This window comes from Monodelphis domestica, chromosome 3 (assembly GCF_027887165.1).
Source record: "Monodelphis domestica isolate mMonDom1 chromosome 3, mMonDom1.pri, whole genome shotgun sequence".
Classification (NCBI taxonomy): domain Eukaryota; kingdom Metazoa; phylum Chordata; class Mammalia; order Didelphimorphia; family Didelphidae; genus Monodelphis; species Monodelphis domestica.
In genome coordinates, this window is record NC_077229.1 from 82,324,302 (window position 1) to 82,468,480 (window position 144,179).

Here is a 144,179-nt window from a genome sequence, read left to right on the forward strand (position 1 = left end):
AGGGTGCCACCATCTTTCCAATGTCCTAAATTCACAATTGGTGGATCCCTAGTGTCTAGAGATAGCCTGGCATGAGGGTGATGATGCTTAACTAATAAATGTTGGTTCAATTAAATTTAAAGATGGATTGAGGAAAGCCTGGAAGCCAAGAAAGGAATTAAGTCACTGGAATAGTTCAGGTGACCTGCCCTGAGTTTAGTGGTGGTCAGAAGAATGGAGAGATGGGAATGAATTCCAGAAATGTCATGGAAGTAGAATTGACAAGACTTGGCAATTGACTGGATGTAGAAAGTAAGGGGAAGTGAGGATTGTAATTTGATTCAAACCCATAGTTATCAAAGCGATGTTCTGAAAGCACAGGTCTGCCACCACGTCCTTCCCCATCTCAAGAAACTTCAGCAACTCCCTACTGCTTCTAGGATAAAATATAATCTCCGCTTGGCTTCTTTTTCAGACCGATTTCCTATTATTCTCCAACCCGCACTCCATGTTATAGCCAAATTGGCCCCTTTGCTACTCCCCACAGGTCTAGGTATACATTAAAATGTGAGCCATGGACTCTGTGTCTGTCCTCCTCCTATTCAGTAAATTCCAGGCTCTTCTCATCACTTCTAGGATCAAATAGAAAATTCTCTGTTTGGAGTTCAAAGTCAGTCCTTTATAAGCTGGCCCCTTTCGGTCTTTCGAGGTGAGAACAGCAAGGAAAGCCAGGCTGGTGGCAACAGTTCTTATCAGAAGAAAGCAATCACTCCACAGCACTGGAGGCATGAGTTGTCTTTTCTTCCCTTATACATGAATGTGGCCACAAATTCTTTAAGCATGTGGCATTTTATATGTATGTTCTGGCCACATAGCTTCTCTGCATGCGTGTCCTTCTGTGTATTTTCCTCACTGATCTGATTGAGTTTGCACTTGTATACCTCATGTTTGTAAGAAAAGTATTTTATACCTTTTTTCTTTTAAAGACTAAGATGCATGGGGCAGCTGGGTAGCTCAGTGGATTGAGAACCAGGCCTAGGGACAGGAGGTCCTGGGTTCAAATCTGACCTCAGATACTTCTTAGCTGTGTGACCCTGGGCAAGTCACTTAGCCCCCATTGCCTAGCCCTTCCTGCTCTTCTGCCATGGAACTCATACTTCTAAAATGGAAGGTAAAGGTTGGTTGGTTGTTTCTTTAAAACTAGATGTCCATCTCTCTTTCCCCTCATCTTACCAGGTCAGAAGTGCAACAGATTTATAGACTTTATCCCATGACTTATTCCATTTCCAACCCGAGTCGATTCATCCCTCCTTAGGTAACCTGGTGCTCCCCTCAGCCCTGCCTCCATCCTTGCTTTGGGAACATCCACCACATTGATGCGGAACTTGGTTCGGATACCCAATGGGCTTAGGAGCACTGCCATGCAACTCAAGCTCAAGAGGTCTTTGTGGCTGCTTTTCCTGGTGTTCTGTTGCATTAACTGCCTTAGCTTAAGACTGGAGGAGAGAGCGCATTAAACCCTGTCTAGGGGACTCAAGTGGCGTTCCCACATGCCATGTTTATTTTGCTTCTACTTCATATCTCTCTCTCTCTCTCTCTCTCCCTCTCTGTGTCTGTCTCTGTCTCTGTCTCTCTGTCTGTCTCTCTCTCCCTCCCTCTCTCTCTCTCTCTCTCTCTCTCTCTCTCTCCTCTCTCTCTCTCTCTCTCTCTCTCTCTCTCTCCCTTCCTCCCTCCCTCTCTCTCTCTCTCTCTCTCTCTCTCCTCTCTCTCCTCTCTCTCTCTCTCTCTCTCTCTCTCTCCCTCCTTCCTCCCTCCCTCCCTCCCTCCCTATCTCCCTCCCTCCCTCTCTCTCTCTCTCTCTCTCCCTCCCTCTCTCTCTCTCCCTCCCTCCCTCTCTCTCTCTCTCTCTCCCTCCCTCTCTCTCTCCCTCCCTCCCTCCCTCTCTCTCTCTCTCTCTCCCTCCCTCTCTCTCTCTCTCTCTCTCTCTCTCTCTCTCTCTCTCTCCCTCCTTCCTCCCTCCCTCCCTCCCTATCTCCCTCCCTCCCTCCCTCCCTCTCTCTCTCTCTCTCCCTCTCTCTCTCTCTCTCTCTCTCCCTCCCTCCCTCTCTCTCTCTCTCTCTCTCTCTCTCTCTCTCTCTCTCTCTCTCTCTCTCTCTCTCTCTCCCCCTCTCTCTGTCTCTCCCTCCCTTTCTCTCTCTCTCTCTCTCTCTCCCTTCCTCCCTCCCTCTCTCTCTCTCTATATATATATATATAGAGAGAGCTGCATCTCTGTTGTATTCCTTCCTGGAAGAATACAAATTCCTTGGGGGGCAGTTAGGTGGGTTGCTCAGTGGATTGAGAACCAGTAATAGAGACAGGAGGTCCTGGGTTCGAATTTGACCTCAAACAAATTACTGCACCCCCATGGCCTAGCCCTTATTGTTCTTTGGCTTTGGAACCAGCACACAGTATTGATTCTAAGGCGGAAGGTGAGGGTTAAAGAAAAACAACAAAGTACAAGTTCCTTGAGGTCAGGACTACAGTTTTGTCTTTGGGTTTGTAGAGTCTAGGAAGGGCATGCCTTGCAGACAGAGCCATGTGCTGAGAGATCATGAAAGGTCTTAAAATGTCACCCAGTGGAATGATCACTGGCTTTTCTTGTCCGGGTTTTCCATGGCTGAGCCTCACCAGGCAGCAGAAGAAAATATAGACTTTATCCCATGATAGCATATTAGAGCGTGAATGGACCTTTAGAGATCATCTTCACTGGGCATGTGTATATGCATGTATGATGGGCCCTTCTGGAAGTCTGGGCGAGTTTATAGACTCCTTCAAAGAAGAAAGCTTTTAAATGCAAAAAACCCAAACACACAGAATTCCAAAGGAAACCAATTGTGTTGACAGTTATTTTTTTAAAGGCCATTAAATCATGGGCCTTAGGTTGAGAATCCCAGGTCTAGTCCAACTGTATAATTTTATAGTTGGAGGAAACAGAGATTCAGGGAAGGGAAATGATTGGACCAGGATCACCGGGTGTCATTGGCGGGGCTTGGAACTCCAGGCTCTTTCCCGTCAGGGGAAAGGAAACCCACGCTATCAGAGCCTTTCTTGACTGTCTCTGGTACCTGGATGTGTTCTCCCTAACAGTGGCAAGTGAGAGGGAGCTGTACTTGGGTCCCCTTCAGCAAGTTGGAGCAGCTGGGCAAGGCCATCGCAGCTCCATTCCTTTCCTCCTGGCACCCTCTAGTGGCTGCTGTCTCAGTTTAAGGAAGGGAAGCCCACAGTGCCTTTATTTATTTAAAATTCCAACACAAAACAACCAAGGGGAACTTCCATTCCCTGGGCCGGGTTCCTGGGCCTAGAAGGGTAACAGAATTTGGAGCTGGGAAGGACTGCAGAATTGGGTGGTCCTTCCTCCTTTCATAGATGAGGAAACGGATGCAGAGAGGGAAGAGAAACGGATCCTGGATTCACAGTCCTGGAGCTAAATGGAGACTCATCGTCCAATTGCCCTCATTTTACAGATGGGGGTGACTCAATCATTTCCCTACAATGTGGTATAAATGACAGCCAGGATTTCAACACAGGTCTTCAAATCTTAAGTCTTTTCCACATACTATATTCCCTCTGCAAAAAGGACAGATCACTAACATAGTTAATGGTAGACTTAAGGCTTAAGAGATGTGGATTCAAATCTTCCTTCTCATTCGATCACTGTATGTTGTGCAGTTGTGCCCAACTCTTCCTGACCTTGTCTGAGGTTTTCTTGGCAAAGATGGTGGTTTGCCATTTTCTTCTCCAGTTCATTTTGCAGATGGGGAAACTGAGGCAAGCAGGGTTGCGTGACATACAGTTAGTCAGCATCAGCTTTTAATTCAGGTTGATGCATTTTCCTGACGTTAGGCCTAGTGCTCTATGCACTACTGGTGCCACCTGGCTGCCTTTAATTCACTGTATAACATCAAGTAAATCATTTCCTGAAGCTGGGCCTTGGTTTCCTCTTTTCTCAAGATGAAGGAATTAGACTAGGGTACCACCATCTTGGCAGTGACACAGGCTCACAACTCCAATGGTGTCTCAATTCCTCACACATACTCGCCCAATCTGTTCTCAGGTCTTCTTTTGACCTTCACACACACACTCACACACACTCACACATACACACTCAACTCACACACACACACACATTCTCTCTCTCTCTCTCTCTCTCACCTGCTTAACTCAAACTCCTGACCTCCTGGTGCCAGACTCGCATCTCTCCCTGATCTAGCTCATCCTCCACTCGGCGGCCAAAGGGATTTCCCTAAGTTGTGGATCTGACTGTGTCATTCCACTCCGTCAGCTCCATTACACTCTATTATCTCCTGGGGCCAAGATCTTCCCAATCTGGCCATTTCCTATCCCTCCTGGCTTCTTACACTTGACTTCCCTCCAGGTACTCCGTGGTTCAGCAGTGCTGGCTTTCTGGTTGATCCTTGAACATGACAGTCCATCTCCAGCTGCCATGCCTTTATGTTGGCTGCCCTTGATCCCTAGAATGCTCTCCCTCCCCATCTTTGGCTTCAGGCTTTTCAGAAGACCCAGCTCAGTTCTGCGGGTTTTTCCAGTTCCCTCCCCACCTTTCCTCCATCCCAGTGCTTTCCCATTGAGATCACCCTTCATAACTGTATATGTGCAAAAAACATGCAAAAATATAATGTACATTTTTTTTTGCATGTTGACTCCATTTGAATGGAAGCTCCTTGAGGGCAAAGACTATTTTTTTTTGCCTTTCTTTCTATCCCCAGCACTAGTACAGTGCCTGGTACATTGTCTGCTTTTACTTGAGGCAGCTAGATGGCACAATGGATAGTGTATTAGACCCAGAGTCAGGAGGACCTGGGTTCAAATGTGACTTTAGACACTTTCTAATTGAGGTGATCTTGGATAAGTCACTTGACCACTGCCTGCCTCAGTTTCTCCATATATAAAATGGAACAATGAGAGTACCTACCTTCCAGGGTTGTTGGGAGGACAAAATGAGGTACTTGTAAAGTGCTTTGTTAACAAAAGCTTCTGTAAATGCTAGATGTTAATAAATAGCTGTTGACTGACAGCCAGAGAAATGAGGTCATAATTGGCTTGTTCTGCTCAGGGTAGGAGTAATGGGAAGACATTTCAAAGCAACAGATGTCAGCTTCCTTTTAGGCAGAACTCTACTTGGAGCTGCCCCACAAGGCAGACAGTGGATTCCCTGACAAGAGAAAGGTCTTCCATTCTCTTTTCGAGGGGATTCTGGGAGGGGGCAGCCTAGCTGGTTGCTGAGATCCATTTTCCAACAGACACTGAGCATAGTGTAGCCCTCACTATGGATTAGAGGCAGAGATCAATTCCTCCAGACAATTTTATGTACCACATTTCTCTAAGTGACGCAAAGGTTAGGAGCAGAGAATTGTTGGAGCTAGAAGGGAACCCAGGGCTTCTAGTCCAGGGACATCAATCTTAATTAAACAGGAATGGGGGCCACTGAACAGTACAAAAGGATCCCTGGGGGCCATGTATTGACTTTGAAAATCACATTATCTTTTATTGTATTTTTATTTATTTTGTTAAATATCTCACATTTGCATTTTAATCTGGGTCTGGTATACTCAGAAGTGCTTTGGGCCACCTGCTCTGTTTGACATCTCTGTTCTTGTCCAATCCTCTCACTTGAGAGATAGCCTAATAATTATTAAAAAACAAAACCTTACTGTCTTAGAATGAGTATTGCATATTGGTTCTAAGCTAGAAGAGAAGTAAGGGCTAGGCAATAAGGGTTAAATGACTTGCCCAGGGTCACACAGTTTTCTGAGGTCACATTTGAACTCAGGACTTCCCACCTCTAGGCTTGGCTCTCAATTCACCGAGCCACCTACCTGCCCCCGAGCTCTAATATATAAAAAGCTCTTTCCTTTACTTCACCCGTAAGCTAGTTGGTATAATAATTGTTCCCCATTTAAAAAATGAGGACAGAATCAAATCAAGTTGCCCATGACCATACAGCAGAGGTGGATAGTCACTTGCAGTGAAGGGGAAGAGAGGGACTGCAGAAGGGATCTTGTTCAGGAGGGCTTCCAAAGTTCCTTTATGTTCTTAGAGTCTGTGGCTTGGGTTTGAGGTGATCCAATTTGACCCCTGAGGTGTCTTAAACACTAATTGTCAGAGTTAGCCACAGGCCCATCATGGTGGCCAATAAAGTAGAAAGCTAAGTAACTCTCTACCTCTCCGTTATCTTTCCTTCTCTTCACTACTCCCATTACTTTGATTCAATAGTTATAAAGCTACCAGCAGCCTCATAATTTAAATTATTACAAGATCTAGAATTCTGTCACAATCCAGAGAAGATCCAATAGTCAGACCTTGTCCTCAGCAGGGTTTGCTGTCCCGGGACGTGAGCCCCAACCTATCTCTCACTCCTACTCATTCCACCTACTTCATCCCTCTGGAGCCAGAGAATACCGAGTCCCTTTTCCATGCAGCTCTTGATCTAGGCCTTGTCCTGTTCAATATCTTCATCAGCGACTTGGATAAAGGTGTGCTTCTCACGTTCAGGGCTGAGAAGTAGGACTACCATGTTGGAAGGAGGATCCAAAAAGGACTCGACGACGGGTTAGAATGGATCATCTCTAATGTGACCAGATTTGGCTGGAGTAAATGAAAGGTCTTGTTCCTGAGCTCACAACGATCAATGGCACAAGTCTAGGATGGAGGAGGGGTGGCCAGAAAACCACAAGTGAAAAAAAAGAATGAAGTTGTCTTAATGTGCCGCAAACTCAGCGGCCATTCTGGAGGCTCAGGCTAGTCCCCCAACCTTGGACTTGGCAGACCTGGCTGGAGTCCTTGCTGTGTGAATGGGCACAAATCACTTTGAGTACACTGAGTCTTTCCTTCATGTGTGAAATAAGGGTAATAACAGACCGGAGGAGGGAGGGCATCTAATAAGCGCTGTATTTCCACTGTACTATCCCGGAGCCAGGCTCTGCCTGGAGTTCTGCATTTGCTTCTAGAAGCTTCATTTTAGAAAGGCCATGGATGAATCGAGAATAAGCCAAAGAAAAGCGAGCAGAATAGGGAGAGGATTGGGGAACAAAACATGTAACAATTGGAGATGAGATTTTGGTCAAAGGTATGATTGCTGCCTTTAATTCAGAGGCCTACGTGTAGGCAATGGGGATGCAAAACCGAAGGGAGAATGTTTCCTGTTCTTGAGAAGACGTTTATACTGTCTGTATACTTGTGAGAGGGTTTCTAATGAATAGGGACATTAGGGAAATCTTTCTGTAGGACCTGAAGTGAGCCTTCAAGGACGCCAAGTATTCCTGGAGGTAGAGAGCACATTCCAAGCACAGTACAACAGCCCATGCAATGGGCTTGGGAGATGAATCACAGGATCCTTAGATGTCGTTTAGTCCAATGTCCTCTTTATTTTACAGATAAAGAAACTGAGGACCAGAGAGGTCGGCCACTAAGTAGCACAGCTAGGATTTGAACTGAGACCCTCTGATTCCAGTCAGAACTTGGCTTTGCTAACTGGTAGGGTTCAAGGAAAAGCAAGCAAGTTAGTGGCTATAATGTAAAGTGTGAGGCGGGAGTAGTCTGGAGTCAGATTGTGAAGGGCTTTAAAAATGCACAGCTGACATAAATAGCGCAACAGGGAGCCAGGGAGTGATGTGATCAAATCTGTGCTTTGGCAGTTTTGCAGGAGGCAGAATGGAGAGGAAAGACTGGGAAAGTGGGAGTCCAATTAGTAGTCTTTTGATAACCCAAGATAATAAAAATTCCGTGAAGAGGGCCTAAACTAGGATGGTGGCCATGGAAATACCGAGAAGGGGGCATGAGGGAGAGATGTGGGAAGAGAATTAACAAGCCTTAGAAACTCTCTGGATAAGGGGGATGAATGAGAGGGAAAGGTCATGGGTGACTTGAGGGCTTCCAAGCTGGGGGAATAGAAGGATGGTGGGATCCTCAACAAAAAAAGAAATGTTTGGAGTGTAAGGTTTAAGCAATGAAGACATTTCTATGAATCTGATGTGAGTAGGGTACATTCCAGGTGGAGATAACAGTGTAGGACTGGAAATACAGATTTGCATAGAAATAGTCATTGAAATCACTGCAGGGGCTGAGATCACTGAGAGAGGTGGAGAGAGGAGGTCACTTGTGGCTGGCACGTGGGGCAGTCAAACAGGTAAGAGAACAAGAAGGGGGGTTATGAAAGCCCAAGGAGGAGAGGGGAGACCAACCATGAAATGTTGCACAGAGGGAAATAACACTGAAGACTGAAAATGTCTTCTCATTTAGCAAGGTTAATCTCTTGGTAACTCTGGAGTGAGCAATTCTAGTCCAGTGGGGAGGAACTGTAAAGGTTGAGAAGTGAGTGGGAGGCAATGTGTGTAGAAGTAGAGACAATGTGGGTGGAGGGCTCTAGGAATCTGGCTGTGAGAGAGAAATAAGATGGTAGCTTGAGGTTACATATTAAAGCCAAGTGAAAATTTTAGGATGGGGAAACTTGGGCATATTTGTTGGCAGCAGGGAAGGAGGGAAGAAAGATAGGGAGGAACTCCAGAGGTTTCAGGGGCAATCTGCCAGAGGAGGTAAGAGGGGCCACATCTTCTCTAGCAAGTAAGAGCACAGGAGGAAAGAATGAGAACCGATGTTGAGGGATTCTGAGCTGGGAGATAAGAAAGATGCTCCCAACAGATGACCTCTACGTTCTTGAAAGAAGCCATGGGGCCTCTGCTGAGAACTGGGATGAAGAGGTAGTAAGTACCTTCTGGTGATGCCATTAGGGTGCTTCTAGCCGAGTTGGTAAAGATCTAAGGGACAGGTAGGTGGCTCAATGAATAGATAGTCAGGCCTGGAACTGGGAGGTCCTGGGTTCAAATCTTATCTCAGACACTTTCTAGCTGTGTGGCCCTGGGCAAGTCACTTCACCCCCATTGCCTAACCCTTACCACTCTTCTGCCTTGGAGCCAATATGGAAGGTAAAGGTTTAAAAATTAAAAAAAAAAAAAAGGCCTGAGAAGAGGTCTGGAATGGTCAACATAAAAGATTTAGCTAGATGCAGTAAAATAAAAGGATCAGGGTGCAACTGTGAAAGAACGAGTGAGAGTAGCTAACAAGCTGCCCTGGACTCATATGGCATGGTTGGGAAGCATGTGAGTAAGGAGAAAAGAAATCTGGTACAGAGGCCAGAATTTAGCAAGCACAAGCCAAGGCAGACCCAGGGATCTGATGGTGGTCCATGGAGTTAACAACAGGGCTGGGCTGTGAAGGGTGGAAAGGGAAGCCAGAGCAGGTATGGCAGGCCCCGAGAAGGGAGAGGGTTACTGAATTTCTGAGCTCTGAGTGAGGTGGAAGTTAGGAAGCTGTAGGGAGTCGGGTTTTACAGATCAATATAAAGTAAAGCTTCCTAACAATTAGAGCTCCGCAGAAACAGCCTGGGCTCAGCAGGCTGAGAGTTCCTTCTCTGGAGGTGTTTAAGCAGAACTAAGAGCATCACTTGTCAGGAATGCTGCAGGCAGCTTTTCTGCTTCAAGTACACACTGCACTAGGTGTGAGTTGAGAGTGCACCTTCAGCACGAGGATTTGCTGGCTGTGGCTGACGTCGGTGATCTCGCCGCCCTCTAAATCCAGGCTATTTTCAACTAAGCTTTTTGGCTGGACAGCTGAGACTTGTCTAGTCAATTTCAGCAGACAAAGTAGATTTGGAAATCTGCATTTAATGCAATATTGACCAATAGGTTCTACAGTCAGGTGGTGATAATATAACTGATAATCAGCATTAACAAAACATACAGCACTTTCGTTTACAGAACACGCTCTACTCTCACAGTCTCCAGGGGCATCCTCAGAAACACCTGGGCCAAAGTTTCCTCTAGAACACCATGACATCAGATTTACACGGACAGATGACAGCAGAAGGGGGTGGGAGAAGGAACCCAGTGTCTCCTCTCTCAGGCCCCTGCTACTTAGCAGGACAAACACAACATGCAGCCCATCTTCGGTACACTCTATCAGCCATCAGCCCCCCCAGCAGAGCTAGAAAAATACTGTTCTGGTTTGTAAAACTAACAGAATGGCACATGGTGTGGAAGGGGACACAGAGCCAGGCCCCCAGTCTTGTTTCAATAAATTCAAGAGTCAGTGGAGTCCCTGGACTGAAGGCACACACAGCCTGTGAACCCTTTGGCATGGCTGTGACCAAATGGGACAATAGATTCTAAAAGGGTCAGTAGGATCTAAAAGATTCATCTGAACAAAAAAAGGGTAATTCAACAAGCTTCCCTATTTGGCTTCTATGACAATACTACATGGAATAAGTAATGCTAACCTCAAGTATAATTTCTTCTATATTTAAATCATCCTTAAGAGCTCTATGTGTTTTGGGGTAGGGATGGGGGAAGAGAAGGTGGTCTGATTGTGGGTCATTTCACTCCCTTGACAATGTTTTGGGAAAATGAGACCTGGCAGCCTCAAAGCAGGCAGCATGTGCTGTAAACATTCAGTGCCCCACTCCCTGTTAGGGAGATATACTCTAGGCCCCCGGCCCTGATGGGCAGTTTTGGAAGCAGAGGTGCTGTGGAGAGAATTGGAGTGAATATTTCTGTACTTACTTCCAAAGCTTTGCCTGATGCCCTCCACCATAAGCTTGATCACAAAGGGCAAACTTTCAGAATATAACACTTCCCTAAATTTCTACTTGGTGCTCTTCACTGGTGCCTCCACCATATTTTCAATAAGAAAATGACTCACTTCACAGTTTTGGCAAATCTAACATCATCCTTTTTGGTACCACAGAGCTCACATTAAAAAGAGCATTTTATCTAAAATGGGGCTTTGTCTCCTTCCAAAATTGATTCAGGCTGGCTTGAAGGGGGAACTCTAAGATTATCCCTATGTTCCTGCCTTTATGGGGCAAAATGTGACTCAATTTGAAGAGCTGGTAACAGCAGAAACAATATGCACAAATGATGAAAAGATATCCACAAAGTCATAGTCAGGGCATATAATGCTGGGTGTCAAAGTCAATAAATATCTATTTAATTCTCTCTCCTCAGTTCATTCAAATTTACCGATGTTGCTACTGAAGACAAGTTGTTGACAGTCTTCAGTACCATAAAAAAATTCCTACAAATTCTAGACCTGAAGATTTGTGTCATCTGGGCTGGTAGAGAAAACTCATTGTGTTCGGAGTTGATAATCTACAAAAGAGAGATAATTGAGAATTGAGATGCAAATTTATTGACAGCTACCATTTATCATCTTCTGTTCTCCCATTTCCCTCTCCTTTTTAAGTTTATGAAATACACACATTGTCAAACAATATGTCCTTTATTTTTTAAAAAACCCTTACCTTCCGCCTTAGAATCAATATTGTGTAGTGGTTCTAAGGCAGAAGAGTGGTAAGGGCTGGGCTATGGGGGTCAAGTGACATGCCCAGGGTCATACAGCTAGGAAGTGACTGAGGCCAGGTTTGAACCCAGGACCTCCTGCCTTTGAGTCTGGCTCTCAATCCACTGAGCCACCCAGCTGCCCCCCAACACGTCCTTTAAAATAAAATTATGACTGCAGAGTAAAGCTTAGTCTACTTGGAAGCACATCATTAGCTGACTCCAGGAAATTTGACCTTTAGGCAGAACAATATTATAGGAGGTTCTCAGTTTCATAGCTGAGAGGAGAGCTGTGTGGAGCCCTTATAGGTAGAAAGCTGCTCAGGTAGACTAAGCTGTGTCAATACCAACATCTTTTTCACTCTATAAAAGACAAGGTAAGAATGGGTGGGAAACGTGGACAATGGAATCAAATAGGAGAAAACACATACTAATGTCTGGTAACCAATATGTATCTCAATCCCTGGTGTAGGGCATGGAAAAACTAGGAATGTGCTAAAAAAAAAACTGATGGATCTATGGGTTTCCTGATAAAGGTACTCCTTTAATCACAACAAGGTCTTTTCTTTTAATACTATGAAATTCTTGGGAGCAGCTGGGTAGCTCAGTGGATTGAAAGTCAAGCCTAGGTTCAAATCTGGCCTCAGACACTTCCCAGCTGTGTGATCCTGGGAAAGTCACTTAACCTCCATTGCCTAGCCCTTACCACTCTTCTGCCTTGGAACCAATACACAGTATTGATTCCAAGACAGAAGGTAAGGGTTAAAAAAAAAAAGAAAAGAAATTCTTGTCAATACCCTGCCATAATCCTTTATAGGAAGTCCCCTCAATGTGTTAAAGACTTTCTTATAGGCTTGTTAATATAGGATGGGAGCTCTTATGTTATCTGTTTGTATCCCTTACTTTCCACATTCTTTTCTGATAATACATCTGGATAATCTATTTCTCACTATTTCTTGGGCATGTCATGTTGGGCATGTCTACATTCATCTTTCCACTGCCCTTTTATGTTGCCCAAAGTTCTAATCTATAATTTTCAGATTGTAGATTTCCATGATTTTTAGTTGTATAGTATTAACAGAAGAATAATGGTGTTGAAAAAATGACTTTGTGCATAAATAAGGAAGTAGCTTAGGGCTTATTAATTTCCCAAATATACTATAACACGTTCTCTTCTGGCCTAAACTTAGCTCTCTGTCCATTGGCAATATATGCTTTTAAACCATTTGTATTCTTTCCTCCCTTTTAAATATTCTGATAGTCATCTCTAAATGCTTCCAGACTTGTGTTGCTTATAACACAGATTTCCTCTGTGTATATTTGGTCTGATTCAGCTGTTTGTCCTGATCTCATTTCTTTATGTTATTTCCTCATGTAGCCCATCAAAGACTAAGGTATTGAGTCCAAATATAAAAAGTTCCAATGTCATCGATGACTATAAAAATGTTGATAAATTCTGGTGGTTCCATTTTTCTTTAGGCCTATTTGTTTTTCTCTACCTAGTTTTATCTATAAGTTCTCCTAGGTTAAATTTACTTATTTAGGCCTTCTGCCAAGGCTTTTTCAGTCTCTTTCCTACCTTTTTTAGCTTAAGAGACAACCCTGTTCATAATTTTCTATTATATTCCCTGCAACATTTTGCATGTGTTTGTTATTTGCCAACATTACACTTGGCTGTCATTTTTCTTCTTAGCAAGATCAAGTGTTGGCAGGCTAAGCTCTTTCTGAGTTCTTTTGGCCTCTTATTGTGATGATTACTGTTGTATCTATAAAACTGCTATAGGAAGTATATTTTTCACCCACTCCTTGGCATTAATAGTTTTGTATGACCTGAAGTTATCTTAAGGACTTGCAGTGTCTTCTCAAATTTATCCTTTCTTCTTGTTTAGTGCTAGTATTAGTCTAACTAGCTATTCTGAATGCACATGAATAGTTGATTCGGCAATATTACCCAACACACCAGTAACCAGTCATTTTCTGTTTGTTACGAGAATCAGTTTCAAATTTTATGTCATCTAGCGCTTGTCATGCCCAGCACCTTCAAATAATCTTCTGATGAAAAACATTCATGATATTTAGGCAGGAGGCTTCTGAACAGCCTTAGACCTTTTCTATTTCTGAATCCTAAACTATATGTCACAATCTCCCATGCCCACCTTTGCAATGAAATAACAGAATATCAATGTGTGTGGGATGGGGTGTATGTGTGTGTTGTATTTATTTGCAGGAATTTGTTTAGGTCTTCTTGGAATTTCTCTACTTCATTTTTGGCAACAGATAATGCTACAAAACTGCAATTATCTTCTTGGTTGTCCTCTGCTTAGATTTATCATGAAGACTTCAAGGTGGGGTAACTAAACATTTCATGAAATGTTGTTTCTTGTTGCCTTTGGGTACAAAATAAAACCAATTTTACCCACTCTCTTATTCACTCTTAAAGGAGAATGTGTAAGTGACCATTGCATTTTGCTGCAATTTCCTTGGGGTTTCTGTTTTCCTTTATGATGAGTAATGTCAACATTGATGTGGTTCCTTTTTGAGCTACACAAAAGAGCTTTAAGACAATTATCCTCAGGGTTTTAATTAGATCATCAGTAACCAATATATAGTGTGACCCAACAGTCTGGACTATATCCCTTTGGAAAAAAAAATAGGTATACTTTGATGTAAACCAACTCAAGTTTTATAAAAGTCAGATTATGGAAAAAAGTATGGCATATTTTTGAGCCATCCTGGTTGTAAAGCATGAGCACTATTTATAATCTGCTTAGAATCTAGATGTAGGAAACTGAGAAATCACTAGGTATAGCACCCTGATTAGTGGCAAGAACTGCAAAAAGTTGGGTCCTAGCTCCAACACAATGACTGTGGGCAAGTCACCTCTCCTATGTGAACCTGTTTGCTAAAATGAAGACAATAATCTCTGACTAGTGTCCCTAAAAGTATTTGGGAGGCTACAATGAGATTACAGTATGTAAAGTGCTTTGTGAACCATATATGCTAATAAATGAAAGCTATGATCATAGGGGTAGGAGGGAAGGGTGATTCTAATGCCAAAGGACCTGAGTCATGATCATCCTGAAGTAAACTAACTTACCTCCATTCTGGGTGATGTACCGAACCCAAGGCAAAGCTTGGTAACCGCTCTTCTCAATGATCTTCAGGTAGCGCACCTGCAGGGCCCAAGAATGAACAATAAATATCTGTCTGTTCTCAGGAGAATAAAGTACTACTTTCTTGGTGATAAATCTGATTTCTTCCTGAGAGAAGAGTGGTGAGCTGATTCTAAGCTTCAGAAATTAAAGATGCTTCTTAAGTGTTTCATTGTAAACAAATGGTGAAGTATGAGAAAGCAGGCAAGCACATGATCTTCCTTTATATTTAAAACACTGAGAAAACCCACTGACAACCTGCTTCAACAGGAGTATATACAGGGATGAGGGAACCGTGTCCTTTAATCTTTCCCTAGGGCAGTGTCTAGGAAAGAACTTTTGACTGGTAGTCAGGTAACCCATGCTCTAATTGTGGCTCTACCACTAGCTCGAGCTCCCTGCAGGACTTTTAGCAAGTGACTCCAGGGCTTTAAATTCTTAACTAGTTTCAGAAGTTCTTATTTGAAACACCTCTTAGTCTCTTGCCTTCCACATCTCCATGCCCCCTTTGCAATCAGGTCTGCTCTCTTCCTCTGTGAAAGAATTTGAAGTAATACTAACAAATAAAAATGTGAATTTCCCACACTCATGTCCCACCAGCCTTAAATTCAGACGTCACTTTCCAACAACTTTACATCATCAAAATAAAGACCTGTATCCCTGAGGTGGTGAAATATGGAATTTCAAACTTGACGCTTATTGGTGGTTTTCCTTCTTTATCTTCAGCTTCAACGCTGGGCAGACCAAAATGAGCTCTCATAAGATACTCTTTCCCTCCCTGTGCAGAGAGTAGAGAGATGAAGCATAAATACTGAAATATAAGCAAGTTTAATCAACAGTCTCAACCCAAACCTTAACCACATTTTTTTGCTGCCAAAGTATTGGTTTAGAGTAATAAATTCATTGGAAAAAGCCCAAGAATGAGCACATCATTTCTCACTTGTAACAGACACATGGTACCAAGTGATTCTCATGTACCATTGATTGCTTTAAAATTTTCTGATAGTTATACCAAGAAAAATAGCTGGGGCTACATATACAGTCAGTTGGCACTGACAGAGGAAGAAGTAAGAACTAAATATGAGTGGTGTAGACATTAGGCTAAAGATGTGGGAATGATTTTCTAAATGGATCTACAGGGTCTGGCCTGTTTTTTAGACACAAATCCCTAAATGGAAGTCAGCCAGCTGGGTTTAAATCTTGGTTTGGTGAAATCATGATACGTTAAAAACTTAAATAAAGGAGTAAAAATTGAAACAAGGGAGGTGAAATTTGTACTAAGTGTTGAGGTTTTCAACTGGAATCTGACCCTCTCCAAGTTCCAGTTATCCCCAGGTAGAAAGAGAGAAAGCAGGAGAACAAAAGCTTCCTATGTGATCCCAACATCACCCCTGCTGAAACCTTGCAGGGGCTCCCTAAGCCTTACCAAGTGAAGCTTGGCCTCTGGCTTCCACACCAGGTGTTGCCTTTCCAGCCTTCTTGTATGGTGCGTCTTCAGTACTCTTTGCTCCAACTAAGTGGAGACTCATGTTTTACCTCCCAGCTATGGCCAACTCTTTTCTCTATACTTAGAATTCCTTTTCCATAAACATATCCTGAGCTATGGAAATCTTTTCTCTCTCTCAGTTCAAAAGTGGTAGCTTATCTGCCTTTCCTCATAATAACTTTTTCTCCCCTTAGGCTGCTCAGATCATTTGGTTTTCTGTTTTGCACCTCTTGTCCACATCCCTGTACTCAGTATCTATGCCACCCTAGATAAATCATCAGACCTTTCTGAGTCTCAGTTTTACATCTGTAAAAAGGAACATAACACTTCTACTATTTACTCTAAAAGGAAAGCTCTTGGTAAACCTTAATGTGCTATTAATTACTGTGATTATTCTCTTTCATTGTTGTTATCTTTGGTTCTTATCTTCCCTACTAGACCAGGAACATCAAGAGAACAGGGCATGATAATGATAAAAAGGAATTATCACTGATCCCCTATGTATATTCCTCCATTAGGATGTAAGTTCCTTGAGACCAGGGACTAGTTTTGTGCTCTGCAGTAGCAGTTTCTTTTTTTTTTAAAACCCTTACCTTCTGTCTTAGAATCAATACTGCATTCCAAGGCAGAAGAACAGTAAGGGCTAGGCAATGGGGGTCAAGTGACTTGCCCAGGATCATACAGCTGGGAAGTGTCTGAGGTCATATTTGAACCCAGGACCTCCCATCTCTAGGCCTGGTTCTCAATCCACTGAGCTACCCACATGCCTCCAGTAGCAGGTTCTTAATAAATGTGCAGATCTGAAACTTTCTCATTCACACTACGGGGGAAAGGATTAGTAAAAAAATTTCAATTGAGAATTTATTCCTGGGTATATACATCAATAAGACTAAGTTGACAATATATATAGATGAGCTGGACTATTATCAAGGACTAACAATAAGCTACTACTCTTTTGAGAAAGCCGCTTTTGAAAAGTTCTTTGGGATTTTTAGAAAGGGTAAACACATGAGGGAAGAGGCTGAATTTTCTGTTTTTAGAATGAGAAGAGGTGCTACCACTTTGGGGCAGTGGTGCTGACTCACCGGGAATGATTTAATAGACCATACAATCTCACTGTTCTCTGGGACCCACTTGACGTTCCCCACGGTGGTTTTGAACTTTGGCGAGTCTGCATCATTGGGCACAGGAATGTGGATCTCCACATTGTTTGCTGTTGATCGACGTTTAAACTGGCTCTTCGCCTATAGAAAGGTCACAAAAAGGCTGAGCTTTTTTAGTACATGGTAAATGCAAGATCCACCACCCCCATTCCTTTATTGCAACTTGTTCTTTGCAAGTTGTAAGGGGACATGACTGTGGTCAGGAAATTGGGCAAGGAGGGAAACTTTTTTTCTGAGTAATATTATGAAAAGAGTAGCAGAACGGTGGGGTAGAGGGAGAAACATTTAGTAAACACTTGTCAGAAAAGTGAAATTAAGTCCCTACATGTTTGGCTTCTATTCAAGCCTTTATGGATTAAAAAACAAACCAAATAGTGCCTTTGTGCTATTTTCATCATGTGGCTAGAATACTGAACGAAGAGTCCAAAGACTTTCCTTTGAGTTCTAGCTTAAACACTTACCAACTGTGTGACCTTGGACAAGTCATTTACTGGTTTATGTTAACGAATAAGTAAAAACTACTTTTTCATTTGTTAAAGGAAACCTGGATCTGTCTGGTGGGAAAATCAGCTGGCTACAGTCTACAAAAAGATCTCCTCCAAGAACCCTAGCCTTTTGTCCTTAGCCATAAGTGATTTCTTCTTCCTTATTTGTACTACTACTCAGAGAATTTCTTTTTATTAGGGCAAATGAGGTTAAGTGACTTGCCCAGGGTCACCCAACGAGGAAGTGTCTGAGGTCACATTTGAACCGAGGTCCTCTCAACTCTAGGCCTGGTGCTCTATCCACTGTACTACCCAGCTGCCCTCTACTCAGATCATCTAGACTCTAACAATCAAACCCTATCCTAAACACCATCAGGGATCAGGAGCTCTTTACTTAGAAGGAAGCCTGTCCTGTTTTCGTATGGTTCTAGTTGATTACAAAATGATTTCCAATATTGGTCTGGTACTTGCTTCCCTGTAAACATCAACTCTGTCACAGTGTTCATTCTACCCAAATCAAGATGACTGGGAAGCCCTGCCTTCACCGTCTCCTTTCTGCCAGGCTAAACATTCCCAGGTCCTTCAACTGAATCTCTTATGCCACGGTTTTGAGGACTTCCCCCATGCTGTGTATGACTATCTTTTTACACTCATTCTTGTACCCATCAGAGATTTATTAAATGTCCAGGTAGTATGGCTGAGCAGAAACAGTAGTAGATAGGTGACCCTGATTAAAAGTCTGGCTCAGATACTTAATAGTTAAGAGATCTTGGACAAGTACCTAATCTCCTCAGAGGCTCCATTTATTAGTAAAATGAGGATAATAATATTTATGTACTATCTACACAGAGGGTTAAGAGGAAAGCATTTTTTAAACCCTTACCTTCCATCTTAGAATCAATACTATGTTTTGGTTTCAAGGCAGAAGAGTGGTAAGCTAGGCAATGGGGGTCTAGTGACTTGCCCAGGGTCACACAGCTAGGAAGTATCTGAGGCCACATTTTAACCTGAACCCTCCTGTCTCTAGGCCTGGCTCTCAAACCACTGAGATACCTAGCTTCCTCCAGAGGAAAGCATTCCAAAGAGCTATAGAAATGTGAATTATTTGTAGTAGTGGTAATAATGATAAGCATCATTATTATACTAATTACAATCTGCAGTTAAATTTACATGGGTGAGATAAGCCATGAGTTAAAATTCTCCTTTGGGAGATAAAAAAAATTGCCTAGAATTTTCAAAGCAAACTGTTCTCTGTCTCACAGGGCTAATGGAAGCATAGTTCTTTGTGAATCTTAAACTGTTATAGAAATGAGAACTGTTAGTACAACTACCAACACTGTCAATAAAAGAATAGTTTAAAAGTGAAATCTGTGCTTTGCTTGATGGATGGGAATCCACTTAAAGCTAACCATACTTCTGAAGGGGCAACTGACCTTAATCATGTACTCGATGCGGCTGTGGGAATGTTTTTCAATTACAGATTCAATCCATATCAAGGGCTTTACCTGAAAAGAGGCACAAAGACCAAGAAAGTGATGAGGCTGATGTTAGTGACAATTCAATCCTTGCCATATGCATCTCCAATAAAATTAAATCCAAGAAACTCTGGCAAGTTGGTCTAAGATGGGGAAAAGTTAACAAAGCTGTTTTCATAGTTCAGTTTGGGAGTCCCAAGGAAAGACTTTGGAGCTCCAAGAAGACTGACATACAAAGAAATGAAAGATCTCACTTAGTCATTAATTTTCCATCTGTCCAGCACTGTATCCTTTGAAGGACAGGCTGCCCTTGCTGAGAAAGTGGCCCCTTTGGCTTCCTTCTCCCTGAGCATTAGGCCTATGGCATCTATTCCCAAACTTCATGGCTTTCTTCATCCTCCTCCTACCTTGGCCAACATATTCTTTCAGGGTATGAGGAGAAATATTGCTGTTCTAGAAAATAATCTCTGTATTACACAATTTAGCATGTGAATACAGAATGCTGTGCTTCCCATTACCTGGCAGTTCCATTACAAGAGCCATATTTAGAGTTATTCCATTTAGAACTAGAAACAATAGTTTCCAAGAGCTGGCATGTTCAATAATTGAGGGATGGCTAAGTCAGCTGTCATATAGCACTAGAACATACTATTATTGTGTTGTAAAATATGGTAAACAAGATATGGGAAACATAACAAAGGGATGCAGAAAAATAAAACAGTAAAAATATAAACAAATTGATTATGACTATATTAAAAATGCACTGCAACAAAACAGTGTAGAAACAAAACAGGTAGAAAAGAAATTGGAAGGGAACAAAAAATAAGTGAATGTTATTATTTTATTCAAATTTAGACTGTTTTTTTAAAATGAAAATTGAGTTTAATATTTTAATGGAAGTTTTATTCCATATTTTTATGTTATTAAATTTCCAAGAAAAATCATATATACGATATATGCTGATTTGCATTATTCTCTATTTTGTTTTCATATCATTTACCCCAGGGTAAAGAATACTCCAAGTAGATAAATACTAGGCCAAGAAACCAGTCTCTTGTGAATGGAGTTAGTGTGACTCAGTTTACTTATACTTTATCATCCTCTAGGTGAATGAAGTTTCTGAACTTGCCAGGCTTAGCCTGCAACCAAGATTCATGGCTAGAGCTCCCAGTCTGTTACTATCTGTCTGATACCTGCTAGGCTAGTGCTTTAATACATTAATTACAAACCTTTCTTATTTATTCATTAAATGGCTTCCCAGGCATGTGTAAAGTCCTACTGGTAGAGAGGGCTGGCTGCCTCCTTGACCAAGAAAAAGCATGCCTACAGTAGACCTTGGGACATGTGGATGCCTATGTGATCTTGGCAAATAGTTGAGATGAAGTTGCTTGTTTTTCTTCTTTCTCAGAGGCCATTTTTTAGTGTCTTTGATGAGGTACCAGGCATTACTGACATTTTTAGCTCTATTAATAGTCACCACCACTACCCCCACACCCAAGCCCAGCTGTACTTACATGGGTGTTGAGGCGATAAGACATTAGTTCAAACTCTCCATCAGGGGGAATGAAAGAAATTGTCCGGTCATTCTCAAAGCGGGAGAGGCGCACACACTGGTGGAATTTCACATCTTCCAACTCTACTGACTTGCTTTTTCCACCTGGAGGAAAGAAAAGATAGAATGTGAGAAAAAGAAACAACCAAGAGGATGGTAGAGAAGACAGTGTACTATCTTAGAAGCAATAGGAACACAAAAGGGGCCAGTAGTCAGATGACCTGGGTTGGAGGCTAAGTACAGTTACTAAATAAAGCCACTTTTAGTCTGAGCCTGAAAAATCAGATCAATACCCTCTATTATCTGCCTCACAGGATTTTGTGAAGAAAGTGTTTTGTAAACTATAAAGCACCTATAAGTAACTAGCCAAAACCCAATAAGGAAATAGGCCTTTCCCCATATCTTTTCAGTAAGTCTCATATTTTGCTAGCACTGTTATCTTGGGCGTATCACAACCCTGAGTTTTAGTTTTCTTGTCTTTAAAATGATATCTCCCAGACAGGTAGGTTGTGAGAATCAAATGAAATGTTAGATATAAAAGCCTTTTAAAATTGTAACACATTATAGAAATGCAAATACTATTGATGATAATCATCCAGTCACAGAATAAACATTTAAGTTCAGTACCTACTTTGTGTTAGGCACATAAGATTTGGGAAGAGGCAAAAGACAGTTCCTGCTCTCAGGAGGAGGCAACATGCAAACAGTTAGGTACAAATAAGCTACAGATAGGATAAAAAGGAAATAATTAATAGAGGAAAGGCATTTGAATTGAGAGAGACTGGGAAAGGTTTCTTTAGAGCAGGATTTTTAGTTGAGAATTGAATGGGAGGACAGCCAGAGAAAATGCTAAAAGATGGAATGTCTTATTACAAGAAGAGAAAGTCAGGGTATACAAAGGAGGATCACAAAGTACACTGCATGGGGTAAAGTGTAAGAAGACTGGAAAGGTAGGAGGGGACCACGGTATGAAGGGCTTTGAATGCCAAACAGAATCTTATATTTGATCCTGAAGATGAAAGGGAACTTCTGGAGTTTGAGTAGGGAAGGGAGTGATGTGGTTGAACACATCACTTTTAGAAAGTTTTAGAGTTTTAGAAAGATCACTTTGATAGTTGAGTGGAGGATAGACTGCAGAATGGAAAGATTTGAGAGGGAGACCAACCAGTAGGCTAATAATAAAAATAGCTGACATTTATATAAGACTTTAAACTCTGCAAAACCCTTGATGCTATTATCCCATAAGACTGTTAACAACAACCCCCAGAGGTGAATAGTCTAGGGATCCCCATCTGACAAAGAAGGAAGCTGAAGTACACACAGAGGTATTAAATAACTGACATGTTTGTACAAAACCTTTTTAATTTAATGTAATCAAAATTATTCATTTTAAATTTTGTAATACTCTCTATCTCTTGTTTGGTCTTAAATTCTTTCCTTTCCCATAGATCTGACAGGTATACTATTCTGTGTTCAGATAATTTACTTATAATTTCCCTCTTCATATTTAAGTCACTTAACCATCTGAATTTATCTTGGTGTAGGGTGTGAGATGCTGATCTAAACCTAATCTCTCCTATACTGTTTTCCAAATTTCCCAGCAGTTTTTTTCAAATAGTGGGTTCTTGTCCCAAAGGTTAGGATCTTTGGGTTTATCATACACTATCTTGCTGAGGTCATTTACCCCAAGTCTATTCCATTGATCCTCCCTTCTGTCTCTTAAACAGTGCCATATTGTTTTGAGGAGCATTGCTTTATAGTATAGTTTAAGATCTGGTACTGCTAGGTCCCCATCCTGCACATTTTTTTCATTAGTTCCTTTGATATTATTTATCTTTTGTTCTTCCAAATGAACTCTGTTATAGTTTTTTCTAATTCTATAAAAGTTTCTTGGTAGTTTGATAGGTTATGGCACTGAATAAGTAAATTAATTTGTGAAGGATGATCATTTTTATTATATTAGCTCATCCTACCCATGAGCAATTAATGTTTTTCCAATTAGTTAGATCTAGTTTTAATTGTGTGGAAAGCATTTTGTAGTTGTGTTCATTATAATTCCTGTGTTTGCCTGGGCAAATAGATTCCTAAATATTTTATATTGTCTAGGGTGATTTTAAATGGAATTTCTCTTTTAAACTCGTGCTGCTGAGTTGTGTTGGAAATATATAGAAATGCTAATGATTTATGTGGGTTTATTTTGTATCCTGCAACTTTGTTAAAGTTGTTGATTATTTCCACTAACTTTTTGGTTGATTCCCTAGGATTCTTTAAGTAGACCATCATATCATCTGCAAAAAGTGATAGTTTAGTCTCCTCACTGACTATTTTAATCCCTTCAATTTCTTTTTCTTCTCTAATTGCTACCACTACAATATTAAATAATAGAGGTGATAACGGGCATCCCTGTTTCACTCTCAATCCTTTTGGGAAGGCTTCTAATTTATATATACAGTTTATTATTTTTAGGAAAGGTCCATCTATCCCTAGACTTTCTAATGTTTTCAATAGGAATGAATGTTGTATTTTTGTCAAAGGCTTTTTCTGCATCTATTGAAATAATCATGTGATTTTAAATGACTGACTTGGAGTCAAAGAGCAATGATGTCAGATGTTACATTACTCTGATACTCTTTTCTCTGGCTCTCCTCTTAACTACATAACTGATTCTTCTCAGTCTCCTTTAGTGGAGGTTCTTCCAGGATTTTCTTGCTAACCTTGGCTATTTCCCAGGGCTCTGCCTAGAGTCCTTTTCACTTCTCTCTATATACAACTTTCCCTGGTGAGCTCATCAGTTCCTTTGGGCTCAATGATCATCTCTATGCTGAAGATTCTTAAATCTACTTAATCAGCCCAAATTTCTCTGAGGACCTCTGGCATCTCCAGCAGTCAGCTGGATATCTCAAAATGGATACTTTGTAGACATCTTAAGCTCTGTATATTCAAAACTGAACTTATTTTCTCCCCCCCCCCCCATAAACCTTCCCCTCTTCTTAATTTCTCTACTGCTGCTGAAGGCATTACTATCTTCTCAGTCCACTAGGCTCACAACCTAGGAGTCATTGTTGATTCTTCACACTCTCTCTCACCTTCCATGTCCCACCTGTTGCCCAAGGCCTGATTTCATCTTTGCAATATCTCTCACATATATACCTCTCCTCCCCCTCTCTCCTCTGATACTTCCACTACCTGGCGTAGATCCCTTCTTATCTCATGCCCGGACTACTGCAATGGCTGGTGGGTGGGTCTGCCTGCCTCAAATCACCAAAGTGATTTTCCTAAAACTCAGGTCTGACCATATTATCCCTTTCCTTCCTTAAAACTCTAGCAGCCTCCTATCACCTCCACAATCAAATATAAAATTCTGTTTGGCATTTAAAACCCTTCATACCCTTGCTCTCTACTGACCTTTCCAGTCTTCTTATACTTTACACCATGGACTCTATGATCCAGTGAAATCAGATTCTTTTTATTTCTCAAACAAAATACTCCATCTCCTGACTCTGGGCATTCTCTCTGGCTATTCCCCATGCTTGGAATGCTCTTCCTCTTGGCTTCTCTGGCTTCCTTCAAGTCCCAGCAAAAATTCTATCCTCTATATTCAGAAGCATTTCTGATCACCCTTAATTCTAGTGTTTTCTCTGTATTGACATTTCTAATTTATCTTGCTTACAGCCTATTTAAAGACACTGTCTTCTCCATCAGATTGAGCTCCTCAAGAGCAGGGACTGCCTTTTGCTTTTGTATATGCAGAGTTTAGTATGGTGCCTGGTATATATCAAATTGTTAATACATTTTATTGACTGAGAAAATATTACATTGGACTGTGACCTGAGTTCCCCATTCTGGCTGAATCACTAATTATATGATCTTGGCAGGTTATGTCCCTTTTGTGGGCCTTACCTCTTTTGCCTGAAAAAGGAGGTGCCTAGAGTAGAGGATCTCTAATGACCCCATGAGCTCTGATATTCTATATACTTATGAAATAAACCACATAAAATTTTAGATTTCCCTTATTTAGACTTCTTGGTAAAGCTAGTCTAAAATAAACAAAATGTATATTATGGGCTACTTGTAAATAAAGGTAGTTTCATGGATTTATGTGCATATAGCAATTCCAAAAAACCTTGTAAAGGCCCAACTTTAAAGAAAAAAATTAAAATGATTTATAATTTGCATAAAATGATATTCTTTAAAATTTTTGTAATTTTTATAAAGTGATACTCTTAACAATACTTCAAAAGGGCTTGAAATCAGTTTCTTCCTATGGAGAAGCAAATATTTGTCTTCAAATGTCCTTTATATAACTTATTTGTTTCTTTCTAGGGCAGAAAGGCTATCTTCCATCCACTGCTTTTCTGGAACAATGAAGAGGGTTTCACACTTTAAGAATCAGTCTCATTCTTCTAACCAAAGAAAAGGCTAAATCCTCATATAACAAGGGCATGCTCATGAGGGGATAGACCAAAAACTCAAAAAGAAGCCATTGATATACTCACGTCCTGTATTGTCAAAGAGAACTTTGTCATTGAGGCCCAGGCGCAGTTCTGGCATCCCTGAGAGAAACACCCTCATCTTAATGGAACCCACAATTTCGCTACGAAGAACGTTCCCATTGGCACTGACCTAAGAGAAGAACCAAGCAAGTTAGTAAAACTGTTGTAGGATGGATCAGAGTGAGAACTCACAATAGTCTTTGTATATTAATATAATGAAATTAGAGTGGTCAATCAATAAGTATTAAGTTATTACTATATGCCAGGTATGAAGCGCTGGAGATTCAAAGAAAGGCAAAAACATAGTCCTTGTCCTCAAGAAGCAAACACGCTAATGGGGAACATGCAAAATGCTATACAGGAAATATACATAGCATAAATAGAAAGTAATTTCAGAGGGAAGGAACTAGAGATGGGGAGTATTTGAGAAAGATCTTAAGATGGTCTGGAGTTTGACAAGTCTGTCTGGGTTTTCAATCAGCAGTATCATTTCTATGCAGATGACTTCCAAATCCACATATCTAGCCTATATCTCTTTTCTGAGTTCAAGTCCCACATTCCACTTGGATGTCTCTTGGGCATCTCAAACTCAACAAGTCCAAAACAGAACTAATAAGGCTTTCCCTGGAAACTCATTTCCTTCAACTTCACTATTTCTGCTGAGGGTAACATCAACTTTCTAGTCATACTAGATTCATACCAGGTTTATCATCTGGAAGTCACACTTGGTTCTTCACTCTTACTCTTTCCCAACATCCAGTGTGGTCAAGTCTAATCAATTCTACCTTCAAAATGGGTTTATCTCTATTTACATTGGAGGAAGCAAACTTAGAGAAGTGACTAGTGAGTATCAAAGACAAGATTACAAACCAAGCCTTCTGACCACAATTCCAATTTACACTTCTGATTCAGGAAAAACAAAAAACAAAAAACCTTCTCTTTTTATGCAAACTGGCATTCCCTAGTTTTATGTAGAAGTAAATCTTCCTCTAAGATCTTTGTGAGACAATAGTCTTTCTACTCCATGCACAAAGGCCAAATGGTGGTGGTTGGTGGAAACATCAAATCCCTGCTACTCTCAGGGTCAGATGTTCCAATTTAGGGGTACAAAGAACAAGAGCTTACCCACTTTTACTCTGCTTGCACTTTCTTAAGTTGGGCAAAAGTCAGTTTAAAGATTAAAAAAACTTACTTTTGGCTTGACAATAAGTTAGAATAAATTCAGGCAGAACAGGTGGGGAAAAAGCATAGATTATCTGGATCCTTTCCTTGCTTCCCAAATTTAAAACTTTGGGAACCTTTTTAGTTTACACCACATTGATATGACACTGAGCAAAGCATGTCTAATGTAAGTCTTGTTCATCTGGATGTGGTTTCATAGAACAGAAGGGCTAAAGTGGCAATTTGGCAATCATGTCCTATTCCCTTATCTTATAGTTGGAGATCAGAAAAAAAAAAAGAATGTGGTTTGGTCACACAGCTAGTAATATCAGATCCAGAGTTCAGATCCATGACTCTAAATTCATCAATAATCTCAACTGAACAAGGGATAGAGATTACAGATGATAAAATGGACAATTTCAAAACATAATTTAAAAGCTTTTGCACAAACAAAACAAAACACTTAAAATTAGAAGAGGTCCAAGTAATTGGAGAAAAAAATCTTTATAACAAGTTTCTCTGATAAAAATTTCATTTCCAAGGTATATATATAGATATATATAGATATATATAGATATATATATATATATGTATATAAAGACTAGACTTAAATTTAAAAGACTAAGAATCATTCCCTAATTGATAAATGATTAAGGGATATGAACAGAAATTTTTCAAAGAAGAAAATCTAAGCTATTAATAATCTTGTGCAAAAATCATTACTATTTAGAGAAATGCCAATTAAAGCAACTCTAATGTTCCAATTCATACTCATCAGATTGGCAAAATTGGAAAAAAATGAAAATGACAAATGTTAGTTAGATTGCAGGATAGGAGGTGCATTAATGCACTACTGATATAGTCAATTTGGGAAGCAATTTGGAACAATGTCCCAGAAGACATTAAACTGTATTCAACCTAGCAATACCATCACTGATCCTCCAGAGAAATCAAAGATATAAGAAAAATATTTATAGCATCTCTTTTTGTAGCAACAAAAAATTAGAAACTAAAGGGTTGCTGCTCATTTGGGGAATGGTTGAACAATATATGAATATAAGAAAACACAATGTACCAAAAAAGATGAAAGGGGGTGAAAAAGAGAAGATTTATATGAACTGATGGAGAGTAAAGTGAACAAAAGAATAAATTAATACAATATTAACAACTCTGTAAAAATGAAAAACTCTGAAAGATGTAAAAATTTTGATCAGCCCAATAACCAACTATGATTCTTGAAGATTATTGACGAACTATGCTACATACTTCACTTCCTGACAGAGAGGTGATAGACTCATGATGCATAAGTGGCATAAATTTTGGACATGGCTAAAGCAGGAATCTGTTTGTTTTACTATGTATATTTGTTAAAGAAGGTTTTGTTTTTCTTTTTACTCATGGGTGTAGGGTAAGAGGGAGAGAAAATATATTTTCATTATTTGAAAAAAAAAATTAAAATTTAATAAATAACCAAACGAAACAAATTTCAGCACTCTTTCCACCACATTGACTTAGAGATATCTTAGGCCTCTGTAGATATACTAGTCTACAGAGTTTAGTTGCTTTTATTTTCATTTCAAAAAAGAAAGTAAATAGATGGACTTACCAAGAGGTTAACAGATTCTATGACATCCAGGAACACCTCATTCTTTCTATACTTGATTCCCTCAGATCTCCAAGACACAGCATTGGTGACCGTGGCTGGTGGACGAGGGGCTCCAGTTTCTAGTTTGTGGCCTTCTTGAGTGATGTATCTTTATAATCAGATGATTAGTGTTAAGGAAGCATGACTAATATAGAAATTGCAACTTCAGTCATTGTCTTAATGCTACATTTTAAGAAGTGAACAAAATAAGCTCTTAGCAGCCTGGAAATAATATCCTGAGGCACAAAATGATAGAATAGAACCTTAGAATTGCAATGGGACTTGGAGGGATCTAATCTAGATAGGTACCACCCCCTACTCCCAATCTACCTAAACTCTGAGAAGCTTTGGTTCTGGTTTTCCCATGTCAAAAGTAACCATTTATGATTTAATCTGGCTGCCAATGAAGAAACTCAAGACAGCAAGATAACCCCTAACAAAAACATTCTAATGGAGTGAAGCATCATGGCCATTGCAGGCATCAAATCCACATTCAATTGTGCCAGAAAAGCCCCAATATAAGACCATTTAAGTCCTTCATGCTTAGGATTTGAAAGATTAGGAGACAAACAGTGTTTCTAAGGCTATATCAGTAACACTGGGATACCAATGTGTATTATGTCAGGATTTTGAGCAGATAATAGTTGGTAGGTGATTCAGACCACAGCCCCCTTCCAAATGTGGTAGATATTTTGTGAATTGCCCCAGCTGAAAAAGTACCTCTCAATGCACAGACTAGGGATAGCCTGACAGACATCTGACCCTTTATCCCCTAGGCTAGTGATGGGGAACCTTTTGGAACTTTTTAGGGATCCTGGGCCATGTCCCACCCCTCCCCCCAGACTATATGCCTGTGCCTGCCCCTGTGTTCAGGGGCAGGGTCTGGCAGCAGGCTGGCCAAGCCAGGGCCAAGCTCCACAGCAAAGGAGGAGGGAGGCTCAAGTGTCCCCCCACCCCCACCCCAATTCAGAGGTACAGCTTCTGGCAGGCCAAGCCAGGGCTGAGCTCAAGTGCTTCATATTCTCCCCTTGCATTTGGAGGGTGGGGACAGGCTACTAGCCCTGGGCTGGTCATGCTCTGCTGGCTGTCATGACACATGACAAGTGGAGGGATGCTCAATGCTCGATGCCCGTCACACCCCCACCCTCCCACTTCCAGAGGAGGGGCCAGGCTTCTGGCCAAGCCAGTGCAGAGTTCTGCCTTGAGAGTGGCTCGAGTGCCTTATCCCCTGCATTTGGGGGTGGGGCCAGGCCCCTAGCTGGCCAAGTCAGGGGCCTAAATGTGCCCAGAGATCTCTACATGCTATCTTTGGCACACATGCCATAGGCTCACCATCATGGCCCTAGACCATACTTCCCACGACCTGCCCTGGAAAGGTTAGTTCCATGCCAAAGGGGAATTAGAGATACATCTGACCACTGATACTCACTCTTGCAAAATTTTGCTGTCAGTGGTTTGAGGGTATCCAAAATCCATTAATTCATCTAGTAATTCATAAATAATAACAAAATTATCACGAATGCTCTCTTCTTCCAACTCTTTGAAATACTCAGAAAATACCTAAAATGAAAAAGAGAGAAGACCCATGAAAAGGTTTACAGCTGATTCCTATACATCTCTGAGTCTTCTAAAAGGCACTTAGTGGTCTACAAGTCATTTTTCAGTCATTTGTGCTGGGACAATGAAACATTTAATTTCTTAAATTCTATGTTGAAGATCAAGTACCTACTACATAAGCATGATGAAATCAACTCTAGCTGAAGACAGAGCTGACTGATTTAAAGCTTGCTCAGCACCATACTCTCCTGAAACCACCTGTGTCCTCTTCTTTCTACATGTTTCCTCTCTTCCATCACCTTTAGGAAATCTTATGTCTCAAATCTAGACCCTGTCATCTTTCTAATGTGTAATTCCCTCTTGATTACCTTTCCTGACTCTCAGTCAAGTTCTCATAACCTGGGCTACTGAAATGTTAGCAAATTTATCCTTGTTTTAGGCTTTCTCATCTCCAACTCTTTATCACAGTAATTTTCCTAACTAATGTTCAGGTCTGATCAAACCACCCCTTGTTTGAAAGCCTTTAGCAAAGTGGCTTTGCTTATCAAGTAAAATACCATTTCCTGAACTTGGTATTCAAAGCTTTCTAGATTTAGCCTATTTTGCTAGCCTTATTTCATAGTACTCTACTGAATATATTATTGTTTTTATTCTTTTTTATTATACATTCCAGGCTCTCCTCAACTCCTGCCCTCTCTTGCCTCCGTTCACTCATGCTGGCCATTCCTTATGCCTAGAATAGCATCTCACTCCTCTCCCACACCTGTGCCTTTTAAGAAACCTCCCTTTGTGTTCCTCCACACCTGGAGATGATCCTTTTCAGGGAACACTGCCAAAAAATATTCTTGATCAGACTCCCACACCACTATGATATTCCAGTTCAAATTTCCCTATTACTATACTCTATATTTAATCAAGGTCCTAGGTGCAAACACTGTAGAGTGCTGCCCTCTGGGGGGAGAATGGACATATGACAAGGGTCATACTGAGGCTGGCTGTGCAGGCTGAAAGAAGTTCTATTTTCAGGAAAAGGAAAACCTTTTGGTTTTCCCTATATGGCACTTACCTGTACTACCTTGTAAAGAAAGGCAAACACCAGAGACACACAGGCATTCTTCTTAGATGTTGCAACCACTGGCAGAAAACCTATTAAGGAGCCTTCAAAGGGAGTACATTTGAAAAGGTCTGATAATATTCCACTGTCATAAGCCAAAACCTGATGGAATTGCTGCAGTAATTCAGATCATACCGAAGATCAATCATCAATGGGGCATATATGGTGGTGGCTCCTAAATGCTTCAAAGAAAGGGCATAAATCAACATGAAACCCTGCCCCTAACCTCTAAGTTCTGACTCAAGCTACATGTCCATCAGAATGTCCTCCAGAATTTACTCCTTCTCCCTCCCAGGCTGTGAACAGCTCTCTCTTTTTAGGTTTCTCTCTACATAACTGCTACTTTATACTTAGGGGTTTGTGCTGTTTCCAAATGTTTAATAATGAAAGAAAGCATAGGTCAGTGGCAAGACCACAGAGGGAAGTGAGAAGTCTGTGCTCTGGAACTATGAGGAGGGGACTCCATGGAGACATGGATGAACCACTTTATTTTTCTGAGCTTTAATTTCCTCACCTGTAAAATGGAATTAATAACACCTAACTGGGTAGTTGAGAGGGAATGGTGACAAAAATACCTTAGAAGCCTTAGAGCTCACTTAAGCTTAGGAATGAGGTTTTATGTGATTGGTGCCCTGTATTGAAGCATTTAAGAGCTGCCACCCTATATGTCTTATTGACATTATGACCTCACCATAAGGAAAGCACTTTATAAATTTTTACATGCTATTAAATGTGTAAATCATTATTCTGGTCATTATAGACTGGTGATGGCAAACCTTTTAGAGATGGAATGCCAAGACCCCTCCTTGCTTGTTACCCCCCCCCCCTTACCCCACACAGGGGAGGGAGAAAGAACTTCCATTGTGCTGCTGGGAAGAGGGGTGGGTGAAAAAGTGTCATTAGGTGCAGCAGAGATGGGGAGGGGAGCAGCTCTTCTGCCCAAGTCCCTCTGCATTTCTAGTAACAAACAGGGGAGGGAGGGTGGCCGAGTGCCCACAGAGGGCATTCTGTGTGCCATCTCTGGCAACTATGCTATAGGTTCATCATCACTGTTCTAGACCTTGGATTCTTTACCTGAATGTGACCCAGTCTATGAACTTAAAATTTTTTTTAATAATATTATTTCAGTATCGTTTTGGTTTATTTAGTAATCATATGTATTTTATTGTATGCATGTAAAAACATGATTCTGAGAAGGGGTCTACAAATTTCACCAATCTGCCAAAGGGGACCATGACACCAAAAAAGGCTAAGAACTAAAGCAGCTAGGTAGCACAGTGAGCAGAATGATAGACCTGCAATTGGGAGGATCTGGATTCAAATCTTGCCCCAGATCTTTCCTAGCTGTGTGACTCTGGTGAAGTCATTTAGTCCTGATTGTCTAGTCCTTGAGATTCTTATATCTTAGAATTGATCCTGTAGACAGAAGCTAAGGGTTTAAAAAAAAAAAGGCTAAGAACCTCTGTCCTAGACAGATAGCTAGAATTTAATTCTAAAATATACATGCTTTAGTGTTTTTTATCCTTGCAATGTGCTAGCAACGGGATTGGGTCCTCTCTTACAGGAGCTCTTTCCAGAATAGCTAACCTCAGGACAGGGGCAGAATACAATCCCTCCTCAGCTGCATCCCTCTCCCTCTCCTACCGTGGCCTAGCAGGATGCCACAGGTCTGAGGAAGCTGACAGCTCTGATGGCTGCTTAGTCTCCATCTTCTTCTATCTTTAGTACACATACTCAATCCTTACACAGTGAAAAAGGTTCAGCAGATACAGTCTCCCTAAGGGTATAAACATTTAGGAGCTCCTCAGAGCTTTCTCTTCCAGTGGCTCTATTCATGTCTTTCTAACATCAATCAGGTCTCCTAGACTCTTTCCTTCAAGCACAGGTTCTGAGTAAAATGGGCATTTTAGTGGCACAGCTTCAATGATTAGGACCCAGTTGTGAGGTGTCCTTCAGGGAATAAGGATAAGCCTGCCTGCATTATGGACTGTCCACATATAAATAGTTTTTCTTAAGGTAAAAAAGAATAGCACTTAATAGCTAAATCCTAAATCTTATTCCCTCAAAGAGTCATACTCTGGATCTGACAAGGGGAAGAAGGCCCTTCTGTCTGCTGTCATCAGTTCCCTCTTGCTTAGGGTCATTTCAAGTGGTAGCAATAGAGAATAAAAGATAAAAGAGTTATCTTTGGGAATAACCTGGGTTCATTAGCGGTATTTTCCAAAAAGATACAATATAAATTGTTGTGTTTAATCCACATAAAACGAACTCCTCCATGGGCTAAGATGGGAGATAGCATCCCCTCTTCTTCCTTTTCCATCAGGATTGGCATGAAATGCTCCACCTCTGACATGTCCACATCTCCTCGGTAATTCCGACAGATAAGCACCTAAAAAGAAAAAGCATATGAATGCATTTCCAACTCAGTCTCCTGGTAATCAAGAGCCATTTTATAGGCTCATTCCTGAGACCTTACTAGGAAGGCCTCCTCTTTCCTACAATCATGTCCAAAACTACTCCGATTCTTGGGTTCTTCAGTCATGACCATGGGATTTCCCTGAAAGATAGACTCTGTGGAGGCTCCTGTAAACTAACATTCTGAGCTCTGTGACTGCCTTATTCTGGTCCTCTTATTTCTGGTCCTACTCTATGGCAAATAAATCCTAACTTTCTGTTCTCATTCCAGATGCTCAGAACGAGTCCCTTTTACTCCTACTGCCTTGGTCTGGTTCAGCCCTTTCCCCATTCCAGTCCCTATTAATCTTTGCCTGCCCCTTCCGCTATGCCTCCCTGGAACTCCTACTCTAATGTTAAGCTCTTCTGCATGCTGGATCCTTTTCTTTGATGATGATTGAGACCTGGTTTTCTTTCAAAGACACCACACTTATTTTCATCCTCTTTCAGTGATGACTGACTGTTACCTTTTCTCACATATAAAAGCTCAATTTGCAATACAGTAAAAAATATCTGTCAACTGACTGAAGACTCATGGGATGGATAGGACCCCCACTGCCACTTCCAGAAGATCGTTCTGCATTCAATGGAACTTACCACAACCTTGAGCAGTTGTCCCATATTGTTTCTCTTTTTCTCCCATTTTCAGACTCCTGGGAAAAGCTATTAACCCTTGTTGCCTCTACTCTCCTCACTTATTCCTCAACCATTTAAATTTGTCCAGATACCCAACAACCCAACCCAAACTGCTCTTCCCAAAGTTATTAACAATCTTTTAGTTGTATATGGTCTCTTCATAGTCTTCATCATTCGCCTCTCTTTTTGACACTTTTACCATCATCTTCCTGGAAGTTATCTGAGCATAGAACAATAGAATAGAACAAAAGCTGCTGATGTATACTACGAGAAGATTCTACTCTGTGGCTTGAGATTCAGCAGGGCCTACCCAGAATGCTTTCTTTCATTTTTATGGACATTTCTATCAATTATATTTCAAGAACTCAATGGGGGAACCATGGCCAGAAACACTCAAAAATTCCCAGAAAAACTGCCTCTTCTACTTCCTACTGTTTGACTTTGGGTACAACATGTAATCTTTTGGGGCATTGGTTTCCTCCTCTGTAAAAAAAGAAAGGGTTGGGCTAGGGATCCCTATAGTCCCTTTTCAGGTCAGTACTGTGATCTGTCTACTCCCTAGCTCACAGAAAAATTTAACACCACTTTCTTGGGAGAAAAAGAAAGGAAAAAGAAAGAATTCTAAGATTTATGAAAATGAATTAAGGATAGTAACCAGTCAAGAGTGGGAACACCTAAATCTAGCCTTTCTCTTTCCTTGACCAGGCTGAATGGTTTAGGGAAAATGAGTGTCCAAAATGCACCAACATTTTAAGTCTATTTTTTTCAGTTATTAAGCATTTATTAATTATTTACCTATTTATTAATAGGTCAGGCATAGGACTAAACTCTGGGGATACAAAGAAGTCACAAGATAGTCCCTGATGTCAAGGAGCTCCCAGTCTAATGGGGGGATGGCGCAGTCAGGGTCCAGCCCCACCAGGTTGCCAATGATCAGTCAAAATAAATAACATAAAATAAATAACAAATGGAAGACAGCTTAATCATTATAGTCATGGGACTGCTTTGCATCTCCGAGCTGCTCTGACATTCCCAGGCTTGGGATTTATTTTATACCCATATTCTTGGCATGCAGATACACAAAATCAAATAGAGATATTTGGAAAAGTGATACATTAACTTTTAACAAATCACTTTATTAACATTCTATATTTTTGTATTGTGATTACAGACAGAATAAAGGTTGCACACAAAATAAATGATTTCGTCACAGGTGGCTTACTAGGGAGTTTGAGTTACTGATTTATGTAATTGAGTCACTGAGGCATATTGAAGCTTAGTGTACCTGTACCTATTGTATGGGCCTCTATGATTGATTTGTGTGCTGGCTTCATGAGAAAGTTTTGGGTTTGGCCTGTAGCTGTGGTTTCACTGGGAATTATGCACCTAAATAAAGTTAACTCATGATTTTGGGATTGGGTTTAAGGGTCTGGTCTTTTGGTGATGTTTAGGAGAATTAGGGTACATGTGTTTTGCTCTTGCATTATTTCTTTTGAGAATAGGGGGAATAATAATCATGCCAATTCATAGGTAAGGGGCATTGATGAAAGAAGTCATGCAAGGAGGATAGAGTGGGCAGTCACATCTCGCCAAGGACCACTCTGTGGTCTCCCCAGCTACCATGCATGACTCTGTCAAGGTGTCGTGGACTAATGGCCCCCAGCACCTAGCCCTTATTGCTCTTCTATCTTGGAACCAATTCTTAGTATCCATTCTAAACCAGAAGGTAAGGATTAAAAACAAAACCAAACCTTGAATAGATTTGACAGATAGTTAGATTTCCTCTCAGGTGCCACACTGCTGGCCATCAATTGTGATGAAAAGGTCTTTCTAAGTTTAAGTCAATGAATGAATGAATTCTATTATTTAGAAAAAAATTTATGCCCAACTTAAAATCAGAAACTCTTATGTCCAAGTTAAAAAACATCTCTACTTTCCTTCCCTTGTCTGTCAGCAAAGTGTCACAAGCACACCAGTATACTTGGCCATTTAGGTTGTTTGCTCATTTTCCAAATGAGGGAACAGAAGTCCAGAGAAAGAAAGTAGTTTATAAGATCCTTTTGAAGTTTATTCTTTCTAAATTTTTCTATTCTAGTCTCTCTTAAAAAAATTTTATTTTTTATTTTTTAATTAATTTAGAATGTTTTTCCATGGTTACATGATTCATGTTCTTTCCCTCCCCTCTTTCCTCCCCACTCCCGGAGCCAAAGAGCAATTCCAATGGGTTTTACATGAATCATTGTTCAAAACCTATTTCCATATTATTAATATTTGCAATATGGAGATCATTTAAAGTCAACAACCCCAATCATATCCCCATCAACCCATGTGTTTAAGCAGTTGTTTTGCTTCTGTGTTTCTATTCTCACAGTTTTTTCTCTGGATATGGACAGCATTCTTTCTTATAAGTCCCTCAGAATTGTCCTGGGGCATTGCTGCTAGTAGAGAAGTCTATTGCATTCAATTGTGCCAGAGTGTATCAGTTTCTGTGTATAATGTTCTGGTTCTTTCGCTCTGCATCAATTCCTGGTCATTCCAGTTCATTATTCCTTTCAGCACAATAGTATTCCATCACCATCAGATACTGCAATTTGTTCAGCCAATCCATGGACACCCCCTCATTTTCCAGTTTTTTTTGCCACCACAAAGAGTGCAGCTATGAATATTTTTTTACACATATTTTCCCCTATTACCTCTTTGGGGTACAAACCCAGCAGTGGTATGGCTGGATCAAAGGGCAGGCAGTATTTAAAGCCCTTTGGGCATAATTCCAAATTGCCTTCCAGAATAGTTGGATCAATTCAGAACTCCACCAGCAATGCATTAGTGTCCAAATTTTGCCACATCCCCTCCAACATTTATTACTTTCCTTTGCTGTCATATGAACCAATCTGCTAGATGTGAGGTGGTACCTCAGAGTTGTTTTGACTTGCATTTCTCTAATTATAAGAAATTTAGAACACTTTTTCCTATGCTCATTAATAGTTTTGATTTCTTTATCTGAAAACTGCCTCTTCATGTCCCTTGCTGTAAACCTCAAAATTTCTTAGACTTATAAATGTTGGAAATTTCACCATTGGGAAATTTCATACTTGAAAAATTTCCTATTGATAGTGGGAACTCTATTGGAATGTGAACCCCATTGGCATGGGAGGTTCCTCCTCCTCCCTTCTTAAGATTACTTTAGGACAGAAACCTTTTGCTGAACAATGGAAAGGGCTTTGACCTATGCTTAAGCATAGAACAGGAAGTTCTTTGAGTCATGATTGATTTTAGAATTGATACAATAGAGATACTTGGAATGACAGAACCAGGTCTTGGAAATTACAATCTACACCCTACTCAGTCCTAACAGGATTTAGGAAGGGCTGCCGCATAGATCAAAATTTAATTATTCCAATCTCCACCCTACTCAGGGTAACAGGATTTAGGAAGGGCTGTAGCAAAGGATCAAGATTTAATTATTTGAGAATATGACCTTCAACAGACATGTGCAAAGCCACAGACCTCTGGGCGGTCCTGGGTTAAGCTAGAGCCACCATTGGCACAGGGAAGACATGGACAGTGATTGGTAGATGTGAGAACTGAGGGGAGGGAACTTGGATGGTTTCCTTAAAGATAGCAGGGTCTGAGGACTGAGGAGGGTGGGTTGGAGAGGTTTTTGGTCTGAGAGGTGGTGCTTTGAGAGTTGGCTCTGAAGGAAGCTGGAGGTGGAGGCCCCTGAGACTGTTTCTCCATTTTGGTCACATGAGTAATAGGGACTGATCTTTCTTTGCCTCAGCTATCTAAGGGCTTGGGCCTTTTGGCCCAGCCTAAACAGAAGGGGTATTTAAGCCCTATTCCCTTCTCTCCCCTTTCTCTCTCCCTCTCTCTCTCTATCTCTAATTCCTTTCTTCCTCCTGTTTGTAATTAAACTCTATAAAAGGTTGACTGCTGAGTTGAGTTTTCATTTAGGAATTACATAGCTGAATTTCTTGGCGACCTTAAATTAATATATATCAGTCTTTTAAAGTGATTTCCTTGTCACATTGCCCATTTATCAATTGGGGAATGGCTTGATTTTTTGTACAATTGATTTAGCTCCTCATAGATTTGAGAAATTAGACCGTTGTCAAAGGTTTTTGTTATAAAGATTTTTTCCCGATTTGTTGCTTCCCTTCTAATTCTGATTACATTGGTTTTGTTTGTACAAAACCTTTTTAATTTAATGAATCAAAATTATTCATTTTATACTTTATAATATTCTCTATCTCTTGCTTGGTCTTAAATTCTTTCCTTTCCCATAGATCTGACAGGTATATTATTCTATGTTCAACTAATTTACTTATAATTTCCCTCTTTATATTTAAGTCATTTACCCATTCTGAATTTATCTTGGTGTAGGGTGTGAGATGTTGATCTAAACCTAATCTCTTCCATACTGTTTTCTAATTTTCCCAGCAGTTTTTTTTCAAATAGTGGGTTCTTGTCCCAAAAGTAAGGATCTTTGGGTTTATCATACACTATCTTGCTGAGGTCATTTACCCCAAATCTCTTAGCCAGTGCCATATTGTTTTGATGGCCACTGCTTTATAGTATAGTTTAAGATCTGGTATTGCTAGGCCCCCATCCTACACATTTTTTTTCATTAGTTCCCTTGATATTATTTATCTTTTGTTCTTCCAAATGAACTTTGCTACAAATTTTTATAATTCTATAAAAGTTTCTTGGTAGTTTGATAAGTTATGGCACTGAATAAGTAAATTAATTTGTGTAGGATGATCATTATTATATTAGCTCATCCTACCCATGAGCAATTAATGTTTTTCCAATTAATTAGATCTAGTTTTAATTGTGTGGAAAGGATTTTGTAGTTGTGTTCATTATAATTCCTGTGTTTGCCTGGGCAAATAGATTCCTAAATATTTTATATTGTCTAGGGTGATTTTAAAGGGAATTTCCCTTTCTAACTCTTGCTGCTGAGTTGTGTTGGAAATATAGAGAAATGCTAATGATTTATGTGGTTTTATTGTGTATCCTGCAATTTTGCTGAAGTTGTTGATTATTTCCACCAGTTTTTTAATTAATTCCCTAGGATTCTTTAAGTAGACCATCATATCATCTGCAAAGAGTGATAGTTTAGTCTCCTCATTGCCTATTTTAATCCCTTCAATTTCTTTTTCTTCTCTAATTGCTATTACTATAATGTTAAATAATAGAGGTGGTAATGGGCATTCTTGCTTCACTCCTAATCTTAATGGGAAGACTTCCAACTCATCCCCATTGCAGATACTTGCTGATAGGTTTTAAATATATACTGTTTATTATTTTTAGGAAAGGCCCATCTATTCCTATACTTTCTAGTGTTTTCAATAGGAATGAGTGTTGTATTTTGTCAAAGGCTTTTTCTGCATCTATTGAGATAATCATGTGATTTTTGTTGGTTTGATTACTGATGTGGTCAATTATATGGATGGTTTTCCTAATATTAAACCATCTTTGCATTCCTGGTATAAATCCTACCTGGTCATAGTGAATAATCCTCTTGATAACTTACTGTAGTCTTTTTGCTAGTATTTTATTTAAGATTTTTGTATCTATGCTCATTAGGGAAATTGGTCTATAGTTGTCTCTGTTTTTGGCCTGCCTGGCTTTGGAATCAGTACCATATTTGTGTCATAAAAGGAATTTGGTAAAACTCCTTCTTTGCTTATTTTGTCAAATAGTTTGATTAGTATTGGGATTAGCTGTTCTTTAAATGCTTGATACAATTTACTTGTGAATCCATCTGGTCCTGGGGATTTTTTCTTAGGGATTTTCTTGATGGCTTGTTCAATTTCTTTTTCTGAGATGGGATTGTTTAAATATTCTATTTCCTCTTTTTTATTGCCTCTTTTTTATATCTAGATTCTTCAAGTCCTTCCTTCCTTGGTACTCCCAGGTACCAAATATCCATGGATCCTTAGTGTCAGCAGGCTTGGGAAAAACAAGACAAAGATAGTTTTGTATTCAGTCCACTTAAGGAATGAGTATTTTTATATACTGAGTCAAACTTCAAAATTAATTCTATTCTCAGATACATTCTTCATAAAATTGACTTTACTTTCTCATCAGTAACCTTCTCATCCCATAGATAGCTCTGCTATGCCACCCTTTCTTTTAACTGGGGAGGTTCTTGACCTGGATCAGTATTTCACCCTTTATGACATCCACACTATACCTACCACTTCACTCTTTGCTCCACTCCTCTCTCTAGATTTCATCTCCTAGCCACAGTGACTCCAACCCCTCAAATATTAACATCTTTATATGTGCTGCCTTCTCTAAATATAACATAAGCTTCAAGGGTAGGGTTATTTTGCTTGTATTTGTATCCACACTGCCTGGAACATAGTGCTTCGTAAATGCTCTATCTACCTGTGTGCTAAGTGTCATAAGGTAAATGAACCTTATACAGAAGAAACAGACAAATACACATGACAGTTGGCATGGAATATTGAATTCATCTCCTCACTGGGGTATGGGCACTTATTTAAAAGCAGTTCTAGGGAAAGAGGGCCCAGCAATAGATTATGCATTGGATGTTAGCTTTGGTCAATGTCCAATGTTGATGTTCCAGATCAGATCACTCAACAGGCTTTGCAACATTGCAACAGTACTAGTCATGCTGTTTGCCTAGCAAGAAGGAAAAGTGGAGAAGAAAAAAAGAGCAATCCCTTCCCCCTCTCCTCAAATCAAAAAGTGATCACTTCATTGCTCTTTAGCTTCTTAGCTTCCCTAGAACCCATCAGCAATTAAACACAAAGAAAAAAAACCCTTGAATTTCTCTAAAGGATGAGAGATTTTTTACTAATTTTGATCAGTCAGTAACTAACTGTATATCTTTCTAGTCTGTGCCAATGATCTAAATCTATGGATTTAATGAACTATGATCCTATGAACCAGTAATGTCTTATAATCCCACAACTGGGACTCTATATCAAGGAGGTTACTGACAGCCAAGACCCCTATGCACAAAAATGTACATCAGACTTACAAACCATGTAATCATGAGTAAACCACTGAATCTCTCTGAGGTGACTTCTTCATCTATAAAGTAGTGATAATACTTACACCATCAACCTCACAGGATGTTGGAGGCTCAAATGAGTATGTAAAGCACATTTAAATGCTCAAAAGTGCTATATGAATGTCAGTTATTATTAATAAAAGACAGCTAGGTGGTGCAGTGGGTAGCCTGGAGTCAAGAAAATGTAAGTTCAAATGTGGCCTCAGATATTTACTAAGTGTGACCCTAGGCAAGTCATTTAATAACCCTGTTTGCCTCAGTTTTCTCATCTATAAAATGAGCTGGAGAGCCACTCCAGTATCTTTGCCAAGAAAATCCCCAATGGGTTCACAAGGAATTAGACATGACAGAAATGCCCAAATGACAAAAACAATATTGATAAGAACACTTCCAAAGCTGCTCATGAACACTATTTATAAACAATAAAAAAATTTTTTTTGGTAATAATAAATCATGTGTTCAATAACTGGCTAGTTTAACAAATTATAGTAAATGAGCATAATGGAAAGTTACAAGACCATAGGAATGCCAAATATAAAGAATTCAGAGAACTGTGAGAAGATTCATAGGAAGTGATGCAGAGTAAGAGAATCAGGGCCAAAAGAACAATACCCACAATGGTAGTAAATAAAATGTACACTGAAGAAGTAGTAAAATTCTGGTAAAAAATAATGGCTAATGTCACCTACCCAAGATAAAGGACATCTCTCACCTTTCTGATAATAATCCAGGGAATAGACTTTGTAAAGGGATTTGAGAATTATATGTTGCATCAAAACAAAATGTATCATACAACTTACTTAAGTCACTTTGAGGTCCTATAGGAATGGTATCAGGAATGCTAAAACTCAGAATGAGCTAAGACTGTTGCAGCCTGAGTAATCAAGTCCAGACAGGGTTCTTTGACAGGGAGGTGCAACTCAGCAGGAAAGAATGAAGCAGGGAACCAAAGCAAGGTTTGAGCAAAGTGCTGGAGCCGATGCTCTAGCTTGAGATATTTATTAGGAAAAAATCATTACACATTTATGATGGATGTGGGTCAGTGACAGGCAAGGGGAAACAATACAGATAGCTACTTCAAAAGAAAACTTTCAAGATACAGAGTCCAGATTAAACATAATTTTGCCCAAATCTTTATTACAGGTAAAACTCATAAACTCATGACTACATGACTAGGGTTAAGGAGGTTGGGGAGCGGGAAGATCACCAAGAACAAATCCAGGGTATATGAGGAGGTGCCTGAGAGTCTGGAAGATAGTGATCATCTGTGGAAGTTTCTAACCTGATGAGGTCCTATTGCTGTTAAGGATGTTAGATATGCAAAACAGGAAGAACCCTGAGATACTAAATAATAAATAAATTAATTAAATAAATTAAATTAAATTCTTGGTAAGAATTTTATCTTGATGCTAATGTAAACAACTTTAGAAGAGGCAAAAAAGGTCAATTGTTTATACAGCCAGTACTGCAAAGGATGGACTTTTAGAAATTTGGATTGCCCCCCAATTTTTTCTTATAGGTAGAAGGTCAGGACTCCTTAACTCATGAGGTTTTGTGACACTGTCACAACAAGAAAGATGCTTTTGCAATAATATCTTGTTTTTTACTGAATCCTTGCTTTGGCTATAAGATCTAGTGTGGCAATATCATTTTTCTCATGGTATTTCGTTCCTTGTGATCCCTTCAACTGTCAGTGAAAAAAAAGGTCAACAAAAATAATTTTTAAAAGTTGTATTGGAGAAAATACTTAATAAATATTCATGAAGATGGAACTTTGATAATGAATGGAGAGAAGACAATTATTCACCTATGACTTGTTTCTCTTTCTCTGCCAAGGAGAGCAGTCTTTGGACTGTAGAGAACAGAATAAAAAGAGACACTAAAAGAGTATATTGCTGCCCTTGATGAGCTCACATAACCAAGGCCTGGCAAGTCATATTTCTGGATACTAAAAGAACTTTCAGAAGCTATTTCTGAGCTATTTTCAGTTATCTTTAAAGGATCATGCAGAAGAGGTATAGGGACTAGGTGCAAATATCTCTATCTTCAAAAAAGGGAAAAGAGTATGAAGACCATAATACAATGAGCTTGAATTTGACTCCTAGCAAAATTCTAGAATGTATTAAAGATATCTATCTCAATGCTAATGAATATTTAGAAAAGAAAGCAGTAATCACAAAGAATTAGCCTTTCACCCCAAACAGGTCATGCTAGACTAACTAGCTCATTTCTTCTTCTGACAGGGTAGGAATGATGTAGATATAGTTTATTTCCCTTTAGCAAGGCATTTGATAATGATCCCTTGTGCTATTCTTTAAGGCAAAATGGAAAGGTATGGGTTAGGTGCACAATTAGGTGGAACTGGAACTAGATGAATGGCCATACTCAAAGCATAGTCGAAAATTGTCTCCACTATAGTGTCCATCAAATTATGCTTGTCTCTATGCTATTTAACATTTTCATCAATAACCTGGAAAATGGCATACATGATATGCTTATCTTATTTGATTGATTGAATATTTTATTTATTTGTAAAAGACATGAAGCTAGGAGAAGCAGATAACAGATTAAATGGTAGAGCCAGAACTCAAAAAATACTTGACAGACTAAGAGGCGCTGGGCCAAAAATCTAATAAGATGAAATTTATCAGATGAATGAAAAGTCTTCCACTTGGGTTTGTTATTTTAATTGATTTCTTTTTCAATTACATGTAGAAACAATTTTTGACAACTGTTTTCTGTCATTTTTCAATTCAGACCCCCTGCCCGCCATGGTAAATAGTCTGATAAAGGTTATATCAGTTTTTTCATGCAATACATATTTCTCCACTTGGGTTAAAAAAAATCAACTACTCAAGTTGGAGGGGGCATGACTAAAGAACAATTTCATATGAAAAAAATCTTTTGGTTTAGTTGACTATAAGCCAAATATAAGTCGACAGTGTGACATGACAGTCAAGTGATTTTAGTCTACACCAAAAGGCAATGGTATTCAGAAAGGGAGATCAGATATTTTCTACTTTGTCTACCCTGCTTTGGTCAGGCCACACTGTGCTTGATTTTTTTGTGCCACATTTTAAGAAGGGCATAACAAGCTGGAGAATGCCCCAAGAAGGGGAGGAAAGGACAGTGAAGGACTTTGAGTTCACATCATGTGATGTCTGGGTGGAGGAACCAGTTATATTTAACTTGGAAAAGAGGCTTAGGAGGTATATGATAGCTGTCTTCAACTATCTAAATGGTGGTTATCTGGAAGAGGGATTACCCTTGTTCTCTGTAGTCCCAGGGAATATATCTAGGAGATATCAAAACTGCAAAGAAGAAAGTTTAGGCTTGTTGTCAAAGAAAAATTTCCTAACAATAAGAGTTAGCCAAAATTGCAATGGAATATACTAAAACAAAGATAGCTCCTTCTACTAGAGGTCTTCAAGCAAACTGAATCAACCTACCTGGGATGGTATAGATTTGTTATTTTTTTAAAAGTATTTTTCCATGGTTATATGATTCATGTTCTTTCCCTCCCTTTTTCCTCCCTCCCTCCCAGAGCTGAAAAGCAATTCCACTGGATTGTACTTATATCATTGATGGTATAGATTTATGTTCAGGTCAGGTTTGGGTTGTATCCCTTGGGTCTGAAGTCCTGCATCCATATCAAGTGCCTTCCATTGGGCATTCTCAGCACTGCACAGCCTAGTGCCACCCTATTTTTTCCAAGCTATGCCCTCTAGGCTCTAATCAAACTGTGTGGTCCCTAACATGCCCCTCACTTTGTAGCTATATCTCTGCTTCATTTGTTTACTGTATTTGGAAGATTCTTCCTTCTCGGTGAATCTGGCTGAACCCTGTCAGCTCCCTAAAGGTTAACTCAGATGCCACCCCTGATCACTTTGCCCCTCCTCCCCCAAATCCTCCCGTTTTACTTTGTACCCTTCTTGAACTTTGGTATGCATTATCACTATGACATTTCATCTTACTTCTAGACCTGACTCAGTTCTTCGATGACATGGCTAGGTTCCCAATTGTCTTTAAGCTTCTCTTCTCCTGAGGCAGCATGCTTGGCTGGGTCGTGAGAAGGCCTGGGTTCAAATCCCATGTCTAAAACTCCATGGGCCTCGGTTTCCTCATCTGAACCACGAGGTCCCTTACAGCTCCACATCTGGGGTCCCACGACAGAGCTGAGAGTGTCTCTTACCTCTTTTGGTATCACCAGCGCTTAGCTCACTACCTGACATATAGTAGGCACTTAATAAATGCTTCTTGACTGATTGCACACTGCAGGGGATGCCTAAGTGCTTGTGGATGTGACAGGCTGCCTTGGGGCAGGGGCTGTGGCCAGAGGTGGCAGGGCCGAGGTCAATGATTGCGGTGATAGTGACTGGGTGACAGGGCCCCGTGAGCAGGGTGGGGGAAAGTCCCCGCCCCCGCCTTTGGGAGGGGCCGTTACCAGGCAACTCAGAGAGGGGAAGCAGCGCTGGCCGAATCTGGGCCTTCTTACCTTGCCCTTCAGGTCCAGCACGTACACGGCGCTGGCCGACATGGCGGCGGCAGCGGCAGCAATAGGGTCGGGGAGAAGTCGAGGTCGAAGGCGAGGCGCGGCGCGGCAACGGCAGAGGTGGCGGCACCGGGGCAAGCAGGCGGGCGCACCCCTCCAGCCGCACCTCACTTCCACTTCCGCCCTGGAACCGTTATGTCCTGCTCGGAGAATAGCCTTCAGCTCCTGACGCACGCGCAGGGGGAGGGGGGGAGGGAAAGATGCGGGCGCGCGCTCGCAGTAGGCGCAGGCTCACTGAGGTCTGAAGAAGCCATTCATCCGCCAGGGCTTTCGGAAAGGGAAAAGGCTTGAGCCGGAGTAGGGCGGAGGCTGAGAGCTACCCAGGACATAGGCGGCCCTTGAGACTGAGCAGGGAAGCCTCAGGCGGAGGAAACGGAAAGTGATGACGCCTTCCAGGCTCAAAAGATAAGACTCACAACATCTAGAGTGTAGGAGCTCCATGGTTGCCTAAAACCCAGAATATCAGAGTTGGGAGGGCCCTTAAAACAGAATGTCAGAGCTGGGAGGGCTCTTAGAACAGAGAATGCCAGAGCTGGGAGGATCCTTAGAACAGAGAATGCCAGAGCTGGGAGGGCTCTTAGAACAGAATGTCAGAGCTTGGGAGGGCTCTTAGAACAGAGAATGTCAGAGCTGGGAGGCTCTTAGAACAATGTCAGAGCTGGGAGGCTCTTAGAATAGAGAATATCAGAGCTGGGAGGGACCATAGGACCCCAAATAGCAAGGCTATGAGGGCTTTTAGACTTGCCTAGGTCACATAGCATACCAAAGGTAAAATTTGAACCCAGGATCTTTGAGTCCAAACACAGCTTTCTATACACTGTATCATTCTGCTCCTCAAGTTGTATTCCTTTCTAAATTCTTTAAATTGAACTCAAATGCCACTCCAGAAAGCTTTTCCTCATCCCCATGATTGACAGTCTTTACCTTAGACCTCACATAGCTCTCTCCACTGCACTTTTCTTTTAAGGTTGTATAGTACTGTTACCTGAATTGTTTTTTATTCCTCTAAGCCCTATGTAGGTAGGGAATCTGTTTTAATCTAAATTTCATATTTTCCCTATGACCTAGGAAGAGTGCTTGCTCTGCACACAGCAAGGAATAACTTAGCTAATATTTATATAACATTTACTATGTGCCAGGGACAATGCTAAACATTTTATAGTTATTATCTCATTTGATCCTCACAACAACCCTGGGAGATAGGTGCGATTATCTCCATTTTACTTGCCCAGGGTCATAAAGCTAGTGTCTGTGGGTGCATTAGAACTCAGTTCTTCCTATCTCCAGGCACTAGTACTCTGTGCATTATGGCTCCACATAATATTTGTTGTTTTAGAGCTAAAAAGTGATAAATCCACTGGCAGCAAGTGATAACATTGTATCTGAGACCACTAGTTTGAGGAAGCTGTGGGGGTAGGTTTGGGGTAAGTAGAGAGAGCCTTGGACCAGAAGTCAAATCTAGCCTCAAATACTCACTACTTGTGTAAGTCTGGGAAAAGCCATTTAACTTCTGCTTACCTCAGTTTCCTCAGTTGTAAAATAGAGTTATGTCAACTTGAAATCTAGAGACCCCAAATCTGCTGTAATGATTAAAATAGTGGAAGCCATAAACTGTGGCAGTTAAAAGAGTGTTTGGCTTAAATTGTGACCGCAGAAAATATGGTTTCAAGACAATGTCTTGTTTTAAATCAAATATAAAGTGGTAGCCAGGGAAAAATTCCCAAATATTAAATATACCCAAGTCAGCTGGGTTTTATAGAGATTTTAATTAATACAAATGAGGAATTAATGAAAGGGAGAGAGAAAAAGGAAATAATGAGAAAAGGGATAGACCAGTCTAGGCCAGCATGAGCCAGCCTAGGCTGAAAACCCTAAGAGAGAGATCAGTCAGTCTTTTATCAACTCACCACAAGATTTATCCCAAGCAAGATTCTAGTGTTCAGAGAGACACCAGTTCAGCTTCAGCTAGCTCAGTCAAGTTCAGCCATCAAGCCCTTCAAGGCAGCTTTTCCCAGCTGAATCTCCAGAGACCTCTTTTTGACCTTTTAAAGGGAATTTTCTCCTATGCCACCTCCCCTAAGTTCTCACATCTACCAATCACAGTAGACCTTTTCCAAAGGACTGACCATTCTTAATTCACACCTGAGTAGACTAAACTTTTGATTAAGTTCACACCTGAGTAGACTAAAATCTCTGAGTAAGTTCTCATCTCTTTGCCACTTGTAAGTTTACAAGTTGCCTGACCTTTATAGGTATTTAGCACCCTTTTGTATTAGATCTAAAAATAGGCCCAGCTTAAGAGCTTTTGCCTTAGTATGGGTTAAGTACTTTTTCATTGTTCAGCAAGGAGTTTACAACTTTATCTTTCCCTAAAGTATGCTTAAGTAGGGGTGGAGTAGAGGTCTCACATTCCTGATCAAAGTCCCTTCATTGTTTAAAATGGGGAATGGCCTTATCCAAATGTTCTGAAGTAGGGTCTGAGAATTTTTAAGATTCACACTCCTAAATAAAATGTTAAGTACCTTTTTTTGTCTTAGCTTCTCCCATTGTATCAAAGTCCTCTTTCAGGTAGCCCAACCCTTGGCTGGACCCTTCCCTTTTGTACCCATGGCAAAGCATGAGCCTCTCCCTGATACTCCTGTCTTGCACTTCCCATTTTCTTGTAGCCATGGTAATGCCAATCAATCATACTTCCCTGCCCTAAGTTCCCGAAGTTCTATTGTTCTTTGGAGAAATCATCTAGTGATGTGCATTCTCCCAGGGATACATCCCCAGAGCCCTAGGGTATAGGCCCTGTGAAGTCTTTTGGAGCTGGGCTTTATGATAGCTGCTGAATATTGGGCCTATCTTTCCTGATTAAAGACTTGATTTTTCTGACTACTTTAGTAGTTCTGTGTTATTTCTGAGTTAACAGTAACAGCACCTAACTCCCAGGGTTGTGGTGAGGATCAGTTTAGGTATTTGTATAATCACTTAGCATAGTGCCTTATATATAGTATTTAATAAATGCATATTCTCTTTCCTCTTCCCATCTGCAGTAACAATACTTTCTTTAAAGGCTAAATTTCTTCCATAACCTTTTGACCCTCCTTTTCCATTTGGTCTATTCTACTTTTCATGGAACTCCTTTCTTCATTGAATGTTTGTGCCACTTTACCCCAGGTGACCATTTTTCCTTTATAAGCTGTTATTTTCTTTTTGTATTACTTTCAATTCCCTCCCCCCATTTTCCTTCAACCTGTCTTATTTGATTTTTAAAATTCCTTTTGAGTTCTTTCAGGGCTTGAGAACAATTTCTATTTTTCTTCGAAGTTTTGCATGTGGTTGCTTGGATCTCACCATCCGCTATTGATTCTGTGCTTTGCTCTTTGTCACAACTTTTTAGGTTTTTTGAGAAATTTTTTAGGATTAGGAGTTTTTTGCTGTTTGTTCATTTCCCCACCTTTTTCTTTTTGCCTGTAGACTGGGAATTCTGAAAGCTGATTCTGTCTCCTCTGCAGCTGGTTTGCAGGGCTAGGCTCTATGCTATTTTGCCCTGGGACTAGTTCTTCACTGCAGCATTGCAGATTTGAAAGGGCCCTGTACTATGGACTTCTGAGCCTCACTATGGGCTGGTGCCAGGGCCTGGGACTTCAAGGGTTGGGTCTGAGGTGTTCTTTTGTTGGTGCAGCCTGGGTCCTGAAATCCTGAAGCTGGCCTGTGTCCAGTCATGGAACCTGGTGCAGTAGGTGAGGGAGTGGTAGGACAATACTCCTTTGTGTGTAGTTTTGCTTTCCATTCCCCCTCATCCTGTGAAAATCAATTCTCTCTGCCTACCTTTCAAGTTGTATTCAGTGGGAGAGCCCCCTCACTGTGTCTTGCTGTTGGTTTTTGACTCCTATCATTTTGGGGTGCTTTTTAAAGATTTGTTTGGAAGGAGTGCCAGAGTGGTTTTAGCTTTTGCTGCTACTAAGTGGCCATCTTGGCTCTGTCCCAGCAGTAGCAGTTCCTTTTTTTTAAAAAAAAATTTTTTAAACCCTTACCTTCTGTCTTAGAATTAATACTATGTATTGGTACTAAGACAGAATAGTGGTAAGGGCTAGGCAATGGGGGTCAAGTGACTTGCCCAGGGTTATACAGCTGGGAAGTGTCTGAGGCCAGATTTAAACCCAGTACTTCCCATCTCTGGGCTTGACTCTTAATCCACTGAGTCACCCAGCTTCCCCCCTAGTAGCAATTCTTAAATGCAGATTCCATGGATAAATTTTAAGGGGTCCATAAGTTTGGATAGGAAAAAATGACATCTTTCAGTGTTTCTTTTATAACTCTATATATTTTATTTTATGAATTTAAGAACATTTTTAACATTCTTAAGAATATTTAGAACATTAAGATTTTTAAATTTAATTTATGAACATTTAAGTACATTCCACTGGGCGAGTCACTTGACCCCCATTGCCTAGCTCTTACCACTCTTCTGCCTTGGAACCAATACACAGTATTGATTCCAAGATGAAAGGTAAGGGTTTAAAAAAAAACAAAAAAAAATTCCAACATTTTTGTTGGAACTGGGTTTCCCTGGTTTAACCAAGCAAAGGACATTGCTGATCATCAGGGAAGCTTTACCCTGCTCCATTTCTGCCTTAGGGTCTGGTCACCCCTTCTTAGGCATCCTGGTCTCTTTCCCCACACCCAGGGGGTTTGACATATTGTGACTGAATGTGGTGTAGATACTCTGACTTTAGCCCCACTGCAGCTCAGAACTCCTGAGCTCAAGCAGTCTACTAGCCTTGGCCTCTCCAGTAGCACTGAGAATAAGCCTATGGAATTGCACTCAGCAAAAATGATCATTTTGAGAAGTTCATAGGCTTCACCAAGATGTCAGAGAATCCATGACTCCTGTTCTACAGAAGCATAAACTTTCCTTTATCTCTACTAGCAACTATTATCTCTATTTCAATTCAACTAAACAAGTACTTTTGTACAAAGCCCTTATCTTCATCTCAGTCTGAATTTTTCTTTCCTTCATTTGGGTCAGTCTTCTCTGGTTCTAAATAACAGTAAGTAACATCTTAAATGTTGCCTCATTCCTCATCAGAGGAAGGAAAGGGAAACTATGCCCTGAGGCCTTAAGGCAGGAGATGTTATCAGGTTTTGCATCCTTTGGCCTGAAATAGTTCTTGCCCAGTCCCACCATCATCTCCAGTAGCAGAAGAGACCTTAGATCTTATATATATATACACACACACATATATATATATATATATATATATATATATATACCAGACTATTCATAGTACAAGTTTTTGTGGTAGCTCAGAACTAGACACAAAGTCCCAACCCATTGAGGAATGCCTGAGATAACTATGAGGCCCTGTAGATAGAGTATTAGGGTCAGTTGAATTAGAATCCAAATCCAGCCTCAGAAACTTACTAGTTATGTGACCTTGGGCAAGACACTAGGTTTCCTCAACTATAAAATAAGGGTAATAATCTTACCTATTTCCCAAGGGTTGTTGTGAGAATCAAATATTAGATAAAAAGCATAGTGCTTGATACTTAATAAATGCTTGTTCTCTCTCCCCTCCTCTTTGTTTTTTATTGGTTTTCCTCCACACTGGGATTGCATTGCTTCCTTGCTATTTGTCTCTCAATCCCTTGTTTCCTTCAAAATTCAGCTGACATGCCATTTCTTCCTTGAAGCCTTTTCTAATCTCTAGTTACTGGTCTCTTCCTCCTGTGACAAGGAAATCACTTAAAAGACTGATATATATTAATTTAAGGTCGCCATGGAATTCAGCTATGTAATTCCTAAATGAAAACTCAAGTCAGCAGTCAACCTTTTATGGAGTTTAATTACAAACAGGAGGAATAAAGGTATGAGAGAGAGAGAGAGAGAGAGTGTGAGTGAGAGAGAGTGAGAGAGAGAAAGGAATAGGGCTTAAATACCCCCTCTGTTTAGGCTGGGCCAAAAGGCCCAAGCCCTTAGATAGCTGAGGCAAAGAAAAGAGATCAGTCCCTATCACTCATGTGACCAAAATGGAGAAACAGTCTCAGGGGCCTCCACCTCCAGCTTCCTTCAGAGCAAGCTTCTCAGAGCACAACCTCTCAGAGCAAAACCTCTCCAACCCCCTTTCAGTCCTCAGACCCCGCTATCTTTAAGGAAACCATCCAAGTTCCCTCCCCTCAGTTCTCACATCTACCAATCACTGTCCATGTCTTCCCTGTGCCAATGGTGGCTCTAGCTTAACCCAGGACCGCCCAGAGGTCTGTGGCTTTGCACATGTCTGTTGAAGGTCATATTCTCAAATAATTAAATCTTGATCCTTTGCTACAGCCCTTCCTAAATCCTGTTACCCTGAGCAGGGTGGAGATTGGAAGTTCCAAGACCTGGTTCTCATTCCAAGTATCTCTATTGTATCAATTCTAAAATCAATCATGACTCAAAGAACTTCCTGTTCTATGCTTAAGCATAGGTCAAAGCCCTTTCCATTGTTCAGCAAAAGGTTTCTGTCCTAAAGTAATCTTAAGTAGGGAGAAGGAACCTCCCATGCCAATGGGGTTCACATTCCAATAGAGTTCCCACTATCAGTAGGAAATTCTTCAAGTATGAAATTTCCCAATGGTGAAATTTCCAACATTTATAAGTCTAAGAAATTTTAAGGTTTACACTCCTGAGAAGTCACTTCTTTTTGTGTATATTTTTACAAGTACATGTAATCTTGATAGCACTGGAAGCTTTCTGAGGGCAAGGATTCTCATTTATCTTGTGCCCTCTGCATAGGAGGTGCTTAACAAATGTTTTTTGAATGGCTAAACAAACAGAAGTTCATGAATATAATGGAATATTAAATATGAGAAAAGATGAGGAAGTCAGAGAAATGTCAGAATATTTATATGGACAAAGAGTGAAGCAAGCAGAAACAGAATTTATCTTTGCCTACAATGTGTCACCCAACAAGCATTTATTAAAAGCACTAAGCTAGGTGCCAGGGACACAGAGACAAATATGAAGCAGCCCCTGCCCGTAAGGAGCTTACATTTTATTGGGAAGACTACATGGGCATTAATAAGTATATACCAAATAAATCTAAATTTTTTCTTTTGAGGTTAAGGTCCTAGCATCTGGGAGGGGAGTGGGGGACAGGATTGAGAATTAGGAAAGGCTTCATGTAGAAAGTATAATTGAACAGTTTTGAAACTAGAGATATTAGGAAGCAGAGGCAAGGCATGGAGATGATGGACGTAAATGTAAGGTGTAATGGATGTAATGTGTGAGAGAGCAACCCCCTGGAGGCCAGTTTAGCTGAACTGTGGAATGTAGGGAGTAATAGCCTAATCTAAGGAAATTAATCCCTTCATTTTACAGATAGACACTTGAGGCCCAAAGTGGTAGAATGACTTGTCCAAGGTCACATATGTAGTTTAGTAAAACCAGAATTTTAACTTAGATCTGCACTGTTCTTTCTGCTCTTCAAGAGATAGAGATTACAAAAGACAATTTTGATTACAAATTATAAAGCTTTCCCTCACAAAATCAGTGTTGCTCAGACTAAAAGAGGCTCTGCAATGGGAAAATATCTTTGTATCAAGAATCTTTTGCAAAAGCCTCACATCCAAAAAAATGGAACTAATTCAAATATGTGATTCAAAAAACATGTGGTTTAAAGGCTATAATTTTGGAGGAAAAATGTATTATCAAAAACCATATAAAAATGTTCCAAGACACTAATAATAATGTCATTTTTTTAATGAAACAAAATTTAAAATACACATGAAAACATCTGAAATATCATTTCACACCTACCAAATTAGATAATATGGCAAAATGACAGTCAGTTTTATTGGAAAGTCTGTTTTGTTTGATACATTGAAGTAACAACGAATTTGACTTTTCTGGAAAATAATTTTGAGTGACTCGAGACAAGCCCAACTGATGAGTACTGTAACCTAGTGTTTGATAAACCCAAAGATCCTAAGTATTGGGGCAAGAACTCACTATGTGACAAAAACTGCTGGGAAAACTGGGAAGCAGTTTGGCAGAAACTAGGAATAGACCATCATCTCACACAGAATACCAAAACAAACTCAGAATGTGTACACTGCTTAAATATAAAGGATAATATTATAAGCAAACTACTTGTCAGATCCATAGATAGTGAAAAAGTTCATGACCAAATAAGATAGAAAAGATCATAAGAATTTAAATGTATAATTTTAACATTAAAAATGTAAAAGGTTTTGCACAAACAAATCCAATACATCCCACATTAAAAGGAAAGCAAAAAACTGGGGGAAATTTTTGAGATAAAGGTCTCATTTTTCAGATATATAGAGAACTGAGCCAAATTTATAAAAATAAAAAAAATTCCCCAGATGACAAATGATCAAAGGATATACTAGCTATTTTTCAGAGGAAATCAAAGCTGTCAAAAGTCAAATGAACAAATCTCCTATATCACTAATAATCATTAGTGAAAATTAACTCTTGAGGTACCACTTCACACCCATCAGATTGGCTAATATGACAGAAAAGGAAAATGGCAAATGCTGGAGGGGATATGAAAAAATAGGGATACTAATGCTCTGGTGGTAGAACTGTGAACCAGTCTAACCATTCTGGAGAACAATCTGGAACTTTGCTCAATGGGCTATCAAACTGTGCACATCATTTGATCCAGCAATATCACTACCAGGTCTGTACTACAGAGAGCAAAGAAAAAGAACCTATATGTACAAAAGTATAAAAAGCTTTTTGTGGTAGTAAAGAATTGGGAACTGAGGGAATGCTGGAACAAGTTAGGTACAGGATATTATTGTGATGGAATATTATTGTGCTGTAAAAATATGATAGGGGATGGTTTCAGAAAAACCTGGGAAGACTATGTGAACAGATGTAGTGAAGTGAGAACCAGAAGATCATTGTACATAGTAATAGCAATAGTGTAATGATAATCAACTGTGAAATTTGCTTTAAAGCAATGATCAATGAAAATTCCAAAGAATTCATGATGAAAAATGCTATCAAAATGGACTCTTGAGGGGGCAGCTGGGTGGCTCAGTGGATTGAGAGCCAGGCCTAGAGATGAGAGGTCCTAGGTTCAAATCTGGCCTCAGACACTGCCCAGCTGTGTGACCCTGGGCAAGTCACTTGACCCCCATTGCCTAGCCCTTACCACTCTTCTGCCTTGGAGCCAATACACAGTATTGACTCAAAGACAGAAGGTAAGGGTTTAAAAAAAAAAAAGGACTCTTGAATGCAGACTGAACCATATTTATTTACCACCCCCCCCCCCCATAGCTAATGTGGAAATTGTTTTAATTACTTATGTATAATGGCTATCATATTTCTGGACTTCTCAATGTACAGGGGAAGGGCTGGAGAGAATTTGGAATTGAAAATAAAACTTAGAAAAAAGGCAAACTATTCATACCTTTGATCCAGGGCATATATTCTAATGTGGGGAGGCAGTAGAAAGAACTGCTGGTTCTGGAGTCGGAGCGCCTGGGTTAAAATCAAACCTTTTAACGTTTACTATCTGAGTGACATTGGGAAGTTACCTAATCTCTCTCTGGATTTCAGTTTTTCCAGGAGAGGGTTAGATTAAATGAGCCCTAAAGTCCTTTCCACAAGTAGATTTAAGATTCTCCTTTCCCCACCAATCAATAAATGAAGTCTCAAGTTTCAAGAAATTTGGTTCTATACATACAAAAGTACTTACAGCTACTTTTTATAATAGCAAAAGGCTGGAAACAAAATATCTCTGGATTGAGCAATGATTGAACAAAATCATGGTATATTCCTTATTCATTTCTTTATTATGTACCTTAAGGAATATGAGGAATTTAGAGAAACATGGAAAATCCTGTGTTAACTGAAGAATGAAGCATGTGAAATATATACAGTGATAGTAATGTGAATGAAAACAACACAAAAAGACAAGAGAACTCTGATCAAATCTAATGGCTATTCTTGGTTCTGGATGGCTGAAGGTAAAACACCAGTCCTTGTTCTTTGAGGACTAGTTCTATCAGCCAGTCACTATAGACTAGACATTTGTGGGGAAGGAAACATGGTGTCCTTGATGCTTGTTGGAAAGTGAAATGGTTGTATAGAAATTGTGTGAAATGGAGGTGGAGCCAAGATGGCAGGGAAGTAGGAATCAATATGGTAAGGTCCCAAAACTCCTCCAAACAGATGCATAAAATGCACCAGACTGAATCCTGATGAGCAAATTGAAAAGTCACAGTGAATGAGACAAATTGAGAGGGTCATTGGGGACAGGTTCTGGCCAGGTGAGGGGAGGGGGGAAGGGATCCAAGCACCTAGTGAGGAGCTGTGAATCTATAGGGGTACTGGGCACAAGGCTGCAGGAACAGGTACCAGCTGGCAGCTTTGATACCTACTTCCTGGTTCCGAGACAGAGATACAAGGCAGAATGAGCAGAGTAATTGTATTCAGGTGGTTTTCTAGGGTAGGGAATGGTTGTGTGGTTGCTGGTCTTGGATTATATATTAGGGAGTAAATTCAGAAGCAGTGGCTGCTGTGTGGCTCAGATGCCAGGAGAAGAGCAGGAGTGCCAGTTCCAGCTTCTAGACCCATGTTGAAGAGCCTATGGGATACGTGGTGGAAGGGGCTGCTCCTTTCCCCTTCTCTACATGTGCCTGAGGACATTTCTCATATTATCCATCCTTCTGCCTAGCACCCCAATTGAAGTGCTTCCTCGCTTGAGGGTTGCAGTTTGGGCACTCAAGTCTCTGAAAGGTCTGCCATCACTGTTTTAGACCAATCTGAAGCCTGTAGAGGAACAACCAGGGCAGAAATCCCAGACCAAAAAGAAGCCTATAGTTCTGTCACTTTGAACCTACAGAGCTTTCCAGCTGGCTGATAGTAGCTCAATTCAGATCAGGGGGTGCAACAATCAGAAACTGTCCTGTGTATGACTATTTTGGGAGTCCTGAAGACTTACATACCCCCAGCTTGAGATTCAGGAACAATATAAGAAAGCACTGAAAGTGCATGAAACCTAGCTCTAACATACTCTTCCTCTATTTTCTTTCAAGACATGGGATCAGATTTCAAGCTGGAATGTACCTCAGAGGTCACTGAGTCCTACCTTCTCATTTTACAAGTAAGGATACTGAGGCCCAGAGACATCAAATGACGTGCTTAAGTCCAGAAAATAAATAACAAATGACATGTCAAGTAGAGCAAACTAAGAGTAGCTTTGCTCCTCTGATGTCCTCCCTGATCCCTTATAAAAATAAGCATGCAACTTTAGCCTTCCAAAGACCATAGGCCTAGGGCATAAATTCTGGCAGATTCTATCAAACTGTTGATGCAGGTCCCAATATTTGCCTCTGAACCTGTTGTTAGATGTTTATCCAGCCTATAAGTGGGCAGCTTCATCACTAGGTTAGTCATCAAATGATCACACTATAGCAAAGATTTATTAGAGGGAGATTGTATACTCAGGAAATCATCCTTTAACCATTGAAAACATGTAGAAGAATAATGAAAAGTTAATCAGCTGTAATTAGCACCCTAAGGGTCTATTGGTACTGGCTTAGCAAGTTTTTTCCTATGGGCAGTGTAAAAAAGTTAACTGTTGGCTCAGAATTTGAATTATCATACTATTCTAACTGGACAGCTTTACTAATAAGTTTCAATGACTTTGTATTAAATAACAGAATTTTTTAACCTAAAAGAAATTATGTGTCACAAAGAACTTAAAAAACTAATCATGACTTCTACTTTAATAAAGTGCAACAAATTGCTAACTTGATTACATAGTCTTTAAAAATAGTCTTAGCAGGAAACATAAAAAAAAAAAGAGGGGATGCATTTACAGAACATGCCACATTTATCCAGAACAAACACAACTGAGTCTTCTTCCTCAGGGTCATACCACTCAACACTGTAGGAGTCTATTTTGTCCAGCTGACTTTGGGGATATCATAGTGTTCAGTGAGAGTATCTAAATGTCTGTTGAAGTCCTGGAGGGGAGGCAGAAAAGAAAGATGTTATGCAACAAGACCAAAAAAAGTATACACATTTCCTATCTCAGCTACTATTGCCCCAAAGCATCCTCCTTTCCAACGGATGCATTCTGTCTCCTGGATCCTCTTCTTAATGTAGCTTAATATAGTCCTCTCTTCTGCCAACACAAATCCATAAAGGGGCAGTGACAAAATGGAAAGAACATAGGATCTGGAGTCAGATAGCAGGTTCAAATCTCAATTCTAGGCTTTTCTATTTCAACTTGAATAAGTCTCTTTTCTGCTCTGAAATGGAAACATTTGGATTATGCCACACCTGAATACTGTGAATAAAGTGCTTTTGTAAATATACCCCAAAGAACTTTATAAAACTGAGCTTTTGTTATCAATTATGCTTCTCTGGAAATCTTCTCCATTCACTATCTCTTTTATAGTTACACATTTGGTGAGCATTTATAACATGCTCGTTTGTTGTTTTCACCTACTAAGCTACAAGTAAATCAAAGATAAATGCTTTTCCTCAAAACCAGGTCCTGTCTTCCACCAATACTTTCTGCCCTACTGACCACTGAGGGTGGTCCAAAGTATAGGGCTCAGAATATTTACTAAACTTAAAGTTTTAGTCCTAGCTTTTTATTGCTTAGTAATCCTTACCTCCACTCTCTGCTTATGAGTTTTGGATGCTTTCTTTAAGATTCTTTCCATTTGCTTAAAGGAAAAAAAAAAGAACAAAGCAAGGTTATACATTTACATATCCAAACCACCTGTTAGGCCCACTAAGAGCAGGGAGGTACAGTTCTTGTAGAACTCATTGCACCCTGTAACATTTTAAGTGGTTCCCTTGAAATGTTACAAGGGGCACTTAGTTTCAGTTAGACAATTTGATGGGCTGTTGACAATTGGCAGAAGAATGTTACAATAGGGTTTTGAAGGATTTTTATACATTGTAGTTACAAGTTTTTTCTGAACAACTGGTCAAGGAACAATTGGTCAAGGAACAAATTATAAAACACAACTACTTCTTATGCTTCTCAATTTCAGTCCTGCCTATTCCACTACTGCCTACATTCTTAGAAATGCATTCTAAGAAATGTTGTAAACAGACTACTCCATATTCTCTTTCTTCTTAAAGAACATCACATGTGGAACAGCCTTCATGGATTATCTAGTATATCCCCTTAATTTCAAGATGAGGTCATTGAAGTCCAGGGAAATGAATTGACCAAAGTTGCTTAGGGTCCTAGTTACACAGTACAGTGTTCCCCCAACCTCACTGCCATGATTACACCTTTCCTTACTTTACACTTTGGCCTCTAAAATATGTCCTTCAAACATGGCTGGATAAATCTTTCTCATGCATAAATTTTGTCTGCATTAGGAGGCACAGTGGAAAAAGTACTAGATTTGGAGTCACAAAGTCTGGAGTGACCTTGGACAATTCACTAAACATTTCTCAGCCTGTTTCCTCATCTATAAAATGAGATTAATAATTGGACCTGCCCTTCTAGCGTTATGAGGATCAAATGAGATCCTATAGGTAACGTGCTTTGCAAGCCTTAGTACATTATATAAATGTGGACTATTCTCTGCTCTAAAATTTTCATGGTATCATGTTGCCTACTATGGTAGTCTAAAAAACTTTACCTCTCTTTTGCAGCCAGCTTCTGCTCTGAATAGTTCTCTGCATAATCTCCTGTCCTATCTCTTCCTAGAACCTTTTATATTTAGAATCTTATATGCTCAAAGTTTCCATATCTTATGGAAGGAAATGGGAGCTCACAGCCTGTCTCTATAGCTTCTCTACCCACAATATCAAAGTAAAAAACCAATTAGGGGGCAGCTGGGTAGCTCAGTGGATTGAGAGCCAGGCCTAGAGACAGAGGTCCTGGGTTCAAATTTGGCCTCAGACACTTTCTAGCTGTGTGACCCTGGGCAAGTCACTTGACCCCCATTGCCTAGCCTTTACCACTCTTCTGCCTTGGAGCCAATACACAGTATTGACTCGAAGACGGAAGGTAAGGGTTTAAAAAAAAAAACAATTAGACCATCTTAGGAATGGGATCTGGTTTGATGCAAACTTTCTATTTTTCCCAGCAGGGAGCAAAGTGCTCTATCCTCAGTAGATTAAAAAAACAAAACAAAAAAAACAAATGTTCTATGAATTGAAACAGGCAGAGGATTTCAGAATTAGGTGAATCCTTAGAGACCATCTGGTTGAACCCTCTCATGTTATATAACTGAGCAAAAAGAGAAGGGTTCAATTTGTATTATAGTTATCTGTGTATGTGTTCTACCCTTGTTCTCTGAGGTAGTCTCTGAATTTGACCCAGTGTGGCTTGGTACAAATATCACAAGATCTGGAGCAAGGACACCTGAGGTAAAAGTCTAGCTCTTGCATTTGACATCTGTGTGACCACATACAAGACTTATTTACCTCTCTGCGGCATTTCCTCATCTATTAAATCAAGAGTTTGGCTTCCATGATCTCTAATGGCCTTTCCAGCTCTAAATCCAATGATCTCAGAAAGAGCTTATTCAAACTTTATTTTTCTTTCAGAGATGGGCTCACTGTTCCATGGACATCTCATGAAACATATTTTATACCTCACCTCTCCTAGGGCCCAAACACAATGCTTTCTAAAAAGCAGGCACTAAATCAATGCTTGTTGAATTCAATTATCATTCTGATTTGTAATCTATATTACTGTAAGAAACAATGGAGGTTTCAAAAGTCAAAGTACATACATTAATAAAGCACAAGACCATGAAGGTCTATAGCATTTGTATCTCCTCTTTCAAAAACTACCACAAGTGTACTGCAGTAATCCCACTAGGACTGAAAGAACACAAAAATCATAGATTGAGGGCTAGAAGAGATCTCACTAAATTCATTAATCTAACTCTCTTACTTGACAATAAGGGAAATTGATGCCCTCACTGATTAATCCTATCCCCATCATTACTCTTATACCATATTTCCCTTATCAGTTATTTAGCTTTTGATGAGATGCAGGTACTCCACCCCCTGAACTTGCCAAGAGATTGGAATATTGTGAAATAGGGAGGGAGGAGGACAACAGAGGTAAAGGAACTGTCATTACTCTTGAGAAAATTATATTCGATTCTTGACTGCTGTGGAGAATAGGTTTTAGATTGAAACAATAATCCAATTATTCTTATATAGAATTTGGGAAATTATTTCCATTGCTAGATTTCCCCTAGTTTGTTCAGGTTTTCACTTACCACTTATGATTTGAAAATGCTCGGGGGTGTGGGGGGTTTGGGGGGTGTGGGTGGGAGCTGGGTGGCTCAGTGGATTGAGAGCCAGGCCTAGAGATGAGAGGTCCTAGGTTCAAATCTGACCTCAGACACTTCCCAGCTGTGTGACCCTGGGCAAGTCACTTGACCCCCATTGCCTAGCCCTTACCACTCTTCTGCCTTGGGGCCAATACACAGTATTGACTCGAAGACGGAAGGTAAGGGTTTAAGGTTATCTCAAAAGAGAAAGGTTTTCTATTCCAATCAGTACCTGGGCAAAAATCCTTTCTGAAACCTTAAAACAATTATGATAATCCTAAATTATGCAGGATGTGTATTAATGCATCCGCTACTGAAATCTTCTAGTAATGGAGGGCTTACTGTATTGCAAGGCAGACCAGCCCCCCTGGATAACAGAATTGATAGTAAATATATAGCTTTAAAGTTTGCAAAGGGCTTGGCATTTATCTTATTTGATCCTTGGAACTCTGTTAAGATAAGTATTATAGCCTGTAAGGTAGGTATTACTTGCAAATGAGTCCCATTTTACAGATAAAGAAACTGAGGCTGAGTTGCCTTCAGAACCCGTCAGGTGGGATTTGAACCATTGAAAAAGAATCAAGCCTAATTCTGCCTCCCCCTGCTCTATATTTCTATCCTCTGAGACCAGGCAGAACATACAACACTTTCCTTTTCATGCCTCCCCTTACGTCTTTTTGTTCTTTAAGGTTCCACTGAAGGAACAAGATAGGATTCTTCTTTCACAAAGCATTCTTGGTGTCACTCTTTCTACTTGGGACTCAGTTTCCATCGATGTTTCTTTCTTTAATATTTCTCCATAATTTCCATCTCTTAAGGAACCTGATCACCCTCTTCTGTATGATCAATGTCTTTCATACATTGTGGCACTAAGAACTGAAAACTGACTACAAATGTGGTCCAAACTAGGTAGGGGAAATCATCTCCCTTACAATTTTTTTTTAAAGCTGCTGTCAAAGGCCTTAGAGTAGGGGTTCTTAAACTTAATTTGTGTGTGGGGGCAGTCTGGGGAGAGGCTTATGGATTCTGTCTCAGAACATTTTAAAACTACATGAAATAAATTGCATAGCACTATAAAGGGAACTAATACTGAGATGATGTTATAGAAAACGGGTAAAAAAAAGAAGTTAGCAGACTCCAGGTGAGACACCCCCCCCCCCCCCCCCCCAGGCTGCTCACTCTCTTCTCCTGCATCTTCTCATAGGCGATCTGGGCTGGTGTCCGCTTGTCCAGTCCCCTCCGTTTCTCCTCCTCGTTCTTTTTGCTGGTCACGATCTGCTCCAGGACCTTGCTCTTGTCTTTGTCCTTCCTCTTTTTTCTGCGAGGACAGACAGATGGATGGTCGGATGGATGGATAGATGGATGGATAAGGCCGATAGACGAGGCCTTCGGCACTGTCAGGACTAGAGACACGACTCCACCCCGCCTCCCGTCTGGTCCCCGTCCCCCCTATCCCACTGCCTCGTTTCCCCGGCGGGCACCGACCTTTCCGTCGCACTTACCGCTTCGTTACACCCAAGTCCGACACCCCTTTGAGCTTCAGCGCGCTCCTCTGTACTTGCTCGTACTCCGCCATTCCGACGCGGACAACTTCCGCCCAGCTGTGGGCCTACCTCATATCCTGTTTAGAGTCCTCGTGCGCAGGGCACTTCGGGAAAGACGCGAACCACGCCTAGGGTGGGGTCCTTTATGTTCAAGGTAGCCTAGGCTAGGCTAGAGGGAGCGCCGCGAGGCAGGTCGGGATGTTAAGCAATGCTCCAGAGTAGCATCATTGCTGGAGTAATTGGGGCGGGGCACCAGACTTTTACTCCAATTGGAGAGAAGCGGAAAAATTGCGTCCTATGGAGAGGGCGTGACCGAGAGTGTGCTGTGTCTCGGAAAAATTCCTGAAGCTATATCTGTTTGTGTTGACTTTAGGCACACTCCCTCCCCAGCCTCAGTCTCTTCATTTTTAAAATGGTCTCTCTCTCATTCACGTGAGGAGCATTAAAATTTTTTTTAATTTATTTTTTAAAACTTTCCCCATGGTTATATGATCCATTTTCTCTCCCTCTCCTCTTCGCTTCCCGTGAGGAGCAACTATTAAACGCCTTTTTATGTCTTCCGACACTGTTATGACTTTGACCTCGTGCAAGGCACTTAACTCGTGATTGCCTCAGTTTCCTTATCTGTAAAATAGGTATAATCACAGCACTTACCTGGGTGATTGTGAGGCTCCAAAGTGCTCAGGGCGATGCCTGGCACAGTGTAGGCACTCTATAAATGCTGGCTAATATAATGATAGTATTATTGTGGCAGGCACTGTGTTAAGGACTAGAGACACGAAAACAAATATGAAACTTGAAAGGACTTCTATTCTTCTGAAGGAGAACCAGGCTTTTGCCCAGGCACATAAAGGCACAAACATATGAAGAAAAAAAGAAATCGCCAAAATTTGGGGTCAGGTTATGGCTCTAAGGGATGGCACTCTCAGATTGTGACACCTGAATTTAGCTTTTGACAAGTTAGATTTCCAAGAGGAGGGTTGGGTTAAGGAGGGAGTTTCTGCCATGCAACTTGGATGGTCCTCCAGTCTTATTCTTGTTCTAAATCTTCTGATCCTTCTCCACCTTCTTAGCATAGAATCTCATCTCATATTTCACTGAGAAAACAGAAGCCATCCCTTGTGGTGAGCTCTTTTGTCACCCACATTCCATCCACACCAGTCTACTTGTTGATTTCAGTATTCTATCCTTCTCTCCTTGCATCTGCACAAAGTGTATTCCATGTCTCAATTTTGTTGTTGTTGCTGTTTTGTACCACCAGCTCCTAGAGTAGTGCCATGCATATAAGTTGGTGCTTAATAAATGCTAATTGGATGTGGTTTTATTTATGTAGGAAACTTCCTAGGGAGGAAACCTTTCAAAACATGCTGATCTGCAAGTGTTCTGCAGTTTATAATCTCACACTCTCTTATACAGGTGTCTTGAAGAGGATAAAGGAATCAAATTCCCAGGCAGCATGATCTGGAATTGAGGAGAGAAAGATTTCTTGGGTCTTGGGGTTGTTTCCAGAGTATACCCAAGTTTGAAAGTGAGAAGGGGATATTCCTGAGCAGTGTACCTTTTGGAGAAACACAGGGATTGCCCATATGACCTCAACAGCTTTAAAGGAACTAAAGCTATTTTGTTGGTTAATAAGAAATTGGGACCTTGCCACCTGCTGTTATCATGAATTATTTGAACAGTGCAAAAATTTGATGGGAAAGGGACAGCACAGTATATCCCCAGAGTATATTTACTTCCTGAAGGAAGTCCAAAACAGTGACATAATTTGAGAAAACCTATGTTGAAACCTGTGGGAAAGACTGAACTGTTGAAAACTTTCCCCCACTGGCAATTCCAAGTTTAGTTCTCTTCAGAGAACAGTTTATTGGCTATTGTGAGTACTTTGTCTTTTCTGTATCACTGTACACTCTAGTAAATCCTTTGAATCTTTTATATCTTCTGTTGTTCAGTCATTATAGACTTTTCATGATCTTATTTGTTTTGTTTTGTTTTTTTGGCAAAGATACTGGAGTGGTTTGCCATTTCCTTCTCCAGCTCATTTTACAAGATGAGGAAACTGAGGCAAACAAGGTTAAAGCAAGTGCCTCAGGTCATACAGCTAGCAAGTGTCTGATACCAGATTTGAACTCAGGTCTTCATGACTCCTGGTTTGATACTCTATCCACTTTATCCACTCTATCCACTAAATGCCAAATAATTTGTTATTGTCCAGTCATGTCAGATTCTTTTTGACTCTCCATAGCATTTTCTTGGCAAAGATACTGGAGTGTTTTGCCATTTCCTTATCCAGCTCATTTTACAGGTGAGGAAACTAAAGCAAACAAAGTTAAGTGACTTGTCCAGAGTCATAGGACTACTAAGTGTTTGAGAGTGGATTTAATTCAGATTTCCTGACTCCAGGACGGGTGCTCTATCCAATGCACCACCTAACTGCCTCTTGTATTTTCTATCTGGTGAAATAAAAACCCTCCTACTAGATATGCATTCATTACCTTGTGTTTGTAAAGGAACTGGTGACTTTGTTATTCATATTTGTGAAAATCTAGATATAGGCACCTTTGGAGATTCCTATAGCAAACACCGAATGAAGGCAACAGGACAAAGAAAATATTACCTTTTTAGGGTCAACTCTTGGATTGGACTCATTTCCATTTGAAGCCAGAGTGGGATCCTTGAGATTTACCTAGGATGGTAGATTTAGGGACTTTTGGATTAGAAAAGAAAACTTCAGTTGCTTTCTTTATATTGTTATAATAAAAATTCTCTGGAAATTATATTAGTTTATAATTATTTAGTAAATAGTGAAAAGCAGGTTGGAGAAAGAAAAGGCACATAGTTACACGGCCAGTTGCACACCTTCTTCTCCAGCTAACACTAGGTCAATGCTCACCTTATGTTTTCATTCACTGGCATTGCTTGGTCAGAAAAAAAACACAGTTGGTCAGAAAAGATGGGAGAGCTTCCTTGATCCATAATTTATACCCCTTCATGGCATCTCTTTTTCTGGGTCTTTCTGATTGGACAGACTTGAACTCAGGTCAGGGGCTGGTCATCTTGACACCAGAAGTCATGTGGGACAACAAGCAAGTGTCTTCAGAGATGCCAGGGAGCCCAGAGGCTTTTGGGTGGCTGAGTGGATTGAGAGCCAGGCCTAGAGACAGGAGGCCATAGGTTCAAATGTCGCTTTTGGGTGGCTGAGTGGATTGAGAGCCAGGCCTAGAGACAGGAGGCCATAGGTTCAAATGTCGCCTCAGATACTTCCCAGCTGTGTGACCCTTGGCAAGTTACTTAACCCCCATTGCCCAGCCCTTACCACTCTTCTGCCTTGGAACCAATACATAGTATTGACTCCAGACTACACATGCTTTAGGTCTTATTCTTAATCCAGGCAAGGATTGGAGATTGAACCAAAACTTGGTTCACTAGAGAATGGGTTTTCAAATTCAATATGAAACTTTCCTTTTAACACCAAAAGACTGATTTTAGGGTACCAAGAAAAGGGGTACAAACTGATACTAAATTCTCACAATATAGATCATAGATCTAGAGTTAGAAAGGACCTCATAGGACCTTTGACTATCTCATTTTATAGATCAAAAAAATGAAATTAAGTGAATTGCTTAAAATGAATTACCTAGTGTGAATATAGGATTAATTCTTTCCTTGTCTATTTTTAGCTAAACAAATAAAAAACTTAAAGTACCCCTACTTGACACTAGGAGAGTTCAGCAAGTCACTTACTAGAGTAAGCTCATACCTACAAAGGTCACTGCCCCCCTCAGTGCTAGGCAAATTGAAAGACTGTGATTGGTTCCAGAAAAGTGGGGGAGCAACAGGAAGTGATGTTGAGACAACTGCTTTAAAAGACCAGCTCAAGGATTCAGTCACTCTCAATGTGTTGGTGAGCTGGACTGGAGGAGGAGACTCTTTCCCTGGATCCTAGGTTGGCTTGTAGTGGTAAGTGGAGTAGTTTCCTTCCTTGTTTCTTCCGTGAGGAGACCCTCTCTGCTCATTGGTGCTTTGGTGGGATACTCCCTTGAGCGTGAGTTCTGGTGAGATTTTTGGTGGTCTTAGCCTTGTGTACACTGAAGGTTCTTGACAGATTCTTCATAATTTCCTGGCTCTTCAGATTTTGGCTTCCTAATTAGGACTTTGGATTCTGGAGACAGTTGCTTTTGGATTTGCATTTGTGGTCTGGAGACATTAGGATTAAACTTGGGGTATTTGTAGCAAGGCAACACTTTCTGTCTATTTACATTTTTCCACTTTTACTTTTTCCACCTCTGTAAATAAAAGCTTTTAAAAGTCATTTTGACTTAAGCTATAATATTTTTAAATCTGTGACTATAATATTACTTTAGAACTTTCATATTAGCATAAAAACCTAAATTTAAATTCTTATACTAATAAGTGGCAGAACTGGGACCCAAATTCAGAGCTCTTTCAATTGTATTCATGTTTCCCCAATAGCATATAAACTCTGAAGGCAAGAAGACTTTCATTTTTGTATTTGAAGCCTTAAGTATTTATTTATTAAGTCTGCCACTTGGCACATAGTACATGATTACTAAATAAATGCTTGTTAATTGCCCATGACTAATATCTTATGTTTCAGCCAAACAGGATATACCTTGTACTTTTCCACAATATTAAATCTTCCTTATGGTGTTACTTATTCCTGGAATGTTTCCTCCTCTATGTTTGTCTGTTGAACTAAATTCAAATAATTTACTACTTCCTCCAAAAGGCTTCCTCCCATCAATAATGAACTTCCTTTTCAGACCTTTTGTATTGTTTTCTTGGCACATCAACTATACACTTATTAGGTATAATTTTATATTATATTATAATTTATTTATAAACATGGTATATTTACATATAATTTTATATTATGTTATAGTATATTTGTTATTATATTTATGTGTATAATTTTATTTTATAGTTTATAAGGCTACATGGCTTCTGAAAGTAGAGACTGGCAACTGACTGCTCCCTCTCTCTTTTATGTATAGTACAGTAGAAAGAATATTTTCTCTGGAGTCAGGCAGTCAAGGTTCAAATCCTGCCTGTGACACTTAATGACTAGGTGAGCTCAGGCAAAATACAACCTCCCTGGGCCTTGGTTTCCTTATCTAGAAAATGAGGGGGTTGGACTAGATGATTTCTGAGGTTCCTTCCAGGTCTATGATATATGGAAGTTTTCTTTCCCAAGTCAATGATTAGATATATGAGGGTTCTCCATTTCTAAAAGAGCTAATGGGACTAAATAGGCTAAAAGACTCTGGGGACTAAGATATAAGAGATGGCAGAACCCACTTCTTCTCTGAGTTGAGGTAATACTTCAGCTGAGGATTCTAGGTGAAACTCAGAAGGGAATTTACAGGAAGCCTTTCCTAAACCCTCTTAATTCTAGTGTCTTCCCCCCTGTTAATTATTTCTCATTTATCCTGTATATTGCTTGCTTTGTATAGATTCACTTGCATGTTGTCTCTCCTATCAGATTGTAAGCTCCTTGAAGGAATTTTTTTGCATCTCTTTTTGTATCCCCAGCGCTGGGTTTGGCTCATAGTAGGTTCTTAATAAATGTTTATGAATTGATTGATTGATTGAGTGGGAAAGTAGCAGAGAAACACTGTGATACTCAGGTGCAGGCCTAGTATAGAGTAGCACTTGCTGGGAAGTAGGCCCTGAGAAGAGTCTGATGATATCACTAGAAGGTATCAGTCTGGGGGTAGCTAGGAAGTTTAGTGGATGGAGAACCAGGCCTAGAGATGGGAGGTCCTGGGTTCAAATCTGGACTCAGACACTTCCTAGCTGGATGGCCCTGGGCAAGTCACTTAACTCCCATTGCCTAGCTCTTACCACTCTTCTGCCTTAGAACCAATTCATAGTATTGATTCCAAGATGGAAAATAAGGGTTAAAAAAAAAAGAAGGTATCAGTGATCTTTGAGTTGGAGATCTGAGTTGTTCTAACATGTTCCAACAGGAATGTGCCATAAACATGTTCCCTTCATACATATGCCCTAGTCAGGTGTTCCATATATATGTTCCCATGCATGATTTTTACTGATATCTATGCTTCCCTCTGATATTATAGTATATATCTGTATTATAATATCTATATAATATTATATATTTGAGGGATGATGTGCTTCGTGCTCAGGCATGGAGAAAAATGCCTTATTGCTATTTTTCTTAGTGTACTATTTCATTAAATATCTTTGTTTTGAACTAAATATAACCTCAGAGAGACTAGTAGAAGTAAATCCTAATAAATAGGTAATAAGTAATAGCTGATCCTTTCATAATGCTTTAAGGTCTACAAAATGATTTCCTATATTATCTCCATAATACCATTATTGTTAAGCAGTTTCTTCTTGTAATCCTTGAATGCTCATAGTGGAAAATTTATCAACCTCCAATCCTGTGGTTCCGCTAAATACCAGCAGGTGATGTCAGGAGCTACTCTCCAGTACTGCACTTTCTGAAATCCTTTTTCATTTCAGCCAACAGATGTTATCGGGAATTCCTTTCTTTATCTACCTGTTCTCCACGGAGCTCCAGATATGACTTCAGATATGGAGATAAAAATCTGGATATGATGGCAGATATATTGACATTCATATCCTTTCTTCCTGAAACTTGGGAGAGATGTTTTCCACCTCAGGAATCATTTTTCCCATTATATCTGGACACCAACAAAGCACCCCAATTCTTTCCTAATAATTTCCTGGATAAGAAGTTAGAAGTTCTTCTATGAGGAAGGTTGATTAGGGGTCTTTCCCCAATCAATCTATGGATTATGTTTCTGCTCCTCTCCCTACCCCCTGCTCCCCATTGGTACCTTGTTAAAAGGACAAAAAGAATTCTAAATTATCTCTCAAAGATGGAGGCTGTCCCAGGAGAGACTGGCTGATTTGGAGTCATCCTTTGGCTTCTCCAAGATGATGGATTTCGGTACTTAGAGTCATCTACAAGATATTTAGCTAGGTAAGGACTGAGAAGAATGGATTCTTGGCAACAAGCCACCCTTTGGTGAGAATCTATAAAAGAGAGCTAACCAAACAGAGAATAAGAGAATAAGCATTATATAGCACCTACTATGTGCCAGGTGTTTTTTGTTTAATACTTTACAAGTATTAATGTTATTCACTCCTCACAACAACACTGAGAGATAGATACGGTTATTATCTTCATTTTATCATTAAGGAAACTGAAGCAGGGATTTTCTTTTAAGTGACTTATCTTGGGTCAGATAGCTAGTAAGTGTTTGAAGGGGTGTTTAATGGAGTATTCAAGGAGGACCTCTGGTATGAGGGCTTGTTCAATCCTTTTTAGGGCTGCTCATTTACCTTTGGTGTCTACCTTTCACCCAACTCTCACCTATAGCTCCAAGAATTGGTAGCATGTGCAACAGCCACATCTCAGTAAAGCCAACCTCAAACCTGTCAGGGATTTAGGGGACATGTCTATTCCAAAAATACCAAGACTTCCTCTGGCAGAATAGGTGGACATGAACAATTTATTCCAATAGCCATGAAGACGGTTAACACAGGCACCATGGAGAGCTTAGAGCTTGAAGAGGTCCAGTTCACCCACTGCATCTTGGGCCATTGCCATCTTGACTTTTGTCTTGTCACTGGACTTCAATGACTCTAGAAGAGAGAACGAGATGGTTTCACTTAAATCCATTCACATGCAAGTCAAAACATCACTTCCAAGATGTCATGTCTTCTTTGAAAAGGAAGGACAAACAACAACAATAACAGGCTAGATTTGAACTCAGTAGAGTGGACCTGCATTTGTTGGTGTGTGTATGTGTGTGTGGGGTCAGGGAATGGGATATAAGTGCATCTATAAAGTCTTCTTTTCTTAGGAATGGCTTTCTTGGTGAGAAGCACCTAGTGGGACTTGTCCATGCTTAATTGCTCACTTGGATTTTTCTAACCCAAGAGAATATAACCTTTAGGTTATGGAAGAATATAAAGAGTTTCTTCTTATTAGGATAAAATTAGATTTTGGGTAGGTTAAGTAAGTTTTAATAAGCATAGGATATGAAATAATTCTACAAAGCTGCCTCAGCTTCAGCTTGGAACTTGGACCAGAGATGATGCTAGTGTTCTGTGGAATGTTGTTGTTGAGATTGAAAATTAACTGCCACTTGTGGGAGTTAGCTCTCTTTCTCTCTCTCTCTCTCTTTGGAGCTAACCTGGTTCCTGTGAGGTGACTAATCCCAGTTCCCTGGTGGATTTCCCTATTTAACTTGTGGGAACACCAAATCTACAGTTTGTGAAGAGTGAATCAACGATTTGATAGTGGTGGAAGTAAGAAGGCTGGCAGAAAGGAGCAAGAAGATCTTCCTTTTCTTGTCTATGTGAACTTGACTGAATGGAGACAGACTCTTGGCCCAATTTGGCCTACCTTGGAGGGCCTACCTTGGGCCTACCTTGGAGAAAGCATATAATTTAATCAATAAGGATATTTAGAAATAGTTTAGATCAGATAGTTTGGGAAATAAGTTAGAATAAGAAGAGAGCATAGGATTAGGGAAACCCAATCAGAAAATTCGTGAGGACTTTGGAAGTTGATATTGGAGGAGTTAGAAACCCCATGGTTATTAGGGAACCCTTTATCCTTCAACCTTGTTACCTTTTAGTTCTTTACAACTTTAATATATTAAATATAGATATTTTATATATCTGTCTCCAAGACTTTGTACAGCCAATCAGTTTGTATAGGCCCAAGAGTGTATCAAGTGACCAACATCACCTGGCCTTTATCAACCCACAAGAAGAAATAATATATAAGTAAGGATACATCCAATATTATCCTTACATTCTGAAGCACAGAGTAAAGTTAGACACATTTTTTCCCATTTGTCTCAAGAAGGGAGGAGTTTACAGATATTCTTGAACCCAATGTCCTGTGCAAAGGATAAGGGAGTATCTTGATTGCCTAAGCAGTATGATTCTCAAATTTAGCCTACCAGAAGAGAAGGAAGATTGCTTCCTGAGAAACTCCAATTTCTAGTATTTGAAGATCAGGCCTTCATAGACAGAGAATGAGATTCTTGGAAGATAGATAGGATTTCCCAAGTGAGTCTTGTAGTTGAAGGAGTCATAAAGGTTAAAATCTCAACAAAAGGGAGGAAGAAATTGGGACCTTGCTTCTCCCTACTATTTTTTATTTTTTATAATGATATATTGTTTTATTCCAATTACATATAAAAATTTTCATCAAAAAATTTTTGAGTTCTTTGTTTGCTTCCTTCTTCCCACTCTCCCTCATTGTTTTTTACCCTTCTCTGAGCTGGTGAGCAATCTTATATAGATTTTCCATGTGGAATCATGTAAAATATATTTACATATTAATAATTTTGTGGAACAGATCTGAAACAAAAAGAAAAAGTAAATATAATATGTTTTGGTATCCATTCAAATTCCATCAGTTCTTTCTCTGAAGGCAAAAGGTATTTTTTCCTCACAGGTCTCTAGGATTGTCTTGGATCATTTCATTACTGAGAATAACTATTCCCCTTCTATTAAAAAAAAAAATTAGGCTGCTCACTTTTAATGGGAAGGTGGTTGTATATCCCTCAGCTCCAAAACTTCTGGAACTTCCTGTGTGTGAAGGTAGGGTGCCCCCTACCCATCCTGGGACCTATGGCCATTTCTCCTTCTTGGCTGTGAGCTCATGTATTTCTAGGCAAGCCTGACTTGGGTTTTGGTCTCCTGGCTGTCTTTTATGCTTTGTATTTTTCCTTGCGTGTAGGTGACCAAACAGTGGTCATGAGAGATGGACTTTTTGGAGTGGCAATCCTGAGAGTTTGGGAGTTCTTGAGTTCCTCAATTGGTGCTGGTTGCATATCAGGAGGATCCCCCCTGAAGCTACTGTAATGTTTTTCAGAAGAGAAGGTAATTTCCAGCATGAGGATGAGCCCAAACTTCAGTCTGATTTCCCAGAAGACTTTGATCTAGAGCAGTGATGGGCAACCTTTTGAGCTTGGTGTGTCAAAATTCACCAAAAAACTGAGCATAACTTGGGTGGTGTGTCACTTTGAAAAAACCCCCATAATTTGGAGTACAGCCACCAATAGTCTTGTGTATTGGTATATTTGGTATATTTAGTGATGTATTTTGTCTTCAGTGGAGGTAACTTGGATACTCATTGACTTCAAGATCAAAAAGAAACAGATACTCATGTCAAGTATATAAAAACAGCATATAGAAATCATAGGACTAGACAAGACTTTAGAATACACAATATGGAATGTCAGCACTGAGAGGGCACTTAGCCCAAAGATCATAGAATGTGAGAGCTGTGAGTGACCTTAGATATCATCTAGTCCAGAGGTTCTTCCCTCGGGATCTACAAACTTATTTTAAAAAATATTTTGATACTGGATTTGAATATAATTGATTTCTTTTCTAATCTTATATATTTTATTTTATTCATTTAAAAACATTATTCTTCTCATTCTGAGAAAGTCCTTAGGCTTTCCAGGGGTCCCTTTTCTCAAAGGGGTCCAGGACAAACAAGATTAAGAACCTCTGATTTAGTCTAAGGCCCATTCTTTACAGATATTAGAAAACTGAAGCCAGGAAGCAACATAATTTGCTTAGGTTCACAGGTAATTAGTAGTAGGAGAATGAAGGTCTTCTGCTTCCCAGCCCAGGCTCCACCACACTCTTCTGCCTACCATATATTCTCCAGATAGAGGGTGGAACTGGACAAGATGGGCGGGAAGCAGCTTTGGGCAGTACTCCACAAGAGACTGTAATGTGAGTCCTGCTGAGGGTGGGGGCTGAGAGCAAAGGGAGGGCATAAGTGATTGATGCCAGACAGGGATTTTGCTTAAATACTCCTGGGGGTGATTTAGAAATCCCCACAACTGGAAGGGGCTTGGCTCCCTTTATGCAAGTTCCTGCTTCTTTTTAAATCAAGTGAACAGTAGGTTTAAGAAGAAAGCCATTAGGGAAACTGAATTTAGACATGGGCAACAAGCAGACGGTTTTCACTCCGGAACAGCTTGACGCATATCAGGTAAGAACCCTGAGAGGGAGAAACAAGGGTCTGCCATTTTTACTCAGTTTAGTTGAACATACGAGGCATTCAACAAACTGAGTTTTTTTTGCTTGGCACAGGAGAAAAAAAGATGGAAAACATATTCCTTCAAGGATCTTACAGTCTAATGGGGGATAAAGAAAGAGGAACAACAATGAGACAAGTTAGAATGTGATAAGGGCATACAAAAGGGTAAATAGAAAAGAATGAGAGATTTGGGTTAGTCAGGATCATATCAATCTGGGGAAATCAGAGAAGGCTTCAAGGAAAGCTGCATGTTAGCTTGAGAAAGAGAAGGATGTCAATTGGTAGAAGTGGGCAAGGGGCATCCCTTCTAGTTATGGAGGATGACTTGTGCAAATGCATGGAAACAGGAAAAGACAGGATGGGAAGCAGGAGACCAAGGAATGGTGAGTTCTGTAGTTTGACTGGAATATAGAGTGAAAAGTAATGTGTAATTAGGTTGGAAAAATCCACTGGAAGCTGATTATGGAGGGTCTTGAATACTAAATCAGGGAGAATGGATTTTCTCTTGCTGGCAATAGGAGTCCTGAAGGGTTTTTGAGCAGGCCTTAGACTTATGCCTTGGGAAGATTACTCTGCAAGCATGTGGAGGATAGATTGGAAAGGGGATAATTCTTGGGATCCAAGGTGGTTGACCTGAACTTTGGCCATATATCTTATTTTGACTACTTATATTACTGCTGCATCTTGGATTATAACTATTACATTCACTGACCTTAGACAATGTCTGTGTGGTGCTGAAATAATTCTACCAGAAATTCAGGTGGTTGAGGGAAAATATTAATCAAAATAGTTGATTTGTGCTGTAGTTTTCAGGCCTACTGGCAACTGACCTTCCTTTTGATTAGCCAACTGTGTTCATGAAGCCCAAAGGGAATCTGATCACCCTTATTAAAAGGCTTGTTGTTGTTTAGTCATGTTTGCCTTTACATGACCCTATGGACAACAAAGATACTGGAATGGTTTCTTTTCCATTTATTTTCCAGTATTTGTTTTCCAATGGTTTCTTTTCCATTTGACAGATAAGGAACTAAGGCAAATAAAAGTTAAATGACTTGCCCATTGACCCACAGTTAGTAAATGGCTAAGGCAAGATTTGAACTCAGATATTCCTAACTCCAGGCATGGCACTCCATCCACTTCCCCCTGGATGCCCCTATAAAAAGGCATATTATGGCACAAATGGAAGGGTTTCTGGAATTGAGGCTGGGTAATGAGGAGGAGGAATTTTTGATCAACCAACATTCTCTATTCTCCCCCCCCCCTTTTTTTTTTTACAGGACTGCACCTTTTTTACAAGGAAAGAAATTCTGAAGTAAGTCTCTTCTTAAGTGAATTTCCTTACCATTACAGGAAATGTTCAAGATAAGAGTGAATATTCATACATGTAAAACCCAGTGGAATTGTGCTTTGGCTATGGGAAGGGAATGGGAGGAGAGGAGGGAAAGAGCATGAATCATGTAACCATGGAAAATTTTTCTTAATTAATCAATAAAATTAAATTTAAAAAAAGAGTGAATGAGACCATACAATTTTGAATTTCAAGATGTCTTAGGGAGCGCATCTAGTGCAGGAGTTCTTAATCTAGGTTTTCAGGGAGTCTGTGAAGCTGATTGGGAAAAGATTCATCTTTATTTTCACTCACCTTTGGTATCCTCTGAAATCTTATGAATTTTACCATTTGCATTTAAAAACAATATCCTGAGAATAGATCCATGGGCTTCATCAGACTGCCAAAAGGGCCTATTTCCCCCTAAAAGATTAAGAACCTTCAATCGATTCCAATGTCATCATTTTACAAATGTGTCCTGTATTTAAGTAACTTGTCTAACTTTATAGAGGCAGCAAAGAGCAGATGTGGGATTGCAAATCCAGTATTCTTTTATGTGCATTGCTCAGAACACCATATGGGATGAGGCTACCAGATAGCAAAACTATGAAGCTGACAGTTGTTTGTTTTCAGGGCAGGATTGTATGGAATGATTTTGTTTGTCCTCATTCAGAAGAGAGATAAACCACAGCGAAATAGAGGGAGAGTAGAGCATTCTCTCTTCCTCTTTTTAGCAGTCTTTTTAGGTTGGCTGAGTTGTCAGTCAGCATCAAGTCATTCTGCCAGGATATTAATTATCATAGAATTGCTGATTTGTCTAGGCATTGATCGACATCTCAGCCAGCCAGTGACAAAGGCTCTGTCCTTCCCCCTACTATCTATATACTAATCGAATAGAGGTAGTCCCTAACAATAGGAAGTACATTATGTTCTCTCTTCCTCACTCCTGTCGAAACCTGCCTCTCACAACCTCCATTTAGACTAATGTATAAAGGACTAAGAACAATTGGAACTATTTGGTCCCAGGAAGCAGAACCAGGGACAGAAAGTGGAGGCTACAAGGAGGCAAATTTAGGATTGATGTCAGGAAAATCTTCCTAACAATTAGAGCTGTCCAAAAATGGATAATGTCCAAAAGTGGAGCAGCGAGGTGTCATAGTGGATAAAGTTTCATGCTTGGAGTCAGGAAGACTCATTTTCAAGAGTTCAAATTTGGCCTCAGATATTTTTCTAGCTGTGTGACCTTGAGTAAGTCACTTAACACCGTTTGGCCTCATCTGTAAAATGAGCTTGAGAAGGAAATGGCAAACCACTCCAGTATCTTTGCTAAGAAAATCCCAAATGGGTCATAAAGAATCAGATGTGACTGAATCAACTCACCAACAAAACAACAGCACAAAGTGGAACAGGTTGCTTTAAGATGCTGCAAATTCCCTATTGCTGGAGGACTTCAAGGAGAGGTTGGATAGCTACTTGTCAGGTATGTTATAATGGGCATTTCTTCATGTTTAGGTAAGAGTAGATGGCTGTGGAGTTAGTTTCCTTCCAACTGTCAAATTATGTGATTCTCTAATTGATGGCTTTAAGGATGAACCCTGATAGGACATTGCGTAAAGGAGTGGTGGATTGTAACAGAGACCAAAGCCTTAAGTTAAAGGAATGAAATTTAAAGAATAGATAACAGGATTTAGAGCAGGAAGGGATCTTAAGGGTTATTCAGTCCAGCGTTCTTATCTTGGAATCTGTGAACATTAAGAAAAAAAGTTGGATAACTATTTGAATATATGATACCCCCAAAGTCTTGGTGTTAAGCCATAACAGCTTAAAATTGTGCAGTTTCAAGCTACTCAAGTTGAAAACTTGATTTAAAAGTCTTACTTTTAAGCTTTAATACTAAAAACAACAGTTTTAAGTTGTTAACATTAAAAACAAAGGCTCTTGGAACACTGCACAATTGCTTTCCTTTTTATTCTATGTATTTCATTTTATACATTATTGTGAAAAGGGTCCCATAGACCTCACCAGACTGCAAAAGGCATCTATGACACTGAAAAAGTTAGAAGGCCCCAGTTCAACTCTTTTATCTTAGAGATGGAAACTGAGGTTTAGAAAGATGGTAGGCTAGAGTCTGTCCTCAGCAAAGCAAAGTAGTTTATCCAATTGGCTTTGGAGTTTGGAGACCAAAGTCCAAATACTAGATCTTATACTATCTGTATGATGTTGAGTAAATTATCATTTCATGACTTTTGGTCTTGATTTCCTCATCTATAAAATGGGGATGATTATATTGTGCTTCAAAGGCTTGCTTTAAGGACAGTGCTTTGTCAACTGTATAGCACAATAGAAATGTTATATACTGACATTAAGTTTCTAAAGAACATATGGAGTGAGATTCCAGGAGGGTTTCCTAGAGTCATAGACCTTGTGGAGTTGAGTTTGGGAAGAGAGAAAGAGATGCCTTAGAGTCTGCAAGAGAGAAGGCAGGTACCAGTAATTCTGCCAGGGTATTTAGAAGCATTTGAGTGTAATAACCTCAGAGAGAATGTTGGTTGTTATGATGTTCACAAGATAGCCTTATTGAGATGAAAAGAAATATTGTAAAGGGTGGGGAGAATATGTCCTGGCTAATGATCAAGACAGTGGAGAGTCAGAAAGAAATAAATTTGGAGCCATTTGGTGGGAAGGCAGTTTCAGTGGCTGTATTCTGTTCTTGAGTTCATGTCAGGAGAGGAGCAGTTGAAGGAATTGGAAACATTTAAATTAGAGAAGAAAAGACATTGATTACATGGTAACTATGAAATAGAGACGTCTATTTCATATGTCTATTTCATATTCCTATGAAATAGATATGTCTATTTCTTATGTTTGTTTCACATACCTATAAAGTAGATTCATTTCTATTTCATAAATTTATTTCCTTGTATCTATGTAGACACATTCTATTTCATAAATTTGTTTCACATATATGAAGTAGAAATGTGTCTATTTCTCGTTTGTTTCACATCTTTATGCCCATTTCACAAGTTTGTTTCATGTCTATAGACACAATCCATTTCATAAATTTGTTTCACATATCTATGAGACATGCCTCATTAAGTTTGTTTCACATGCTTATGAAGTAGGCATGCATCTAATTTATAAGTTTGTTTCACATGTCTATGATGTAGACATTTGTCTATTCCATATATCTATCTATGAGAGGCTGTCACCTGGAAGAGAAATAGGCCACTTTGTATGGTCTTTCAGAAGGGAGAGCTAAGAACAATAGGAAAGTTGCAAAGAAGTAAATTTTGACTCAATGACAAGTAGCCTAATAACTAAAGCTCTTTAAAAGTGAAATGGACTGCTTTTAGGAATTCTGAGTTTCCCTTGTATAGGAAGTCCTTGAGCCAAGGCTAAATAACTAGATTGGGTTTTTTAAGGTTTATTTTTAATTTTATTTAAAAAATTTTTTTCATGGTTACATAATTTTTGTTGTCTCCCTCCCCTCTTCCCTCTCCCTTCCCAGAGTTGACAAGCAATTTCACTGGATTATGCATATATTATTATTCAAATCCTATTTCCATATTATTCATTTTTATAATAGAGTAATCTTTTAAAACCCAAACCCCATATTATATACCCATATAAACAAGTGATAACTCATATGTTTTCTTCTGGATTTCTACTCCCACAGTTCTTTCTCTAGATGTGGACAGCATTTTCTCATAAATCCCTCAAAAATATCCTGGATCATTGCATTGCTTTTAGTAGCAAAGTCAATTACATTTGATCGTCCCACAATATTTCAGTTGCTGTGTATATTGTTCTCCTGGTTCTGCTTTAAATAGCTAGATTGTTGATGGAATTCTTTTTTAAGGTGAGTTAGACTAGATAGCCTTGAGGACCCTTCCAACTCGGAGATTCTGTGATTCTTTACCCCTAGACATCAGGTCAGATGGGTGGGAGGGAGATTGTCCTCTCTTCAAGGGCACTTTAAGCACAAATTGCTCTAAGGACATTTGAGAAATCATGGAATCTTCAGAAGGCCTGGCCTGGACATGTCACCAGTTATATAATTCATCTGCCCTTTTCAAGACCCTCATCCTATTGTATTCTTTACCCGAAGCCCAGACTGCCCCGGTCTGGAAGTCTGTCATACCTGAAACCCAACCCTGGGTCGGTGTTTGATCGTGTATTGATTGGAGGCCAACCCCATAATTGTGTCAGGAATAAGGCATTTATAATTGATGTGAAATCCTTTTCAAAATACTGCCCTATTGTTCCCAAGCACATCCAATGATGACAGCTTTAAATGGGGCTTGTGGGTTTCCTGTCAGGAGACATTTGTACAAAAGAGAATGTTGGAATCTCAAGTCAAATGAATCCTCTACATACGAGCTTAATAATAATAAGAATACTTTGCATTTATGTAATACTTTATAATTAATAATTTATAATATAGTAATAATTATAATATAATTATTATATAATATATAAAATATATAATATAATTATATGTAATAATTTATAATATAATTATAATTATAGCATATTTTAGTCAACAAGTCAGTAAATAATCATTTATTAAGGGCTCACTATGTGCTAAATACTGTGATACAGAGAAAGGTTAAAAAAAAGTCCCTGATCTCAAGGAGCTCAGAGGCTAATACAACATATGAATTTGATCCTTTAAATGGACTTGCCAGGTTGGCCAGGCATGTCTTATTAGCCCCATTAGTCGGGGGAAGAAATGAAGTCTCAAAGAGAAAAAATCACTTGTCTGGGATAGCACAGCAGATTCAGGACTTAAGCCATAAGATGATTGGATCATTGCTCTAGAAATGAAATGAACTTAAGGTTATCTTGTCCAATTCTCTCATTTTACAGAAGAGGAAACTGAGACCTAGAGAACTAAAGAAACTTGCCCTAGGTCACACAATCAGTACATGCCACATTCCATAATCAATTAGCAAGCATTCATTAACTTTTTACTATGTGCCAAGGAAGAACCAATGTGGTATAGAGAGAATAGATCAGCTTTGAAGCTAGGAAGACCTGAGTTCAAGTCTTGTCTTTGACCCATACTGGCTGTGTCAGGCTGGGCTAGTTATTTAACCTCCCTGTGCTTTGGACATTGTAAACTGTGTGAACCAAAGCTAGAGGCAAATAACTGAAAAGGAATATATCAAAGAGGGATACAAATTTAAGGATATCTATTTATGGCAGATGTCATGTACAAAATCCTTAAGAATTGAGGAAACAAAGGCTTGAGCTGTGCATATTGATTTATTAGGCAAAGCATACTAATTGCAGAACAAATTGGGAACCAGATCCTCTGCTTGGCACTGGACCTTGAATCCAGGGTAAGGAAGATTTCTATGGATTAGAAGAAAATAATTAATGGGATATAACCCAAGACACAAGAGTAGGTAATCTGATTTCTAATTGGAGGAAGGATTAGAGATTTTCCACATTGAGAGGAGAGCAAATGGGTGCAATTTGCTGAAATCAGAAAAAGTGGAGTCTAACCCCCCTTCCCCCCTCCCCCCCAGTGTCTGTATTCAATCAAAGGAACAAGAAAACTAGTTGACCAATATGGGACCAGTTTTCAGATGAGACCTATAGTTTGTTTGTGATGTATTTTTGTGAGAAAACTCCTTGTATCAACCTTTGGATGGGCACAACTTAGGTCCTTGGTTAAGGGTCTTTAAGCAACAGCTAGAGGTGATCTGGCTTCCCAGCCTTGCAGGGCTAGGTTCGAACAGTGCAATAAAATTTTCTCCTAATTTTCGTCTTTGAATGAAGTTTTCTCTTAAGGCAGGAATTGGATTAGACTCATAATTGAATAGAAAGGGAACTGAGCTAGATCCAAGTTGCAAGATGGAGTCAGTTTGGTTCACACAATTCCCACCTTCTCTCGCAGAGCCTTGAAGGCTACATTCTCAAGAACTCTTTTTCTTTCTCCCAGGCTATTTTATCGTTTTCAGGATCTGGCTCCTCAGCTGGTTCCTTTTGACTACACGGGCAAACCTGATGTGAAGCTGCCTTATGAAGTCATCTGTGGCATGCCTGAGCTAAAGGTACTGGGTAGGAGAGAGTCAGGACCAGCCCTCAACACAATTGGGAGTGAGATGATACCACTAGTGGGTTGTGACAAGGAAATCACTTTTAAAAGACTGATATATATTAATTTAAGGTCGCCAAGGAATTCAGCTATGTAATTCCTAAATGAAAACTCAACTCAGCAGTCAATCTTTTATGGAGTTTTAATTACAAACAGGAGGTAGAAAGGAATTAGAGATAGAGAGATAGAGGTAGAGAGAAAGGGGAGAGAAGGGAATAGGGCTTAAATACCCCTTCTGTTTAGGCTGGGCCAAAAGGCCCAAGCCCTTAGATAGCTGGGGCAAAGAAAGGAGATCAGTCCCTATTACTCACGTGACCAAAATGGAGAAACAGTCTCAGGGGCCTCCACCTCCAGCTTCCTTCAGAGCCAACTCTCAAAGCACCACCTCGCAGACCAAAAACCTCTCCAACCAACCACCCTCAGTCCTCAGACCCCTCTATCTTTAAGGAAACCATCCAAGTTGCCTCCCCTCAGTCCTCACATCTACCAATCACCTGTCCATCAATTTCCCTGTGCCAATGGAAGCTCTAGCTTAACCCAGGACCGCCCAGAGGTCTGGCTTTGCACATGTCTGTTGAAGGTCATATTTTCAAATAATTAAATCTTTGATCCTTTGCTACAGCCCTTTCTAAATCCTGTTAACCTGAGTAGGGTAGAGATTGGAATAATTAAATTTTGATCTAGGCTGCAGCCCTTACTCAATCCTGTTAGGACTGAATAGGGTGGAGATTGATTCCAAGTATCTCCATTGTATCAATTCTAAAATCAATCATGACTCAAAGAAATTCCTGTTCTATGCTTAAGCATAGGTCAAAGTCCTTTCCATTGTTCAGCAAAAGGTTTCTGTCCTAAAGTAATCTTAAGAAGGAAAGAGAAGGAACCTCCCATGCCAATGGGGTTCACATTCCAATAGTCAAGACCCACTATCAATAGGAAATTTTCCAAGTATGAAATTTCCCAATGGTGAAATTTCCAACATTTATAAGTCTAAGAAATTTTGAGGTTTACAGGGTTAGGCTCCCTACTTGGAGGACTTCCCTTCTCGAGAGCACCTTGGACCCTCCTGCTTCCCTCCTCTCACCATATGGGATTCTCCTACTGCCCTGGACCTTCTTCCAGCCCCTCCTTCTTAAGCAAACAAAGCTCAGTGTCATCGAACAGATCAAAATGTACCAGTGGATCTGTTTCCATCAGGATCCCTTTCCCCCCAGTTTAGCCTATAGGGGGGTGGGGGATATTTGCACAGGTCCTTCCTCTTCCTTGATCCCTAAATATAGCAATCAGCCATTGTCTTAAGGGTAGAAGGGCAATCCACATGTAATAATGAGCTTGTTTGCAGGATTTTGTGGGTTCTGTATTTGGTGATGAGAGAATTCGAATGCCTGTTTAACAGCTTCGATGTAGTTGACTAGTTTTAGCAATACCAAAGCCCTATTAATGCCTCTTATAGCTTTGTTGGCAATTCCCCAGCCCTTATCCTATCAGAGCTTTGCCTTAACTTTTTCATAGAATCATAGAACTCAGAAGCTGAAAGAGACATTAACCATCATCTAGTCCAACTCCTACATGAAGGAACCATTAAATACCTTCCAAGCTCTGCCTGAAGACCTCCAAGGAGAGGGAATCTCCCACCTCTCCAGGCAGCCCATTCCACTTTTGGACATTTCTAATTTTTAGAAAATTTTCCCTAACTTCAGGCTTTGATTTACCTTTTTTGCAACTTTTCCCTATTCCCTTTGGTTCTACTTTCTGGAACTAAACAGAATGGATCCAAACCCTCCTGCATGTGTGTAACAGTCCTTCAAATACTTGAAGGCAGTTATCATAGCCTCTCTCACATTGCTTCCCCACATTTTCTTTCATTGCCATTTGTACAACCTAAGATTTTGGTAGCTTTTTTGGGCTATGCTAGGCTGACTCATATTGAGCTTATGGTTCACTAAAACCCCCAGATATTTTCCTTTCCTTTCCTTTTTCCTTTCCTTTCCTTTCCTTTCCTTTCCTTTCCTTTCCTTTCCTTTCCTTTCCTTTCCTTTCCTTTCCTTTCCTTTCCTTTCCTTTCCTTTCCTTTCCTTTCCTTTCCTTTCCTTTCCTTTCCTTTCCTTTCCTTTCCTTTCCTTTCCTTTCCTTTCCTTTCCTTTCCTTTCCTTTCCTTTCCTTTCCTTTCCTTTCCTTTCCTTTCCTTTCCTTTTTCCTTTCCTTTTTCCTTTCCTTTCCTTTCCTTTCCTTTCCTTTCCTTTCCTTTCCTTTCCTTTCCTTTCCTTTCCTTTCCTTTCCTTTCCTTTCCTTTCCTTTCCTTTCCTTTCCTTTCCTTTCCTTTCCTTTCCTTTCCTTTCCTTTCCTTTCCTTTCCTTTCCTTTCCTCCCTCCCTCCCTTCCTTCCTTCCTTCCTTCCTTCCTTCCTTCCTTCCTTCCTTCCTTCCTTCCTTCCTTCCTTCCTTCCTTCCTTCCTTCCTTCCTTCCTTCCTTCCTTCCTTCCTCCTTCCTTCCTTTTTCTTTCTTCCTTATCTTCTGTCTTAGAATCAACACTGTACATTGGTTCTAAGGCAGAAGAGTGGTAAAGGCTCTAGACAATGAGGGTTAAGTGATTTGTTCAGGGTCACAGCTAGGAAGTATCTTAGGCCAAATCTGAATGTAGGACATCCCATCTCTAGATCTGGCTCTCTATCTACTGAGCCACCTAGCTGCCCTGCCTTAGATCTTTTTCAAACAAACTGATATAAATTCCCTTTTCTCCATTCTGTATTTATGCAGTTAACTTTTTGAGCCCAATAATATTTCCCATTTGTTCTTATTTAAGTTTACCTCCTTAGATTTGGCCAATTGTTTTAATTTATTATGATGATTTTTGGATCCTAACTCTATTGCCCAATATTTTATTTATTTCCTCTATCTTTGTGTCATCAGTATTTTTTAAATTTATTTTTTTGAGATTGGGTCTCCCTATCTTACCCAAGCTGAAAGTACTGTGACCACTCATAGGCCTAATTCCAATGCTAATGAGTATGGAAGCTTTAACTTGCTCCATTTTTTTTATGACCAGGGTCTGCTTGCCCCTCCTTAGCCAGTATGGTAGTCCTCTGCTCCTGGAGCCAACCATATTAGTGTCTTTAGTCCTACTACTGCACTTCAGAACTTCCACATTCAAATGGTCTACCAGTTTCAGCCTCCCCTAGTAGCAGGGATATGCCTGGCCACCATCAAATTTGGCAAGCATATCACCTATACTTTCATTTAAGTCTTGGATAAAAATAAAACATCTAATTGAATAGGATTAAGAACATATCCCTGAAATACCACCCTAGAGATCTTCCAAGTTGGCAACTGATCCATTCAATTCGATCCAGTAATAGCATTATAGACAAAAATTCAATAGTTGCTGTCCTCAAAGGAGGGGAAACATGTAGATATGTAAGAATATAAATGATATATACAAAATAAATATCAGGTAGGTTTTGGAATTAGGATGCTAGCAGCTAGGGGGATTAGGAAAGTCTTCATAGGGCAGGAAGCACATGTGAAAGATACTCTGCTTGGTATTGGTGATACAATGACAAAACATAAAATAGGTCCTTTCCTCAAGGGGTTTACATTGTACTGGATCCATTGATCACTATGATTTGGACCTTACCATCCAATAACATTTGCATCTACCTAATGGTGCTTTCAACTTTTTTCTCTCTAGGACAATCCATTCCGAGAGAGGATTGCTCAAGTCTTTTCCCAGGATGGGGATGGTAACATGACCTTGGATGATTTTCTGGACATGTTTTCTGTAATGAGTGAAATGGCTCCTAGAGATCTCAAAGCATATTATGCTTTTAAAATTTATGGTAAGTGAAAGGGACCTAGCCATGGGACTCTCAGGGAAGATAGGAGCCCCAAGATCAGGGCTTTGACAAGGTAGTTTTCCCACCTAGAATGTGGTCTCAGTCCTTCTAAGCCCAAACAGTGAAAAAGCAATTGAGAACTGGGTTAGAAGCCCAGCTTTTGTACTAACTCACTATGTGATCTTGGCAAGTAACTTTGCCAATCTGCTCTTCAGTTTCCATATGTGTATATGTATATGTGTATATATGTGTGTGTGTGTGTGTGTGTGTGTGTGTGTGTGTGTGTGTGTGTGTGTGTGTGTGCGCGTGCGTGTGTGGTCTGCAAAGTGGGAATAGATTATCTCTAATGACCTTTCTAATACTAATAGCCTTAAAATTGTACCTAACACTGACTGTCTTTAAGAGACCCATCCTGAACCAATTCTCATCTCTAAAACCCCTGTCCCCAGATACTACCGGCTCCTATTACTCCTTTACCCAGACAAAACCTATCTCTAATATCCCTATGCCTGGGAACTATCTACCTTTAATGTCACTGTTTCTGGGCTCCACTTGTCTCTAAATTCCTCATCCCAGGGCAATGCCTGCTTCTCACAGTTCCTCAACCCCTCCCCATTTGGGGCCTTTACTATAAGGCCATGGTGAAGTTCAATGGCATCAATTGGTCTAGATTTTAACAACGATGACTACATTTGCCCATTGGATCTGGAGAAGACAGTGACCAAGCTCACTCGGGGTGAGCTGACTCCTGAAGAAGTTGGCCTTGTGTGTGAGAAAGTGATTAATGAAGCTGATGTGGATAATGATGGCAAACTCTCTCTGGATGACTTTCAAAACATGATCCTACATGCTCCAGATTTCCTCAGGTGATTGTATGCTCCAAAATACCTATAGTTAGGATTTCTTTGCTTTAACTAGTACTGTGATTCCTATTAATATGTGCTTTTTACTCCCACCCCAAGACCTTCTTATAAATTCTTATTAATAATTTATAGCTTAGTATGAATTATTTCAGTTCCTTTCCTGAGAAAAGATAAGGGGGATAGGGAAAACCTTTAAAGGTCATTGAATGCTTATGGATAGTGAGGAGACTAGGATCACTGAGAGCAAACCTGCTTAACATCTTGTACACCAGCCATCCATCCATTTCTCCATGAATTTTCTCACTCACTTACTTGTCTATTTATTTACCCATGCAGCTTCCCATCCACTATTCATATATCCATGGATTCCTTTATTCATATGGTCATTTATTTACCTGTTTCCCACTCATCCACCTATTTACCCATTCATTTTATCAATTCATCCATACACTTTCTCAGCTGTATATCCATGTATCTATTTATCATCTAGTCTTTTACTTATTCATCTCTTTTCCATTAGCATATTCATATCTTACTCAATCTATTCATCTACTCATCTATCTCTTCATCACCTTTCTTCCCATCAATTTATTCATCTATCTGTTCATCCACTTATTAATTTTCTTGCTCATTTATGTATTGATAGCTTCAACAGTTTATCTACTCATCTTTATCTGTTAATTTGCCTATTTATCCACCTATCATTTTATTCCTCCATCCATCCAGGTATCCATTTATTCTTTCCTTTCTTCACTTGTTCACCTGTACAACCACAGTTCATTCATTTTATCAATCTTTTGCTTATTCTTTTGTCCATCCATTTTTCCATTTGCTCATCAGCCATTTGCTCATCCATTCATATATATATTTTTACTTGTTCATTCACCCACTGATCTACCTACCTATACCTCCAACTATCAATATAAATTCACTTATTCATCCTCTATTCATTTGTTTATGCTTATATCCATCCTACTCATTCATTCATCCATCAATCAACCAATCAAAAACATTTATTAATGTAGGTTATGTGCCAGTACCATGAAAAACGCAGTTGATACAGACAAAAATTCAACAGTTTGCCCGCAAAGGATCTTACAGTCTATTAGGTGAGAAAGCATGTAAATGAGTAAGAATATAAATGGTATTAATAAAATGAATTAGAATGCTAACAGCTTTGAAGGGATTGGGAAAGGCTTGAGCAGAACATACCTGAATCTTGAAAGAAGCCAAGGATTCCAAGAGATGGAGGTGAAAAGGGAGAGCATTCTAGACATGTGGGAATTTGTATATTATTCCCTTTAACATGTCCCTGTGTTTTTTTTTTTATCTGTGTGCCTTTACTCATGCACTGGTCTCCATGCTTAGAATCCTGTCCTGGCCCTTCTATCTCTACCTGTTGAAATCCTAGACAGCTTTCACTGTCCATCTCAAATGCCACTTCTTCTAGGAAGTCTTTATTTATCTCCCCAGTCAGAAGTAAACACTATCTCCTCTGAATTCTCATAAAACTTTGCACATCGTGTTTGTACTTTGTAGTTATTTGTGTATAGATATCATATCTTATTTATCTCATCAACCAATCAGTCAGCAAGAACTGATTTATCACTTACTGTATTCCAGGCATTGTGCTAAGTGCAAGGGATAGAGAGCAAAACCAAAACTGGTTTCTGACCTCCTGAAGCTTACATTCTAATAGGGAAGATAACATATTACATAAGTAGACAACATACAAACCAAGTAGATAAAAGAACTGGATACTTTAAAAGGGAAAGACCTGGGAGCTGGAGGATGGGGAGGGGAATTAAGGAAGGCCTTCTGCACAGGGTAGCATTTGACCTGTCTTGGAGGAAGCCAGGAGTTCTAGGGAGTAAAAGCAAAAAGAGAGTTGAGTTATAGAACCCTACTGTGGGAGCATGAAATAGCATGAGCCCTTTATGGGGAGGACATTCCATAAACTGTTTCACTTCTCTGCTTTGTTTTCTCCTACAGCACCTTTCACATCCGAATCTGAAGCAGAGTTGGCAAGCCTGGGCCAGCTTGGCCCTCCCTCCAGAGCACTACTGTAACTCCAGCATCTGCCCTCATCTATTTTTCCCTACAGTTGGACCTGCCACCCCAGGCAAGACCATGGCACCACGCTTTCTCTATAACCATCTAGGTTTGATTCAGTCATGGTCCCATCATCCTATCCATTCTTTTTTTTTAAATTTAATTGATTAATTACAAATATTTTTCCATGGTTACATGATTCATGTTCTTTCCGTCCTATCCATTCTTTTTTTTTAAATTTAATTGATTAATTACAAATATTTTTCCATGGTTACATGATTCATGTTCTTTCCGTCCTATCCATTCTTAACAGCAACACAGCCTGACTGTGAACCCAGTATTTAATCTATTTGAGCCTACTTGTTCTTACTGATTTCCTAACACCCTGTCTTTCCCAATAACAAGTCTTGCCTGATCCAGCCAAAGTCTCACTATCCTAGATTAGCCATGGTCCCAGAATTCTCTCCCTCTATCCCTACAGTTATCCTTTCCCAGCCTGGTGGTGATCCTATCTTCAATACTTTCTCATTACCAACTTGGCCTGATTTAGCTAGTTCTAATGTCTTATCTTAAAAAAAATTTTGAGGGGCAGCTGGGTAGCTCAGTGGATTGAAAGCCAGACCTAGAGATGGGAGGTCCTAGGTTCAAATCTGGCCTCAGATACTTCCCAGCTGTGTGACCCTGGGCAAGTCACTTGACCCCCATTGCCTAGCCCTTACCACTCTTCTGCCTTGGAGCCAACACTCAGTATTGACTCCAAGATGGAAGGTAAGGGTTTAAAAAAATTTTTTTATTAAAAAATCAAAAACCAAACCCTTACCTTCTGCCTTAGAATAATTACTAAGGGAAAAAAGAATCAAAACCAAGTATTGGTTCCAAGGTTGAAAAGTGGTAAGGCCCAGGCTGTTGGGGTTTACTAACTTGCCTAGGGTCACACAGTTAGGGAGTGTCAGAGAATAGATTTGAACCCCAAACCTCCTATCTCTAGGCAGTTTTTTATTCACTGAGCCCCCTTCCTGCCTCTGATATCTTATCTGCTTCTGTGACCTGCTCAACCTGGTAATGACTCCAGTACCCTATTCTTCCCCATGACAAGCTTGGCCTGGCCCATTATTCTATCTCTACAATTATTCTTTCCTGGACTAATTATGACCCTCATTCCCCATTTTTTCCAATGACCTGTCCTGCCTGACCCAGATATGAAGCCTCCTTAGAATGCAAATTATATTTTGCCTTTATATCCTAGCACCTAGAATATGTTGAATTGTTGTTGAATTGACTTTTTTTGAAGCAACTCTTTGTCTTTGGTAGCTTGTTTTGCCATGATGCCAATGTACTCCACCAAGGCCTAGTTCTACTTAGCTAGACTAAGACATCCTTCCCACATCCATCATAGTACCGCCGGCCCCAATCATAATCTTAGTGCTTTACTCATCTGTCTTATAGTCAGGTCCAGAGGAAGCCACTGAGTGCTGAGTTTTTCAGGGACTAAGTAAGGAGAAAGCAGGATAATGTCTCCTTTTGGGAGGAGAAAGAAGGGTTAGAAAGGGTGGTCGGAGGGAGCCAAAGACAAAGTTGACCTGTTTTAATATTTTGCTTATGGTTAATCCTGCACCAAAAAAAGAGTAGAAATTCTTCTTTCTCTTTCTTCATCCTATGCAATCTGACCTCTTTTCCCAGGGCTCAGAAGTCAGGCTAATGGGAGAATTTAACCCCAACCTTGGTCAGGTGGTGATTGTGGTCTGGCCATTGGAAAGTAATGCTTTTTAAGTTCTCTAAAACTAAATTCCACGTGGTTTTATGGAACTTGTATAATTTATATAAATTATATATATATATAATATATATAAATATAAATATAATGCAGCTACTTGAATAATTTTCCTCAGAAGCACAGTCTGTCACCAGTGTCAAAAGTGACCCCTTGCTCAGTTTCCCTGCCTTTGTTATACTCTCTGGCTTTCCCCAGTTTGCCTGTTTTGCCCCTCCTTGAAGCCTACTCTCTGTCAGTGTTACTTATGCAGGCTGGACCCACCTACTTTCACTCTGCAGGGCTAGAAATAGTGATTTCCTTTAGGCCTTCCTTAGTTGCAGGAAGAAGAGAGATTTTTCCTGTCTGGATGCCAAGTCCATCCTGTTTAGTTGCTGCTTTCTTCATAGACATTTCCCTGTTCAGAACACTCTAATGGTTCCCCATTGTCTATTTTTAAATTTTCTTTGTAATTTTTTTGAACATTCATTTTTTATTAAAACAAAGTTCTATATTTACTCCTTCCTAGCTTTTCTCCCTCACTCCCTCTCTTTCCTCTTCCTCCCTGAGATGGCAAATAATATGATATAGATTTTACATGTGCAATCATGCAAAACATTTTTCATATTACTTATTTTGTTCACCATGAGAGACAGCATCATTTAGACAATGGTTCTCAAATTAAATATTGAAGACTCCAGAGAACTTTTGTTTCTGTGGGTTATCTCTATCAATATTTACCTTATTGGGATTAAAATGACTTAGTATTATTATGAATATTATGATTTTGAATGAAATTCAAATTGAGTGATTTAAATTTCAAATGAAAATTATGAATTGGAATAGACCCCCTGAAAGGATCTCAGAGACTCTCAGGGGTTTCTAAACTATACCTTTAGAACTGCTGGGAGTAGAAACTAGCTTTATAATCTTGGATGAATCCTTTAACTCATTTGAGCCTCAGTTCATCTATAAAATACAAATGAAAACACTTTGGCTCCCTGCTTCACAAGGTTGTACTACAGAAAGTGCTTTGTAAAGCCACGTAGAAAGGTAGCCTTTTACAATGATTAGTGAATAAAGTTCAAACTGTCTGATATTTGAGGCCCTGCACCATCTGCCATCATCATTTTTCCCCAGGTGTATCTCACTCTGCCTCTCCCATATACCTTATGCTTTAGGAAAATTGGACAACTTACTTCTCCCAAATATATGTCCTCTTGCTACAATTTTCTTTCTTTCTTTGAGCTATTGCCTTCTTTATTATTATTATGAATTTGAAACATTGACAAAAACAAACACTTCAAAATATAACAAGGAATACGAAAGAGAATTTTATGTGAAACTTGGAGTTTTGTGTACCTGTCTATTTTTTATAACCCTTCTTTTCTGTCTTTGAATCCATAATCAGTAGGGGCTCTAAGGCAGAAGAGTGGTAAGGCTATGCAACTGGTGTTAAATGACTTGCCCAGCTTCACATAGCTAAAAAGCCTCTGAGGCCAGATTTGAACGTGGGATGCCCCATATCCAGGCTTGGTTCCCTATCCACTGAGCCACCTAGCTGCCCCTGGGGCCTACATTTTAAAAAGTGTCTATTCCCTTTAATCTGATAGTACAGTAGTAAGAATGCTGCTGGGTTTCTGTGTGCCCCCTTCTGAATTTCCTTCTGCTTTCTTCAATATATTTTCAAATATTTCGCTGTTCTTTTTTTTCTTTCCAATCACTATTTCTACCCACAAATTACTCCTAGACCCATTCTCTATTGCCAGAAAAGAAGCTCATTCTTTTAACTAATAAGTATAGTCAAGCAAAATCAAATCAACACATTGGCTCTGTCTGTAAAAATATGTTTTTATTTTCATCTGAAATCCTTATCAACTTTCTGCCAAGAGGAGGGAAACACACTTGGGAAATGAGGTGGTATGAGTGAAAAACAAACAAACAAACAAAGAGCCCACTGCAAATGGATTTAGGAAGATTTGAGCTTTGATCCAGCCTGGGCAAGTCATTCTCAGTTTCCTCATCTGTAAAATGGGGATAGCAATAGCACCCTCTTCCCAGGGTGTTTACCTGCCATTCAGCTTTCTCCTGTAGCTCCAAGAAACCATAGCATGCACTGTGGCTACACCCTGTTAAACCATTTTGGCAGCAGGGCTAAATCAGGTTGAGGGTAATCCTCATGCCTTAAACCTATCTGTACATTAGTGAGGTATCTACCCATGGCATATGAAGACTTCCCCTGGCAGACGGAGAGAATAAGAACAATTGTTCCAATAACCATGAAGGCACCGTGGAGCTTAGAGCTTGATTAGACATCATAGACACACAGAGCATCCACTCCTCCACCTCCCCACCCCACCCCCAGGTCAATACCAGTTATTCTGACTTTTGCTTTTCCACTGGACTTGGGTGACTGGAAGGGAGAATGAAGCTGATGACTTTGTGTAACTCTGCCTCACTTAAATCCGATTTATGCACCAGACAAAAGACATCTCCAGTGTTGTCATTTTGGTCTTCCTTGGGTATGAAAGTCAACCACCAATTAGCCACAGGTGTGTGCACCTAGCTCTGGTACTATAGACTATACATTTTGCTAATCTTTTTGACTCTACTTAACCCAGCTAGAGACTTGCTCTTAGCATGGCTGGGTAAGCATTGTTATTGAGCTGGGCAGGTCAGGAAAAGTAATTTCAGCCCAAGTGCCAAGAATGATGATGAGCATGGTGGTGACTAATTTTTTAGGAAGTTCGGGGTTTTATGGAGCTCTTTGCTTACAACAGTTCCCAAGGATCATAATGTAGGGATGGTATGGTAGAGATGACAGGGGTCAAGCTTGGGAGTCAGAGAAGAGGGAAAGGAGGCTTCTGATTCTGCCCCTTGTGAGCAAGGTACCTCACAGGCATGGGATTTTCCTTCTCAGCTCTTCTGCAAAATGATAGGCTTGGACTTGATGACCTCTCAGGTCTCTCCCAGCTTGTGATCATATTATTAGTGAAGAAACTAAGTTAGCTCAGGGATAGGAGGCAACTTGGGCAAGATCCCATTATTTGTAAGTGTCAGGATCTGAACCAAGGACTCCTGATTCCAAATGTGGAGTTCTGCCCTCTTTCCTCTGGGGCCACTGTTTTTTGCCAGAAGCTGCAAATACTTGGTATATTTAAACCATGGGAAGCAATCAAAGGATTCTTCTGGCTTCCAATCCATTAGATGGTCCATAATTCTGTGATCTGAGAATGTGTGAGGGTGAGAAAGAACCCAGATGAAGACCAGAGGAAGGAATGATTATCATGTCTCAGGCGTCTGAGTGCCCATATGTTTTTCTCTGTGTGTGTGTTTTACTGATGCTTCTTCCCTCTCTGCAAAACATATCTTGTTTGTGTCACTTGAGATCTGTCTAGTTTGGGTCTGTGACTTCTTGTAGGCTCCAGCTTGGAGTATACCCCTGATCAGAGGCTGGGGGTCTCTATTCCAGTAGTTGCCCCTGGGGGTGGGAATGCTTCATTTAATGTTTGTTCGCAGAAGGCTTTCAAGAAGGAGTAAAGGGACTTTCTTTACATCAAAGGCAGATTCCTTTAATGAATTAGTGCCCCATCCTCCGAGTTGACCATTTCTACAGCCCCAAAGAAACAAGACTTCAATGGTGATTCCCAATGATCACTCTCCACAATGGGAGGAGAGTAGAGGGTTACATGGAGATGATGTATGCCACTGAGAGCTTGATTGAGCTTTCTCACATGAGAAAAAGGAACTTTAGTCTTCTGAAAACATCATGGACATTCCGTCCTCTGGAAACTGCCTCCTTCCCTTGAACTTCACTCTCTATCCCTGGATTGCTTCCTCTCAATCCCTTTCCATCCTCAAAAGCATCTCTTGTGGCTTCAGAATTGTCAAGGTAAGTTTAATCATTGGTCATCCTCTACAACGAAGACACCCCACGGGGGCTGCTCTCACTTCCTTGGTTAGAGTCACCTACAGGTTCATCCTAGTCTGTGGATCTCTGCACTATGGGACTTACACATCATCCCTTCAGCTGGGTGAATTTGCTGCTTGTATCCTTGGCTGAGAGGCTGCTGACTCCAGTGGAGAACTGATAGGTCCTTTATGATCTAGTAGTGTACCAGGCTCAGTTTTGCCGCGCTTTCTAAGACCACTCCTTATGCACAGGGTTTGCCTTGGCAAATCAAGGAATTTTGACTTCCTGATATTGGTTTCAGTGATAATAATAATAGCTACCATTTAGATGGTATCTACTATATGCTAAGCATTATGCTAAGTGCTTTACAAATATTTACAAATACTTGATCTTCACAACAACCCTGGGAGGTAGGTGTTATTATTGCCCTCATTTTATAGATGAAGAAACTGAGCAAATTGAACTTAAGTAAATTGTCCAAGATTATATAGTATAAGGGGGAAAGGAGAGAAATGGTTTGCAAACGGAATAAAGAGGAAAGTTTGCAAAGAGGGAACTTGTCTCAGGCCACAGAACTACAAGGACCCTATTCTGGAATGTGGGAAAGATATAAGAAAGGACACACTGGGACCAGAGGGGCTTTTGGTTCCTGTTTCTGGGAGAGCTTGAAGCGGTAACTTCCTGTGGCTTGTTTCTGTGTGAGCCAAGTGGGAGTCTGCCTTCCCTTTCTGCCTGGAGCTGAAGCTACCTTTCCTGGTGTCCTGGTGTCCTGGTGTTGAGATCCTACCTAATCTGTCATCAACTTTGCCATCTAACTGTATTCCTGTGTCCTGACTGCTGCGAAGATTCTGCCGGCAAGCCAGTAACAGACTGTGGGAAGACCTGAAGCCAGCTTGGGCCCAACCCAAGGAAGATTTGAACCCTTTCATAAAGGGTTCAATCAACTACTTTGACCAACTATCAATATCTAACCAAATGATATTTGGGAGGATTAGTATGTCAGGTAGATAGAATAGCCAAGATTTCTAGACAGAGAGTGTAGTGAATAGGTAGCCTCAAGAACCGAAGGCAACCCTTTGCAGACCCGTAGAAGGGGTTGGGGTGGGGGAGGATATCTAGCATCTCTTAGATTAGGAATTCCTTTTTCTAGTCTTCCCTTCCTGCTTCTGTGGATAACAATAAACCCTGTGTTTGATATTTTTAAGCCTTGGTCTAAGAATCAGAATGCGTTTTGGACCTTAAAGAATCCTGCTGGTCTTTTCCTCACTGTGGCATATCAAATGACCATCAAACCTTGTTACAACAATTCTAAAAACTTACCATTTATATTATTACCTTGTTTCAATAACCAGTAAATATTTGAGGCTGGGTTTGAACTCAGGTCTTCAAGATTTCAGGTTCAAATATCTATCCACTTCATTGCATCAACTGATTTGCCCCTGACTGAATTCAATCAATGAATCAATCATTCAACAAGTATTTATTAAGTATCTACTATGTGTTAGGCTCTGTACTAGGCATAAAAGAATGCAATAATCCTTATTTTCAAAATTTGCATAAAATGATAGAATCACAAAATTGGAAGGAGCTTCAAAAGATATCTAGTCTTGTCGTTCAGTTGTGACCCACTCTTTGTGATCCCATTTTGGGTTTTTTTTTTTTGGCAAAGATACTGGAGTAGTTTGCCATTTCCTCTTCCAACCCATTTTACAGATGAAGAACTAAGGAAACAGGATTAATTAACTTGCCCAGGGGCATCCAGGTAGTAAATGTCTGAGTCTGGATTTGAACTCATGAAGATGAGTCTTACTGATTTCAAGCCCAGAGCTTTATCTACTGCACCACCTAACTGCTTTCTAGTCCCACCTGTATTTAATTAATTCATTTTTTCTTCACAGTCTAAAATAAGTGGCTATCTAGTCTCCACTTTAGCATCATCAATGATGGGGAACTCATTACCCTTCAAAGAAATTGGTTATGTTTTTGAGTAGCTCTAATTGTTTGGAAGTTTTTCCTTATGTTAAGTAGTAGGTACATGTATAAGGCCCATATTCACACTGTTTTTGGAGCTGAACCAGCCATACTCATTGAAGGAAATTCTCTTTGAAATACATAAACCAGAAGCTTGTGTGTGGGCTCCAGAGCCTGGTGATATCATCCAACACAGACTTGGGTTGGGTAAGCATCCTTATGGTAGGCACAGTTCAAAAGGTTAGGGAGTCTTAGAGAAGAGAAATGGTAGCCATATCTAAACAGCCCTCCATACCCTTCTTCTCCTTCTTGGAGTTAGCATGACTAACAGAAGTGGTTACAGTCCTCAGAGAGATCAGTACCCATCAGGCTGCTGTTGCAGTTGCATTAAGAGAAATAAATCACAATTTTTACAATGCTCTCGCATCTTGAACCCTTAAGTTTACCTTAGAGAAATTGATGTGTCCCTCTCCTGTTGTGTTGGGAAGGCAGGAGGGTTGAATTGGAAGCCAATTAGTGCTCCCAGGAGACATGCCTACAGAATAATCCTGTCCTTGGAGAAATTAGTTACTGGATGATATAAATCTGATGGGAAGTGGGGATTGTTTAGCAGTCCCCAAATTATGTTCATCTTCTGAAGAGAATCTAAACCACAAGATGGTAAGCTGATACTCCAATTCTGGGGTAGACTGCATAGGATTTTCTGAGAAAGAAGGACTCCTCAAAATGTCAAAGAGCTATCCTACTTCCCCTAGTTTAGCTTCCGTCTGAGTAGTTGAATTTTTGACCATTTTATACATTTCTGTATCTGTTTAAGGGCTCCTGTGAGTTCTTTGCATCTTGTGGAGTTTGGGGGGGGGGCACAATAGACTTTCCTGTACCGAATATGCATTTACTATCTTGAGTATTCATATAAGAGCTAAGAATCCCTTTTACCCACACTTCAGGAAACCTTGTCACAAACCATTCTATAAGCATATTTGGAGATTTTGTGGGATATGACCCCATGGAAAATGATGACCCCAAAGGGTCATATCCTAGGACTGATCCTAGTTCACATGAGCCTAGGATTCTGAGAAGTCCTGGGCTAAGGGTCACATAATTAAATATCTTTACTTTTACTTAATTTGTTTTCTGCTTTGGTCTGGAATAAAGACATACATTGGTAGGGGCTAACAGTTGTGAGTTTAAGCCCCTTTATCACAACACTAATATTAATAAGAGGCAGCTAGGTGTCTTGATGTATTGAACTGGATCTGGACTCAGGAAAACCTGAGTGCAAATTTGGCTCAGTTACTTATTAGCTGTGTGACTTTGGGCAAGTCACTTAACCTCACTTTGCTTTAATCTTTTGCTATATTGCTATATATATAATCACTTTGCTATATTATTATAAATAATAATGGAGAAGGAAATGGCAAACCACTTTAGTATCTTTGCCAAGAAAATCTCATGAACAGTCCTGGCATGCTGTGATCTATAGGGTTATAAAGAGTCAGACAGAACTGAATTACCTGGGGAGTGGATGGGGAGGAGCAGATGGAACACTCAGGCCCTTCTTATTCATAATTTCACAATATTGGAAGGGGGCTTCAGAGATCATCTAGCTTAAACTATATTTGTTTAGGAATCTCTTTTATGACATCCAGCACATGATTTTTATTTAAAACCTGATAATAAAGAGATATCCACCAACTTCTGAAGCAGCCCATTCTTCTTATGAACAGCTCCAGTGGTTAAAACGTTCCCCCCACTTGGAGTTAAGTTGTTGTCCTGGTGGTTGGTTCTGAAGGTTATTACCTAATCAAACACTCCAACTTCTAGCCCTCTTTGCTACTGGCTCATTTCCTTAATACGTTTCTCTGCATTCAAGGCAGTCTGCATTAGGAATATCTCACGAGATTACTAACACAGCAGAAATTCTCTAATCAGCTCACTACTCCTACATATCTGGGGTTTCTTCAGCTCCACAGAAGCAGAGGAGAGAAGAATGATCTACAGTCTTATCAACCATAGTTTGCTATATGCTCTAGTTGTTGGCACTAACCAGCCTGATTGCATGCATCTCTTCCTCCTTTCCATCATGTTCTGCCACACCATAAATCTCAGTTCTAATTTCCCTACTGTCTGCACCACAGTAGGAGAAACATGGAAATCCATTCCATTGAGGTTTACATGCCTCCTCTATCTTTCCAAATAATTTCTCTATGTCTTGGCCTAGGCTCACACAGCTAGGAAGTGAGTGAAGTAAGATTTGAACCCAGGACCTCCTATCTCTGGACCTGGCTCTCAAACCACTGAGCCACTTAGCTGTTCCCTACTCTTCAATTTGTAATGATGGGTTCACAAAAATTTCAGATTAATTAATTAGAAACCATTTAGATCATACTTGCCCAATATTTTATAAACTGAGGAAACTAAGGACTAGAAACATGAAATAAGTTCTGAGGTCATAAGGGTAGCAAGTGTAAAGCCAAGATTTGAACCCACTTTCTCTGATTCCACATCCATCCTGATTTCCTCAACACTAATTATATCCTGAGTTGGGAAAGGAGCATTTTGCCTTAGGGGATGAGTACTAACTTCTCTTACCTTTCCCTGGTTGCTTACTTGGACCAAGCCCAACCCAAGATATACCAGCACCATTTTGCCACTCTTTCTTGCTAATTACAGCCCTGCTGGTTGAGATATACAGCCATGACCCCTGTTTCCTTTGCTTCATTGGGTTAGTCAACATTGATCACCTGCCACTGCTAACCTTCCAGGCCTGTCACAAATTCCTTTCTCCTAAAAGAAGCAGTTCCAGTTAACCGAGGCAAGAGCAAAGAGATTGGTTTGTAGCTCACTCCTCCCCTAAAACAAAAACATCACTATCTCTGTGATCTGTCTGTGAGAATGAGTTGTCTTAATTTGAATTCTTTCCAATCCTTAGGTAACTCTAGCTTATATGCTTATGTTTCTTAGTGTTGGGGCTAGAAAGCAATAGAAGATCAGTGAACTCAAGGTTCTTCTCTTCCATAGCTCCTCTCACTCCCAAGACCGTAAAATCAGACTCTAATAGTTGGAAGGGACTTTGGAGATCCCCTGGTTTAAATTCCCACTCCATCCATTAATTCACTTTACAATTCACCTTAACAATATTTATTAAATTCTTAAACAAACATGGAAGACACTGTGCTGGGCATATGAAGACAGACAAGAAGCAAGGAAACAAGGATTTATTAATTACCTATGATGTGCCAGTCATTGTGCTAAGCCCTTTACAAATATAATTTCCTTTGCTACTTATGACAACTCTGTGAGGTAGTTGCTATTATTATCGTTGATTTAGAATTCAGGAAACTGAGGCAGACATAGATTAAGTGACTTGATCAGAATCATACAGTTAGTAAGTGCCTAAGGCCATATTTGAACTCAGCTCTTCCTGACTTCAGATCAGGGGCTTAATTTACTGTAGCATCCATCTAGAAAGGAAATATCTGAATCCTCAAGGAATGTATATTCTACTAGTGGAAATGCATATTCACAGATAAGCATATCCAACATCTTCAGTACAGTGGTTATCTAGAAGTAATGTGCCTCTATTTGAAGACAGTCACTGATGGGCATCTCACTACCCATCCAAATCATCATGTTTCATAGTTAGTCAGCTCTAAGGTTGGAAACATCTTTGTATGGGGATAGAGACAGAACTTGTAATCTCCTCAGTGCTGGGAATTCCCAGATGAGGGAACTCTTGGTACTCTTACTGGTTGGCACCTTTTCTGACACTGTTGAGAGTCACCTGGAGCTCTGAGAGGTTTTTGCCCAGTTAGGATGTGCCAGAGTATGCATTTGAACTCAAGTCTGTTTTAAAAGGAGATCAAATCAGCTTTTCTGTTCTTTTTTCCCACTGATCAAAGTTCTGCTCTCAGGAACCAGGCAAAAAATAATGCTTGTTTCTTTCAGCTATTTGAAGAGAGCAATTCGATATCTTCACTAAGTCTCTCCTCTAGGTTAAAATTTTCCAGGTTCTTCAATTGGTTCTTGTATTGATCAAGTTCTAGTTTCCTTACCAACTAGTTATTCTCCTCTGTACACTCTCAAGCGTGTTAACGTCTGTCCTAGGATGGGGTGTCCAGAATTGAACACCGTGCTCCAGATGTAGCATCTATGCTGGACCACACTTGGAGTACAGAATACTTGCCATTCTGAATCACCCTAGATTCCCTTCAGGGCTCTCAGTACCCTGGGGCAAAGGGTGGGGGTGGCTGGTACTCCTCAGGGAGAAAGCATAGTTTATCACTTGGTGACCAGGGACTGTCCTGGCTTGTAGTCTCTGAAGAGATTGTTCTCCTCCTAGGGCCAGGCAAGATGGGTTTCTCAGACGTTGAAATGGGGATGGTTGATGTCCCAACTGTTTTCCTCAGAGACAAGCCAAGATGTTGAATTTTGGAGTGAGAGGTGTGTTTTGGATGTGAAGCTTGTTCAAAAGGATCTACATAGATATTTATGGGGGAGTTCTGGGCTTCTCTTTCTGAATGACTCTCTTCTACTTGGGTGACAGACTCATTGCCTACTGGGCTTGGGACCTCCCTGGCTTGGCCCTCTTCATGCCTCTCAGCTGCTACTGAATCCAGGAGATGGCTTTTGATTTGCTCTGTTATCTTCTTTCCAGTCTGAGGCAGATTCTTAAGATTCTTCCAGATTTTTTGTGGGGCATTATTCAACAAGGCTTTCCCTGACTTCTGAGCATGGCTGGTGGCTGGTGATTGGTCAAAAGGTTGGGATGAAGAGTCTGATGTGTTGGCTTTGGGCTTCTCTGTCATTTTTTTCCAAGGTAGAGGCATGGGTCTCAGGGATACCTGGAACAGAACTCAGTGTGAATGGCTATGTCACCCTGGGTTGGACCTTAGAAATATCAGAAGGTTGGTTTTTATACCTTTCTACTCCTCCCTCCCCTTTTAAGCATCCTTCCCTGACACAAGATCTTGGTGTTGCCAAGTATTCTTCATTAGGGTACTGGGATGATCCTTTCTGGAACTTCCTAAAAAAATAAAACACTAAGCTACGAATGAGGAAACCTGGGTTCTAGTCCCAGTTCTTCTAACTAGTTGTGTGGTCTCAGACAGATCATTCCCTCTTCTCTAACTGTGAAAGGAGAGGGTTGGACTGTATTTCTTGAAGGCTTCTTTAACGTTCTGACATTCTAAGTTTTATATTCTAAGATTCCACTCTGACATTCTGTGGTTTATATTCTGAGTTCATTTCTAAGTCTAAAAATTCCATGATTCAGTCTGACAAGAGAATTTCCATTGATATGATATTTTTAAGACTAGTGTTTAATCATCCATTTATCAAAGGCATGGAGATTTAAGCCAAAGCAATGAGGTGGCAGGAGGGGCATGAAAAGGGGGGAGGTTTAATGTGGACAAGAGCAAGAGTAGAGACACTGGGATCATGATATAGAATGGGCAAGGCAGAGAGTAGAACTGATCTAAACCAAAAGGTTGTGTAGGGCCTGGACAAAGTGTTCCTCAGTCCTCCTTCACTTCCTTTCTCTCTCTCTCTCTCTCTCTCTCTCTCTCTCTCTCTCTCTCTCTCTCTCTCTCTCTCTGTTCTCTCTTCCTCCCTCTCTCTCTCTCTCTCTCCCTCCCTTTCTGTCTGTCTGTCTCTCTCTCCCTCCCTCCCTTTCTGTCTGTCTGTCTGTCTGTCTGTCTCTCTTCTTTACCCATTTCCCCCCAGTTTCCATGCTCCTTCTCAGGTGTCCACCCACGAATATATTAATTTGTGGCTGCAAGCAGCGACACTATCTCTCTAACAATTATTAGTTGGGTGGCTGTGGGAAAGTCATTTAGGGTGGTATTCTTCACCTGGGAACCATGAATTTGTTAAAAAATATTTTTATTGATAACTATATTTCAAAATAATTGGTTTTCTGCATTTAAAAACTAGTCTGAGAAAGGGTCCATAGATTTCACTATTTCATTAGATTGCCAATGGGGTCCATAACACAAAAAAGGTCAAGAATTCATGACTTAGAAATTCCCTGAGCCTCAGTTTCCTCATGTGAAAAATTACTATTGAATTGGGATGTTTTTGTGAAATAATTTTCTCTCTAGCCTCCCCTGAAAAACTTGATTCTAAGGGGATAAATAATAACTACAGTACCTACTTCACAGGCTGTTGTGAGGCTTTAATGATATATATGTCTATGTCTCTCCCTCTCTCTCTTTTAAACCCTTACCTTCTGTCTTAGAATCAATATTGTGTATTGATTCCAAGGCAGGAGAGTGGTAAGGGCTAGGCAAATGGGAGTTGTGACTTGCCCAGGGTCACACAGTTGGGAAGTGTCTGAATCCAGATTTGAACCCAGGACCTCCCATCTCTGGGCCTGGCTCTCAATCCAGTGGGCTAACCAGCTGCCCTGAACAACAATAATATTAATGTTAGCTATTATTATTATTACTGACATCACATCTTATCTCCAGGCCTGGTGATCTATTACTGTGCCACCCAGCTGCCTCAAGAATAGCATCTTGACCATGAACATTATCCAAAGGTGGAGTGGGATGCCTGCAGAGCTAGTAGGTTTCCCTTTCCTGGAGGTGTTTGGACAGAAGCTGGATGACTACTTGTTGGAGGGGAGATTGCTAGTCAGATCCTTCCAGCTGAGATTCTATGATTTTTTTTTTCAATTCTTTAGGGCTTCTCTTCAGACTGATGTTGATTCACTGATTGCAACTCTTTTAGTTTAGTTCAATTAATTCTGAACCTTGCTAATTGCCTGTCACTTAGATCATATTATTCTCAGCTCTATAGGATCTGTATGGGGAAAATGTCTTACAGTGATGGAGGGAGACAAGCAGGGCTTGAGCTTGGGAGCAGATGAGCCATCCACTGGGCTGGTTTTACCACCCACTGCAACGTTAGAATAAAGGGAGAAATCATCATATTCAACATCATTTTCATTTACCTGGAAATAAAAACAAAAACAACAAAGTCATTTCTTTCCATTCATTCAACCTGTATTTATCAAGTGCCTACTGTGTGAGAGATATAAACTTCTTGAACGTGGGGACAGTCTCATTTTTGTGTTTTTATCACAGTGAAGCAGAGTACTTGGCACATAGTAGGTGCTTAGTAAAGGATAGTTGATTATTAAATCTTTATTGATTATTCTGTAGCAGAAACTATGTGAGGCCCTGGGGATAACAGCACAAAAATGATATGTTCTTTGCCTTCATGGACCACCAAGTGAGGACAAATAAGTCATGATAATAGCTAGTATTTACATTACACTTTGATGTTTGCAGAACACTACATGTTATCTTATTTGATCTTCCCAACAACCCTAGGACATAGATGATATTATTATCCCTATTTTACAGATGAAGAAACTGAGGCTGAGAGAGGTAAAGTGATTTACCCAGTGATTCACTCAGCTAGTAAATACCTGAGGCAGGCTTCAAATTAAAGTCTTTTTGACTTCAAACCCAGCACTCTATCCACTAAACCACTTAGCTGAGAAGGAGAGAGTCTAAGACCAGAATTTATGAAATAAATTCACAGGAGTTTTTAATTTAAGGAAAATAAGACATGAATTATAGGACTCTAGAATACAGGATCCCAGAATCTGAAGCCATTTCATTTGTTGTTGCTGAGTCATTTCAGTTGTGTCCAATCCTTTGTTACCTCATTTTGGGGTTTTCTTGGCAAAGGTATTGGAGGGGGTTGCCATTTCCTTCTCCAGCTCATTTTGCAAATGGGAAAACTGAGGCAAGCAATGTTAGATGACTTGCCCAGGTTCACACAGTTAGTAAAAGCCAGAGAATAGATTTGAACTCATGAAGATGAGTCTTCCTGATTCTAAGCCTATAATGATTCTAAGTGCTCTATCCATTGCACCACCTAGCCATCCAATCCTATGGATCCTTTCTAATCAGAGTCTCAAAGTCAAATTGACATGGGCTGAAAGTGGGCAGTAAGGTGTAATAATAGGAATGGGACCCTCACACTCTGAAATATAGCATTTGTGTATTTTAAAATTTGATTTCATTTAATTCCCTAACCTAGTTATAGTAGAGTTAAGAAATTCTGGTCAATTTCCCTCCCGGAGCTGGGGTGACTGTAAAAAAGAAGGGAGGCTTTCCTTTTTTTTATAATGAAGAGTGTTGGGTGGTTTGTCTCCCTGGCGATGTAACACCAGTGAAGCAGTGGAGTGGACCAAGTGGTGAGGGAATTGGGGGTTGAGGTGAACCCTGTTGATGGAGGGAAGATGGCAGGATCTCTCCCTCCCTGGGGTTTGAGGTAACCTCCAGAGAGAAGGAAAGATGACTTTCTCTCTCCTTTCTCAAGGGATACCAACAGACTTTATCCCCTGAGTTCCTGTGAGAGCAAAAGCTGAGGGGAAGAGATGGCAGTTCCCCTGTCAGCACCTTCTGAGGAAGGTTTTTAATCTACCTTCCTCAGCAGAGAATGTGTGGCAGACCTAGTCTGGTCTTGCCACAGAAAGGGCCTGGACTCAAGCTTTGAGCCCTGCTCCCAATTACCCAACACCCTTCACTTGAAGAGATAGGCCAAAGCCAAATCTGGCTTATAGCTAAGGATTTATTTGAAGGAAGGGCTAGAAACAAGGTTGAAGGAAAACAGGGGGAGGCTGCCCTGTCAAACAAAACCCACAGCAGCTGGATCAAGGGGCCGGTGCCCAAGCCCACAGACGCCTCAGCCCCTTTCCCAGCTCACTGCTCTCTTTATGATCTCTAAGCTATTATATATTAAACTAGATCTAAATCAGTTCAAGGAAGGGAAGGAGAGACCAAGAAGAAGCAAGAGGGCCGGGCTCAGGTTTTGTGTGAGTCCTTTCCAGCTCCTCCTCAGGAACAGAGATCTTGGTGGCAGGTGGAGGAAACAACAGAATGGATTTCTTGGGAAATACAACTTCAGGAGTTATAGGCAGGAAATCTGGGTCCTCTTGTGGCTTTGGAGCGTCCCTCAGCCACTCAGAACTGAACTTCACAGCTCTTCACAGCTCTCTGAATCAGAAGACTCCCGGCTCTCCAGAATCTCAATCAACAGTTCTCTGTCCACAATCCTTTGCTGTCCAAACTGTCGCCCTCAGCTCCTGTCCATCAACTGTAGAATTTCAGAGGTCTCCCTTTCCAATCCCTACATGACCCAGCTATCTTCCTTCCCTTCCTTTCCTTACCTTTCCCTCCATTTTTCCCTTCCACACATTTCTGCTTAAACATTGGTTAAACATCAACTGCAAAACCTGTAGTTTCAGCATTAGTCAAGCATGAATTGTAGATTGATTGGCTACCCATTCTGTGGAATGATCTGTAATATTCTATGTTGGGCATCAGCTTTGTGCCTACTTTGTTTTATTAATTACTCATGTTGTTCTTAGAACTGAAAGACATAATTAATTACCTATCGTAGTCCTTCAGTGTGCCACATTCCCCACTCCCTACATTCTCATTCTAGCAGGGCAGTGAGACCTATCCCATGTTGATAAATGATGACAAGGTGAACAATGGGGAAACATGGAACATGCACTGGGGATTCTGGCATCCCAGAAGAATCTCCCAAACTTGCTCATGCTCCATATTTTCTATGGCAAAGCCCCCTAAACATACCTCCATCTGAACTTGGAATGGGAGGTGACAAGCTCCCAGACCCCAATAAATATGCCGATTCTGATCCACAGGCTGTGGGAGCTGCCACTCTACGGTGGAAGTAGTCCCTCTACAGGGGAGCTGCTATTCCACGCTATTAGCTCCAAAGAGGCTACTCTACTAGCCCTTGGGTTTATCCATCACCTTTAAGGCTACCTGATTAGGCCCCAGACTACTCCACCATCTAATAGGTTATTATATCACCATAAACCACTTCTTCAAATAAAATTCTTTTCTAACCTCTGGACTTAATGGAGTTTGACTCTTCCATTCTTGAGGTGAGACCCTGCTACAAACATGGATGTGTTTCTCCCACAATGAAATGAGACCAGATAATTGGATCCTAGAGTCAATAAGTATTTCTCAAGTGTTTACTTTATACGAGATACTAAGCCCTGGAAACACAAGAAAAAAAGGCAAAAATACAGTCCTTGTCCTCAAAGACCTCACATTTGAACAGAGGACACAAATATAAAAATAACTAGGAACTTACTAGATGTATGCAGAGTAGATGGAAAATTATGTCAGAAGAGGACTAGGAGATTGGGAGGGAGCTAAGAAAGACCTCCTGAAGAAGCTAGCATTTGAGCTGCATCTTGAAGGAAGTTGGGGAAAGGAAGAAGAAGCAAAGATGAGGAGGAAGAACATTCCCAACAAAGGCACTAGATCAGGAGATGGAGTGTTTATGTTTAAGTCACAGCAAGAAGGCTAGTGTCATTGGATCAAAGGGAAGGGAGAAGGTACAAGAAGATTGGAAAGGAAAGAGGCAGGCTATAAGGGATTTAAATGCTAGGGCATCTTCTATTAGATCCTGGAGGTAAGAGGGAGCCACCAGAGTTCATTGAGTAGGGGGTGACATGGTCAGTCCCATGTTTTAGGAGAATCACATTGGCAGTAAGTGAAGGGTGAAGTGAAGACACTTGAAACAGGGAGACCAGTTAGAAGGCAAGGTTAAGGGTATAAAAGTATGTATTATCTATTGTGTATTTGTGTAAGATGTGGTTATGATTTTAACTAAAATATGGAGAATGATGATTAAATGATTATTAAATCTTTTAAAAAAACTTACCTTCTTTCTTAGAACTGATACTAAGTATGGGTTCCAATACAGGAGAGTAGTAAGGGCTTGGCAATTGGAGTTGAGGGACTTGCCCAGAGTCACACAGCTAGGAAGTATCTGAGGCTATATTTGAACCCAGGACCTCCTATCTCCAGGTCTGGCTCTCCATCCACTGAGCTACCTACCTGTCCCTATTAAATCTTTAAAACGTTTATGTGAAGCTTTGGCATTGAATCCTTCTAAAGGCTTTTAATATTAGTATGTCACCTGAGAATAGAGCTAAGGATGGTGAGGCTGCCATTCCTGGTTGGTTCTGTATATGTTTTACCCCTCTAATGAGGCAAATGAGTAAGTGAGTAGGAAAAGTGAGTTGAAACAGTGGTGTATTTCAGTATCTCATGTAAGAATACTTGGAAATTGGTTACTAGACTTTCTTCATTCCTCAAGAAAGAAGAGTTGGAGAAAGACTTGGACTCTCTTGAGATGGGGGAGATTTTCTGAAGATGTTTTGAATATTGGATCTGGCTATCCCCTGATTATAACAATGAAGGTACTTAGCTCTTCCTTTATTGGGAAGATTAAATTGTAATCCCCTATTTTTAGATTTTAATCCCCTAAAATGTTAACTCCGTATTTAAAGTAGATCTACCCATTTCAACTACAAAAAGGTGTTAACTAACTACAAAAGGTGTTAACTAACCAAAAAAGGTGTTAACTAACTACAAAAGGTGTGAACACCCATTTCATACATTGAGTGGGCAGTCCTGGAGAGGAGCGTCTGCTGTGATTGGTAGACATAAAATTTAGGGGAGGTGACATAAGAGAAAAAGGTCTTTAAATAGAGGAAACAGAAACACACAAGGATATAGATCAATCAGTCACTCGGAGTTGGACTGGAAGACAGCCTCTCAGATGTAGTAAAGAGAGACACTTGAGAGACTGGAAGACAGACATTCAGACTTGGAGTGAAGACACTTGGCTGTGGAACTGGACCCCTGGAGAGGCTTGTGCAGGAGACCTCAAACTACTTTCTTTTTAGACGGTCACCATGGTGAGTGTAAAGACTGACTTAGTTCCTTGCCCTTTCTGGAGGTGTGAACCTCTGAGAAAGGCCCATCATCTTGAGATTCCTTTTCCCTGACTGGTACCTTAGAATTTCTAAATGGTTTAGAGGAAGCCAGATCTCTCTCTCTCTCTCTCTCTCTCTCTCTCTCTCTCTCTCTCTCTCTCTCTCTCTCTCTCTCTCTCTCTCTCTTCCCCTTTTTCTCTCTTCCTTAAATCTTCCTCTATTGTAAATAAAACTACCATAAATTCCATTCTACTTTAGTAATTCATTTTGGGATTTAGAAGTTAAATAACAGGTGACCACCGATTAATATATTCAGTCCAACCAATAAATCTAACAATGTCCTGAGTCATGTATCTGGGGGAAGTTCACATCTGGAAATTGAGAGAAGGTAATTCGAAGGCAATTTGAAGACTTCAGAGTAGCAAGTTAGAATGTGTCACACTAAAGCTACCACACCTGGCTGGAGAGGAATTGTCTGAACCCTGTATTGAAGATATGCATCAGAAATATTAAGGCAGTGGTAGATGATTGAAGAAGGGAAACAGTTGTGTCCAGTGGAAAGGTTTAAAAGATCCACATTTAGTCTCATACAGAGAAACCATAGGATCCCAAAGTCAGAATTTTGGAATGTTCACAAAGACCAGATTAAAATTTGACAGGCAGAGTCCACATTGATGGCATATTTCAGCAGGAAGGAAAAAAGCTCTCCCAGTTAGTGCTGCATGTGTTGTCCAGAAATTAGTTAATGTCAAAAGAGCAATGAGGCCAGAAGAGGCAGGTGCTGTCAAACCATCCCAGGAAGCACCAGGCTTGATGACCCATAAACATCTTTTACTGGACTTGAAAGAGGGAAGCAGTGGTTTATATATAATGAACTGCTGGAGATGGTGGAATCATCTAGGGAAAAACTTGATTATGCTGAGAGGGGACTACAAGAGAGAAATATGACTTTCAAAACATCTTGTTCATCCTTTGTTTTTGAAGAGGACTAATGACATCAAGGGGTGCGGACATGACTTGTGCTTGAATTGGATGTAAGTGAGGCAGAGTTGCACAGTCACCCACCTCACTCTCTCTTCTAGAGTCATCCAAAGCCAGTGGCAAGACAAAAAAGTCAGGATGACTGGCAATGGGCCAGGATGTAGTGAATGACCTTTGTGTTTTCTACATTTGACCCAGCTCTAAGTACTCCATAGCTGTTGAAATACATTGTTCTCATCTAACCATTCTGCCTGAGGAAGTCTTCACAAACTTGGGATAAACATCCCCTTAGTTCACCAACAGGTTTGAGGTCTGTCGGTTACCTTCAGCCTGGTTAAGCCCATCTGCTGAGACAGTTTTCTTGGTGTGGCTGTTATCTATGCTACAACTTCCTAGAGCCAGAAGTGAGAGCTTGGTGAAGGGCAGACACCATTGGTGGATGAGCAGCCCTGAAAAGGGCTTGGTAAGCCTTCATATCTGAAGTGCTAGTCCTTCTGGAATGCCCCATACACCCCTCCAAAATGACTTAAGAACTCCAATATTATCAATAACCAATCACAATTCTAGCATGTTATCTGCATCTTGACAGACAGATAATAGATTCAGGGTGTAGAATAAACCATATTTTTTTGTGCACAGCCAATGTTGGATTTTGTTTTGTTTATGCATATTTGTTACAAGATTTTTTTTTCTCAGTAGATAGGGAAGGAGTGAGAGAAAATTTTTTGTTGAGTTGTTTTCAGTAGTGTTTGACTCTTTGTTACCATGTTTGGCGTGTTCTTAATAGAAATACTGGAGGGGTTTGCCACTTCCTTTTCCAGCCCATTTTACAGATGGAATAACTGAGACCAACAGAGTTAATCAACTTGCCCTGGGTCACATGGCTAGTAAGTGTCTGAGGCCAGATTTGAATTCAGGAAAATGTGTCTTTTGGACTCCAAGCCTGGCACTCTATCCACTTTGATACCTAGCTGCCTTGGAAGAGAAAACAGATTTTTGTTCATTGAAAAAATTTAAACTAAAAAGCAAACAAAATAGGAAAAGGTCTGTTTAACAAGCAAACACACAATACAGCTCAATGCTACCTAACCTTATGACCCTCTAGGACAGGACCACTAAACTGATCCATCAAAGGAATATTGTAGAGAGTTTTCACCCTAAAAACAGTTTCTACTCATATTTTATCAGTGTTTGATGAAGTATCTCTTATTATTCTTGGTAAAAGATGGAAAAAATTGGGCTAGACAGTGGTAAAATTAGATGAATTCACTGCTGATTCAAAGGCTAGACTCAGAGACTAATCAAATAGATGAATGACTTCATACTAGCTTGGAAGGACTCCAGTCGAGTCACTATGGAATCTTCACTTTGATCGTTTGCTGTTGGATATTTTGTCAATAATCTGGAAGAAGACAAAATTTATCAAATTTGAAGCTGACCCAAAGCTGGGAAAGAGAGTTTTGAACCTGGATGGTAGAGTTAGCATTTAAAGAGTTCTTGATAGGCTACAACACTGGGCTGAATCTCATTGAGATGAAATTTAATAGGGAATAAATGTAAAGTCTTACACTTGGTTCAAATTCAAAAGTCAGTCAATAATCATTTCCTGAGAACTTCCCAGGCACTGGGCAAAGTACCCAGGATACAAAAAAGGCAGAAGATAATCCTTTCTCTTGTAAAAAAGGAATTCTTTATTCTTCTTTTAATTTAATGGAGGACCTGGAGATCCTCTTACCATAGAGATGTGTAGGGATTAACCAGTCCAAAGTGACAGGAAGTAGAAACCCTAGAGATAGGAAGGAGGAACCATAAAGACAGGAAGTGAGGTAGAAAAAGGTTATAAAAGAGGCCAGTGTGAATTGCAAACAGTTGGGGCTGGCAATTGGATGATCAGTTGCTGACAGTTAGGGCTGGCAGTTGTGGGGAAGTTGGCTGCTGGGAATGTGTTGGGTTGGTGGTTGGCATTTAGTTGCTGGACTAAAAAGGTGGGCATTGGCCTTTAGAGGGCTTTTTGACCTTTTCTGGGTTGGAAGGTGGCTGGTCTTCATTGACAGACCTAATTGGGGTTGGATTAAACACTAATTAGGTTGTTTTTGATTGGGCTGGATTGGGTTGGAACTTTGTGGGATAATTGTTAGTTATAGGCAGTTACAAGTAGATATAGGCAATTGTAGGTAGTAATTATAGGTAGTTATAGATAGTTATAGGATAACTAGTATAGACATTAGGAAATTTTCTTTCTCTACCTCTTTCCTATATTTCTCTCCTCTACTATATTCATTTTACTTACATATTTCCTTACTATCTGTATTTTAATTAAATTAAATTGTTAATTGTTAAAAGCTGCTGGAAGTTTTCTTTTCTCTGGCTTAAAGGGATAATATTAATTTACAATTCTACTCTATTCTCATTAAAACTTACATTATTAAAAGCTATTCTCTTATTTTGTCAAAACCCCTATTTTTAACCCTCACACCCTCAAGGAGCTCACATTCCAATACAGGAGAAAATATGTAAATAAATGGGTACATGTAAGTTTTACAATATAAATGGAAGGTAATCTCAGAGGGGAAGGGAGTAGCAGCTTAGGGAGTGAAGAAAGGCCTCCTACAAAAGGTGGGATTTGAGCTCTTTTTTTTTTTTAAACCCTTGCCTTCCATCTTAGAATCAATACTATTCTAGGGCAGGAAAGTGGTAAGGTCTAGGCAATGGGGGTTAAACGACTTGCCCAGGGTTACACAGCTAGGAAGTATTGGAGGTCATATTTGAACCCTAGACCTCTCATCTGTCACCTAGAGTCTTAAAGAAAGCTAGGGAATCCAGGAGGTAGAGATGAAGAGGGGAAAATACTCCAGGTACAGAGATGGCATGCCTGTCAATGGAAAAGTATGGAGGCTAGAACTAGAGTGCTGAGTTCAAGGAATAAGACTGTAGAATGTGTGGAAGGAAGGGAGGTAAGTATAAGAAAACTGGAAAGGTAGGAAGGGGGCCAGATTATGAAAGACTCTGAATGCCAAAGAGAGGACTTTATACTTGATTTTGGAATAATGGTATTTATTGACTAGGGGTGACATGGTCAGACCTACATTTTGGGAAAATAATTTTGGCACCTGAGGGGAGGATGGATTGGAGTGGAGAAAGACTTGGGGCAGAGAAAACCAACTAGAAAACCATTGCAGTAGTCCATGTGTGAGGTGAAGAAGCCAAGAACTAGCAGGAGTGGGAAGAAGACAAATGCAACAGATGTTGTGAAGGTAGGAGCAATAAGATTTGGCAATAGATTAGAAGAATGACAGTGAGGAATGAAGGATGACAATGAGGTTAGAAGCCTGGGTAATTGAAGGGATGATCATATTCTCAATAGAAATGTTTAGAAGAACAGAGGATTTGGTAGGAAATAGAGGAGGGGTTTTGGGCATGTTGAGTTTGAGATATTTATGAGATAGCCAATTCGAGATATCCAAAAAATAGTTGGCAATGTAGGACTGGAACTCAGGAGAGAGATCTATGGATAGGTAGATCTGAGAATCATTTGTATAGAGATGATCATTGAATCTAAAGAAGCTGATAAAATTACCAAGTGTAAGACTAATAATACTTAAATTTATAGGATTTAATAACAACAACAACAAAGTGAGAGAGAAAGGGGTTCCTTCAGCCAAGTGAGCAGAACAAAGAACCAGAGACCCAGCAGCCTGCCATGATCAAGCCAAAGCAAAAAGCAAAAATCAAAAAGCTGTGCAGTGTGTGTTTCAGCAAATCTATAAACAAACCCAGGCTAGGGCGCAACACAGGGATGCAAGACAAGGAAACCCTGGGAAGAGTAAAGAATGCTGGGAAATGAAGTCCCCAGGGTACAAATTTTTAAAACATACACAAGGAAAATAATGTAGAGGGAAAAGAAAATTAATACTATTATTATAGAACCCTACATTCATCAGCTAGATTAACCCTGTGTGTGGTTACTTCTCCTACATATGTTTGGAGCAGAGTTTGGGTACATGACCAGACCTGTAAGAAGTCCCTCCTGATAGGATCTTCAGATATCTTGCCAGGAAATGGAGTAATTCTACTATCTATCTCATTTTACAGAAGCTCACGCTTCTGGCTTCTGGGGAAGGATAGCCCTGACCAGTTCCATCCATTCACCAGTGATGTGGTAGAGGCTCCCTGTGAAGTCCCTCCCACCCACTGTCTTCTCCTCCTCACCCGGCCACATGGTTGAGTTAGCAGTTCCTCAAAGGGCTGGATGGCATTTTTCTGATAGAAGCTCACTAGTTCCACTAATGTTGCATGGACACCTTTCTCTCCAGGGATTGCCAAGCAGCCATCAGGTAAAAGCTTGATCATGAAGTGGCGGCAGCGGTCCTTGGATCTGAGGGAAAGAGACTATGTGTCAGGTCAAGTGTCTATGTGAGAGGAGCTATGTCAGGGTTCAGGATTGGGGTTGGAAATGGAAACCAGTTTCTCCCACACCCAAACTAAGAGATGAGAGAGAATTGGTCCTCTTTCCCTGAGAGAATGTGTTAAGTCATCATGTGCCTTTATGCCTTAGTTCTTGATCATAGACCAGGTACCACTCCATATACCTTGAGGAGAGGGAAAAAGGGAAGAGAAAGTCAGGAAGGGGAGGATCAAGGAAAAAGTGGGGAAGGAAGAGGAAAGATCTGGGAAGGCAGATTTCATACTGAAAAAGGTTGTTTTATTTATTAACCAAAATCAGTGGCAGCTTTCTGAATCAGACCTTAGCTCTTCATTTTTAATACTTCTTATAATCTAAACAACTGGAAAAACATTAATTGCTCATGGGTAGGCTGAGATAATATAATAAAAATTATAATCCTACCTAAATTAATTTATTTATTCAGTACCATACCAATCAAACTATGAAAATATCAAAGCTATTTTAAGGAACTAGAAAAAAGTAATAGCAAAATTCATCTGGAAGAACAAATAATCAAGAATACCAAGGGAAATAATAAAAAAAGGTGAAGTATGGTGGCCTAGCAGTTCCAGATCTTAAACTGTACCACAAAGCAATGATCATCAAAACAATCTGGTACTGAGTACGAAATAGAAGGGCAGATAAATGGAAGAGATTAGGAATAAATGACCTCGGCAATCTATTGTTTGATAAATCCAAAGATCCCAGTTTTGGAAATAAGAACTATTTGACAGAAACTGCTGGGAAAATTAGAAAACAATATGGCAAAAATTAGGTATAGATCAATATCTCACACCCTATACCAAGATAAGGTGTAAATGGGTATATGGTTTAGATATAAAGGGTTATATTATAAGTTAGGGGAACATAGAATAGTTTACCTGTTGCATCTATGGAGAAGGGAAGAATTTATGACTAATGATAGAGAACATTACCAGATATAATTTTGATTATATTAAACTAAAATGATTTTTCAAACAGAACCAATGCAACCAAGATTAGAACAGAAACAACAAACCAGGGGAAATTTTTTATAACGAATTTCTCTGATAAAGGTCTCATTTCTCAAATATATAAAGAACTAAGTCAAATTTATAAGAATTCAAGTCATTCTCCAATTGACAAATGGACAAAGGATAGGAATAGGCAATTTTCAGATAAAGAAATCAAAGCTATCAATAATTATATGAAAAAATGTCAGTCCCTCTGGATTAGAGAAATGCAAATTAAAACAACTCTGAGGTACTATCTCACACCTATCAGATTGGCCAATATGACAGCAAAGGAAAATGATAAATGTTGGAGGGGATGTGGCAAAATTGGGACACAAATACATTGCCTGTGGAGTTGTGAAGTGATCTAACCATTCTGGATTATGCCCCAAGGGTTATGAAACAAACAATGCATATCCTTTGATCTAGAAATACCACTACTAGGTCTGTATCCCAAAGAGATTTTTTAAAAATGGGAAAGGAACTGTTTATACAAAACTATTTACAGCTGCTCTTTTTGTGGTGGCAAAGAATTGGAAATTGAAGGGATGTCCATCAATTGGGGAATGGCTAAACAAACTGTGGTATATGATGATGATGGAATACTATTGTGCTGTAAGGAATGATGAACTGGATGATTTCAGAAAGAGCTAAAAAGACCTTCATGGACTGATGCAGAGTGAAATAAGCAGAACCAGGAAAACATTGTATGCAGTAACAGCAATATTGTGGAATATTCAATAGTGATAGACTTAGCTATTATCAGCAATACAATGATCCAGGACAATTCCTCGGGATTTATGACAAAAAATGCTATCCCCCTCAGACAAAGAACTATGGAGTCGGAATGCAGATGAAAGCACACTATTTTTCAATTGTTGATTTGAGTTTATATTTGGGGGTTTCAGTTTTATAAGAGTACTCACAAAAATGAACAATATGGAAATGTGTTTTGCATGATAAAAATGATAATACACAGACCAAATCTCCTGCTAGCTAGGGGAAAGGAAAGGGAGGGAAGGAGGTAAGTTCAATCATATAACTTGGGAAAATATGTGTGGAAATTTGTTATACATGTAATTGGTAAAAAAAAAAAGAAGAATTCTTATAGAGCTGGTCCATGGTGTCATTTCTGTGAAGAAGGACTTTTCTGGAACAATTATTAGTATAAATTCCAGGGAAATCAAGGCAGTCATCCAAATAATTAATGTTTGAAATATGTGTTCTTTATCCATTCACTGAAGTAGATCCCTGGAGAAAGAAATGGCAAAATGCTCCAGTATCTTTGCCAAGAAAATGCCAAACGGGGTCACAAAAAGTTAGACATGACTGCTATGACTGAACAATAAAAGTAGATCTTTGACTGAGATCTCTGCGTCCCTGGTAAGGGCAGGGAATTTCTCTCTTTAATGTTCTTTTGCTTTCATCAACCATGTTTTTCAGTAGAGCAAAAAACTAGTATGAAAGAGAGGGAGAAACAGACAGATAGACCCAGATGCAGAGACAGAGTCAAATAGGGAAACAGAGAGATAGAGAGACAAAGAGAATCTGCAGAGATAAAAGGGAGATTAATCTCACCAGCTGAGAGTTGAGTTATAAAGATGATTTAATGTGCCCCTCTGAGTGACTAACCAGCAGAGATACTGTGTTCAGGGGAGCAGGATGCCACAAGAAGGGAAAGGACATTAGGGGACCTGCAGTTCCAGAGGCCTTATTGCTTTACTCCACGAGTACTCTTAAGTATGTAATCACGTTTCCTAATGGCAATGTGTTTATTTGTGGGAGAATGTGTTCCAAATTTAGAGGGGATGTTTTCTAGTTATCATTTTTATTATGCCCTCTTAGTAAATGCCTTTGCTTTGAGCTAATTGGTCTAGTAACTGACTATTAAAGGTAAACTCATTGGTGAGGACTTGTGACATAACTGTAGATTGTAGCACTCTCACAGAAGACACCACTAACATTAGATAATAGCTTTTCTCTGTGGGACCCAACTCCTGAGTGAGTACAAGTTGAGTCCTTGTCTATAATATATTTAGGAATTTATAGGGATCTAATGGGAAGATTTCCACCCAGAGTCCATCCAGGACTCTACTCCTTGGTATTTCAGGAACCTTGTAGGGATTACACTCCCCAGACAACTTCCCACTAGCCACCATCCTTAAGATCCCTCTCTACCTCTAGTTTTTTGTTTTGGAACCCAAATCCAATCAACTTTGTTACTGACACACCCTTTCCAAGAGCAACCTACTCCCCTATGGCTCAGTTAGCTATCTCTCTAACTAAAAAAAAAACAACAAAAAAACCCTACTGTTTTTAGAATCGATACTATGTATTGGTTCCAAGGCAGAAGAGTGGTAAGGGTTAGGCAATGGGGGTCAAGTAACTTTCCCAGGATCTTATAGCTAGGAAGTGTCTAAGGTCACATTTGAACCCATGACCTCCTGTCTTCAGGTTTGGTACTCTATTCACTGACCCGCCTAGCTTCACCTATCCCCATAACTTTATAAAACAAATTATCTTTCTCTTGGCGTGGACAGCATTCTTTCTCATAAGTCTCACAGGATTGTCCTGGATCATTGCATTGCTACTAGTAGCAAAGTTGCTTACATTTGATCATTCCACAATATTTCAGTTACTGTGTATGATGTTCTCCTGGTTCTGCTCATTTCATTCTGCATCAGTTCATGAAGGTCTTCTCAGTTCATATAGAAATCAAATAATTATCATTCCTTATAGTATAATAGTATTTCATCACCATCATGTATCCCAATTTGTTCAGCCATTCCCTAATCGAAGGGCAATCCCTCATTTTCTAATTTTTTTGATATCACAAAAAGGCTGGCTATAAAATATTTTTGTATATGCTTTTTCTTTAAACTCTTTGGGGTACAGACTTAGTAGTGGTATTGCTGGATCAAAGGGCATGAATTCTTTGAAAGCCCTTTGGTCATAATTCCAAATTGCCTTCCAGAATGGTTGGATCAATTCACAATTCTACCAGCAATGTATTAGTATCCCAATTTTGCCACATCCTCTCCAACATTTATTATTTTCCTTTATTGCCACGTTGGTTAGTCTGCTAAGTGTGAGGTGGTACCTCAGAATTGTTTTGATTTGCATTTCTTTAATCAAGAGGGATTTAGAATACTTTTTCATGTGATTATTGATAGTTTTGATTTCTTCATCTGAAAACTACCTATTCATATCCCTTGCCCATTTGTCAATTGTGTTTCTCTCTTTTAGACTAAGTTTATCTACCTCATGTCAGAGAGGTGACAGACTCAGTGCAGAATGAGGGAAATATTTTTTGAACATGGCCAATATGGGAATTTGATTTGCTTGACACTTTTTTATTATAAGGGTTTCTTTACTTTTCCTTCTCTTTTTAAAATAGGAAAGGAAAGTGGGAGGGAGAGAAAATAGTTGAAAAACAATTAATTTAAATTAAAGAGCCTGCCCTCTCACAACCAAACCCAAATAAATAAATACTAGAAATGGTTTTGCTTTGGCATTTCTATCTGGCAATTAGCACAGAGCTTGGCATATAATAATTTTATTAAATCTTCATTCATTTATTTATTTATTGAAAATTTTGTCTAGATCTCTATGTGTTGCAGGATTCCATGAAGAAATTTCTTATATATATATATATGTATGTGTGTGTGTGTGTGTGTGTGTGTGTGTGTGTGTGGCAGGGGCCCAGAAGAATTTCCCTTAGGAATGTTTGGTTTCTCACTTGAAGAGGAGGGGCAGGGCATTTATTAAATGCCTACTGTGTGCCAGGCATTGTGCTAAGCACTTTACTGATATGATCTCATTTGATACTTAAGGTAAGAAAGTAACCTTTAGATAACTTCAGATCTTCTTTTGCTTTTTGAAACCCTCTTGGGAATAGTCTTTTCCTCTGAGAGGGAAAGCAAGGTTTTTCTTTTCTGTTTTCTTTGCTTTATTGTTTTTGGGTTAAAGAATTTTGCAAGCACCAAGACAGGCAGAAATATATGAGAAAGACATGTCTGTCTGTTAAACTGGGAAACCATGAATTGAAGATCTCCAGGTCTAGCAGCTACAATAGGCATAGACTTTCAGGGAAGAATGTTAATTTCAATTAATCAATAAACATTTATTCAGCAATTACTATTGTGAAGGGGGAAAGGGATTACATTTATTTATTTAAAACCCTTACCTTTTGTCTTGGAGTCAATACTGTGTATTGGTTCCAAGGCAGAAGAGTGGTAAGGGGCTAAGGCAATGGGGTTCAAGTGACTTGCCCAGGGTCACACAGCTGGGAAGTGTCTGAGGACAGATTTGAACCCAGGACCTCTGGTCTCTAGGCCTGGCTCTCAATCCACTGAGCTACCCAGCTACCCCCTGGGATTACATTTAAAAAGTTTAGACTGGGTAATTTGAGAGTGTGGTCATCAGGAATTTAATTAATTCTGAAGAGATTTTATTTACAATTTATTTACAAAATGTAAAAAGAGTGAAGCGAGAAATCAGAGAGAGGATAAGGTAAGATAGCTAGTCTCAGCACTAAGTAATTTAGCCCTTCTCTCAGCCCAGGCAGGGAGAGTTTGTTCTTAGCTGGATGGGCCTTGGCCCTTGTAGCTGAGGCCCTGGGGATACAGGGAGCCTCTCACAAGAGGAAAAGTCTTTCCTGTGGCTGGTCTCTTCAGAGCAAAACCAGCAGTTAAGAGTCAGCCTTTCAGTCACCACGTGTCAGTCCAGTCAGTAGATTCTTTATCAGCTACACCAGGAAACCAGGGTCTCAGGTCCAGTCAGCAGATCAAGGAATGAAGAATTGTCCTCAGTCTCCACTTCCAAAAAATGAAAACCTATGTCTCGCAGGAAGTAACAGCTCCTTTTCAAGATGCTTCTTTTGTGTCACTTCCTGTGGCTTCCTCTAATTCTATGTCTAACAATCACAGTCAATACTCTGCTCTAGGACTGCCTAGAAGGTAGTCAGTTGATTCTGATTCTTCACCCATTATCCCACAGGTGGATCTCACAGACCTCCCCCACTCAAGTGTGAATGGGGTGTTTTCACCTTTGGTGATTAAGTCTAAAAGGGGGCAGATCTTCATACTTAACTTTTAAGTAGGGTGTTTACACTTTGGGGAATTAAATCTAAAAATAGGCAGGGGTTACAATTTAATCTTCACCATCAGGGGAGAGTAAGTATTTACATTGTTATAATCAGGGGAGAATTAAATTTAATCTTCACATTATGTGCCAGGCATTGTGTTAAGTTCTGGGAATACAAAAATACAAAAAAAAATTCTTCATTGCTTAAAAAGTGGGCCACAGGAACTTTGTTGAGACTTTCTTCATGTAAACTAGTCCAGAAAGTTTATACAACATATTAAAAAGTTTGAACTTAATAACTAATTCAGACCAAGCCTTCTCCTATGCAAATAGAAGAAATTAGAAGAGATTTGTTCCTGTCTTGTCTTCTGCTCCCTGACCCTTCACTGCAAGAAAGTGCCAAACTCAGTCTTTCTTGTATTATGAATTAGTAATATTACAGGATCAGAGATCAGAGATTTAAAGCTGGAAAAGATCTTAGATGTCATTTAGTTCCACCTTTTCATCTTACAAACAAGGAAACCAAGATCCAGAAAGATGAAATGACTTTGCCAACCTCACATAGATTATAAGATTATAAATGACCAAACTGGAATTTGAACTCAGCTGATTCCAGCTAGATATTTTTAGTTTGTTATATACCATATTAGGTCAGAAAGGGAGGGGATCCCCATTCGGTTTTATTTGCTTACCTGTAGGAGAGTGTGTAGCCCACATGACTCTGGCTCATGCGTACTAGGAAACATCCTGGTGGTTTCTCCTGGAGCAAACTTTCAGCGGCTCTAAAACAATATAAACAAGCCTGAAATGGTGCCAGGACAAATCCCAAGACTCAATCAACCTTTGGCTACCCATTCAGACACTACCTTCCACCCCACAACCCTGGGAAAGTTTTTTGACAATTCTGCCTCCTTCCTCTCCATTAAAAAAATATCATGTAAACCTTGGCTTCTTCCAAATCCCCTCTCCTACCTCCACTCTAAGGCTCTCATCTCTGAATTATAGAGCTAGAAAAGACTTCAGAGGTCATCTAGTCCAGCCTCTCTAGCTCATCATGCCCCAAAACTGATCAAGCAACCTCTGTTGGAGCAACTCTGATGACGGAGAGCTCACTCTCTCTTTGAGTTTTTCACTCAGTCTTATGTGTATCTTCATAGGAGCTGTCTGATGTGGAGCTAGTTGATTAGTTTATTTTCCCTTCTTTAAGCTAAACATGCCCCTATAGCCATAGGCTGGGGAATGAATGGCAGGGAGGTGGGAGCTGGTATTTCTGCTCAGGCTTAGGTTGGTCCAGCTGCAACTGGGGTCCTCTCCCAGCTTTAGGCTTCATGTATAGAACATTCTACAGCAGCTGCCAGTCTCATGATTATATAACTTTTTGGAATGTATTTTGGAATCTGCCAAGACAGAACTGGATCACTCTCTGCACATGTGGTTGTGGGGGATGATGATGCCTACAGGATGTAACTGGTGGGAAGGGGGCAGGGGAAGAATATGGAAAGGTCTGCTGTTCAAAAGTATTTCTTTTATTTTTTAGTTGTATCTGACTCTTCATGACCCTATTTGGAGTTTTCTTGGCAAATATACTGAAGTGATTTTCCATTTCCTTCTCCAGCTCATTTTACAGATGAGGAAACTGAGGCAAACAGGGTACAGTGACTTGCCCAGGGTCACATAGCTAAGAAGTATCTGAGGATGAATTTGAACTCAGGAAGATGAATCTTCCTTATTCTAGGCCTGGCACTCTGATCCAACAATACTAGGTAGTGTTTATGAGGCACTTCATGGCTCAGAAAGAACTTTCTATATGTTAACTCATTTGAACCTTCCAACAATCGTGCAAGGTAGGTGCTATTATTATTCCCATTTTATAGATGGGGAAACTGAGTTACAGAGAGATTTAAGTGACTTTCTTCAGCCCACTCAGACAGAAAGTATCTGAGGAAGGATTTGAACCCAGGACTTCCTGATTTCAAGTCCTGTGGGGTGTCCACTGTACCACCTAGCTGCTTAATAATATACATATATAGGGGTAGCTGGGTGGCTCAGTGGATTGAGAATCAGGCCCAGAGACAGGAGGTTCTAGGTTCAAATCTGGCCTCAGACACTGCCCAGCTGTGTGACCCTGGGCAAGTCACTTGATCCCCATTGCCTATAAGACGGAAGATAAGGGTTTTTTATTTTTAAAAAATATGTATATAATATACATATATATGTCAAGCACTTTGCAAACTTTAAAATCCAATAGAAATACTAGTTTTTATCGCTATTTAACCCCCCCCCCCTTCCATCTTGGAATCAATACTGTGTATTGGTTACAAGGCAGAAGAGTGATAAGGCTAGGCAATGGGGGGTCAAGTGACTTGCCCAGGGTCACCCATCTAGGAAGGTTCTAAGACAGATTTGAACCCAGGACCTCCTGTCTCTGGGCCTAACTCTCAATCTACTGAGCACCCAGCTATGCCCTATTATCACTATTAATGATATTTCTTCCTGACACTCTGTTCTGTGCATAGAAAGGGAGAAATTTGGGGGCATTTGGGTAGCTCAGTGGATTGAGAGCCAGGCTTAGAGACAGGAGGTCCTGGCTTCAAATCTGGTCTCAGACACTTCCTAGCTGTGTGACCCTGGACAAGTCATTTGACCCCCATTGCCTAGCCGTTACCACTCTTCTGCCTTGGAACCAATACACAGTATCGACTCCAAGACAAAAGGTGAGGGTTATAAGGAAGAAAAAAAAAGGGGGGGGGACTCGAAGGCATGTAAGCAGAGACCTGGAACCCAGGAGAACATAGCCGCAGGTAGCCACCTGCTTCTCTTGCCTTCCTCCACTTGCATTACCATCATTCTTTGCCGGAGCTGAGAAATGTATTGCTTTAACAGTGCAGAGTTTGCAAGAAGTTTCATCTCTAATGTCTAAGTTGTGGATACCCAGAATTTCCAGCTTCTTCTCTGATTCTGGGCAAGATGGGGAGGATCCTTTGCTTGGCCCACTGCTGACACAAGAGGAGGGGAACTTACTCTCTGGAAATGGCGCCATGGTACCACGTAGGGATCCCATCTTGCATCAGCCAGCTGGCTCGAGTCTCTCCAAACCCATTCAGATGAGAGGAAAGTGATGGTGCCTGCATTTGGCCTTTAATGTCCTCTCCCTCTGCGAGCCACCTGTTATAAAGGGAGTGAAAATTCAAGTCTGATCAGCTCAGCCCCAGGCCCCCTCCTTTCCTCAGGTTAGGCTCCTTTGTGAGCCCGAGGCTTTTGGGGCCGCTGGTGAATACATAACACTGACCTCAGACATCTGGGAATATAAAATTACAATCTGTTTTTTGTTCATGCGTTCAACCAACACATTTTATTAAGGACCCACTCTATTCAGGGCTCTGTGGGAGACTCAGCTAAATGAGTCATGTAGGTCCTTGTAGTCACAGAGCTCACATTCTAATGAGGGGATAAGAAGAAGAAACAAACCAATCAATAAATATTAAAGAACTGAAGGCACTGGGTTGCATAGATCAGCTTCTCACAAAACACTCTTTGGCTGGTGTTCCCAACCAGGATAGTGCCTGGCACACAGTGGCATCTTGACTTTGGGAATGTCAGAAGTTAGCTTGGGTCCTGGGTGCTACAAAAAATGGCGAAAGGTTCTTCATTCCCATGTAAGCACGCAGGCTAGCTAAACATCGAATAGAGGACAGATTTGACTGAACTCAACAGAGACACCAAACAGAAAGGGCTTACACCTGGATCCACAATCATCAGAGCAACCTCTTTTCTTTTCTAGTGGACCTTCCTTTTCCCCAGGGAAGTAGAGAATCCTCCAGACTTATAGTACCACTCTAGGATCAAGATCCCACTACGAAAGGGAAAACACTTGATATTGTGAGAAAGTCAGATCTGACCTCGTCAGTCTTGGAATTGCCAGTTGGTTAAACCCTTTCTCTCAGATATGAACTCACTGAGCAGTGGAGGGCAAGATCCAGGCTGCTCTTTTGTCTCCTGATGCTTCCTCTTCAGTACTGGTCTTCCATTTAAACTAAGAGTTTGCCATTGTCCATGAACTACTTCTCTTTCGGAGACTGGATGCAGGAATTGGGCATCATCTAGGAATTCTTGCTCTTCCCTCTCGATGGCTTGGTACAAGAATTCAGTGTTGTCCAGAAAAACCTCCTCAGTGTACAGGTGGCTTGGTCCTAGAATTCTTTTCCATTTGTCCAGTAACTCTGCCGGGTCCCACTGCTTCACCACTGCTAATTCACTTTGGCTAACTCACATTCCTATGACTTCAGCCTTAGTCCAGAAATTCTCTCTGTCTCTCCACTTTCTTGAGCCATTGCACGCACTGGGGACACATGGATTTCTCTGGATGCTGGAAGCTGGAAGCATGCATTTCCCTTTGTGAACCTGGGGAACCATGCCCAAGTCTCTCTGTGAAGTCTCTTTATCAACATTTCTTTGCTCTGGTTCTCTCCTTTCCTGCTTTCTAGCTGTTTCTTTACAGTTATCATCACCATCATCTAGACTTGACAATCATTAACTAAAATAAATGTTTCTTTATGTATAGAAATGAAAAAAGAGGATTCTACATGACACTGCCATTCTCTATTACATATAGCTCATTTTAAAAAGCTCATTAAAAATAAAGTTTATATTAAAATTATCATGGTAATTCCCACACTGCCATGTCTGTTTCTGTCTCCTTCTGAACTTCTATTTTCTTTTATGTATTATTATTATTTTCTCTCTTTCCTCTATGATTCTCCCTTAACCAAAAAATGAAATAAAAGTCCTTGTTGGTAATAAATCAATCAACTAAAGTACCTACTCTGTGCTGGGTACCAGGAGGAAGTACAGAGAATGAAATAAATGATTCCTATTCATGAGGAGCTTATGACAATAAATGCATATAAAAATACAGAAAATATAAAGTGAATACATACCAATGTGTGCACTGTATGCAAATATAAATAGGTCAGTAACGGATAAAAGAACAAAGACTAAAGATTGAAAGCCTTCAGATACAAAACATTTTCCACCCTAAAATGGATGAAAGACTTAAATATCTTAATTTTCCAACTGTGTTTTCATTTCTTGCTCAGATCACTTTAAAAAAAGTCTTCTTTTCAATATATTTTTATTTCATTAGATATTTTCCAATTACAAGTAAAATTTTTAAACATTAATTTAAAATTTTTTTGATTTCCAAATTCTCTCCCTCCCACTCCCATTGAGAAAGCAAGTAATTTGATATCAATTATACATGTGAAGTTATGCAAAACATATTTTCATATTAGCCATGTTGCAAAGAAAAATTAAAAAAAAAAGCATGCTTCAATCTGCACTAAGTTCATCAGTTCTCTTATTGGAGGCAAATAGCATTTTCATTATGGATCCATTGGAATTATCTTGGATCATTATCTTCATCAAAGTAGCTAAGACTCACAGTTGTTCATCATTACAATACTGCTATTGATCTCCTGGTTCTGCTCACTTCACTCTACATCAGGTCACATAGATCTTCCCAGTTTTTTCTGAAACCCTTATCATCTCTCTCTCTCTCTCTCTCTCTCTCTCTCTCTCTCTCTCTCTCTCTCTCTCTCTCTCTCTCTCTCTCTCTCTTTCTCTTTAAACCCTTACCTTCCATCTTGGAATCAATACTATGTATTGGTTGCAAGGCAGAAGAGTGGTAAGGACTAGGCAATGGGGGTCAAGTGACTTACCCAGGGTCACACAGCTAGGAAGTGTCTGAGATCAGATCTGAACCTAGGACCTCCCATCTCTATGGCTCCCATCAGTGGCTCTCAATCCACTGAGCTACTCAGCTGTACCTCCTTATCATCTCTTGTGACATAACATTCCATCACAATTACATACAATTTGTTCGTCCATTTGCCTGTTGATGGGCATCACGTCGATTTCCATTTCTTTTCCTCCACAAAAAAAGCTGCCATAAATATTTTTGCATAAATAGGTCCTTTTCCTTTTGCTTTGATCTCTTTGGGATACAGACCTAAGTATTGATGAGTCAAAGGGTATGCACAGTTTGAATGTCCATTGGGCATAGTTCCAAATTGTTTTCCAAAAATGATTGGACCAGTTCATGACTCCACCAACAATGCATTAGTGTCCCAATTTTCCCACAACCCCTCCAATAGTTGTCATTTTCCTTTTCTATCATGATAGGTGTGAGGTGGTATCTTAGAACTGTTTCAATTTATATTTCTCTAATCAGTAGTTATTTGGAGCACTTTTTCATGTGACTATTGATTAAATTCACTTTTTGTACCAGCAATTTGTGTCTTCCTCCATTCCCCCTCCTACCTTTATTGCTAGTTCTTCGTGTTTTTTATTCTATTTGATATGTATATATTTTTACATATAAGAGAATAAAACACACAAAAACCAGCTATAAAAGAGGAGTGGGATATAAGGGAAGAGGGGTTGAAGGAAGGGGGTATGGGAAAAGGTCCCTAGAGTGGGGGTAGAAGTCCAAAAGCAATGTAGCTTGTGGGAAATGGGGACAAGATTGTCTTGAGCCCTCTCCTTACATAGCAGCCCTGGAACCCATGAATCTGTCCTCCACATAGAGGGTCCAGACATCAGGGTAGAGAGTTTTGATGAGTTGTAATTAGGAGGCAGATTCAATCTTGCAGGGTAATGAGATTTCCCAATGATGAGTTTCATAGTGAAGGAAGGCAAAATGAAGTTTGAAATCCATGTAGCTGGAGGGAAATGGGGGCAACAGGAAGCTACTAGAGTTGATTAAGTAATGGAGTCACATGGTCATACCAGCACTTAAGAAAAAGTATTTTGGCAGCTGTGTACAGCATGGACTACAATGAGGGACAGAGTCAAATATAGTCATATAATTAAGGTTAAACAAAATAGATCCATAAAATGGCCATATGTAAAAATATGCTTCTTTTTGCCCTTCTAGCCTGTCGTCTGTTTCCCATGGGGAAAGAAATAAGCTTTTTTCTCAGCCTTCTGAATTCTCTTTGGTTACTGTGAATATCAGGGATCTCAAGGCAAGTTTGCTAGGTAAGTAGAAGTACCATAAGAGAAAGACAACAAGTGGTGGGTGCCAAGGGAGCCACTACTTCCCCCTTCCCTCATACATTCATGGTGATGGCTCAGGATCCTAAGTCCAAAGGTCCCAGGGAACCTCCACCTATCATAGCCAGCAATGAGAGAAGCAAATCATGTAGAGCATGAACTCACCATCTTCAATACCATCTGTACCCACCACTGAGTAACTAACTGCCATTGATGGTCCAGGAAAACTTAAGAGTCCCAGAAACAATAACAAACCTAAGACTACCATTCCTATTGCTCCAGCTTGGCCCCCCTCCCCCCCAGGGGAACAATCACATTGCACAGTGGAAAAAGCATTCCTATCATAACTGCTGAACAGTTGTAACCCTGTATAGCTAAAGCAGCATCCTATGGGAGAGGGAGGAAACGAATGGCATTTGTCAGGGAGAGGAAACATCACCTCCCTTTACACCCTGATAGAGACAGTCCAGAACCTTGAGTCCAGCCCTGGCAGTCATTATGTAGGGAAGCAACTTTTATATCTTCCTCATCCATGAGAACTTATGGATACCTAGAAAAGAAAGTTCTCAACCACAAAGTCCTCAGCACTGTCAAATAACTCAACATCAGAAATGGATATGGCTTTATCTATGGAAATAACATTAAAGGAGATGCATAATCAATTTGCTATTAAAATAAAAAAGATGCATACCCATTTCCTTTGCTACTGCTGCATTCCGAGCACCAGGAAGTCCTTCTATCTCTTGCTACTGAAATTTATATTTGTTGCCTCTCCTTTATTAGACTACAACTTCCTTGAGAACAGAAAGTCTTGCTTTCCAATTTGTATTCCTTGTGCTTTGCATATAATAGTTTTAAAAATACTTTTTCATTCATTCATTAATTCAAGTATTTCACAGATGCTTTCTTTTACATTATTGTTGTTGTTCAATCATCTTTCAGTGATGTCTGACTCTTCATGATCCCCTTTGGGATTTTCTTGGCAAAAATACCATTTCTTCTCCAGTTCATTTTACAAATGAGGAAACTGAAGCTAAAAGCATTAAGTCACTTGTCCAGGATCACACAGCTAGTAAGTGGCTGAGGCCAGATTTGAACTCAGAAGATGAGTTTTCTTGACTTCAGGCTTGCCACTCTAACCACTGTACCACCTAGTTGTCCCTAGCACATTATTGTAGTCATCATTTAAATTGTTCCCCTAGTTTTGTTCACTTTCTTTCTATTCATAGATGTCCCAGATTGCAATCTCTGAATTTTTATTCTTTTTGTCATTTCTTAAGGGGCAAAAATATTCCATTATATTTAGATACCATAATTTTTCAGTCCTTTCACAATTGATGGACACACCTCAATTTTTAAGTCTTTTCTATAACAAAAAGTGTTGATATTAATATTTTTGTACATATGAATCTTTTACTTCTGTCTTTGGTTTCTTTGGGTATAATCCTAGTATTAGTATAACTGCATCAAAGAGTGTGTACAATTTAGTGACTTTGGGGATATGGTTCCTAATTGCTTTCCAGAACAGATGGATCAATTCATAGTTCCACCAGCAGGGCATCAGTTTGTGCCCCTTTTCCCACAGCCTCTCCAACAACTGTCATTTTTCTTTTTTTGTCCTCTTTGCTAGTCTGATAGGTGTGAAGTTATTTTAGTTTGCATTTTCAGCTCTCCCTTTTAAAAGCCAAATTCAAGGGCATAGTTCCTATATATAACTAGTCATAATTCAATCAATCATCCTCAAATGTGGTATTAATGGATTTGTTTCTACCTGATATAGAACCAGGTAGCCAGGATTAAGGCCTCACTTTTTAACCTTGAAAAACTGATTAATGAGTTTTCTGGGCTCACCGTTTACACAAATTAGATGAAAAATCTAAAGAGGAATAGACAGCTCTATGAGATCAGAGGAAGAAGAAGGAGATCTCTTTCAGATGGGGAAATCAGGAAAGACTTCATAGAAGTCAAAGCATTTAGCTAGTTCTTGAAGGACACAAAAGATGATAATAGTTACAGATGGAGAAAAAGGATACTCTAGACAGAAAAATATTGAAACTGAGGCAGTAATGCATCCAGCACATCAGTCTTGTCTTCCCCTTAAATAGAACATTTCTTAAGGGCAGCAATCTTTTCATACTCCATCTCCTCCTCCCAACTCCTCCCTAATTAGGCAAACAGTAGGTGTTTCACTAGTTAGTATCTACTGACTTAGCTTGAGGTAATGAAGGGAATGAGAAAAAAATATTGATACCTCTTCTATTTGAGGAGGGGATGGTTGAGGTTCTGGACAAGCCCTAAACCTATATTGACAGGAATTTTTTATATAGAATAAATGAGGTCTTGTTTCTTCTAAATTACAGATATGAGAACTCTGGAGTTCTATATTTTTGTGTTAATGAATGTTTGTTGAATTTAATTTAATTGAACCTTGAAGAGGTGAGATCCATTAGCTTTTTTTCAGAGTCCCTTTGAAGGGGAAGGGATACTCATGTAGGGAGCCACTGTAACTATTGAGAATAATGTACCATCCAAGAGAACTTCATAGACGCACAAAAAATCACAGCTGAAAGGGGTCCCAGAGATTGTTCAGCACAATTTATATGGGAAGAGGAATTCTATCTATAATCATTGTTAATCTACTTGAAAACCTCCAAATGATCAAGGAACTCACTCTAACTGAAGTGAAGTAGAAGACTAGATCATGGGATTGAAGGAGATTGAAGAAGTAGGAGTTTAAAGAAATTGAGGTGCTATCATCATACATGTTGAAGTTGGTAATGTAAGAAAGAGAGCTCCAGGGGGTTACAATGGGAAGCTAAGCTGAAGGAGAGATGAGCTGAAGAGCAGTGGAGGAGGGGCAGAGAGAGAGAAGCTCCAACTGTCAATGGTCTTCCAGCTTGGGAGGTGGAGGAGGAAAAGAGGTTTTCCTGGAAGCTGAGAAAGAGCCCATCCCTTTGGGACTGGTTATTTCTTCTGGGATCCCAAAATACCTCCACTAAGGCTCAAGAACAGCTACCTGAATTCTCAAGGGGGTTTTGGATTTGGATTCACACTGGCTAGGACCATCCAGATCTTTCCCTGAGATTTCTCTCTTTCCCTGACCTGTTCCTAGACTCCTGAATTAAAAGCTAGTTAGCTGAGGAATAGGGATCAACCAGCCACTGGCCAAAGGAGGGTTCAAGGCATTCAGCCTTGAACCCCGAAAACTTGAGGGGGGTAGTATGCCAGAGGGGACCAGTGTTAGGGTTTCCTACTCCCCACTTTCCTTGCCAGACACCCCTACCTCTCCTTCCCTGTGTGAACCCAAATAAATTGTTTACTACTTTAGATTTAGGTCTGGCTGGTTTCTGATGATGGGAAAGGGAACAGAAGATTTGGGGAGAATCACATCTCTCCCCAAAAGGAGAAGGCTTGCTTAGGATCACAGGGGTCCAAACTGCCTAACCTAAGGAACAACATCTCTTCTTGATAGTGGGGTGACCACAGGTTGCTGAAGGGAAGTGACAGTGGGTCCTCCATCTCCCAGCAACTATACTTGGAGGAGACATATTCCCTCTGTCAGGGGGACAAGACTTGGCTGCCTCTCTCCCAGAAAAAGAGGGGGGAAGAAGAATCTTCTCTCCCTCTCTCCCCATTTCCCTCTCTCCTTCCATTCCCCCTCTTCCCCTCTCAAATCCTTCTATTACAATTTTCCTAATAAAAAGGCATTAGTTGGAGAGGAAGGGAAAACATTAGGTCAGTTGTTGAATTCCTTGAGAAAAAAAGGAGAATGACCTGGGTTAATAGACCACAGGCACCATGATATAGATTGGGTAAAAGCAGGAGAGGATCCTGACTAATGGTAGTAATGATAGAGTATAGAAGTAATAAGTAAGGAGTATTCTAACATCTCCTCTGGAATGACTGTTGGGGAAGTGTGTGGATGTTTGAGTGAAGATATAGCTAGTGATAGAGTGGATGACTAAGGATGTGTGTCACCTAGGGAAAGCTAGGCCTCTGTATATGTTAAAAGATGGAAGAAACATGAAAGAAAGAGGAAAATGAGTGAAAGTTTATTAGCTATGGAATAGGAAATCCAAAGGGTAGGAATGGAAGGAGCAGCCAGAATTGGAGTAGGACATGAAATAGATGGGGTTGAGAAGAATGGGGATGAGAGAATGGACAATGGTGGTTGGGAAGGATGTTTTACTCTTAAGGATGTAGATAGAACAAAAGGAGAGAACAAGTAAAGATGTAGAAAGATTTTGAGTTATGAAAAAGGAGAGAAAAATAAATTAACGATGAATAGCTTCAACATTTTTGGCAGAGTGGGAGGTGAAATTACCTGCTGAGAGAGATGGAGTGAGATGGCACTGGGAACTTCAGAAGATTTAGTGAGATAGAGAAAATTTGAGGAAAAAGAATAGCAGTGAGGGCTGTAAATCTTGAAATCTCTCAGACTTGTGAATGTTAAAAATTTTCCCATCGGGGAATTCTTAATTGGAACAAATTTCCTACTGAGAAACATTCCCCATTTTGATGTGAGAACTCACCAGGATCAGAAATGGGAGGACCTCTATTCCACCCGTACTTAAGACTGCTTTAGGGCAGAAAATTCCTTGCTAAACAAAGAAAGTACTTGGATCCATGCTTATGGTGGGGCAAGGAGTTCTTTGAGCCAGGCCTGTTTTTAGAATTGATACAACGAGATGCTAGGTATCTAAAAGGGTCGGGCAAGTTTTGTCTTAATGAGATTAGTTGACTCAGCTGTGTTTTCACTGGTTCAGACTTACTGAGGAGATTTGTCGACTTAGCAGGAATTCAGATGGGCAGTCCTTTGGAAAGAGTCTACAGTGATTGGTAGATGTAGGGACTTAGGGGAGGTGACATGGGAGAAAAACCCCTATATAAGAAAAAGCAGAATCTCTTGAGGAGATAAAGATAATCCTTTTGGAGGATCTCTGATGAGGACCTGCTTGGGAAGAATCTCTTGAGAGAGGCCTTTTGGAACAGTCTCTGGCTGGAAGGCTCTCTGGTGAAGTCAGCTGAGATGAAGCTGGCCTGGTGTCACTAAAATCCTTGTTTAGTCAGACCTTGTGGTGAGTGTTAAAAAACTGATTTCTCTCTTAAGGCTCCGGTCTAGGCCATATTGGCTTGAGGCCCTTCATACTTATTCCTTTCTTACTCTCTCTCTCTTTCTTTGATTACTCATTGTGTTGTTAATTAAAATCTCTATAAAACCCAATTGACTTGGGTATTTGAATAATTGGGAATATTTCCCTGGCGACCACCTTATATTTGATTTAAAAACGAAAACATTGTAGTGAAACATATTTCTGTGGTCAAATTTACTCACTCTCTCTTATAGCTATCACAATTTATATCTTCCACCATTTTAACTCACTACAGTTTAAGACTTCAACCATTTTAAATCTCACAGGGCCTACTTGAGCTTAGAGAACATGAGTTTGTAATGAATTCAGTTGATATGGCTTTGTGATTTCCACTATTCTTGGCACTCAGCAGCAAAGGGAGTAGGAACAGAGAAGGCAGATGATGAGAGTGATCCAGGACTGAGGATTGGCAAGGGGTAAATGATGGAAGTCCAAGGGCAAGGGAGACAAGAGTAGAAGGCAATGTATAGTTGATCTGATTTTCCTTAAGGACAAGACAAAGAGAAAGAGAAAGCCCAAAGTAGAGGTGATGGGCTGGGAGAACAGAGAGGATGGAGAAAATGGAAGTTATGATGAAGAAGAGAATTTAGGAGCCATGAAACAAAGGGAGTAAAGGAAGGTTTGAAAATTATGATCAGAGAGGAATTTCAAAAGCTCAGCAAGGGGAGATACAGTTATGGGTAACCGAGTATTAAGCTAAAATTATCCCTGGGGTTACTGAAGTATATATAGCCTCCTCTCTGTCCTGCCTTCTTCCTCTCCACCCAAGATGATGCCTTCCTTCTGAGGTTACATTCCATTTACCCTATGTAATTTAATAATTGTTTGTATGTCATCTCTCCCATTAGACCCTGAGCTCCTTGAGGACAGGGGCTGTTTGTTTGTTTTTTGTTTTGTCTTTTTAAAAAGTTTAAAAAAATTCCTGGCACTTCACACAGAAGACACTTAAAAAATGATTAACTATGCTTGTTGCATGACTTGACTTTAAAGAAAGATTTAAGTTATAGAAAATGAGGAAGTTAATGAATTTGAACATCACAGTGTTCAAAGGGACATCACTGTGTATATTCAGATCTTCAATAAAAATAACTCACATTTATCTGGTATTTTAAGGTCTAGAAAGGAATTTTTCCCTCAGTAATTTTATGAGTCAAGTCATACAAGTATTCTTTCCATTTTATAGATTAGGAAACCAAGACTCTGAGGGGTAACGTCATTTGCACATGATCACCCAGAAGAATTGACACCAAGGCTTCGCCCACTCTGTCACATTCAGTCTGTTAAGGCAAATATGAAGGCAAGGCTTAAGGCACAGGGGAAAGCTATGGGCCAGTCACTAAAGTCCTGAAGGACCTGAAGGCCAATAGATTACCACAGAAAAGATCTGGCCTGAGTGATAGAGTTGCTGATCCTGTTCCTGAAGAACCTCTAAGGAGTGGTGGTAGCAGAGGGGGGAACAGAGTGGTGGCACTGGAAGATAAAGGGAATTGCTTATACTTCCTCCAGGCCCAGTGTGTTGGGAAGTACTGTGTGAGAGAAGGTGCTGGAGGTAATGGCCAAGAGTGCAGTTCCCATGAGCACAAGAGGATGGAGAGAGGGAGGTCTCAAGAGCCCAGGGGAAGGAGAGAGCAAAGAAAAAAGGGATCAGAGAGGGTTCAGTTGGGTGAGTATGAGATTATATAGGGAGAGAAAGCATGTGTGACTTTGAGTCACAATTCAGGAGGCAGAAAGTGCAAATTAGGTAACCATAGCTGGGACTGGGGAAGAACTAGCTGATCAGGGCCCTCCACCATCCAGGGTCTTGGGATGATGGAGGGAGGCTGTGAGTGCTCTCCAAACACCTAGAGTGCTGGGGAGTGGAATCATGCCTTCTCCAAGCCTGATTTTATCATCCACAGCCTATGCATGGGAAGTCAGGCTGTTAGGTAGTGCAGTAAATAGAGCACTGAATTTGGAGTCAGGAAGTCCTGAGTTCAAATTTGTCCTCAGATACTTAAATTTCTGTGTGATCCTGGGAAGTGCCTCAGTTTCTTTATCTGTGAAAATGGTGATACTCTAACTCACAGGGTTGTTGTGAAGATCAAAATTGAAAGTACTTATTAAGGGCTTTGCAACCCCTTAAAGTGTGAAATAAATGCTATTGTTGTTATTTATAGAATCATAGATTTAGAGCTAGAAGGAAACTTAGGAGTCATCTAGTTCAAGCTTCCCCCGCTCTCTCCTTCTCCTGAGGGGAAAATGACCCAGAGTGGTGATATGACTTGCCAAATGTCCCACAGGTGGTGACTAGCAAAACTAAGAATGGAAACCAAGACCTTTTGGCTCAATCTAGTCTAGTAGTGGGTTGGCAGGCACTGCTCATTTGGTTTTTCCCCCTAATACAGTAGTTCACAATTATCCTTATTATATTTCCTCTGAGTTAAATCTAACACAACCTTCTTGCCTATTGAGATCTCTTGGGATGTCAGTGCTGTTATCTAACATAATAGCTATTCCTCTGAGTTTCATATGATTAGTAAATTGGTTAAGTGTGACTCAATATCTTCATTCAAATCATTGATAAAAATGTTGAGCTGAACACGCTAAGGATAGATACAATAATTATAGCTAGAGAAAAGGTATAGGCATTTATTAAAAGCTTACTCTGGGGGCAGCTGGGTGGCTCAGTGGATTGGAAATCAGGCCTAGAAAGGGGAGGTCCTAGGTTCAAATCTGGCCTCAGACACTTCCCAGCTGTGTGACCCTGGGCAAGTCACTTAACCCCCATTGCTAGCCCTTACCACTCTTCTGCCTTGGAGCCAATGCATAGTATTGACTCCAAGACGGAAGGTAAGGGTTTAAAAAACAAAACAAAACTTACTCTGTACTAAGTACCATAATAAGCACTTTACAAATAATATCTCATTTGATCCCAGCTTACATTTATATGGCACTTTAAGGTTTGCAAATTTCTTAACATATATTTTCTCATTTGTTCCTTACAGAAACTCTGGTAAGTGCTGTCATCCCCCTTTTTTCAAATAAGGACACTGAGGCTGAGAGAGGTAGAGTGACTAGACCAGGGATGAATAACTGGCAATTGCCTGAGGCAAGATTTGAACTCAAGAGTTCTGGACTCCAAGTCAGTTCTCTATACACTGCCACCATGAACCAAGGAACACTTCACTAAAGACTCATATTTAGACTAATCACAGATTTGGAACTAGAAAGGACCCAAGAGGTTATCTAATCCAATCCCCATCCATACATTAATCAATATTCTTTGGATTTGAATATTTAACCAGTGCTGAATTCACTTAAATTTATTATGGGCCAGTTCATATCTCTCTGGCTTCCAATCTAGTCTAATCCAATCCAACAAGCATTTGTTAAATGTCTGTCATATACCAGACTCTGGACTACGTAGATGCTCAGGTTCTATGAAGACAAAATGCAAAACCATCATCTGCTCTCTTATACTCTAACAGGGGCTGGAGAGATAGAGAAATATTCTTGTCCACAAGGTTATCATGAGAGACTTTGTGATGATCCCTCCTGAAATCCAGGAGTTTCATTTCTACAGCATGCCACTGATCTGCTCATCTATTAATCCTGTCAAAATCCTGAAAACGTAGTTTGATGTGAATTGCTCTCATTGAATCCATGCTGGTTTTGGGGTGATCATTGCATCCCTTCAACTACACATTCTAGAATTTTGTCAGGATCGGAAGTCAAACTTACCTTTGTATAGTCTGAATAAATCTTACGGAATTTTCACTTCTTCAAAAGGGTGAGCAGCTTCCTGGCTGCCAGTTCTGATAATCCAGGTGTTTGTCAATAGCTCAACATCCAAGACTTTGGGTGGTATAAGCCCTCCGGAACCCTGCTTGACATTATCTCAAGAAGGATTAGAGGACACACATGAAATTTAGCCTCTACCCACTCAAACACTATTTCAATTTTTGTCCAGCTATGGTGAGTTTCAATTCAGTGTGTGTACGTCATAGATGGGTGGAGACTAGAACAGGTATGTTTCCTCCCCTGAATCACAAGGAGATTGTGTGGGGAGCAGGTTTCCTGAGATGCAGGAAATGAATGAGGACAAAAGGCACTGTTTAAGTCTAAATTAAACAGACCAGTTACAAGTCAGATAAGTGAAACAGCAAACATGGAAGTAAGGCTATAGATCACAGGACCACAAGACAGAAAAAAAGGAAACTGAGATCATATAATGTACTTGCTGGAGGGGGCCTTAAAACACACAATTAATGATTTGGAACCTCAGATCACAGGATATCAGCTGGGAAGGAACTTAGAACACACAATAGCAGAACCAGAAGACATGTTAGAGTCCAGACCTTAATTTTATAGCAAAGGAAACTGCCACCAAGAATGATATATTGATAGCCCCAAAGGTGAACTCTTGGAGGACAGGGACCATTTCATTTTTGTCTTTGTACCCCATAGTGTCCAGCACCATAGCAGGCACCTAGTAAATGCTTGCTGATTGATAAAAAATTAAAGGACTTTAAGGATGGAAGAAACCATAAAGACCATTTGGTTCTGCCAAAATTCATCCAGAATATTAATGGGAGGGTTGGGCCTGACTAGTCTAGTCATCTTTCCACTTCATCACCTTGTTTCTGTAGCAAGCATGGTTGCTTTGATTACATGAAATAAGCTAGGACTGAAAATTTTAGTCATATATTCTGTCTGCCTGAAAGGTAGACCTCCTTTTAAGGAAATTCACTTTAAAGAAATGTGGATCTAGAAAATTAATACTAAAAACATCTTATAGCTTATATTTAGATGGACATGCCAGAGGTAGGACCTGAACCTGTGTCTTCCTGACTCCAGGGTTGGTTCTCTAGCCACTAGAACCTCTAAAGCCTTTCGTCATATTAACAATAACAGTGCTTTCCCCACAGTAACTCTGTAAGGTATACAGTGCAATTTTTATCACTCCTATTTTATAGATGAGAAAACTGGCACTCAGAAGATGAAATGACTTGCTTAAGGGCAAACACTGCAGAAGTGTCAGGGTCAGGATACCAGCTCAGGTCTGGGACTTAATAGAATCAGAGTTGGAAGGGATCTATCGAACAGTTTCTTCAGGAATCCCTTAAACACTTCCACAAGTGTGTCCAACCTTTGCTTCAAGACCTCCAGTGTGGGGGAAACCACTACCTCTTGAGGCAACTCACTTTGGATTTTTTGGGGTAGTTTTTAACTATTAGGATTCACCCTTCTTCTTCCTACACCCCACTAAATATGCCCCCCTGTTACCCGATTTAAAAAAAAAGAGAGAGGGACTCTTAGATGTCTAAGAACAAATGAAAATTGTAACTCACACGTTCTCCTCATGAGCTAAGCCTCTGGTTCTGAGATCCAGGTTGTGGCAAACTCCTTGTGACAGAAGAAAAGTGTCTTGATTCTTGCTCTTGGACTTTGTTGGTTAGATGCCTTCTTTCTGTTCCTGGTGCTCATTTCTAGGCAGGGAGGGACTAGGTCGCCTAGATGAGGGTTGGAGGCTCTGGGCGTTTTGGCGTCTAGATGAAGAAACTTGGTGGCCCCTTCCCCCTCATCTTCCTACATTGGTCTGTGTGTGCTGCGCAAGAGTGATGGATTGGTACTTGTGTGAATGGGGGAAGGAATTGGGCCTCTTTTTGCTTTCTCTAAGACCACTGGCCCAGGAAGTTGCTGTAACTACACTTATTGCCCATAGCTGCAGGAAAAAGTGGTTTGGGCCATGAGCCAGAACTCAGAGCTGCAGGCAAGGGATAAAATCTTCCATGGGCACCATCTGCTTGAGGGGAGAGGGGAAATGATCTGCCTACAACTTGTGTAACCTAACATGGTGAAATGGGCATTGGATTTAAAGCTATAGAATTTGGGTTCAAAATCCTGAGTGCAAGCCCTAACTTTACCACTGAGAAGTTGCATAGCTTTATTTTATTTTATTTTTTTAATACCTTTACCACCTTCCATCTTGGAATCAATACTGTGTAGTGGCTCCAAGGCAGAAGAGTGGTAAGAGCTAGCAATGGGGGTTGTTAAGTGACTTGCCCAGGGTCCCACAGCTGGGAAGTGTCTGAGACTAGATTTGAACCTAGGACCTCCTGTCCATAGGTCTGGCTCTCAATCCACTGAGCTACCCAGCTGCCCATAGCTTTAGATAAGTAAATTTAATGTCTCAATTTCTTCATTGTCAGCAACAATAATAATATGCATTTATATTTTTAAATTCAAAGATATTTTATTTCCCCAATTTCATGTAATAACAATTTTCAAAACACATTTTCTGAAATTATGAGATGTGAATTGCCTTCTTCCCTCCCTTCCCTCTTCCCTTTTGAAGACGGTAAGCAATTTGATCTGGGTTATTACATGTATTATCATTCATAACAGACTTCTATAAATTGGCCATTGTTATTGGTCATTGTTATAAGAGAATACTCATATAACACCAAAACCCCTAAATAAAAACATAAGTAAACTAATGAGAAAATTGGTATGCTTTGATTTGACTCCAACAATTCTTTCTTTGGAGGTGGATAAGAAGGTGATAAGACCGTCAGAATATTCTTGGATTATTATATTGCTGAGAGTAGCTAAGTGTTTCACAGTTGATTATTGTACAATATTGCTGTTACTGTAAACAATGTTCTCCTGGTTTTGCTTACTTCACTTTGCATCAGTTCATGTAAGTCTTTCCAGCTTTTTCTGAAATCATTCCGTTCATTGTTTCTTATAGCACAGTAGTATTCCATCACAAGTATATACCACAACTTGTTCAGCCATTCCCTAATTGGTGGACATCCCCTCAATTTCCAATAGTTTGCCACCATAAAAGGAGCTGCTATAAATATTTTTATATTAGTAAGTGCTTTCCCCTTTTATATACTGCTTTAATATTTACAAAGCATTTTCCATATGTTATTTCATTGAATGCTCATAATAACTGTGAGGTAATGGTTATTATCCTCATTTTACAGTTCAGAAAACCAAAGCTGTAGAGAAGGTTCAATGACCTGCCCAGAATCACACAACTAAGTGTCTAAGATAGGATTTGAACTCAAGACTTCTTAACTCCAGTGCTAGTGTTCCATCACCTACCTGTCTGCTTTGTCACCTAAATTTAGGGCAGTGATATTTGCCCGTAATCATTCACAGGTGAGAACTATGGTTTGTAAATTGGAGAACACTAGAGGAATATATGCTGTTGTTATTTTATTATTATCATGTTATCTTGCATAGGATACTAAATGTTGTGTCAGGGTGATCTGTGTTCACATACTTCCCCTGACATTTGCTATATATGGGCACAAGTAAATTATTTCTATTTAGCTTCTTCACAGGGTAGTTGTGAGAGTCTAGTGAGAGATATTTGTTAAGTACTTTGCAAAATTTAAAGTGCTATATACATTTTAGTTATTAATATTACAGTTCTATGAGCAGTAATGCATGCATGATAAAAGGCATTTATTAAGTGCTTTCCATATGCCATTACTCTAAGGATTGGAGATATAAATCAAAAGAGACATCCTTGACCTAAAGAAACTTACATCCTAATAAGAGAATGGTGGTCAATGTAGGGTGTTTTAGTCTAGGAAGTCACAGGGATGGTGGGTGGAGCTATAACACAATATATTTACTTGCCCTTCCCATAAGCACTGGTTGATTTGAGAACTGTTCTTAAAGATAGAGGTGGAAAGAGAAGGTCAGGGTGTATGTAAAAGGTAGCAAGTCAGGAAGATGGTGGTGAAGGTCCATGTTTGCTAGAAATGGTTTGGGTGATAGCTCAAATCCAGCCTTAAAAACTTACTAGCTCTATGACCCTGGGCAAGTCAATGAATTCTGTTTGCCTCAGTTTCCTCATCTGTGAAATGAGCTAGAGAAAGAAAGGAATTGGCAAACTATTTTAAGGATCTTTGCCCAGAAAACTCCAAATGGAGTCATAAAAAATCAGACACACTGAAAAATGACTGAACAATAACAAGCACTAATGTTCTTAGATATAAGAATCTACCCTTGGTTTTATTGTAGTGAGATATGCTTTGGTTCATTCTCCCAGGGTCAGGGTGCTACTTAAAAGTCTGTATAGACAATACAATTTCTCATTGGCCATGTATTAAAAAATTGTGTCTCACTCTGTACTTCACATCCGTCACCTCTCTGTCAGGAAGTGGGATCATTTACATATATATATATATATATATATTTAATAAATTAAGCTCTGTCTTCTCACTATTTTCATCCCAACCATTTCCTCCCATTGGGAACACGAAAACAAAACTTCTTAGAAACATGCATCAAAATATAAATGAAATGAATTTCCACACTAGACATGTCTTTAAAAAGATCCCAAGTCCTTCATTTCTCTGTCAGGAGACAGGTAGCATGATTCATCATTGGCCCTCTAGATTCTTGCTTGGTTAATAAGAGTTCAGCTCAGTAGTATTCTATCATGTTTATATACTATAATTTGTTCATCCGTTCCACAATTTATGGGCACCCTTTCAGATTTCCAGTCTTTGCCACCTCAAGAAAGCTATAGATATTTTTTTGTAAGTCCTTAGAATTTGTCTTGTTTAGGACTGGTCTCTCCCCAATCCACTCTTCTCCATTCTCTTCTTTTTTTCTTTTCTCCCATAGAGTGAAATGTATTTCTGTACCCAACTCTCTCCCTCTTCCTGTATTCTTCCTGCCTTTGACCAGAGCAGATGAGAATGAGGTTCAACAGTCAGTCACTCCCTCCTATCTCCTCTTCCTTATTTGTATGAATATCTATTTGTGCAATCTGGTTATGTGAGAAAAATTTCCTAATAACATTCTTTTCCTTCTTCCCCTTCCTCCCTCAATATATATATATATATATATATATATATATATATATATATATATATATATATATATATATATCCCTCTTCCTCTTTCTTTCTATTCTTCTCCTAAGATTATCAAAACATAACAGAACCACTCCCAGGCCTTCTCTAATTGGACTCTCTCCATAAACTCTGATGATATCAGGAATCAGAGCAGATATGTATCATCTTTTCATATTTAAATGTAAGCAATTTATCTTTGTTTAGTCCTTTATCATTGTTCACTAATATTTCTCTTATTATATTTCTCTTAAATCTCATGTTTGAGCTTCAAAGTTTCTCTGCATCCTGGTCTTTTCATCAAGAATGCTTAGAAAATCCTGGTTTGTTTGTTTTTTTTTACTCTGTAGTATTATATTCAATGGGCAGCTAGGTGGCTCAGTGGATAGAGAGCTGGACATGGTCTTCTTGAGTTCAAATCTAGATTCAGGCATTTACTAACTGTATGATCCTGGGCAAATCACTTAACCCTGTTTACCTCAGTTCCTCATCTGTAAAATGAATTGAAGAAGGAAATGGCAAATTACTACAACATTTTTTGCCAACAAAACCACAAAATGGGGTCACAGAAAGTTAGACATGACTGAACAACAATTAAAAATTATACTCAGTTTTACTGGGTAAGTTATTCTTGTCTGAGAACCCATAATTTTTGATTTCTAAATTATCATATTCCAACTTCTCTATTCTTTTAAATTAGTAACTCCTAAATTGTGTTCTTGTTTTTCTTTCCTTCCTTCCTTCCTTCCTTCCTTCCTTCCTTCCTTCCTTCCTTCCTTCCTTCCTTCCTTCCTTCCTTCCTTCCTTCCTTCCTTCCTTCCTTCCTTCCTTCCTTCCTTCCTTCCTTCCTTCCTTCCTTCCTTCCTTCCTTCCTTCCTTCCTTCCTTCCTTCCTTCCTTTCTCCCTCCCTCCCTCCCTCCCTCCCTCCTTCCTTCCTTCCTTCCTTTTTCTCCCTCCCTCCCTCCCTCCCTCCCTCCCTCCCGCCTTCCTTCCTTCCTTCCTTCCTTCCTTCCTTCCTTCCTTCCTTCCTTCCTTCCTTCCTTCCTTCCTTCCTTCCTTCCTTCCTTTTTCTCCCTCCCTCCCTCCTTCCTCCTTCCTTCCTTCCTTCCTTCCTTCCTTCCTTCCTTCCTTCCTTCCTTCCTTCCTTCCTTTTTCTCCCTCCCTCCCTCCCTCCTTCCTCCCTCCTTCCTTCCTTCCTTCCTTCCTTCCTTCCTTCCTTCCTTCCTTCCTTCCTTCCTTCCTTCCTTCCTTCCTTCCTTCCTTCCTTCCTTCCTTCCTTCCTTCCTTCCTTCCTTCCTTCCTTCCTTCCTTCCTTCCTCCCTCCCTCCTTCCTTCCTTCCTTCCTTCCTTCCTTCCTTCCTTCCTTCCTTCCTTCCTTCCTTCCTTCCTTCCTTCCTTCCTTCCTTCCTTCCTTCCTTCCTCCCTCCCTTCCTTCCTCCCTTTCCCTTCCCTAAATAGGTTCAAAATTGTTAGTATAGATAAAAACATCTCTGAATTATTGACTTTTAGTCATTAAGTAGGCAAAGATAGTAGAAGGTGAAAAATTCCGTTTTTGAGGAGTTTTAGGAAGAATAGGCTCAATTCTTTGTTAGTGGAGCTATGATTAAATCTCATTATGTTAGAAAGGAGAGAGGATGTGATTTCTATCTCCACAAAACTCAATTTATGTAGTTACAGACAGACATGAGGTGCTGATGTGTTAACATGCTTTTAATACTCAGTGATTACTTTGTGAAGTACACACATCTCTCTCTAAATGAATCAGAAGGGATCATTCAAATAACTATACTCAAAATTGGCCATGTTCCTAAGGGCTTTAAATAGCTTAACCCTGGAAATTGTTTTGGTGGGAGTCAACAATAAGGAAAGATTCCAGTTGAAAGGAAATTTCTCTCTCTCTCTCTCTCTCTCTCTCTCTCTCTCTCTCTCTCTCTCTCTCTCTCTCTCTCTCTCACCTTTGCTCTGTGTGTGTGTGTGTGTGTGTGTGTGTGATTTCTTTTTCCTCCCCAACTCTTTCAACCAAGGCATTTAGCCTCAGAGGAAAACACAATTTGGGCACATACTCAACTGGAATTCCTGAAAGAGATGAAGCAAGAGTTGCAAGAGTGGGAGGAGAGTTTAAAATGTTTTTTATAATTGTAATAAGAGTGCTTAAGAAAAAAAATTGGAAAAGAAATGAGTTATAAAAGAAAGAATTATAAGAGCTTTTGTTTTTAATAAAAGAAAGAATGATGAGAGCTATAAATGAAAGAATTAAAAACTACTTGCTTACAAGAAGACACCTCATTTGGAAATTTGAGATTTATTCCTTCAGGAAAGTCCAGGCAAGAGCTAGTAGTCATGCAGGGACAGAAACTAGAAGTAAAGAGGTAATTACTCAAGGATAAAAGCATTTTAATAGAGTAGAGCCCTTGGCAACAGAGAAGAGAACTACCTATGAACTCAAGGGAGAACTAACCCTGCCAATCAAGAATTAGGAGTTTTGTGAAAACTCTATGAAGAAAAAAAGGACATTAAGTCCCTAAAGTACAAGAGGGGTAAGTTGCTTGTCCATATGTTTTCCATACATGTGTACCTCCCAACCATTATAATTTCAGTTTGTGCCTATTCTTTTTTGTAGTTTCAATGCAACTTTTGATTTCAAGTAGTGGCACTATGAAAATTAGTAGAAGATAGGAAACAAAACATGCCCAATGTTTGTGGAATGATTAAGTAAAATGTGACATATTACTCTAATGTAATATTGTTGAATAAGAAATAATAAAAAATGAAGAATTCTTTGACAGATGAGGTTTATGTAAAATAAAGCAGAATGAACAAAGAAGATCCAGATAAAAAATACTCATAGATCCCAATGCTCCATCAGACCTATGATCTCATCATTATAGATATTTCTTCCAATGACGTGGATTACACTCCATCCATGCCTACTTTTCAGGTGTGTCTTTGGACCATATCCATTTTGTGTTTACTTGCTGTTTCTCTCCAATGGACTATATGCACATGATAATAAATAATATAATTAATAATTAATAATATAATATTAATTTAAAGTAGTATTTTAAATCAATATTAAATTATTGATGATTATCAATTAATAATAAATGCTTGCTGAATAAATGAATGAATGAATAACTTAATGGAGCCTTTAGATATGTCTTCCAGAGAGAGTTCATCTAATATGTTGCAATATTCTATTATGGGGTACCAATGCAATAGGCTACTTGTTTCTCTTGTTTTCACAACACACTAAGACAATGGGTAACATCTCTTTTTTTTCCTGCCTCCTCATTTTGTCCTTGTTCTGTATGAATGGAGTGTGCCCATCTGAGCTTAGACTTCTAAACTTGTAGGTGAGAGGAAAAATCTTGGCTTTGGAAAAGGAGAAAAAGAGTTCAAATGACATTTGCTTGGTGAAAATGCACCCTGAAGAATCAACTGATCAATTAATTATTAAGCTCCTGGTAAATGGCAAGCACTATGCTAGGTGCTAGAGATACAAAGATAAAAATGAAGTAGTCCCTACCTTAAAAGAGATATAGGCTTGGGTGCAAGTGAAAAGGGGAAGGACAAAACGACCATTCAATTGCTTGGAGCCTGCTTGCCTCTTGTTCTCCAGATGGCTTCCTGCGATAAGGACTTAACAGCAAGGTTGTATACGTTTTGGACAAGTAGAGATTGCATTTAGAGAAAAGCAGAGAAGAGCTGAGAGCAAAGAGAGAAATAGGGCTCCATGTGAGTAGGAACTGATGCTTTATCCAGATTTCCAGCAAGAGCTACCTGAAGAGACTGAGAGCACTTGACTGACTTGAATACCCAAATCACCACCACTGATTTTGTGGCTGAGTGGAAAATCTCTGGTGTTGAACACTTGCCATCTCTCCATGGAAGTGTCCAGAATGAAGAGTTAAGCACTTGAAGTTGGCCTTTCCTTGTGACAAAGGAAGGTGGATAGTTGGTTTTTAAGGGAATGCCAAAGCTAGTTTCTTTGATATATTTAATTGTATTCCTTTTAGTGTTACAATTTAACACTATGATTTAAACTTACACAGTTTACTTTTGAGATTGATTTCAATGAAAATGCAGAATAAACAGAAAGAAAGCCAGAGTGCCTATTGGGGTGGAGGGCATCTTGAGCCATGAATCTGATTGAATAGAATCAAGCCCCCTAAACCAGTGGTTTTCAAATTTTATATAGCTATTTTGGGGAAAAAAGGGGGGGGTACACCCAATACTTTCCATAAACCAACCCACAAAGAATATTTTTAGTTCACAGTTTGTTAAAATAAAACTAGGAATTTATTATAATTTTTAAACAACACACAAAATACAACAAAACCATAACAAACATAGTTATTGATAAAATACTTCACAATTCCTGAAGTTGTAATTTAAACAAATATGAGCACCAGGTGGCGCCAGAGAGCAAGGCAAGTAGAACAATCTATCCTTTCCTAAACCCCATTACCTGTCTGAGCATGCCTCTGGAAGGTGTTCCCCTTTCTCTTCGCACGAGTGGAGCGTCTCGAACAGCAAACTCTCCCTCTTTTCTAGGAGATGCGCCTGTCTTTTCAAACACTGACTACTTTAAAAAACAGATTTCGCACCATACTCCTGTGCCTTTTGTTTAAAAAAATGAATAGCTCGGTCCGAATTCTTTGACCAAGTTTGTAAAAGTTCATTACTCGGTTCCCCAGTTTTCCTTAACGGCTCCAGCCCCCAGGCGTGGCCCTGTATACTTAACAGGGGGTGCC

At 40.0% G+C, this 144,179-nt stretch overlaps 4 protein-coding genes across 7 annotated transcripts; 1 reads left to right on the forward strand and 3 right to left on the reverse strand.

Annotated features, from left to right (window-relative positions):
* Window positions 1-9,678: 9,678 nt before the first annotated feature.
* AP1M1 (adaptor related protein complex 1 subunit mu 1) lies at window positions 9,679-45,783 on the reverse strand. The gene is made up of 13 exons (XM_007489786.1): window positions 45,636-45,783; window positions 45,286-45,572; window positions 32,885-33,041; window positions 30,605-30,672; window positions 29,411-29,541; window positions 27,943-28,090; window positions 25,179-25,305; window positions 20,645-20,787; window positions 19,089-19,160; window positions 17,093-17,251; window positions 15,174-15,299; window positions 14,467-14,542; window positions 9,679-11,180 (listed from the first exon to the last, which is right to left on the reverse strand). The coding sequence occupies exons 1-13, from the start codon at window positions 45,781-45,783 to the stop codon at window positions 11,158-11,160; spliced, it is 1,665 nt and encodes a 554-aa protein (XP_007489848.1). The 3' UTR covers window positions 9,679-11,157.
* Window positions 45,784-53,056: 7,273 nt separating this feature from the next.
* Window positions 53,057-62,419, reverse strand: FAM32A (family with sequence similarity 32 member A). The gene is made up of 4 exons (XM_001368671.5): window positions 62,121-62,419; window positions 61,798-61,936; window positions 57,976-58,029; window positions 53,057-57,318 (listed from the first exon to the last, which is right to left on the reverse strand). The coding sequence occupies exons 1-4, from the start codon at window positions 62,192-62,194 to the stop codon at window positions 57,250-57,252; spliced, it is 336 nt and encodes a 111-aa protein (XP_001368708.1). The 5' UTR covers window positions 62,195-62,419; the 3' UTR covers window positions 53,057-57,249.
* A 6,851-nt stretch (window positions 62,420-69,270) lies between these two features.
* CIB3 (calcium and integrin binding family member 3) lies at window positions 69,271-89,191 on the forward strand. Of its 4 annotated transcripts, none has more exons than XM_007489722.3 (9): window positions 69,271-70,973; window positions 71,938-72,080; window positions 73,111-73,209; window positions 74,535-74,569; window positions 80,535-80,646; window positions 84,375-84,522; window positions 85,190-85,385; window positions 86,408-86,491; window positions 87,375-89,191. In XM_007489722.3, the coding sequence occupies exons 3-9, from the start codon at window positions 73,159-73,161 to the stop codon at window positions 87,394-87,396; spliced, it is 648 nt and encodes a 215-aa protein (XP_007489784.1). In that variant the 5' UTR covers window positions 69,271-70,973; window positions 71,938-72,080; window positions 73,111-73,158; the 3' UTR covers window positions 87,397-89,191. The 4 variants fall into 4 exon arrangements, with proteins under 4 accessions (XP_007489784.1, XP_007489786.1, XP_056678286.1 ...); XM_007489724.3 differs by having other exon boundaries at window positions 69,271-70,490; XM_056822308.1 differs by lacking the exon at window positions 73,111-73,209 and having other exon boundaries at window positions 69,272-70,973.
* A 9,012-nt stretch (window positions 89,192-98,203) lies between these two features.
* HSH2D (hematopoietic SH2 domain containing) lies at window positions 98,204-121,516 on the reverse strand. The gene is made up of 5 exons (XM_056820984.1): window positions 121,377-121,516; window positions 119,048-119,137; window positions 112,044-112,209; window positions 101,895-102,044; window positions 98,204-99,912 (listed from the first exon to the last, which is right to left on the reverse strand). Exons 1-5 carry the CDS (start codon window positions 121,484-121,486, stop codon window positions 99,289-99,291), a joined length of 1,140 nt encoding a protein of 379 aa, XP_056676962.1. The 5' UTR covers window positions 121,487-121,516; the 3' UTR covers window positions 98,204-99,288.
* Window positions 121,517-144,179: the final 22,663 nt, after the last annotated feature.

Coding starts and splice junctions, on each gene's coding strand:
- AP1M1 (XM_007489786.1), bottom strand. CDS start 45,783: ATGGAGCTCCTACACTCTAGATGTTGTGAGTCTTATCTTTTGAGCCTG. Junction 25,306..27,942: donor TAGAATCTGTTAACCTCTTG/GTAAGTCCATCT, acceptor TTCTTCTCTTAG/GTCAGTGCCAATGGGAACGT. Junction 14,543..15,173: donor TCACCACCTCAGGGATACAG/GTCTTTATTTTG, acceptor TGGGCCCTGCAG/GTGCGCTACCTGAAGATCAT.
- FAM32A (XM_001368671.5), bottom strand. CDS start 62,194: ATGGCGGAGTACGAGCAAGTACAGAGGAGCGCGCTGAAGCTCAAAGGG. Junction 61,937..62,120: donor GACTTGGGTGTAACGAAGCG/GTAAGTGCGACG, acceptor CTGTCCTCGCAG/AAAAAAGAGGAAGGACAAAG. Junction 57,319..57,975: donor CTCATAAGCAGAGAGTGGAG/GTAAGGATTACT, acceptor CCTCCCCTCCAG/GACTTCAACAGACATTTAGA.
- CIB3 (XM_007489722.3), top strand. CDS start 73,159: ATGGGCAACAAGCAGACGGTTTTCACTCCGGAACAGCTTGACGCATAT. Junction 84,523..85,189: donor TTATGCTTTTAAAATTTATG/GTAAGTGAAAGG, acceptor CAATTGGTCTAG/ATTTTAACAACGATGACTAC. Junction 86,492..87,374: donor AGGATCTTACAGTCTATTAG/GTGAGAAAGCAT, acceptor TTTCTCCTACAG/CACCTTTCACATCCGAATCT.
- HSH2D (XM_056820984.1), bottom strand. CDS start 121,486: ATGCAGGCACCATCACTTTCCTCTCATCTGAATGGGTTTGGAGAGACT. Junction 119,138..121,376: donor CATGGCGCCATTTCCAGAGA/GTAAGTTCCCCT, acceptor ATATTGTTTTAG/AGCCGCTGAAAGTTTGCTCC. Junction 99,913..101,894: donor GCTTGTCTCCCTCCATCACT/GTAAGACATTTT, acceptor GTTCTGTTCCAG/GTATCCCTGAGACCCATGCC.